The 143,199-nt window shown below is 39.2% G+C and overlaps 5 protein-coding genes across 19 annotated transcripts; 3 read left to right on the forward strand and 2 right to left on the reverse strand.

Annotated features, from left to right (window-relative positions):
- Positions 1 to 4,060: 4,060 nt before the first annotated feature.
- On the forward strand, positions 4,061 to 16,281 carry CCT8 (chaperonin containing TCP1 subunit 8). 2 transcript variants are annotated; one of them, XM_071562638.1, is made up of 15 exons: positions 4,061 to 4,192; positions 6,097 to 6,187; positions 6,784 to 6,863; positions 8,592 to 8,741; positions 9,011 to 9,191; positions 9,897 to 9,958; positions 10,631 to 10,768; positions 11,180 to 11,358; positions 12,267 to 12,333; positions 12,414 to 12,501; positions 12,607 to 12,722; positions 13,966 to 14,037; positions 14,160 to 14,324; positions 14,730 to 14,849; positions 16,049 to 16,281. In XM_071562638.1, exons 1-15 carry the CDS (start codon positions 4,133 to 4,135, stop codon positions 16,124 to 16,126), a joined length of 1,647 nt encoding a protein of 548 aa, XP_071418739.1. In that variant the 5' UTR covers positions 4,061 to 4,132; the 3' UTR covers positions 16,127 to 16,281. The 2 variants fall into 2 exon arrangements, with proteins under 2 accessions (XP_071418739.1, XP_071418730.1); XM_071562629.1 differs by lacking the exon at positions 16,049 to 16,281 and adding an exon at positions 15,282 to 16,042.
- A 1,872-nt stretch (positions 16,282 to 18,153) lies between these two features.
- Positions 18,154 to 38,108, reverse strand: USP16 (ubiquitin specific peptidase 16). 8 transcript variants are annotated; one of them, XM_071562677.1, is made up of 18 exons: positions 38,040 to 38,108; positions 35,918 to 36,016; positions 33,605 to 33,786; positions 32,870 to 32,973; positions 30,429 to 30,532; positions 28,523 to 28,701; positions 27,473 to 27,565; positions 26,677 to 26,807; positions 26,227 to 26,314; positions 25,625 to 25,703; positions 24,722 to 24,813; positions 23,945 to 24,001; positions 22,983 to 23,150; positions 21,039 to 21,702; positions 20,701 to 20,795; positions 19,523 to 19,609; positions 19,094 to 19,250; positions 18,154 to 18,489 (listed from the first exon to the last, which is right to left on the reverse strand). In XM_071562677.1, the coding sequence occupies exons 2-18, from the start codon at positions 35,976 to 35,978 to the stop codon at positions 18,365 to 18,367; spliced, it is 2,466 nt and encodes an 821-aa protein (XP_071418778.1). In that variant the 5' UTR covers positions 35,979 to 36,016; positions 38,040 to 38,108; the 3' UTR covers positions 18,154 to 18,364. The 8 variants fall into 8 exon arrangements, with proteins under 8 accessions (XP_071418778.1, XP_071418752.1, XP_071418771.1 ...); XM_071562651.1 differs by having other exon boundaries at positions 28,523 to 28,704; XM_071562670.1 differs by lacking the exon at positions 38,040 to 38,108 and adding an exon at positions 37,836 to 37,990 and having other exon boundaries at positions 28,523 to 28,704.
- RWDD2B (RWD domain containing 2B) lies at positions 38,089 to 43,047 on the forward strand. Of its 4 annotated transcripts, none has more exons than XM_071562751.1 (5): positions 38,089 to 38,155; positions 38,819 to 39,053; positions 39,134 to 39,201; positions 40,839 to 41,204; positions 41,887 to 43,047. In XM_071562751.1, the coding sequence occupies exons 1-5, from the start codon at positions 38,142 to 38,144 to the stop codon at positions 42,122 to 42,124; spliced, it is 921 nt and encodes a 306-aa protein (XP_071418852.1). In that variant the 5' UTR covers positions 38,089 to 38,141; the 3' UTR covers positions 42,125 to 43,047. The 4 variants fall into 4 exon arrangements, with proteins under 4 accessions (XP_071418852.1, XP_071418860.1, XP_071418843.1 ...); XM_071562759.1 differs by having other exon boundaries at positions 38,152 to 38,181; XM_071562742.1 differs by lacking the exon at positions 38,089 to 38,155 and adding an exon at positions 38,188 to 38,658.
- Positions 43,048 to 43,354: 307 nt separating this feature from the next.
- Positions 43,355 to 75,851, forward strand: LTN1 (listerin E3 ubiquitin protein ligase 1). Of its 3 annotated transcripts, none has more exons than XM_071562772.1 (30): positions 43,355 to 43,458; positions 45,066 to 45,269; positions 45,580 to 45,678; positions 46,649 to 46,879; positions 47,857 to 47,909; positions 48,344 to 48,524; positions 49,197 to 49,370; positions 50,428 to 50,618; positions 52,106 to 52,247; positions 52,966 to 53,751; positions 54,151 to 54,192; positions 55,373 to 55,565; positions 57,921 to 58,160; positions 59,109 to 59,262; positions 59,530 to 59,680; positions 60,385 to 60,586; positions 61,472 to 61,631; positions 61,807 to 61,911; positions 62,165 to 62,307; positions 64,076 to 64,211; positions 65,308 to 65,452; positions 66,604 to 66,817; positions 67,075 to 67,312; positions 68,157 to 68,231; positions 69,256 to 69,442; positions 69,858 to 70,029; positions 71,313 to 71,533; positions 72,054 to 72,248; positions 73,183 to 73,350; positions 73,896 to 75,851. In XM_071562772.1, the coding sequence occupies exons 1-30, from the start codon at positions 43,417 to 43,419 to the stop codon at positions 73,956 to 73,958; spliced, it is 5,307 nt and encodes a 1,768-aa protein (XP_071418873.1). In that variant the 5' UTR covers positions 43,355 to 43,416; the 3' UTR covers positions 73,959 to 75,851. The 3 variants fall into 3 exon arrangements, with proteins under 3 accessions (XP_071418873.1, XP_071418883.1, XP_071418894.1); XM_071562782.1 differs by having other exon boundaries at positions 71,313 to 71,392; XM_071562793.1 differs by lacking the exons at positions 72,054 to 72,248; positions 73,183 to 73,350; positions 73,896 to 75,851 and having other exon boundaries at positions 70,560 to 71,406.
- Positions 75,852 to 78,501: 2,650 nt separating this feature from the next.
- Positions 78,502 to 83,880, reverse strand: HEMK2 (HemK methyltransferase 2, ETF1 glutamine and histone H4 lysine). 2 transcript variants are annotated; one of them, XM_071562817.1, is made up of 6 exons: positions 83,806 to 83,880; positions 82,554 to 82,640; positions 81,777 to 81,867; positions 80,471 to 80,554; positions 79,653 to 79,794; positions 78,502 to 78,969 (listed from the first exon to the last, which is right to left on the reverse strand). In XM_071562817.1, exons 1-6 carry the CDS (start codon positions 83,841 to 83,843, stop codon positions 78,863 to 78,865), a joined length of 549 nt encoding a protein of 182 aa, XP_071418918.1. In that variant the 5' UTR covers positions 83,844 to 83,880; the 3' UTR covers positions 78,502 to 78,862. The 2 variants fall into 2 exon arrangements, with proteins under 2 accessions (XP_071418918.1, XP_071418908.1); XM_071562807.1 differs by having other exon boundaries at positions 83,692 to 83,880.
- Between the last annotated feature and the right edge of the window lie 59,319 nt (positions 83,881 to 143,199).

Genomic DNA, 143,199 nt, shown 5'->3' on the forward strand with positions numbered 1-143,199 from the left:
ACAACTTGATTACAGTTTCAAGAATTTTAGCCCCAGTACAGGGTTTGGAATTAAATCTGCCTGATAGCCAACATGGAAAATGTGCTGTTTTAAAGATAAACTGGTGGGAGAAATGAACCCAACTCAGGACAGATTACAAGTCAGAGTTAAAAATTTACTAAAAAGGTTACAACAAATACAATGATACAGAGAAAACATTGGTTTTAACCCACAAAAACCAGATGCATAACCCAGCACCCTGGAGCACAAACAGAATGGTGTTCATTAGCCCCTGTGCTGAGAGCCACGTGGTCCTCCTGAGTGTAAAGTAAAAGGAGAAGAAAACCTGTTGGTGAGGATGGTGGTCGCAGTCTGGTTGAGAGTGGCAGTTGCAGTCCTGTTGAGGTTCTGGTTCCCCTCTGGATCCAATGAGTGGTAACAGAAGTCCCAAGCCCCCAAGATTATGTACACTCAGGTTCAGGAGGGAATGCCCAGTACCTCCCCCAAGGCACGGAGTTCCACAATGGGTGATTTAACTCTGTGAGTCATGGGATAGTTTTGGACTCCTTAATGGCCCATTAGCAGACATTTACTCCTCAGGCTGGGTATGAAAGCGCTAATGACTCCCCGGAGGGGAGTTATCAAGGCTCAGTCATAGGTGTGAAGAGAAGAACAGCCTCCTGTCTCACAGGCTTTTTTAACACCCAGCTTGTAGCCTGAGGGGTCAGGTGTGCCCTGGGCAGCTGCTGCAAGTGATCCCTTATTAACAGTTCATGAGAAATGACGTAGTGTAGAATACACAGTTTTGGTTACACCCACACAGTGATAAAGTAGTCCCGGCCACTGTAACTAGGACAAAAAACTACAAATACTACTGAGTTACAGGTGTGGTGCTCATAGAATCATTAAGGTTGGAAAAGACCTCCAAGATCATTGAGTCCAACCTTTGAGCACACACCCCCATGCCACCTTCACCTTGAAACTTCAGTGTCTGACAATATCCTTTAGCTTCCCTCAGCCTAGTTCTCTCATTTTCATATCACCCATTCCTTGAGTAGTATACAAAACATTTGCAGAGCAAATAGCAAATTCACTCAAACCTGAATAAACAAGTAATGCAGTGTTTCAGAAGCTTTGTATATCATTATAGCACAGTACAAACATTTGTTTCTCTTGATTAGATGTATATCAGGGTGATTTTCCTATTAAATAAACCTCCATAACTTTAACTTTTTATTTTATTGTACGTATCACAACACTGGTACATTCACAATTACCTCTTTTGAAGTTGTTTATTAGAAAATGCTCTCTGCTTATTCCTTATATGTAAACTGTATTGCACTGCCTAAATGATACCTTGGTAAATGCCTGTTATGATTTTATTCAAAAATATCTGTATGTCACTTTATTTTCCTCTTATTGTGATGCTTAAATAGCAATGGCACAGTATTCAACATAACGGGTTTTTTAGGCAGTAGGTGTGTGTCCACTGTCCAAACAGGAGATCACACTTGAGGCACTTAGAGTGCAAGACTGAGAACAAGCCCCACTCAGTAGTTCAAAGTCTTGGTATTAACCCATTCCATGGCTTTTGGCCCTTACTACACTATGGCATGAATGCCTTATTTGTGCAACATGGTGTAGTAACCCCTGCTTTGCAAAAGTGTACAACATTTATTAATTAAAGTTTCTTTAAACAAACACTTCAAGAACCATGCAGGAAAGACTAGGCATATTACATAGTGTGAGCTATGATTCTTAGTTACAGCTGGGAAGGCTTTGCAGTGCAGAAATGAGGGCTGCAAAGGTGTCTTTAGAATTCTTTTGTTCACAACCAGGCACAGATTCAAGCAAATTTCTGGGCTGCTGGCAGATAATAGTCAGGAAATAATGGAACACACCAGGTCATGCTGGTGGGTGTCACTCCATGCTGGCAGCAAGGAGGAGAGTGCTCTGCAGAACCTGGGCCAGGAGACTCCTATTTAAAGTAAACAATTTTCGGCGGAGAGAAAGGACTTCACCAACAAGCTTATGAAGTTTATAGTGAAGACCTTTATTACACAAAGCACACAGTTTATATAGGGTTAGGACTACAGCTTATTGGCTAAAAGAGTTAACACACCACCACGCCAGATACTTCAATTGGTTAAAACCTATCTCTCACAAGTCCCATGTTTATATTATTTCATCCTGGCTGTTTTCGTGCCCCTGGAGTCCTGTGAATTCCTACTATGTGAATTCTTGGGGAGTAACCTCTTCCCTATCAGCCAGCACAGCTGAGCTCCTTGCTGCTTCTGGCTGATAGCTCAGTCTCACAGGGTTTTTTTATAGATCTGAATTGCTCACTTTTGATTTTACTGTAACAACAGTCTTGAACCAGTATATCTGATTCTGTGTTGCACAGAAAGAAAGTTAATAAAACGTGTCAAACCTAAAGCAGCTCCATATAGAAACAGATCCACCGTCTCCTGGCAGGACCTCAGTTACTTGTAGAGCTGTCAAGGTGGGCATGTTCTGTAGTTGCCACTGGGATTACCCTGGATAACATGAATTGACTGTACTGCATCCAGCTCTGAGGTGTGCAGCACAGGAAGGACATGAACCTCTTGGAGCAACTCCAGAGGAGGCCACCAAGATGATTCGAGAGATGGAACACCTCTGCTATAAGGAAAGGCTAAGAGAATTGGAATGTTCAGCCTGGAGAAGAGAAGGCTCTGGGGTGATCTAACTGAGGCCTTCCAGCACTTGAAGGGACCCTACAAGAAAGATGGGGAGAGACTATTTACAGAGGCATGTAGTGGTATTCAGTGTTTGATCTTTGTATACTTTCAGGCCTAATCAACAAGAAGGGATATTTAATCCCTGAAATAAATGGCACCTAACAAACAAGCTCTAAATGATGTCCAGGTGCTAGAAAAACAAATTACTTGTTGTAGAATTGTAATTGTTAAGGTTTAGGGCTTGACATGCTTCTATGATCTCAGAGGAGGTTAGCAAAGCTTGGGAAGAAAGACGCCCACTGATAGTGGACACAAAGAATACAGAATGTACAGACCACATGGACATCTGGCAGAGCTCCTCAGATATAAGCAAGAAACTAATAAAGCCAACTCAGCAACTGTGCTGAAATAATCTCCAGCTGAGTACAAGGTAATTTCAGCAGGAGAAGACTGTGACCACTGACTCAAAAGAAGAGAAAGACTGAGCATGTGGACTAATTAGCATGAGATGAGAGAGAATTATTAACCAATGGATGATAGAATAATAATAACATGAGAACTATGTAACTTGTAGCCAATGTCAACCTAATTCCTTTTTTTGCTAAAATGTATAAATAGTAAAGTTTTCATGGTTGGTGTGCTTGATTTGTGGAGTAAAACTGAGCACCCAGGTTTGCACAGCTCTGAAATAAGTAATCAATGCCTCTCTCAAGTATGTAATTATCGGTTTATTGCCTACCAGGTAATGAATTTGATTTGTGTGGACAACAATCGGACAGGGGGGAATGGTTTCAAACTGAAAGAAAGTAGGTTTAGATTACATATTGAGAAGAAATTTTCCACCGTGAGGGTGGTCAGGCACTGGAACGGGTTGCCCAGAGAGGCTGTGGATGCCTCATCCCTGAAAGTACTCCAAGGCAAGGCTGGATGGAGTCTGAGCAGCCTGGTCTAGAGGAAGACGTCGCTTCCCATGGCCAGGGGTGTTGGAACCACCTTATCTTTAAGGTCCCTTCCAATTCAAACCATCCTGTGGTTCTACGATACTTAGTTTTCCTATCTGTGCATTGTGCTACCATTTGGACAAGTCAGATAAGAACTAAGCAAAACACTTGACTGGAATCTGCCAAGTTTTATGACCACTGTTTGCCACTGGTGGACATGAAGACTCAGCACTGTTTCTGCGACTTGTATTACAAAGTGTACCGAGGAACGTCTGGGGGAATGCTATGCTGAGGTCGACAACGAAAGAGAGCCTCTGAGGTACCCTGCGTTAGCTGACGCTCCTTTCCCAACATTCCCCGTGCCGTGCGTGCGGCCCCCGCGGCCCCTCCCTCCCGCGCCTAGGAGCGGAAATACGTCCCGGCCCCGCACTGCGCTTGCGTGGTCCTGCTCTCCCGCTGTGCCCAGACGCACTGGGCCGGAGCGAACCGGTGATGGCGCTGCACGTACCAAAGGCCCCGGGCTTCGCCCAGATGCTCAAGGAGGGGGCAAAGGTGAGATCATCTTTGGATGGGTGGATGGGTGGATGGATGCGGGAGCAGTCTTAGGGTGGTGGCGCGGAAAAAGCGCTGGAAGGCCGGCGAGGCCCGGCAGTACCACGTGTCCCGGGCGGCGGGTACCCTAGGTGTTCACGCACTGTGCCCCCGTCTTGGCTCGGGTTCCCTCTGCCGCTGTTTCGCGTAGGGAATCGACTCTAGCCTGGCCCCGAATTTTGGAAGGTGACGTCTGACGCACGTCGCCTTCGAGATAGTTCTGCCGGGGTCGGGATACGCCCCTCGCCCTTCTGCCCGCTGCATCTCTCCGCTCCGCGGTTGCGCCGGGGGTCCCGGGGGCCAATGTGCTCTCTCTAGCTGTGCGCCCGACTCGTGCCCACGCTGTTTGGAGAGCTTTTGCAGGTAGCGGGCAGCAACATTCAGCCGGGCCCTGTAGTTGAAGCTGTTCAGAAGTGTCCAGCTTGTTACAGAGACTGCTTAACTCTGTGTTACTGTGTCTTTAAGATAAGAACCTTTGTCAGCCTTGCAGAGCAATGTAATAGTTTCCCCGTATTTCCTTTCCATAAATCCATTTTCATTGTATTTAACGTTAGCATAATGAAGATTTTGGTAGTATTGAAGGAGAGTACCTTAATAAAGCTAAAACTTTTTTTGAAAAGGACAGAAAGCAAGCAGGTGTGGATTTTTTCTTTTAATTCATAGAATCAACAGAAGGCTTTGGATTGGAAGGGACCTTAAAGATCATTTAGCACCAATCGCCCTGCTATTGACGGGGACATCTTCCGCTATCCCAGGTTGCTCCAAGCCCCATCCAACCTGGCCATGAACATTTGTAGGGATGAGGCATCCACAACTTCTCTGGGCCACCTGTGCCAGAGCCTCACTACCCCTACAAGGAAGAATATCTTCCTAATGTTTAATCTGAACTTACTTTCTTTCAGTGTGAAACCAATCCCTCTTGTCCTGTCACTCTAGGCCGTTGTCCAAAGTCCCTCTCTCCAAGCAAGGGACTTCTGTTGCAGGGGAAAATAAGAATATTTCTGTTTGCTGCTACTTAATAGAAAGAAGATGTTAGCAGTTCTGAAAGCCCTGTTTGTTTCTTTTTGGAATGGTTGGAGCCAAATAATGGCATACATCAAGGGCAGGGGCAGAACAGGGAAAAAAAGTGGTCTAATTGCTTGTTCACTAATAGAGAATTCAAGGCTAAAATAGCAAAAGCTGTCGTCTTATTCAAAACAAGGAGTCAGCTGGCATTCTGAGATGGTTTTGTATGTACCGAGTAAATAGTAGAGAGTCCTTTTCTCTTAGGGGCCGCACAGTATGTTTTGGCCTACTCTTTCTTCTTTCTTAAGGCCCTTTCTGGGGTTCTTGTCTTTTTTAAATGTTTCCAAACGGAAGCCAGGCTGATCCTGGCCTTAAACACAAATATTTTACTAACCATTCATCTGAATTTTTAAACTGCATGTGTTTGAACGTAGAACTGAGTTAAATGATTTTTGTGGAATACAAAGCTGTAAATAAAGATGTACAAAAATCTATGCTAACAAAAACTTTCACAGCTCTCTGATCTTGTCTTGGTTGTGTTCTATTTCTCTTCGGCATGTCACAGAGCTTTTTTTTGCACAGGGATGCAAACTATTGAAAATTGAGTCACTGTTCAAATTTTCTGTTTAGAAGCTTTTTATGCCTGCTGAGCTGCCTAGTTGAGAAGGAGAAAAGTAGTTTTTTTTCACTGTCTTTGGGTAAGGTTTGGCTTCCGTTTAAAGTGTAAGTGGAATACCATATGTAAATGAATAAAAAACTTTCAGGGACTCAATAGATTGATGCTGCTTTCATGAGAAGTTACTAGCTCATCACTCCTTTTTTTGCTAGCCTAATTCTGATCACTTTGTTTTTCTGTTTAGCATTATTCAGGACTAGAAGAAGCTGTCTATAGGAACATCCAGGCATGCAAAGAACTTGCTCAAACCACCCGTACAGCTTATGGACCAAATGGTAAATAAATCCTAACATTATTGCTGCTTTTTTGAGACAGATGCTATGTTTGAAGAGTAAACATACCTTGACAAAGAAGCAACTGTTTGTTTCTTGAGGACACACAGTGGATTTGCTCTAGAACTTTTGACTGTACAAATCAGATTTTATTTTGTTAGTTCTTGAGTATATCGTGCAGTGTATCTATCTGCCTTTGCCAGTTTTTTGTGGCAGTTACTCTTTGCTGCTGTACTGCTATGTGAAAGAGCACAAAAATAAAAGGAAAGATGATAACAAGGCAGATAGTAATAGTGAACATAACCATAACTGTCCAGTCAGATATATGAAAACAAACTATGTTTTGGATTGGTTAATTTAGTAATATGCTAATATTTCTGAATAGAGAACTGCTTATTCAGAAACTGTGGGTTTCTCCTTAATGTAACACACTTCCAAGTGTTACTTGGAGAAATATTTTAAGTTCTTAATTTATAAATGGGGCTAACATTTTAATATGCAAGATACACCCGAAAGTTGTGAAACAATGTCTCTGTACAAGGTATTTTTTGCATAGCCAATTGCTTTAATTTTTTATGTTTGTTTGTTTCCCCCATTAGGAATGAACAAAATGGTTATCAATCATCTGGAGAAGCTTTTCGTTACAAATGATGCTGCTACCATCCTGAGAGAGCTGGAAGTAAGTTTTCTTGCTTCAGAAGATGTCAGTTGTGAACTGGTGTTTCTCTTCATGGGTTGCTATGGTTCTGACTGTCAATAAAAAAATACATGTCACTCTGCCACATGATTTACATATGCCACTTTATGAATCATTTACCTTTTTCACTGAATTTGCGATCCACGGCGAGGAATATACTCTTCTGTAAAGCAGCATTAAGTAGTTGTAGGAGATGCTTAATATTTCTCTGTTTTTTCCTAAACCAGCATAGAAGAGGGTATATCTAGCAATACAGTGTTTTGGAAAAGTCTGAATGAATTAGCTGTTGTGTTAATCACCCAGTGTTGTTGGTTACAGTGTTCCTGTCTGCTTAGAATCCATCAATTGAATTTAAGAAGCTGAGGATACAGTAGCATCCTGTATACAAGCATAGAAGGGCTGTCCTGCCTTTCTTTTCTGTGGGAATTGATTCACAATATCTAGCATGGAGAAAATCTTGCCAGAAATGGATTTGTGATGAAGATCAACAAGCCACTGATAATGCTTTAACAACTGATGTTTTTAATGTTGTTTGAATGTACACAATGTCTGGTAAAATGTCTTTTTGCAAAGTCACTGCTTCTCCTTCCCAGAATACCTTGGGATACCTGATATCTCAGGGCTCTGGAGGAAGGTTGCAGCATGTCTGTTACATGAACCCCCTCCTATTGAATGTAAATCCCCTTGCTCCCATTGGCCCAGAGCCAGACTCACCTCTTGTTTCTTATTGGTGGGTTTGAATCCCTCCAAAGTCCATATAAACCCCTGACCACGAATAAACTTTCTCTTTGTTCTTCTCCCTTTCCGGATGGTCTCTGTGTGTCCTTCTCTGGGGCTCTCAGTGACCACGTGGTAAGGGTAGGCGGGGAGCACATTTTCTCCTAGGTTATGGACTAAACTCCAGGACCAGGAGATCCATTCATACTGTTGCAGTTTGCATCCCTACAACACACATCACCAACGAGGCAGAAAGAACCCCCAAAGGGACACTTTTCCTCATACTATCAAATTCGTATTTGTGACACCAATAATATTTTACTGAATTCTATACTTATTGACAGAAATAGTGTATATATAAAGTATTTCCTTACTGAATGTGTTGTGTTAGTGTTCAGTATGAGCAGAATAACTGGAAGTGTCAGTTCTGTTTTTAAAAACTAATCTGCATACTAGTGACTTCATCTAAGGAGTTTTGCATGTTACTTTGTGGTATAAAATGACAACTGCTCTAATTTTATTCAAGAATAGTGTTTTATTGCATTCATTTGAAAGAAAATGCAATCTTTAGGCAGTGCAATCTTTAGGCAGAAAAAATCCCCACTAAAATTAAGTTAAAATTTAGACATATATTTTATTACACATGAATTCAGCCTGAAAATCTAAACTCCAGACTTTCTTGTTGCAGAGCTTAGTTGTGGAGCCACTGCATTCTGTAAAAATAGCACAGGACCAATATCAAAGATGTATCGTTCATGTTGTAGGGGCAATATTCAGTTATCTTATTTTTTTTTAATACATGTTTGTACTTTTTCTTATTAGGGAAGTCATCCCGTCAGAATAATTATGTTGCTTGCTTTTCCAATTTTGTGCATTCTTAGTACCTTTCGATACAATTTGAAATCAGAAAGCAAATACTGGATGCGCAGAAAAGCCTTGAGCTGCAATCTTATGTGAGATGTTAGTAACCAAGATGTGTACCCTCTTTTAAAGGTCCAGCATCCTGCTGCAAAAATGCTTGTGATGGCTTCCCACATGCAAGAGCAAGAAGTTGGAGATGGAACAAACTTTGTCCTTGTTTTTGCTGGAGTTCTTCTGGAGTTAGCAGAAGACCTTCTGAGGATGGGGTTATCTGTCTCAGAGGCAAGTTAATGTTGTCATTGCTATTAACATAGCTTGAATCCAGATTACCATTGATCAGTATTCTTGGGTTGTAATACCATGAATTATCTGCTTTCTCCTGAACTAACATTTTTAGATAAAAATATTTGAAGGAGAGCTCTGTGTTTTGCTGCTTGTGATTGCTTGCTTCCCTTGAAAACTTTTACATTTGCTGACATTTTATCACTTTTTGAAAAGGAGGTAAAAGCTGTATGAAGTAGTATAGTGAATATTTATTGTTTGCTGCACAGGTGATTGAAGGATATGAAAAGGCATGCAAGAAAGCCCTAGAAATTCTTCCAGACTTGGTGTGCTGTTCTGCAAAGAGCCTTCGAGATGTTGAAGAAGTGGCGTCTTTGTTGCACACTTCAGTGATGAGCAAACAGTATGGCAATGAACATTTCTTGGCAAAGCTTATTGCTCAGGCTTGTGGTAAGTGAACAACAATAGATGTGTGCATGCATCTAAAAAACTGAGTCGGTTTTACGGCTTCGTGTAAGGTAGAAAATATGGTTAGTTTAACAGGTTGAATTGGATGTAATACTTTAGCCTCTGACACAGGGATAACCTTTCTCCTGTTGAACTCTTAACTGGCATTGTGGCCCAGAAAAGGTTTGTGTTTCCTACTAAAGGTTCGTAGAAATAGCTTTGTAGTCTTTTTTAAACAGACACCCCTCTTTCTCCCTCTTTTTTATCATTAGGAAGATGTATTGTGCTTCAGATGAGCTGTTACTAGTCTCTACCACAGAACAGTGGAAGCAAGACCGTAGTTCTGTTGAGTTCTTTTCCTTTAGATTTCCAAGAAAAAACCTTCATGTTTAGTTCCAGTGTTTTCTCAAGTATTTTGAGTCAGACTTTTCTCTTGAATGTACTTGTATGAATGGATATTTGAACTCAATTAATGACTGAGCAGCTTGAATGAATGGTTTTTACTGATTGCTACATTGTATAAAACAAACATTTCTATTTCTCTTGATACCTGGTAATAGCAGGTAATATTGTCTTGAATTTAGGTAGGCATCTCAAATCATTGAAATGTAATACTTCAGAAAAAAATTCCAGGCATTATTTATGGTGCCATTGTTCTGCTTCATTCACTAAGCAACACAAATTCCTTTTTTTTTTTCCCCCCAACAGTTTCTATTCTTCCTGATTCTGGTCATTTCAATGTTGATAATATCAGAGTGTGCAAAATTGTGGTAAGTTTGAAGTAACTAGCTTTACTGTATTATTAAAGTAAATAGTTAAATGAGGATTAATATTTGAACTTTGAATGATCCTTTTCTATTTTAATTTCTGTTCTGTTGTGGCATGCATAGCAAATTTTTAAAATTGGTCTTTGCTTTTCTTGTTCAGAAACAAAAGTCATTAATATTGAAAGTTATATAAAATGGGGACCTGTAAGGTTATGTTTGTTGTTGCTGAATCAGTTGAAGTTCTATTTCTTTATGCTGCAGTGATAACTCAGTGTGTTACATCTAAGTGATTGTAGGGTCTGCTTTTCACACAGCATAGTGCAGCTTTCTGTAAATAAATGGCCAGTCATATGATGTTCCCCCATTCATAAAAACACAGAATGGAGTGGGTTGGGAGAGACCTTAAATCCATCTAGGCCCCTGCCATGGGCAGGGACACCTTCCACTATCCCAGGCTGCTCCAAGCACTGTCCAACCTGGGCTCGAACACTTCCAGGGGTGCGGCAGCCACAGCTTCTCTGGGCAACATGTTCCAGTACATAACCACTCTCACAGTAAAGAATTTCTTCTTAGTATTTAATCTAAACCCACTATCTTTCAGTTTAAAGCCATTATTTCTTGTCCTGTCACTACATGCCCTTGTAAAAATCTCAAATTCCATTTATTTCTTTTCAGGGTGCTGGTATTTCTGCTTCCTCAGTACTGCATGGCATGGTTTTTAAAAAAGAAACTGAAGGAGATGTTACTTCTGTCAAAGATGCAAAAATAGCTGTGTATTCCTGCCCTTTTGATGGTATGATAACTGAAACTAAGGTATGTTATAGCTCAAAATAAGTTACATCTCTATTTATGCTTATGTGCTCTTTTTTTTGGACTTAAATATAAATATTCTTGACACTTCATGGCTGAGATATTTTGGTTAATACTGATTTTGTTAGTTTAAAAATGTTCATAGAAAACGTTTGAACCTAATTTTGTGTCATGGGGTTTTTGAGATTGGGGAAGGGGTGTTGGTTTGAGCGGGATATTTGAGCCAAACTGCATGCTTGAAAGTCTGAACCTCAAGTTTTTCTAGAAATACCAGAATTGCTCATTTGGTTCCTATGAAAGATGTCAGTATTACAAAATAGGATGACTCAAGGTTTATGGATAGGTTAGGAGACAAAATGGTTTGTCACAAACTTGTAGGCACGTGGTTTGATAACAGTGTATGTATTTTACTAGGGCACTGTACTTATAAAGAATGCTGAAGAACTGATGAATTTCAGTAAAGGAGAAGAAAATCTAATGGATTTGCAAGTCAAAGCTATTGCTGATAGTGGTGCAAACGTAGTAGTAACGGGTGGCAAAGTGGCAGACATGGCTCTTCATTACGCCAATAAATACAATCTTATGTTAGTCAGGTAAGTACTAGAAGAGCATAAAAACATTTGGTCTACCAGGTTACTGAAAGGTACTTGCCATCTTGTCACTTAGTTCTCAAACAAATTACTAAACAAATATTGCAAATTAGTTGTTTTTCAAGTGAGTCAAAATCTGACCTACAATTTGGTTGTTTCATAGCTTAAGAAGTTTTTTGATAGAATTTCATCTCTGTATGACAGCTAATAGGGGAATAATTTGTGTTATTCTAGTTTTAAGTGTTTCTGTAGCGCAGCTGAAATGAAGAACATCAAAATTTGTAGATCTAGTAAAGAGGGATATGGCCTCAAAGGCATGTGAGAGTATTCCATAGTGGTTTCTCCTCATCACAGTCCTTGTGTGATGCCTCTGTGCATCACTAAGTGTTTATAGATGGCAGTTCTTAATATTTCTCTGTCATTTTTTGTTTTGTTTGTCTTCTTACTTACAAGTAAGGCATATTTGTAGATCCTTGAAATATATTCTGCATAACATAGGGTCAGATTTACTAGCAGCAGCTCTCAACGTCTCACAAAAATAAGTGGTGAAAGCTGTAAATTTATTGGTGATGTCCAAAATGTTTGCACTTCTGAAAATGGAGCGTGATACTGTAATGTCTTGTATAACAAAGGATTATTACAGAGACATTGTAAAGATCAATTCAAGTTTTTTGCACTAGAGGATGAAGTTTGAGAATTTCCATGCATTTGAACCTCTGGTTTTTAAATTTTTAAAAAATAATTATTGTACGTAAATACTGAAAATAGATCATTATAACTCAAAAAATTAGTTGAGTGGATTTTAATAACTTGATGAAGCAGAATTTGATCTTGTCATTGGTTTACAAAATGCTGCTGATTTAAGAGAATATTCTTATGTGTTATGTTGTTGCGGAAACTTGTTTTTAAAGGTTGAACTCCAAGTGGGATCTGAGGAGACTCTGCAAAACTGTTGGTGCAACAGCCCTACCCAGACTGGTATGGACTTTTCAAATGAGGAGCAGGAGGGTGAGAACTGATGAGCAGGTTCACCTCTTAACTCTTCTATTTCTTTCCAGACTCCCCCTACTCTTGAAGAAATAGGTCACTGCAGTAGTGTGTATTTATCAGAGGTTGGGGATACCCAAGTTGTTGTGTTTAAGCATGGTATGTATTTCTGTAGAACCGCTAACACTGCTGTCCTAAAAAGTGTGATGCTCGTATGTGTATTACCTGTAAGACAATTAATTCAGTAATGCTTGTGTCAAACAGAAAAGGAGGATGGTGCCATTTCTACTATCCTCATTCGTGGATCTACAGACAATCTAATGGATGATATAGAGAGAGCAGTGGATGATGGTGTCAATACTTTCAAAGTACTCACAAGGGTAAGTAATGGAACACTTGAGTTATCAAAAGTGGGCAGTGGATGAGTTTCAGACAATACTGTGTCTGCTTTGTGCTCATTTGCTACAAAGGCTGTAGCAGATACTTATGTTACCTGCTTAGGAGCCTTCTGAGTTGTAGAGAAGGCTGTGTAGTATTGAGGTGTAGATGGCTCTGTAGAGAAGCTTGCTGCCAATGCCGTTATGAATATACGATACATAAAAGATGGTGCTCAGTGTGTACTGCACTCGTTTTTCCAGTGATGAGTGAGTTTTTGAAGGTAGATTAATTTGCCACTTTCTAATGACAGTCAGCTCTTTCTTGACTTAATCCCTAAATATTTTATAATATTCCTTGAAAACCAGGTGCAGAATTAAATCTAGATACCTTTGTCACTCGGAATCAGGAAGAACTAGGTTGCGGACTAGGTTTCTGATGCATTTGTATGAAGATATGCTTCCTCCACATAACACAGTTGTGCTTTTATGAAAACAACTCAGTTCTACAGAGGTTTTTTCTTCTGAACTGCTTTTGTGGACTTGAATATTATTCTTCCCTTTTTTTTAATACAAAGGAAATGTTTCTATATTTACTTGGAAAAAGGCATGCAAAAATGTTAAAGCTGTTTGATGCTTATGTCCTGTATGTACCAAGACATACACATTGATTTAGAGTACAGAAACATTGTATGTTTATTATTGTCTCCAGGAGTTGTCCTGATTTATGATGATTACTTTTTGATTTAAAAGACCAGAGTTAATATGGAAATGCTGTTTTACCAAAGGGTATATAAAATGCTTACTTTAAAATCAAAGAAAACAAAGCAAAAACTCACAAAACATGTTGTGATACCTGTTGCCATATTAAACACAGTGTACACTGGATTACTTTCCTGCATGGTATTTCCCACCAAAATAACAGAGAAAATGAAAAAATCTAGGAATGCTATTATTAGTTAGCCAAGAGCTGAAATTGTTTTAAAAAAGCCAAAAAATCCCAGACACAAACCCCACTGCGTTATTATTTTGCTTTTTATAAGAGAAGCTATCGAAGACATCGGAAAGAATGAGTAAATTCTGACAGATTTCCCTTATAATGCATGTTTGTTCAGAAGCCGTTTCTTAATAGGTCTGTTTGGAATGAAGTTCTGTTGCATTCTTGATAGAGTATAAAAATTCTAAAAAGTAAAAATTAGTAAGATACTTCAAGCAAAAAACTTGTGTTTTGATGTGGTCTTGTTCACAGGATAAACGTCTTGTTCCTGGAGGTGGCGCAGCAGAGATTGAATTAGCCAAGCAGATCACATCTTACGGAGAGGTAAACTACTTTATACCAACATATGTATTTATATATGTATTAATAAAAAATATGGAGGAAAATGCCTTCCTGTCGTAAGGTTTTTGAAATCTAGACCGACATAGTTTTCAACTTCACTTTAGACTTGTCCTGGGCTTGACCAGTATGCCATCAAGAAGTTTGCTGAGGCATTTGAAGCCATTCCTCGAGCACTGGCAGAGAACTCGGGAGTAAAGGCTAATGAGGTCATCTCCAAGCTTTATGCTGTGCATCAGGAGGGGAAGAAAAATGTTGGATTTGATATTGAGGTAAAAAGTCTCTCACGTTACTTGGTGCCCTGCAGTACAGGATTATATTTAAAGTACTTCTATTGGAAGGAAGTTTTTGTAGATTACTTTAAATCATTGGAAGCTCTGCATTGCATAGTCTAGAATAACTTGTTAGAATTGAAATACTTAAATGTTTTAATCAGTAAGCAGTTAAATTCAATAGTATAGTGGCCTTACAGGCCAGTAGGCTAGTAGGAGGTGAATTGGGATACTGAACTAATGTGATAGAAAATAAGTCTTCAGTAATTACTGATTTTGTCTTCCTGCCAATGGATTTAGGGATGAAGGTTTTTTGAAGGGAGAAGATGAGATCAAAAAGTGATAATCCCTTGCTAGGTAAAAGCCTGAGAAAGTTTTGAATAATGTTTTTCCCCCATTTGATAGGCCGAAGCTGCTGCAGTGAAGGATATGTTGGAAGCTGGTGTATTAGACACATACCTTGGAAAATTTTGGGGTATCAAGCTAGCTACAAATGCAGCAGTAACTGTCCTAAGGGTTGATCAGGTAAGCTTACATGTAATTTGGGTGCTGAATTGAATCCTTGCAGAACCCTCATGCAGAACAGGTGAATCTTCTAGGGATGCAAAGCATAAAAATAATGCTACTTGAAAATGTGGTTTGTTTTTTAATTAAAGCCAGGAAGTAATTTGTTCAAGAGCTCATAATCTGGAATGTTGGTGCTTCTATAGCAGTGCTATTGATGTTTGTTGGTTTTGAGTTTTGTTTTTTAAAGGTTTGACACTTTATACTTATATTCAGAAAGTTGTCCTAATTTCTTTATAAACAAGATTTAGTAGAAGAAACCTTCTCTCATATATTGTTTTTACATGAAAATCCAATTTTTAGGAATTATAGAGGTTAGAATCTTAATTATAAAAATCTTTATTTGTTTTCTGAAACTTTAGCAAAAATGTATTTGCATGTAAAATTCTGTAGATTATTATGGCAAAAACAGCAGGTGGTCCAAAAGTCCCTAAGCAACAAGGACATTGGGATAAAGATCACTGGAAAGACGAACCTGAAAAATAGCGTGCAGTAAGCTCTGTTTCTCTAGCAGAGAGGTATCTGTGTGTGTCACTGCATGTGTGAGTTCATTGACAAGCACATGGCAAGTTTTATCTTTGCTGGCGACATATAACACTGCTGTCTTCTGCATGCTAATAGTTACATTCTGTATTTGTGCCTTTGCAAATGAATTTTACTCCTAAACCCAAATCTTCATGGAAAGGATGACAAATGCAGTTTTAGTTTTACCTTCTCACTATAGCAAATGCAGAGATTGAGCCTTTAGCATGGCAGTTCTAATGGACTTCACAGTTTCGAAGTGTGCTTATTTTGATGCAATAATTCATAACAATAGCTCTGGTAATTCTATTTTCTGTAGTGTGCATCCTGAAAACTAGTCTGTTTATTGGTCTGTTTAATCACTCACTTTCTGTAGACTAACTGAAGTCTTAATTTGCATGCAAAAATGAGGTAAAGTACCTTTTTTGTTGTATTATGGTTCAGCCTCTGCGTTTTTCAAGAAAAAAATAACTAAGTTGTGAGTATCTCGATTAGATGGATAATAATTTTCACTGGCTTAGGTTCAGAGGAGGGAAACTGCATGAATTTAGTGAATGCTAACAGTCAGCATCATGTGGCTGTTAGAGTAAGAGCCTGATTCTAATGTTAGCTTTTTCTACTTCTCTGTTCTCCTCAAGATCATTATGGCAAAACCAGCTGGTGGCCCTAAACCTCCATCAGGAAAGAAAGACTGGGATGAAGACCAAAATGATTGAAGAGTTTAACTGTATTTCTTAAGATGACATGACTGTTGGAGTTTTTTAATATCCCAGTTGGATACTGTCACAATGTTTTGCTGTTGCCTTTAAGTTATGGTGTCCAATGGAGTGCAGAACTTCAAACACTTCAATAAATGTACTCACTGTTAAAATGTTAACTCTCATTTTATTTGACCTAGCATGACATGGTTGTTCCCAGTCCATGAATGTGTTAGGGATGGCGGTGTGTGGGTATGATGGACTGACCTTGCCTGGCAGCCTGACACCGTTTCCCAGCAAAGAAGGAAACAGAACTTCATAGGGTCTGAGATAAAAGATGGGAGATCACATACCAGTGACTGTCACAGGCAAAACTGACTCAAGAGGCAGGGAGACTAGCCATGAGGATAGAGCAGGGAGCTCATAATCTAATTGCTGCAGCTGTTTGTGCTCTTACTTGTGCTCCTTAGCCAGTACTTAAACATTCAAGTGAATATTGAAATAATTAATTGTGGCGGCAGGTCTGTGGTCCCTGCCTACAGTAGCCCCTCTACTCTGCTCTCCTGAGACCCCCACTGATCTACTGCATACAGTTCTAATTCCCTCAACATAAGAAGGGTATAGAACTTTTAAAGCAAGTCCCCAGGGAAGGGTTACCAAGTCAGTAAAGGGAACTAGAGAACCTCCCCTACAGAAACAGGCTGAGAAAGCTGGAACTCTTCGGCCGGGAGAAGATTGCATGGAAACCCCTTAACAACGTTCCAGTATGTAAAGGGGCCTACAGGGAAGCTGGGGAGGGACACTTCATCAGAAACTGTAGTGGCAGGACAAGGGGAGATGGGTACAAACTAAAAGAGAGGAAATACAGGTTAGATATATGGAAGAAATTCTTTACTGTGGAGGTAATGAGGCACTGGAACAGGTTGTTCAGAGGAGTGGATGCCCTTTCCCTGGAAGGATTCAAGGCCATGTTGGATGGGGATTTCCAACACATACTGTTCTGTGATTCTGTGATTCATTTTCTATATCCTCACCTTTTTAGAGTTTTCATGCTCTCAAAACAGCAGCTTGACAGCACTGAACTGCATCGCATTCTAATGACCTTAAATGTTGAGTGGCACTAGCTAGCGTGATGCAGAGTGCTAGAATCTTTTAATTGAAGGCCCCTGTTAAGATACATCTTAGAAAGTAAACAAACAGCTTCTGTGTCTCCAAGTAGTTTGAAAGGAGAACTGCACTGGAAATTCAAGCCACTACACTAATTAATCCTTTTATTACTCTTGCCAGTGATACTCTATCTCACAATCAGAAGAGTGGAAGGCTAAAGCAAGTCTAGAATTATCTTATGCCTAAATAAGTCTGCCATAAAACAGCTCTTATGCTTGATTTAGTAATTTGCTGGCATGGCTGAAAAATAAACTCAGCAAGTTTCTGAAGGATTGGCATACTGCTATACTCAGCTGTGTAACTGCTAGTGCAGTAAGGGTTACAAGAACATGTAAGACTGCCCATTTTCTTAGTAAGGCTGTTGTGAAAAATGCACTGAATGTAAGCAGCTGCTGTTCTAACATGAAGAAGCCAAGATTTTATTTACCTGAAAGCCAACATAAAGCCTAGCTTGTGGAGAAGAGAACTTCAAAGTTCTAAGTCACTGCAGGACTAGTTTTCCTAAGACTGAAGTGCAGAAAGGCAACATTGGATTGCTTGTAGTAAAAGAGAGAGAGAGCTAAGCATTGAGCCTTTCCAAAACACCAGCACAAGAATTCTTAGAAAGTTGCAACTTGAGGGCTCCTCTACTGGACATCAACATTGGAAAGACAGCTGATGCTGTAAGATGTGTAGAAGAAACAGCTACTTATGCTTGGAACCCAGGTATGAAATACGCAGGGAACACATGAGGGCCAAGACAACTGTTTTTCAAAATTATAGCTGGTCACTTTAAAGTCAAAAAGCTGCTGACCAAGATTTATAGCATCTGCAGAAAACAAAAAGGAGCAGTTGCTTGTCTATGCCAACACCCAAATTACTCAATAGAGGCTCTAAGCTGTAATTTTGAGAAAACTTTAATTGAAAAGTAGTGAAAACACTGGAAAAAGTGTAAGTTAACTACTTGTCAGTGTGTCTAAGAAGCATAAAGTGAATTCCTGCTGTTGTATACAGTAGCTCCAACACATTAAAAACGTGATTTGCAAGTCTGTCTTCTCTCAGACCACTGGAAGAAGGTGACTGCACATACAAGAAGGCTCTTCTGATGAGTTACAGCAGCCGCTCATAGAACAGAAGATAGGCTTGTGAGCTCAGCACTTTGGACACAGAGACAGCTTGTACATGGGTATCGCTGATGTGGAACCACTGCCCTTTGACTGGTTCAGTTTCTAAAGCTGAAAAAGGAAAAATTAAGGAGTAAAAGTTACTACAAAGAATTGAAGGGATCAGTTCTATTACTGTTCTTCAGTAGAAATCATAGAACAGAATTATAGAATCTTTAAGGTTCATCAATCTTTAAGGATCATCAAGTCCAGCATTTGACTCCTTACTGCCTTGTCAGCTAGACAGAGTGCCATTTCGTGGAATATTTCAAGGGGTCTCCACCATCTCCCTGGGCAGCCCATTCCAATGTTTAACCAGCCATTCAGTGAAGAAATTCTTGATGTTGAATCTGAACTTGCCGTATGACAGCTTGAGGCCATTTCTGCTTATCCTATTTCTGGTTGCCTGGGAGAAGAGGCTGACCCCCATCTTCCTACAACCTTTCAGGCAGTTGTAGAGAGTGATAAGGTCTCCCCTGAGCATCCTTTACTCCAGACTAAACAACCCCAGCTCCCTTAGCTGCTTCTCATATGACTTTAATCAGCTTTGTTGCTCTTCTCGGAGCACTTAACTGCTGTGGCAGGGGATTGGAAATTGATCTTTAGGGCCCCTTTCAACCCAAACCATTCTGTGATTCTATGAGGAAGAATATGTAAAATATTTCTAATGATTTACCTTGAGGAGATTGTCCTTGAAGGACAAGATCAGAGAGGTGGTTGTTCATAGTTCTCATTTTAACATAGGCAGTGTAGTGCCCAGACCTCATTGTTCCACTGTGTTCAACAACTCCATAGAGAGAGTACAATACCTTTGTATTCCCTTCAGCCACATTCTAGAAAAGCAGAAGCATGTCAGTTAGGTTCTGGGTTTCAAAGAACGCAAACTCTGATTTGTTTGCAGATCAAATGAAAGCTGGTCATTAGAGATTCATGTAAGCAGTACAGCTATGATCAGTGCAGTACACTGACTCGAGTACAAGTTATCTAGTATGATCACACAAAATAACCAGCTTGACAAGTGTTCTACAAACATTCTGCTAAGCAGCTTCATTGTGAAAGCACATTAGAACACATGAAAGGAGAATCTGATTGTTTTTCCACTTACTTTACATTTAGCCATGCAGAAAGGAGCCAAGTCTATCACTTCTGGAAACTTGATGTGCCTGTTAACCTTCCGAAGATTAAATCCAGCCTTTAAACAGCCAAAGTAGAGGAAAATCCCATAATATTAAAACGGATCATATTAAAGCCATACTTAGGTACCATATGTTTCAGGTTAAAGTTTGAACAATACAAAATCAGTTTTACGTTACACAAAACTGGCAAAAAGCAACATTTTTAACTCTTTCTCCCCCATTGTCCAATTTTCCAGCATTATCTCCTTTGCCCCCACATGCTGCACTGGAACACAAGATGGCTCTTCAGCAAACTCTTACATTAACTTAATGATAGCAAAAGTGGAAAAAGAATCAGCTCTAATGTACTTTGGTAACTTGCGTTCTCACCTTAATCAAATAATCATCCAGTATCAAACTGGAAAAACAAAATGAGATGATGATAAATGTTATTTTCTTCATATTACAGTTGCTTGGAATAGGCTATACATTTCCATTTTCTATAAGAAATTGTTTTTCATCTAATTAAAGTTACCTCCTTGATTTTTTAATTATTTGACCTAAACAACAAACTATTTTAAATTTAGAAGGGGCAGTAAGTACTGTCTCCCTTTCCTCTTTCCCTCTTGAAAACCTAAAGCTCTAAATTAAATCTTTTTCTACAACTTGGGAACAAAGATGTAAGCCACTTTACTTGCTTTCCTTTCCTTCTCCACTCTGCCCCTACAAGGCTTGGAATCCTCTTCTGCCAACTAGTTACACTTATTTAGTAAGGGATCATATTCTACCTATACATACTGAAAGAGTCCGTGAACTGCTGTAATAGTAGGAAACCATTAATGCTAAGATACTGCTTGATACAGTAAGCAATAAGAGTAATGAGGGAATATGTTGCAAATAACCTCACAGAACACTGTTTTCCAACTAATTAAGGGAATATTCTTTCAGGAAAACACACCCCGACACTTCAAAGAGCACAAAATCCAATGCTGCACACCAATGCCTTCCAAACTTTGGGAAAAAGCCCAAAATTTTAGGGAAATAAAACTAATGTTAGCATAGGAAATGAATAGTAAATAAAACTTATGTTAGCATATTTTCAAGTTAAGCTAGTAATATGTGCATATATACATATTAAACTATATACCTACATCAGCCAGGTACTTACATGTTGAAACCTCTTTAAGTGGAGAGTTAAAATTGGAGGAACAAGAGAGATTAGCATCTGCTTTTTGGCATTAGTATAAACATACTTCTTTTCACCTGTAGAAAAGAACCACCAATGATTAACATCAAAATAAATGTTTTAGCAAGAATTTCTTTATTTTCACAATGTAAACTGTTATAACATCATCTACTACAACAACTGAGAAGCTGAACATTCCTCTTTAACATGATGAACACATGAAAGTAGACCAAGTTACACATATACTTTAGGTGTATTCCCCCCACCTTTACCCACCCAAACATCAGATAAGGACTTATTTAAAAAATAGTTTGTCATACTTATGTTGTTCTCTGGTCCACAATGTCTTTGTGTACATACATCACACATTAGTTTATTGGTCTCAGTAAGTTTTTCATTACGGGTAAACTGATACAAACAGTGATGGATTGAACCTTCTTCTGGGTTCAGATCTTCCCTGTTTGCCAGAGTACAAAACGCCATTTCAGGATCTTCTGTTGATACTTTGCATGTCTTGTTGAAAACAGTCTGAAGGTCCTCTAAGGTACTCGTATCAGATTCATTGCCACCCAAGTGCAGTTTTGAAAAGTCAGTAGCAAGCTCTTCCTCATCTGCATTGTCATCATCCTTATCTTTCAAAGACAGTTTGTCAAGGCTATTGATAAACTTTATAGAATCTAAGCCTTCCATAGGGAGATCTGTGAGATACTCATTTTCTTCACATTCCTCTTCTGCCTTTCCTGTATTTTCATGCATGCTCTGATCTTCCATATTATTTCCCTGTATAGTCAAGTCTTTCTGAGTTAAGCCATGATCTTTGCACTCATCTGATGATTCCTCTTCTTGCTTCGTATCAAGACTTGCAGAGTTGATTTCTGTCTCTGATTCTTGGTTATACTCGACGTCTATCTCTGACTTTCCAGTTGCACAGAGATCTGTGAAGTGAAGCACCTTTCCTTGAAGTTTTTGCTGGCGGCGCTGGCTCTGCACATTTGAATACATAATATACAAGAGTACAAAACCTACAGTAAGTATAAATTATATTTAGCATTTCTTACCAATTTTTGTTGCATGCCATAGATGCACAAGGAAGGAGGAAGGGAGAATAATTTATGATTTATTGAGATGATCAATTCCACGAATATGGAATTTATCCTCACTGAGATATAGTTTCCACTGCTCCTTTTTACACAGTATCATCAAAATACAGCTAATGATTCCTCTGCTATCCTCCTGATTCTTACTTATGTCTGTATTCTAAATCAATGACTGGAAAACAGCTGTCTGATACAAATTAAGGCTACTTCAGGCAAATTCTACATTACTCTGGATATTAGCTTATTCCTAGCACAGTAATGCTTAATAGAACATACAACTTCTTAACAGCAAAGATACAGATATAATTGGTGTTGTAGTTTGGGATTATTATGTAAATTCTCTCCCCTGCCACTTAACTGCCCAGGCCAGCGGTTAACAAAAGAAGCAGTTAACTGTTGATCGCTTGGGTGGGGGCAGGTTTGTCTCTTTTGGGTTTTTTTTGGATATTCTTCCCAGTCTTGGCTCGGCGGAACGTGGGAGTGGGGGCTCCAAGGAGGCAGGCTGCCCTGCTGGTTACTGCTGGGGTTTTCCTGGCTGTCTCGCTGCTGCCTACCCCGGACTACTTTTCGTGCCGCGCTGCTGCTGCTGCCTGCCTTGGATTTGCTTCTGGTTGCTCGTACCTTTCTGCTTCTTGGACGGGGAACACAGGGGGAAGAGACTGAGTCCATCTGAAAGCTCATTGCTCGTCTGTCTCGCTGGAGAGGGACTGAAACTCACTCTGCAGCCAGCCGGGCTGTGACATGGACACTTAAGTATAACCTTTCCTCCTGGAGGAAAACCTGCTGGGTTTTGTTGTTTTGTTTTTTTTCTTTCTCTTGTGGTGTTGGGGAAGTGGGTTGCACTAGTCTGTTTACATATATATATATATATATATATATATATATATATATATATATATGTATGTATGTATAGCAGTTATCCTTCTTGTATTAAAATTCCTTTTCTTAAATTTGATAAAGAGTGGTGTGCTTATCGTGGAGGAGGCCCCTCCCCTGCTTGTGGGTAAAACATTTTGGTTTTTTCCCCTCAAACCGAGACAATTGGTCTTTCCAGTTGTGCATTTTAATGAGGAGAAATTCTAAGTTGTCTCCTCCATCTAAACTAAGGAAGCAAAAAGAATTTGACAGAAATTGCAAACACAAAGTGAAATGCTTATCAAAACCAACCTTGGCTTGTTTTTTGGCCTGTTTTTTTGCTTTTTTCTGAAGGTGTTTACTTGTACCAGGGGGCTCATCTTTCTGCTTAAGGTAACGGTCATTGATTTTATCCTCTTCATCTTCAGACTCCTTTTCTTTGTTTTTTTTAATGTTTTCTTTCTTTGTAATCTTTACTTTCTATAAAACCCAAAAAGCCACAAAACAACCACAGAAACAGAGATGTTACTGTCCTGAGTAACAAATTAGTAGTCCAAAGAAAACTGTTGGAACAAGATGTTATCTGAGTTTTCAGCTCAAGATATAACATTTTAATGATACAACCAGTTCACCCCCTAATGTTTATGAAGGAGCGTCTCACTCCAGAGGAGGTCCATGTGAAACAAGGACTTGAAGAATGAAACAGTATGTAAAATTAAGGCTATCAAGTGCCAAATTCTGAACCTGTAAGGGGGCAAAATTATCACTGCCTCTGACATTAACTTCTGTGTGAGCAGTGCTACACAACAAATCTGAAATATTACATATATAGATTATCAATACAAAACACAAAGTAAATGAAGTTTTGAGTGTCTAGAGATTGAACAAATAAACTAATATTGATCACTTAAGTATTCACATCCTATCCTATCAAAGTTTCTTAACTTTATTCCATAATCTGAATATTAGGAGAAGGGTTCTTGGACTCAGTGCAGAAAAATGAATCAAAACATAGGAAAAAACCCTTCAAAGCATTCAAGCAACCTGTGTGATTTTCCAGAGACAATTTATGAAACACAGCTTACAGGCATTTACACAGCATTTACAGGCACATACATCATGAAAAACCTTACTCTCAATCTTTCTCTGCAGTTTTAGCTTGCAAAAGATACTTTTAAACATACTTAAATTCACTCCCTAATGATTGTATAATGAAAGTATTTTCATATAAGCAAAAAAACTAAGCCTAAAAGCAATCATATACAATTTCTTACCTGAGCATCTACTACGGGAAGTGACAAATCAAGGAAAGATTCATGAACCAACGATACCTTTAAATGAATAATCAAGAGTCCAATTTAATTTTGTCTGGAAGCAGTGGCTTGCTGTCACTAGGCTTATGTGCATGTTTGCATTCAAGGCCTTGTGCAGACAAAAGTAAAACAGAGCTCATCTACCTTCATAAACAGCTTCCAGTGACCAAAATAGAGTAGTCCCATTACCACAGAAATAAGCAAGAACAAGTTTTACAAATTTCAGCGATCTAGTGGTCTAGAATGTGAGAATGCATCTTAAGGTCTAAGAGATTGATAGATGCAATCTATCATGATATTTACCTAGCCCACTTGCTAATACCCTCAATTACTTCATTCTCAGGATATATCACTCCAATAAAGCCTTCTTAATTGTTCTGGCAATCCTTGGGTCATTTCAGTGTGGGAAAGGGAATGATCTAATCACCTGATGAAAAATGGAAAGGGTCCCTGACAGCATACTGCTCGTAGCAGAACAATTCACTGGGAATTTAAGAGGGAGTTTTTCTAGCAGAAGCAGCTTGCTGTTGGCTGACCTGTTGATCCGAAAGGCTTTTGAAAGGAACTGAAAGATTAGCTTTATAACAATAAGGTAAGAAAGATTCCAGTCAAATCATGGCCCTTTTTGAAAAGCATGAAGCTAGTCAGCTCTCATCTTTACAGACAATCACTTTGAGGTTCTCCTGCAGATTACAGAATATTATACTCCAGACTTTTTGAAGTGGACAGTTTACTTACAGTTCTGCATTCCTCACACATAATTGTGCTGGTTAATTCTCCACCAAAGATTCGATCTACAAAACTTTGTATTCCCTTTTTCTTTTCATATTCTGAGAATTAAAAAAGTATATAGTAAAGTTAATACAATATACTGGCAGCCAATTTCATTATGGCATACCAAACAAAATAAAATAAAGAGAATACAATATGCAATGCATACAATGGAACATACTGGCCTGTTCTAGTTTCCTCAGAACAGGAAATACAGCAAGATTGTTAAATTAACAATCTTCTGTATATCAAAGGAATGGGGGTGAACATACATTTGCAGAAAACAGCTAGGTTAAACGAACACCTTTACCACTTTCTCCACTTATATGCATTTCCCTATTTTCTCAGAAGTACTGCACCCCACTAAGAATTCCTGTTTTCTCTCAGGACTTAGCAACTATTTGAACTTAAAAAACAAGCACCAACTTTTGCCTTTATAGGCACCTGAAAAGTTCGTCAAGCTGTATTTTCAGAGCGGCATAAGTCATGTCAAAAAGTTAAAAAATTCTTCTGTTCACTGTTCAGGCATTTTTATACCACTGTTAAGTAACAATGGACTATTAGGGGGAGCATAAATTACATTCACATGCTAATGTTTTAATTTCTTACATGTTTGAATGGTAATACCCAAACATAATGTATGATGTCTACAAAACCAACTCTCCCTTATCCTGTTAAAAATAACATGCCACCAAATTCAGCAAGATATTTAAATACAGACTAATGAGCTTCTTATTCTAGATACATATTCAAGAAGTGGCATAAAGTTGTAATATTAGACATGCATCTTTTAGTTGATACTGTTACTTTATCTATTTCAGCAAACCAGAAAATTTTACATCTTACTGATGATGTGATAATTTATTTTACCTTTAATTTTCTTTTTAAGTTCTTCTTCATTTTGTTTGTTAGAGTCAGTCAGCGCCTTCAGTATTCCAACACTTAATTGCTGAAATTTAAAAAAAAATACACTGCAAAATTTCCTAAATCAAGTCAGTTAACTAGTTCATTTTTTGAAATGTTTCAGATGGAGGAAAAATTATAAACTTCACTAATTAAGAGAATCAATACAAAACCCACAAATACCTGTAGAGACACAGCATAGTTCCTGTAGATATTAAAAAAAATCAACTGAGAAACAGGCTTGCAACCATAATGTTCCAATTAATATCTAAGAAAATCATTCTAAGGATGAAATAGTTGCCCAAATTAAAGCTGGCAAAAAGGAAGAAAATTAAGGAATTTCCACATGTGCATTTCAGAAATTAAGACAAAAGGATATTCTTTAGGGTGACTATACTCCAAACCCACTTTTTCTGGGTGTTCTCTTTGCTAATATGCTTCAAATAAGTGCTATAGGCAGCACAATCACTCTACAGAGGCTGACGTATCTCAAGATTCTTTCTCCCCTTAGCAGAGGAGAAAGTTTGGGGTATGGAGAAGAAAGGTATGACCATGAAATTAGCACTCACCTGGATTTCTTCTGTTCTCATTCCATCAAGTAAGTAACGAAGCAATTCATGACTGTCTTGCTGCTGATAACCTTTAAATCGTATTGCTCTGTTAAATGAAACATTACTTGTAAAGTGTAACTGAACTCAGAGATAAAGCCAAACCAACTCACACCAAACATACAAGGACAAAGTCTCCATAATGTACGTATTCAAAAGCAACAAGTGTCTAGATACGGTATTTTCTAAAGTGCAAAGTATATGTCAGTATATGTCATTGAATATCTTTCATTTTACTGCTATTCATTTATATTTTGCTCTTTATCCTCTTCTTTTAAAGCTTGCTAAGTATTGTACAAATTTTATATGCTGTGATGTGAGCTCATGATTAAAAAAGGGAAAAAAATGGCCCTCTTCTAAACAACAAAATTTTTCATAGTGACTACGACATGCAATTGTACAGATACTCACTTTTTACAAACCTGAGCAAAAAGTTCCTTAGGAGTGACTACCCCTTTTTTTGTCTCTTGCATTTCTGTCAGAAACTGATGCATGGCTAATGTCAAAGGACGTGGCTGATCTAGTTTTATCAACTGAGGTTCCTGTTTGAAAGAAAAGCAACAGAGCTGTTTTGCCTTAATTCAGTGACTGATTCTTCTACAGTAAGCTTTTCCTTATCTAAACCCTTCAGTTCTTGAAAACTTTATTGTAATATAGAATACATAAAATTGCAAAATGGCAGTAAGTCAACATGACAAAAACAACACATGGTTTATCATGAAATGATACCAAAACTCCTTATTTATTGCTTAGTTCCAACTCTGGATTTCTTGCTTTTACTAGGAAAAAACACCCAATTTCTTAAAAAAAATGCACAGCCTTTCTTTCCCATCCAAATCCCTAACTGAAATGACAGGTGCACTATTTCAGTTAATGATACAGACATCCTCTAATTTCCTACTTTGCATTTAGACAAGTGACACTATAGCAAGAATTACATGTATTCATCCTTGAAGTGACTTAATCATAATGCAAGCATTCCTTTTATGACAACTAGTAGTTGAGAATATTGAATCACTGCTCTTTCTCTCTGAACGAAATGCCTCCACTGAATTCAGAAAGTTTACAAAAGTCAGTGGTGAAGTTCCTGCTAATTTTACATCAAGTATTTAGCTGAAACAGCTTTAAAATCCAGAGATAAGTATTGCCTTTTCCCTTAACAGACTGGAAGGTGGGGACAAACACTATAAAGGTCAAAGCATATTACCATGGATAACTCAGGTGACTCAATTTTAACTGTTGTGCCAGGCTTTTTAGCATCTTTAAGTAGCTCCCTCAGTACTGGAGTTTGTGATAAATTCTGTAGAACATAAAAGACAGAAAGAGGTTGGTAACTGGGGACAACAGGAAGAGCAGCTGAATTCCACTAGTCATAGAATTTGTAGTAACCAGATTAGCAGCAATTTATTTTTCCCAAAACCAGAACTAGAATGGTTAACTATTATTCTGGAATTTCCATCTGTGTCTAACAGTTAAAGGTGCATTACATACAGCTAATAGGACTTCCAAGTGCCCTCTATAAATGCTACTTTAAATTGCAGAAACCCTGAATCTATTATTTTAATACAGATTGATCTTTTGACAAGTGTATTTACTAGTGTCCGTTTCTAAAAATCAAAAGATAAAATGCAGTGTGTGTGGTTTAAAATTGTTTAAAATAAATTAAAAGCAAACAGTTTACTAAAATCTGCAAGTACACTGGGAATTTTAAGTAAAGCTTCAGTATCAAGAGGCTAAGACCACAAGATCATGTCAGTTTTAGTACACTCCTTAGGTGAACAAGACACAAGATGGCAATGCATGCAACATGCTCATCCTGTTAATATTCACTTTTGATTTTCTGTTGCTGAGAGAGATGTTTTTGTTTCAGTAAACACCCATGGTCTTTGAGTACTAATCTCTTACATTCTAAGAGGTCAGTAAGGGTGATGTGCCAGACTATGTCATCTTTTTTTTCCTAAACTAGGAAGTTGGCATGCTTAATTATGTCAGTGAAAAATGCTGTCCCTTGGAGACAGGGCAGGTTATTTTATTTCCCCTTAGAGCAAGTCTGAACATGCAACTCCACTTCTATGAATTTCTCTGGGCCAACACACTATTTTTAGAAAGAACTCATCATTCTTGGCAGCTCTAAAAAGCACATTCTAATTGCATCACTGTAAAATGCTGATGGGGCAGTTGTTGTGGGCTCTTTTTCATTTTGTTTAGAGCTTTTTCTCCTATTTAATTTTTTTTAAAGCAACAGTAACTTCTGTACCTGCATCACTGCATTAAAGAAACATGTATTCCCCAAATTACTAAGTCCTTTCACAGTAACTTCCAAGTTAGTCGTTGAATGAGAATTCTCTTCTTTAAGCGAGACTTCTTTCTCTTGCTCATTTTGGCTGTCTTTTTCTACTTTTTTATTTTCAAGTTCTTTGTTCTCTTGCTGTTTTTCTACTGAAATAATTAAAAAAACATACCACATATTAGCCTGGTAACAGGAAATAGACTAGGAATAATTTACTATAGGCAGCAGCAATCTACAATGTTTTAAACTTACACATATGATAATTATTTCTGTAATTGTGTAACAATACTGGTTTAGGTTCTTAAACTGTCTACGTAAGAGAAGTTAAAAAATACACAGAATGAAACAACAAATTAAAATCAGGAGCCAGCTGAAATGCCATTTCAGATTAGCATGCAAATTAAACATGCCTCCTGGGCCCACAAGCCATCCATGCCAACCTCTGAAACTCTGCAAGTGCTACCTCAGATTTCATTCCTGTGTCAAAATCACCTATGTCAGGGCTTTCTACAACATCCAACAGGCTCCCACTGTTAAAGCATTCTCATATTCATTTAATATACCTAGAAGGTTTGTATTTTTCAAGATATGTTACAAATATTTTCCCCAAAATTACTTTAGTGTACTGCTCAAAATTTCAATGACCTATTTAATAAAAACAAGGGGATTCAGGCAACCACCACAGAAACACATCCACTGATTCTGCCAGTTTGGTTAAGTTAAGTAGGGCATGAGCCAATATTAACTTTAAAATCAAGTAAGACCAGCTCAGAGAAAGCAAGAAAAACTGACAATACAATCTCTGGACAAGAAACAGATGGATTGACTACAAACAGATGGAACACCTGAAACGGACAACAACTGCCTGTTGTTATTCATCCGTTTTCCAGTTCAAACCTGAGAAGAAACTTTAGTCAACTGATACGAAGTTCAGATATTAGATGTATAGAGAAACTATGTGTCTGGGAAAGACTGACCACTCAAAAGATTCTGCTTCATGTGAAAAAATCTCAGCTGCCTTCTAAACAAACTGAATTTGGAGACAGCCACGTTGGCATTGCTGAATGTTTGTGATTCTCTTCCCAAGAGGCCTGTGATTTCACCCAAGTGTAGGATGGCATTGGAATTTTTGACAGCTATTTGTTACAGCATTTACTTTTATATGCTAACTCTTCCAAGTTTTCTAGTGGAAAGTTGTACAAAACCCAAAGCAATTTTTTTTTGCCATTGTGGAAGCTCGGGGGCTTTGCTGGGTTTTTGCTGGCTTTATTTTACAGATAGACTGCAGGCTGAACACAATATTTCAGAGTTCTGAAAGCATTGCAGTTGCCTATTCTAAATTTACAGACCCAGTGACAAAACCTCTCGTATATTCCTTCCATTAGGAAATGTGCTGCAACAGCTGGACACTTAAGTCATTCCAGCTGATACATTCACAAATACCTAGAAAAATACTTAAGAAAAATCAAATCAAACTATTCTTCAGCAATGACAATTTTCCTTTAGATCTCAAGAGAAACTGAGTTACACTGATGAATAAACACAGCACTCATAAGTACTTAAAGCCAATTCCCTACTCACAGAAAAACTAAAAAGTCACAGTAAAACTGTCTATTTTTCCTCCTGTTCTTGTATGTCTTGTCTGTAGAAGTTTAGAGGACACTGAGAAAAATCCTGATCCAATTAGGTCCATGAGCTGGATGTTACTTATGCTATTAGAGTTGTAACAAAGAAGATTAAAAAAAGGGAGAAAAAGCTTTTTCCTTTACCATAAGGTGCTAAATTTAATTTAGTGTAAATTCTGGATTTACAGTACTGTCTCCTCCATTTAGTGGACTTCCTGATTTACTGTATCTATACTATAATTACTTACCTGTACGTGATGATTCAATACAAACTTGTTTTCTAACAAAATCCACAGTCTGGCCCAATTGGGTTGAAGTTTTATAGGGAACTTCATTATCACATAGGTAGCACCTGCCTCCGCCGCCCCCAAAAGAAAAACAATTAATGCTATTTTTTCTATTATTTAAAAATCCTAAACTATTTGCTTGTTTGATGTGATTCATTACACAAAGTTATAAAATTACAAGGTTTAGTGTCAGATGTAGAAGCCTTAGAGAAGAGTTTAATTTACTTCTGATCATGAAAATAAAATATTTAAAAATTATTTTTAGTAAATTATTTTGCTGACTGGTGGTTGCAATTTACAAATATAAATTAGACTCTTAACAGATGAGCTTAGAAACCTCACTGCCAGAAAACTTAAATATAAAAAATGTTGCCAAAAATGAAAAAAACCTAAGATATCAGTGCCTAAAGAAAATGACTTAAGAATGTCATGGCATGGAAAAATATTCGGAATATTCTAGACAAGCAAGTACTTTGCTATATTCAAATTGGATCAGAAATAAATCGGCGTCCACCATTAGACCTGAGGACTTTTATTTGTTCTTTTGTTGCCAATATAAACCCTATTTGTCTCTTTATGAGCAAAGAAGTATATGGCTAGGCAAGTAATCTGCTTTAAACAAAATTGTGAGAGAAACTTCAGTGATAAAGGCTCAAGAAAGGTAATATTCTGCCAGAACACACAGAGCTGAAGGAGTTTTACATGTATCAATTTTGTAGTTCTACCCAATCAGCAGTTTGAAGAGGTGAAAAAAGGTACTGAAGAGAATGCAAATACTTCTGCACTTTGAAACACACCACTTACAGTTCTTTTTGTACCTAATGCAGATTACAATGCAGATTTCAGGATTACATTCAATCAGGCTCAATTTTCTGATATTAAAACAGGAGCAAAGTGCTTCCCTAAATCTCGAGCATCCCTGGCATTAGCTGCCATTGTTATAGTTCTTCATATCTCATTAAAAAAATTGGCTCAATTTTTGGATCCCTCATTGTGTATCTGTTGTCTATCTGGTTAATCATAAAAATAGGCATTCTCACTCCTGGAATAACAAATGTTAGTTACTTCTATGAGCAGTTTTAACATAGTATTCCTATTTTTGTAAAAAAATTTGTACTCAGCCTTGAAAGAACTGAAGGATTAGAAAAGGTTTTGTTGGCAATGGCTGTTTGACAAATGGGGGAAAAACACGAGTAGATCCAATTGCCGTGTCATACCAGCACTGAAAGCGTGTACAACAGCACTTGTAAATGCAAAAGAACAGAACACTCCTCTTCCTCTCCAAGTTCAAAACATTTCTTTTAACTATTTACAGTTAATATTCGCATCCAATTCGAGCCACATATGCATGCACACCATAGAGAAATTTATTTACACATTCATATCATTAATGCAACAGCAGTTTTGATAGAATATATGTACTAGGCCCACTTAGAAATACAATTTTTACTGTTTTTATTTATAACCAATATATCAATCTTTGAATCATTTTTTGGGCAAATTTGTAGAACAAAGAAATTCTAGGAGGAAGCAAAAATCTTGCTTTGACAACTTCCTCTCATTCATATGCTATGATTAAAAAACAGGGAAAATAAAGCACTTAAACCTCCAAAGTTTTAACACTAATTTAAATTCACAAAAAGAAGTTCACTAGTTCATTAGTAATATACATTATTCATAATGTCCATTTTCATCTTCTAGAGTTCAATAAACATAAGTACTAAATATGATCAAGTAAATAGATAATGTTACATAAAATGAACATAAAGACAGATACTAATTCATAGAACAAGGTTACTAAGCAAAATGAAAACTCTTTATGTCACATCGAGTATTTCTGTAGCATAGTTTACAAAATTAGGGTTCCCCCTTATACACAGTAATGTATAATTCATTTCAAGAGAAGGAATCACTACTAAGGAGATGGATTTTGTATTGCTTGATCCAGTAGCATCTTCTAATTCTATAGCTGTTCTTCCTGACAACATGTGGTATTAAAAAATCATATTCAGTGAGAGAATGAAAATAAGTTTGTCACTAAGAGCACATCAGAAAGAACCTTCTCCCAATGTCCAAAGTTACGACTTAGAGCTACATATCAACATTTGTTTCCATTTGTCAGGATTCTGATCAAGCAAGAACAGTAAAATATGAAGTGAATGACACTTACTAGTTGGCAATTTCAACACCAATTAAGAACATTTTCTAATTATAAATTTTGTAAGAAAGTAATATTTATTCCACAAATCTCAGCAAAGACTACTGGGACATATGTGTATGGAAATACTTTAAAGTATGCCTAGAGGTAAGACCCTAGAATTCACAAAAAGAAAAAGAGAAATTATAACCCAGGCTCTCTTGCTCTTCACCTATGTCTTTTAAGTGTCACCTGACAAACTCACCATACATTCCAGTTGTCCAAACTGAGGACCAAACAGTGGGGATCTGATCTTGGTGTTGCATAATGCTTTAAAGCGTGCTGGTCTGGAGAATTTCGGCCACAACCCTACAATGTTGATAACCAGAAGTGTCACAAAATCCAGGTGACAGTCAATGAAACATACATGAAGTCACAATATACACAAAGTATTAAAATGAAAACTGTTTAATTATGTTAAACTAAATAGGATAAACAGATGGGTTTCCATTTCAAGATAGTTATTTCTGCAGATAGAAAGGCAATTTACTCAGTGCAGAATAACTATAAAGCTGCTCTGGGACTGAACATTTAATTTACAGATTTCAGTTTGAACACCTGAGAGAATGAAACAACAAAAACCTCTTCAGCATGCAGAGTTCTAAGTTTAATGAATTAACGTAAGCACTAAGATCTTATTGTAAAAAATCACAGATTAGAAGCATTTTACTTTCTCAGCAAAATAGTTCGAACTTTCTAGGAAAACAAGTCTTCGAGATGGTGTTTTAGCCTTAAACTTGCTACATGCCTTTGTGCCAAGCTTTCAAGTACTTCATTTGATATTTAGAGCAGACATTTTTTAAATAACACTACAGTATACAAAATCATTTAGGTAGTACTACCTTTAAGATAAAAAAGAGAGAATAAAAGAGTTTAATTAGAAGCTCTCTTGTTCTACTATATTTTGAGACACTGAAAGATGTTAAGACAAAAGAGATACCCTATGTCCACATTTTAGGCATAACCATATTGAAGGGCTTTCATCAGTCTCCTCCTCCTCAGACTTCTCTTGTGTCTTGTTGTCTGCCTTGCAGTCCTGACAAACATGCTGCTCCACATTCAGCAATGCCTTTTTCAGATGACCGTGTTCCAATCCTTTACAAATATGTTTACACGTAGGTTCTAGGAAATAAAAAGCACAAGAAGGATGTAGATATCATAACAAATGCAAATATTAAAGATGCAGGCAGCAATCCAGAAGGTAGGATAGTCTCTCTCAAGTTAAAGAAACACTGACAATTTATCAGATGTATCAGAAATAAACCCTTTATTATCCCCATTTAGAAACTGGGGATACTGTTGCTGCATCCTAAACTATTGTATTGCTAGAAATATCTCTCAGAACTACATCTAGTTAGAGAAGTTGACAGAAGTTTTGGATACACACCTACCTACTATGTCAGGCTTCTATTATTGTGGCATTAGGATTCCCAGACCTCCCACGGAGCAGCAACAGTCCACTACCACAGTTTCCAATCACGAAGGCCACACCTGGCTGGCCTATAGAAGTGGAGAGTATGGAGGTTCTGCTTCTAGCTGAGCTGCCTCAGTGAAATTATGCAGCAGATAATGGTAAAAAAAGAATGGCAGTCGTACTTCCTGTGCTGTTATCACTTTGCACTGCAATACTACAACTTACTGGGAGAGCTGCACCTTCTGGCCCTGGCATGAACTCCATCTATTTAACCAAGCTGCTAAGAACAGTTATACTGAGCACAGGAATCTGTTGATAAAAGCCACTCTCAAAAGTTTAATTATCTTATTTCTTCTTGTTTAATTTTTCAAGTTGTTGGTTACATTCCTGTGAAACAACAATTGACAATTATGCTGTTTGCACAATTAAGCCATCTTTGAGGTGCTTTTATTGCCCAGGTAGTGTAACACCTCTGAATCCATCTTTGTTGAGGATCACATGCAAGATTATAGCCTCAAGATAGCAAACTTCTCTTTGTACCTACAGTTTTTGTACCTACAGTTCTGTTCCTGTCCAAGATTACAATGCAAATACTAGCCAGCAAGAGAGAAATACAGATATTTAGATGCATTCTTTAAGCCTTAAAAAACCCCATACGCTTCATCTACAACTTCAAAAACGTCATTTAAAAAAACCCACAAAAACTTTTGTATTTTGCCAACTATGATTACGTTGAATTATTCACAATGATAAGTCTTAGTTTCATTTGTGGCTTCACAAAACTTTGTCATGGTAATGTAACCTGTTTATAGCCAGAGAGGTGAAATGCAATCAGCAATGACACAACTGATCTCTTCGCTGGAGAAAAAGAGGAACAGTTACAACAGACACTGACCCAATCTCCAGGAAACAAACAAACAAAAAAACCCCCAAAACAAACCCTCCCTCAAAACCGCTGACAACCAAACCAGACAAAAGCAGCTAAAAAGGCCACCCATTACAGACAGTAGCTACCTGAAGAAGACCAGGACACCCAGGAAAACATAGTAGACTAGACTTGAATTTAAACAGGCCATCACATCAAGCCTCCGGGCTAAAATTGCAAGTGCACTCTCTCACAACTAAATTAGCACGGCTCAATTCACTTCCCCAGTCGAGATCAATGAAACAGATGAGCAAGACACAATCTGTGACCTGGTAGACAAGGTGGTTGAAGAGAATGCTATGTAACACAAGGGAAAACAAAACCTACAATAACCAAGGTAAACAATACAAAAAAATTAGATTTCAACACAGGGGTGTGATCAGGCAGAGCTAGAATTAAATTTACTATTTGGAATTGGGAAACATTAGGAACAGAAGGAGAGGAACAGGTTTTAACCAAAATACACTATGACTAGAGAGCTGAGTTGTCCAAGGTCAGTACTAAATTAGCTGCTAGAATAAAGACAAATTATTTGACAGAAAATATTTTAATCATAGCCTTTCATTAGGAAAATGGTACTTAAGCCTTAAGCTTATTAGCTGACCCTACAAACCCTTTATATTTTGAGAGTTTTTATACAATCTGTTTATCAGTAAAAAACTGCATGTCTGAGTTTCCTAAAAACCAGAAAATAATCTTAGTTTTCAAGATGGGATTATTTTCTAGCATACTTTGAAAAGTAGCAACATCAATGTTTGTTAGACTTTGATTTCAATTTAAAAGAATCCCTATTTTGTAAATGAGACTTCAAAGCCAGTGACTAATGTAAAGGCCTTCTAATAATAATCATCTTTCAAGACTTCTTTGAGGTTAAAACAAACATTAGGTCCACAGACTTCTCTGAGAAAACATACTCAGTATATCCAGACACTCATCGAACTGTGCAGTTTTGCCTTTGATGCGTTTCTTTCCCATATTTGTAGTCTGTAATTGTTCTTAAAAGGAAGACTGACCTAGGAAAGAAAAAAATAGTAACATTAGAAAGTAGTTTTGGCTTTCCTTGTTTGCTATTACACAAGTTATTTCTATGGCCAAGCTGTTCCTTGCAGTGAATTAACTTTACATTTTCAAAAGAAAACAATAGTAATTATATTATAATATGAAACAACTGTAACTGTTGTATAGATGAGAGCACAACATGAATTACAAACCCAAATTATTTAAAATCTTAAGTCAAAAGCATTGCACAAAACAAGAAGAGTGGAAACTTTATCAAAAATCCAATAAACCTTTAGGATTTGTACTTTAACTAATAACAACATTGGAATTTTATGAAAAAGAATTGGTTTTGTTCCAATTGAAGGTATTTGTAATTACAATCATTCTGATTTGTTTACTGGAAATTCCTTGTGTCATTGACGAAGTCTGACACATACAAATACTCTAACACAATTGAACATACACAGACAACAGCAGTTGCAATTTTTTAATTTCTTCACTGGGAAAGATTTATCATCACCTTCCCCATGCATCAAGCAAATAATTCAGATGATTCTGTTAATTGATATGCCTGTAGACTCTTCTTGACAAGAGTGATCCACCACTAGAGAAAATTAAACCAAGTGCTTGGCTTTGAAAAGGTGGCTACTGCACATATGGGAGGACATTTTTAGTTTCTAGTATGTAGCCTCTGTACTAAAGATCAGCCAAAAAGCTCACGTAAACTTAAAACTTGACATATTCTATACAATGAAAATAAGGAAGCTACATGGGTTCAAAATCAAGTCTCTGCAGGCTAGCCTAACCCTGCTGCCCACCATTCACATAAACACTGTCAGCACTAAATCTGAGTGGTATCAACCCATCCTTTTGAACCCATTTCTTGCCGCATACTTGACAGCACACCAGCCATAGAGCACAGCTGTCTGCTTAGAGTGGTCACAGCCAAAAAATTAAGCCAGACCACGAGAATTAGAGAGAAAATAAGCAGAGAAGAGCTTAGGTATGATAGTCACAGAGGACTTTTGTATGAAAAGCCTTTTACAAGCATGCTTGCATGAGCATGTGTACATGAGCATGCTCTTAGAGCATGCTCATGAGCATGAACCAGTTGCTCATGGAAGGTTGACAGCCACTTCATCAAGGGCAGAATTATCAACTTTTGCAGCTTAGCATTCAAATTGTTCATAAAAGGCAATGACAGTACATCCAACAACCCTTCCCTATAGCACATTTTTCTACAAAAACTACAAGACTTATTTTATACAAACAACTTTTTAATTGTTAAAATCCTTTCCAAATTATCCTCGCTTCTGCCAGGCAGGTAGGGCAGCACGAAGAAGTGTAGCTATTAATTTGGCCCACACCGCGCCTGGGCAGCTTTGTCTGACAGACTTTGTTCTAGCTTTTCTACTGCACAGCCCTCATCAGGAAACGCGATGCACAGCCTACGCGGCTGACGCATTTCATTTTGTAGTTTTTGAGATAAGACTGAGCGGTCTGCAAACGTGCACCTGCGTCTGAAACCCTGCAAAAACACCCTCAGAGGCTCGCCTGGGGAACCACCGGGCCCCTACGGCTCTGTCGGACGGACCTGCTGCCGGCCGACACCTCCCATCCTGCCGTCAGCTGGGACGGGCGGCCACGACGGGGAGCAGACGAGCCCCGTACTCGAGCACATCCCGGGTGGGTGCGCGGCCCGGCTCGTCCCGCAGCCCGCGGGGCGGCCCTACTCCGCCCACCCCAAGGGCCGGGTCGCCCGCGTGTGCCCCGGCCCCGCCGCCGCCGCTGCCGCTGTACCGCCCCGCCTGCTTCCGATTGGCCCCCGCCCACCTCCCGCGCCATCACTGACAGGCGCCGCAGCCAATCGAGAGCGCTGCATGTTCCGGCCGGAGCGGTGGCTGCAGAGCCGGAGAAGCGAACCCCGGGCTAGGAGAAGGAGACAGGCCGCGGCCGTAGGTGCGCGGCGGCGACAGCGCCGCGGGGCGAACAATTTGGTGGCGCATGGCTCCGTCTCGGGGCCGATGGCAACCTCACCTCATCCCCCGGTGGCGGGGCGGCAGTCACCGGCTGCCATGCGCGCTTCCGGCGCGGTGCATTGTGGGACCGTGACGAGCCGGTAGCGGGGCATGTCTGCGCATGCGCGAGGGCCAGTAAGTGTTGCTGCTTCCGGGTGCTGGTGAGCGCTGGGCGAGGGGAGAGGGGTCGGGGCAGTCGCAGTCGCAGTCGCAGTCGCAGTCGCAGTCGCAGTCGCAGTCTCTAGTCGGCTCCCCAGTGGAGACGCCCACCTGGAGCGGCCTCCACAGCAGCCCACCTCGGGCAATGGAAACCATGCAGGCTGTCACAATGTGTCTGCTTACCATAGACTGCCCGGCAGATACGAGCCATTTACGATGGGCTTTTTTATAACTAATAGTATGCATTAAGTATACCACTTCCTCGTGAGGAGAAGAGGAGGCGCAGGCACTGATCTCTTTTTTCTGGGACCAGTGACAGGACCTGACGGAATGGCCTGAAGTTGCATCAAGGGGAGTTTAGGTTGGATATTTTCACCCAGAAAGTGTCTGGGCACTGTAACAGGTTTCCCAGGGCAGTCGTCATGGCACCAAGCCCGACAAAGTTCAAGAAGTGTTTGGACAATGCTTTCAGGTATAAGGTGTGACTCTTGTGTATGTCCTTTGCTGGGCTAAGAGTTGGACTTAGTAATCTTCGTGAGTCCCTTCCAATTTAGAATATGCTGTGATTCTGTAATATGATTTACATAGGGATAGTTAATGACCTTTCTTCATTATTCAAGCTGTATTTTTCTTCCCCAGTTCTTTCTTTGTTCAGGGAACAACAGAAATGACTAACCAAGAAGAAGTAGAAATACAAATTTCAGAGCTAGATTTACTATCAAGTATGTTTCCTTATGAGGAAGAGTTTGTTGTGACAGACCAACTGGCTCTAGCTGAACTGAAACACTGTGCTGAAAATGAGTCTGCAGAGGTGCCATCTTCAAAAGTTCGGTTTATACTGAATGTAAAGGCAGAGGTCCCTAATGCTTCTATGGTACTGTAAACAATTTTTTTTTATTATTTCGTGGGATTTTAGGGCTTACTTGAACTAAGCATTTGCTCATTTGTTTTTAGGTGGAATTCTCTATGGCCTGTGCTTTACCATTTAAATATCCGACTGTTCTACCAGAAATTACTGTGAGGTATGGCAGCTAATTTAGGAGTTACAGAGTATTACACAAGTGCAGTTATAATAAGAGGAAGTTGTGGGTTTTTTTGATGGATTACTGCCAAATTAAGCCAGGTGAACAACAGTGTTGAAGAAAATCAAATCTACAAGATTTCTCTGGTGTGCTCGGCAAATAAGTGAGGTAAAGGGAAAAAGTGTGGAGGAGTGCTATGATTTGTTATTTTAGAAGGGTTACCGTAGGTACCATTTATAGGTCTGATGCTCAAGAAGAGAGACTGTTGCCCATTTTGATAAAGCCTAACACTAACTAAAGGAATAAAAAAGTTAGTCAATGGTCTTGTTCTTCTGTTGTCACAATGCTGTCACTCCCAGCCTTCTGATATTTTTTACTTCTGTTGCATATTACAGAAAATCAGTCCAGCCACCATACACCACTTTTCAAATACCTCTTTCTTGATTCTGATTTACAAGTTGGTGATACTGTATGTGAATTTGAGAGTTAGCACACCAGTTAAATAGTGAGACTTTTTCACAGCTGTCTCAGGTCGGCCTAGTTTTTGGGTTTTTTTACCAACCCTGGACTGCCTCCTCCCTCCTCCCTCCCCCCAGAGTCTTCCCAGCAAAGGGAAAAAAAAACTGAAAAGAAAAAGAACTCAAAAGAAACTGAACTGAATTAAAAAGAAATTATATTTTCTAATATTTGCAACCACATATACAATTTGCACACATTATGTGGGGCCCTACCCCAGGGGGACAAAGGGAGAAGGGAGGGGAGAATGGTTAACAAGAAATAACAGGAGACAAACCCAAACCAAAACAAATGAAACAGACAAATACAGTTAAAGACTTCAGGAAAGGAGAACAGGCATGATACAATCTCACCACGTCCTGGGCTAGGAAAACCAAGAGAAACAGCACAGACCATCCAGGCTCCTCCTGCTGCCCCCAGCCTTGCCGGAACCAGGAAGACCAAACTCCTCTCTATCTCCCCTCCTCTGTTAGGTGGAAAACACGTGTGGAATACTTTGTAATGTCCACTTCCTTAGTTACACTTAGTTACTGAGGAAGCCATGGATCAAACCCATCACAACAGCTGATATGACTTGAACATCAGTAGCAAGTGCATATCATATACATATGCCTGATTTTCTTGGCAGCTTGAAGTAAAACTTTTGAAAAGTTATGAAGCTGGGGAAGAGTACAGAGACTAAGTCATATAAGGACTGACTCAGGGAGCTGAGGTTGTTTAGTCTGGAGTAAAGCAAGTGCCATACAACTGTCTGAAAGGAGGTTGCAGGGATTGGCCTCTACTCCCAGGAAACCAGCAACAGGATGAGAGGCAATGGCCTTAAGGTGCACCAAAGAAGGTTCAGGTTGGACACAAGGAAGAATTTCTTAATGGAAGGAGTTGTCAAGCGTTGGAACAGGCCTCCCAGGGAGGTGATAGCGTCACTGTTCCTGGAAGTGTTCAAGAAATGACTGGATGTGGCACTCAGTGCTCTGGTCTAATTGACAAAGTGGTGATTTGTCAAAGGTTGGACTCTGTGATCTTGAAGGTCTTTTCTAACCTTAATGATTCTATGATTCTTTGATTCTAAAAAACATGCTAAGTTGTAAGCATATGATAACTGCATTTATACTTTTCTTTAGGTCATCATTATTGAGCCGCTCTCAGCAGATTCACCTGAACTCTGATCTGAAAACATATTTGATGCAGAACTGCAGCGGTGATCCCTGCATGTTGAGTGCAAGGGAATGGGTTAAAGAACATGCAGTGGCTTACATTGACAAAGAGCTTTCGTCTTCCTCAGTGACAACTTCAGGTGCCATGCAGTCAGAAGTCACCATGTTCACTCGATTGTGGATCTACAGTCATCACATTTACAATAAGCAAAAAAGAAAGAATATTATTGACTGGGCCAAGGAGCTCTCTCTTTCAGGGTTTTGCATGCCAGGGAAACCAGGTGTTGTTTGTGTAGAAGGTTTGCAAAGTTATTGTGAAGAGTTCTGGTCAAGGTTAGTTTTCCTTTGTACTTAAATGCCATTACTAGTTAGAATATTACATGTTTTCATGTTATACATGTGGCCAGAAGGTGGGAATCACCTTCCAGTCTGTAAAGATCTGCCAAGTTTATGTGTTTATAACAGTGTATTTACAAGTCTGAATATCCACTGCGCGTTGGTTGCAGCAATCAAAGCAACCACGGTGCACATTTATTTCTGTTTTATTTTCCTCTCTATGTCACTCTTACAGAGATGGGCAACAGTAACCCAGTTGTGTTAGATATGTGTGCTCTTCTATTACTTGTTATTCTAGTACTTATTTTTCATGTTTTATTCTGCTCCCATCATTTATACTTTGGGTGGTGCAGACTAAATGAACATTGTAATTGGATTATAACAGCCAGAAAAGTATGAGATGATCACTGAAATGGAAACCGCATCTTCATCAATTATTTTGTGAGGAATAACATTAAGGTTTTGGAATTCCAAGGACATATAAAAAGCCCCAAGCTCCTGCTTAGAAGTATTCGCATGTGAGCAGTGTTTCCGTGACCACCTCATGAACTGTCAGTGTGTATTTATACAAACAGAATTTATTGACTTTTGTGATAATAGTTATTCCATAATATTTCATGTATTCATAGTATTTCAGTGTTTGTTTTATAGAGATTACTATTTCTCCAATTGCTTTCAGAGTAAGAAGATTGACGTGGAAAAGAATTCTCATTCGGCACAGAGAAGATGTTTCTTTGGAAGGTGGAGGACATGCTGAGATTCAGAAACGACGAAAATTCTCCACTTTGGAAGAAAAATATTTTGATGCACATGGTGCCAGGGGAAATCATATGAATTTGGGGCAACTCTATCATTTTTTAGAAGAAAAAGGGTGTGCTGACATTTTTCAGATGTACTTTGGGGTTGAAGGGCATTGAAGGGATTGAACATCAGCACAGCTCCAGCACCTCTGTAAGTTAATCCTCATAAAAGAGTCCTTAGCTGTTCTGCAACAGTTGATCAGAAGAGGGAATTAATAATTTATGGTTTATGTGATGAATACAGTTTTCAATGAAAACAAATGTCCACTGAATTCCTGAATAATGAAAATGAGTATATGAATGCTTTATTACACTTTCTGGTTTTAAGGAGATTTAGGGGTCATACTTAATTACAATGAAAAAAAAAAGTTTGATAACCTACTGGGCCGTTATGAAATTAGAGATGAATGAATAGATGAAATGTGGGGAATGATATGAATATAATATGAATATGATGTGAATATGAATGATACAAAAATGCAGTGTGGATATCTGGAGAGAGAACACTATGTTTACATTAATTGCTACCGTTTACATACACTACATGAAGAGTTTTTTGTAACAATACTGCTTCCTACAAGAAAGTTTATTAAGCCATGAGATCAGTATTTTATTTAAAAATAAGGAATGAACAAGTTTACAAGAGTCTTGCTCATGGTAACAGGATGCCTGCTCTAAGGTGTAACAATTTTCAGGTATTTTCTGTAGATGCAAGTGCATACACAGGTAAGAAAGATATCATGGGTCCACTACATCTGTAGTTGAAGAGTTTATTTGTGTAAAAGCAACAGTTAACCAAGGATCAGGCTCCCTGACAGCACACTCCTAAACTGTGAAACGATCCTTCAGCCTTCTGAGCTCACAAGTTTTCATTCCTGTAATATGAAGTGCATTATGCTGCGTGGTTTTGGTTCAGTTTTAACAAAATTGTATCAATGAATCCTAATTGTATGGATACTGTATCTAAATCCCATATCTGAAAAAGCACACATTGGTTGCTTTGGATTAATTTCTTTTTTCAATTAAATATTGATTAAGTATTTGTGTACAGATCCAGTAAAATGGCTAACAGTCGGATCTCCTGTATGGACTTGGTATACCTCTTGTAGCGATACTTTCGAGTGACGTCTTTCCACAGGTGTGGTTTTGCCTCTGGGTGAAACTCCCAAATACAAAGTCCTTTTAAGTGTACAAGAAGTCCGCAGCTTCCTAAAGACCCCACGGGACGCTCGAAGTGTCCGCGCGTTTAAGATCGATCGCTTTTTTTTTTTGCTTAAGGATTTTGAAGTAGATTCATCTTGCACAGCTCGCGCCCCGGGTGCCCCTAGTGCTGGCGGCCGCCGGGCCCCGCCCCCCGGAAGTGCCTCTCTGTTTGTTCGTCCCGGCCGGTGTCCGATGCTGCCGCCGCCATGGGGGGCAAGAACAAGCAGCGAACCAAGGGCAACCTGCGGGTGAGCGCGGCCTGTGGAATGGGGAACTGTCGCCACGGGGGTCCCGGGGTCCTCCCTCAGCGGAGCCGGGAAGGGCGGTGGGACCCGGGCCCAGGCCGCGGGGGCTCGCAGTTCCGGCACCTCCGGGTACCCTGCGCAGAGGGCCATGGGCCGCCGAAGGCCAGCTTCTACCGTGAGGCAGCGTGGTCCAGTTGCTGTTGCTGAGGCCGGGGCCAGCTCTGGGCCAGGGGCGTGCTTAAGAGCGTGTGACTGCTGCTGCTTGGGTGTTTGTAAGGAGAGGGGCAGCGGTGGCGGGACGTAACTACAAAATCACCGTGAGTCAAAGTTCAGCAAATTTCTTTGGAGAGACTTAGAATTCACCTGTGTTGGTGTCTTCATCTTGTCGCCAGGCCAGTGGTGGTGTGATGTGTCCGATGTGGCACTCGCTCAGGACGTATATGAAACCATATTTTCAGGTTATGTAATTCCTCCCGGGATTTAGAGAAGACTAGGGAACACAACACAGCCTGTCCTTTAATAGTTAAGGGTTCACATTTCGAAAAGATTACTTAAACCCCACAAGCTCACGAAAGTGTAACTGTCATTAGGAAATGAGAGGTATTTGGATTACGAGGTATCACAGAGAACATTCAACCCTCAGTCCATTTTGGGGCAGTCTTTCCAAAAGACTGTGCTTGAAATAAACATGAAACAATGATACAGGGAGCAACTGGGGGTGCTAACAAAACGGTGTTACATTGTGTTATGTATGCACCCTTTTGCTCCATTCTTACAAATCCTTTTTTGCTACTTTCTTTCTGGGGGGATGTTTTGTCTCTTATTTTTCCCAGTGATACAAATAACATTCTCTGGGGACTGTATTAGCCTATGAGAAAAACTAGGAAAAACAGAAGTATTGAAGGAGGATGAATAGTTTCTTAATAAATTGTTTGCTTACAGAAGTACTTTTCTGTTAAGTGTTTGTGTGTGTGTATAAAACCAGTAAAACTTTCCATAAGTATTTATGGATTATAAGAAAAGGGAATGCTGATTCATTGAATCAGGTAATAGAATTGCAGAATGGCTTGAGTTGGAAGGGACCGTAAACCCATCTAGTTCCAACCATCTGCCATAAGCCGGGCACCTTCTGCTAGACCAGGTTGCTCAGATCTCCATCCAACCTGGCCTTGAACACTTCCAGGAATTGAGCATCTACAGCATCTCTGGGCAACCTGTGCCAGTGTCTCACCACTCTCACAGGGAAGATTTTTTTCCTCATATTTCATCTAACCCTACTCTCTTTCCATTTGAAGCCATTCTCCCTTGTCCTATCACTGTAGTTCCTGATGATGAGTCCCTCTCCAGCTTCCTTGTAGGTTCCCTTCAGATACTGAAAGGCTCTCTCCCCAGAGCTTAACAGCCCTGACTTTGTCAGCTTGATTCTAAAGAGCAAAATAATTTTCCAGGTCAAACATCAATGTTTAAAGCATAGTTGGCCTGTTATTTGTGAGACTTTGCTTTAATTAGAAGGTTAATTATACAATATAAATAGAATCATAATTTCAAATGTGTGATGAATGCAAAATAAAATTAAATAAAGAATTGATTTCTGTCCCTGTTTTTGTCAGCCTTCTAGCAGCGGCCGAGCTGCAGAGCTCCTTGCCAAAGAGCGCGGAACAGTGCCTGGGTTTATTGGCTTTGGAACATCTCAGAGTGATCTAGGATATGTTCCTGCAATTCAAGGAGCAGAGGAAATAGACAGCCTTGTGGATGCTGATTTCCGAATGGTGTTGCGGAAACTTTCTAAAAGGGATATCACAACAAAATTAAAAGTAAACGTATCCTTTGTCCCTCATATTTTTTTTTAAATTGAAAAACAATGTATTTTTCTTAAGGATGAGAGAGGAATATGTGACTGTAACTAGTATTAATTTCTTATTGGTAGGTTTGCTATAATTGCAATCCAAGATATCTTGGGTAACCTATAGAAAGGTCCATCATGCAGTTATTTCTATAAATGCTCAATTGCAAGAAGTGACTTGATTCTTAAAAAAGAGAGTTGCAGTTTGAGATACAAGCTGGCAAATTGAAGAACTTATCTATCTGATTTCTTAAGTCATTGTCTTGGTAATTTGTTTTTAGGCTATGCAAGAGTTTGGAACAATGTGCAAGGAAAGAGAAGCGGAAGTTGTTAAAGGTGTTCTTCCTTACTGGCCAAGAATTTATTGTAAAATTTCTCTAGTAAGTATTGAAGTACTTAGATTAAAAACTTCTCTGTATCCTTCCTCTCTCTGGAACAACCTCCAAGGTGGTCTTTATTGACATTATCTACCTTTGCTGAAATTACTGACTGGTTCTAGGAAAAACATGAAGGAAAGTATTGTTCTTTATTGGCAGTGTGTGGAAGCTTGAACCGTTGGGTATCTGGGCAGTACTTACTTGATGGAGATATGTTTGTTAGATCTTTATGTTTAGAAGATGGTAAGATACTTCTTCTGAGGAAAAGTTTTTATCTGTACATTCTAGACTGGCTAAAGAGACTATTCAGTTAGCATAATTATAAATCTTTTTGATCTAGGACTAATATCTGACCAGACTTAATATTAAAAGAACAACAAACCCAAATGTGAAAAGACCATGTGTAGTCAGATAATAAATATTTTTTGGGTGTATTTAATCCATTTCAAACTTTTTGGACTGGCTGCTGTTAGAAACATGATATGGGACAAAATCATTCACTGTTCTTATCTGTTAGAGCAATTCCTAGTGTTTCTTATAGGCGCCAAGGGCGAAAAAGGTCATGATGTTGTAAATTCATATATAAATAAACAATAACGATACACTGTTTCTCTAGATTTATGGTAGTTCTAATTCAAAGGATGTCTTCAAGGCTTCCTGTTTCTCTTGCCTCCTGTCTTTCTGTTAAATGTTTGTATCATTTGGAAACAGATACTCTAGTTAGGGATATTGGGAAAAGGTTACAATTCCGAGTGCACAGCATTTTGAGAAACAGTACTAAGTTAGGGCTCTCCTCATGCCTAGGGATATGAAGACTTCATTGTGGTTGATGTGTATTTTCAAATCTAGGTAGCCCAGTCAATCACAAAAATGGCTTTTTAATCTTCACCTCTGTTTTGAAGTATCTGGCATCAAAGAGTACATTTTTTAAACCAACAAACATTTATGGGTTTTTTCCCTTTTTTTTAAACAGGATTATGATCGCCGTGTTCGAGAAGCAACTCAGCAATCTTTTGAGCAACTGATTCTTAAAGTAAAAAAACACTTAGCTCCTTATTTAAAAAGTATCATGGGATACTGGCTGATTGCTCAGTGTGACACTTATTCTCCTGCTGCTTCTGGTGCAAAACTAGCTTTTGAAAAAGCTTTTCCTTCAAGCAAGCAGCCTGAAGCCTTAGTATTTTGTAAAGATGAAATTCTTAATGTGAGTTTATACTTTTGTGTTTCTTTAGAGCTTTGTGTGTATCAACTGTTTTTATAAATTTAAAACTCATCCTGCCCCCATCCATTCTTCATGGTTAAATTTCTTTCTCATCTGAAAGTGCTCCTGTGAAGAGAATATGGAATGGTTTGAGTTGGAAGGCACTTTAAAGATCATCCAGTTTCACCCCTCTAACCATGGGAAGGGACACATTCAAGTATCCCAGATTGCTCCAAGCCCTAGCTAAACCGGCCTTGAACACTTTCAGGGATGAGGCAGCCACAGCTTCTGTCTGTCTGTCTGTGCTAGTACCTCACCACCCTCACAGTAAAGAACTTCTTCTGTATAGAAATATAAAACAGACTAGTGATAAAGAACACTGAGAAAAAAACCACATCCTCTATTGTTTTTGACTTATGAGAATGACTGGAACCAGAGGAATGAATAATGCATTTTCTTGTGTGCGTTTCTATGTAATGATGCTCAGTCAACATTTAATATTACTGACAGATGGAATAAAGATGCTGGAGTAATTCTGCTGCAGCGAAAATAGAATAAAGAATGCTAAGCAGTCTTTCAGCCTCTAAAGGTTTAGTTCTGACCAAGGTTAATGCTCTTGTGCCAGTCTTACATGAAACTGAATTGACTGGACTAAAATAGGTAGAAGATTGCATTGCTGGCCCCATCATATGCAAACCTAACTATTTTGGTTTGCCTCCGTTTTGCTTCTTCTTACCAGAGGCACTTTGTCATAGGGCTGCAACTTACAAAGTATCATGAAGGCTTAATTTGAATAGCACCACAGCTACTATGTTGAGCATGAGTCAACTTACTTTCTTTTTCACTAGCATGTCTAAAAAAGACAGCTCAGAGGTGGTGATATTTTATTGTACAGCTGTTTCTGAATAATGTGTGGACTATACTGTTCATATTCAAATTAGATTTCTTTGTGTTTATATATGTGGTTTTTTCCCCCTTAGGTACTTCAAGATAATCTTCTAAAAGAAACAGCTGATACACTCAGTGACCCCCAGTATGTTTGCTTGCTTTGATGGATATGGTTTAAGTCTTGGTCTGTATTGAGTTCTCTATCCCTAGAGGTAGTGAATTTAGTTTTGTTTCAAGAGACAGAGTGTTTATTTGAGTCCGGATTCTAGTGAATTCCTTTATGACTTAAGTTTAAATGCTTTTGAAAGTGTTATCAGTACTCAAATTTTTGTTTCAGCTGTTTTAGGAGTAGCATTTGTGAGTAGGTGGAATATGAGATGACTTGAAACTCTCCCTTTTTCTAACACTTCATAATGTAATTTAGAACCTATGGGAAGTTTATGTATTTACATTGCTGGCACCTGAAATCAAAAGAAGAACACAAAAAAACCTGAAGACAGTTTAGTTTAGAAGAACTTGTGGAGCCTACTGGTTTATTTGTGGTTCACTTCAATTTTTTTGTTTGTTTTGCTTTCTGAGAACTGTACCAGAAGAAGAAAGAGAAGCCAAATTTTTCCGGATTCTAACCTGTTCCTTGTTAGCTTTAAAAAAGTTGCTTAACATGTTGCCAAAGAAAGAGATGCAATCATTGGAGGAAAAGTTAATGTTGCTTTTGTCCCAAAACAAATTTTGGAAATACAGCAAACACAACATACCACAGGTGACTTTTTAATTTCTTCTTTATTTTGGTTGGTTTTGGTTAAAAGTAATACACTTAACCCAAGGCAGTATTAGTTACTTGTATTCTACAAGAATGAACTTTGTACTTTGCTTATGTTTTAAATGGTCTTCAGGTCCTAGATCTTAGACAATATTGTTCTAAAATTTACTCAGTAGGCTAAATTGTTATTTTTGTATCATCATGATCTACTTCTTGGCAATCTGCCTGCCATCATTGAAAATGAATTTAAAAATCTTGCAAAGATACAAACTGTGTCAACTTTTCCATGTGTTCTTAGTGCTTTGAGATTTTCATTTTTTAAACAATTTTATTGGTCTTTCGTTTGCTAAGACCAGTAGTGCACAGAGTGATGAAGTGATGCAGTTGTATTTTGTTAAAAATTTTCTAATTGCTTTTGGGAAAAAATGCCTTTTGAGAAGTATATTAAAATATAACTTCAGATAAACATTTTATCACTAAACCAATTACTTTAAAACATTTGATAAGCCTGTTTAATAATGGCTTTATTTTTCTTTATTTTTAATAATATTTAAACCTTTGCTGGTATGACAAAATAGAGGAACCATGTGTTTTAAGTTATGTTGACTTTAAAAGGAATATTATAAACTTCATGTAGTGACAAATTTTGGTTTTTTCTCTGGTCTCTGTCAGGTTCGCTCAGCTTTCTTTGAGCTGATTCCTGCTTTTTGCCAGCACTTGCCTGAGGTGGTGAAAGCTGAAGCACCAAGAGTTTGTCCTGCTGTTCTTCTGAGCATTGATGAGAGCGATGCAGTGGTGTGTCCTGCTCTTTGGAAAGCTGTACTTTATGCTATCACCACTATTGAGGTAATGTAGGAAACCTAAGAGGCAGATATTTCCCTCAAACTTCACCAGGTGCCATTTTTCTCTGTATAGAATTAGAAAGAAGGGCTTGACTGGATTTTCTTTGTGATTAATAACAGAAACTCCTCAATGCTACATGCTCCTTTTTCCTCCTTAGAGTTTCAGTGTAACTTTCAAATATTCATATCCAACATATTAGAAAATGAGAGTTATTTTATGAGTTTAATTAAATTAACCTGAATCCCTTTCATTAAATGTAGTTACTAGCAAGTCAAATAACGTTTAAAACCTTTTCCTTGGTTAAAGACAATTACAAAAATGACCTACAGTACATTTTTTGTTTGTTTGTTTCCCCTTCAAGTTTAGAGGTTCTATGGCTTTTCCTTTTTTTTTTTTTTTACTAAATTTTAAGCGAAATTCCAGCAGGATGAAATGTTGCAATAGACTGGGATATTTTGAGACCTTAATATTGCAGATCTCTTTTGTAACTGCTGGTATGAACTATAACAATTTTTGTGGGAAAACCCTCCGAACAATCTTTGTTCAGCTTGTTATAAATATTGATATCTGGAACTATAATAAGTATTATAATAAACATATGGCAAAAAAATTTTGGGAGAAGAAAGTGCCAAAGTATTTTGTAACCATCAGAAAGTTTTTGAAGAGAATTTTGAAGTTAGTGGTACTTCTAAGTCAGTATTGCTTAGTCTTGATAATGAGAACTTAACATGAAGTACAGGACTAATTACAAAGGACTTTTTTATGAAGCACTGTGAAAGCATTATTAAAGAGAAGTCTTTGATTCTAGTTGTCTAATAGGACAGGTCCATTTCTTTTAAGCAATGCAGAAATAATTTTGTTGTGTTGACTTCTTAAATTCACAAGCTAAAATAGCAGGAAAGTGATTTTAAAAAATACTGAAAAGTATTAACAGAATTTAAATTTTACAATAACTTGTTTCAGCTACAGTATGAGGAGGTAGGTTAAATGTCTAGCTTAGGAGTTCTTCTGAGGCAACATGTTCTTGTTTAATTTACAGAAAGTGGGTTTCTTTCTGTAGGACTGTTGGAGTCATGTAAATGCAAAAAAGGGAGTTCTCCCAAAGCTATGGACAGTGCTTCGAGAAGGTGGACGAGGACTAGCTACTGCTATATACCCAAACCTCTTGCCCTTCATTAGCAAGATACCTCCTGGCATTGTGAAACCGAAGCTGGAATATTTCAGAACTTTTTTCGACTCTATAATTCAAGGGTATGAACCACAAATTTATTTGGAATGAATCTCTTTTACATTTGGAAATAAGAGAACTAATCTTCTTCAAGCATTTAAAGATGAATGAAAATTGTATTTTAAGAATTCTTTTAAATATCTAAAACTAGAGTCAGACCTTTGTGGCTGTCCCTGTCATCTTAAACCTTTAGCTTTCCTTTTGACTTTTTTATGTCTTCCTTGCATAAAGCATTATTTTTCCTTGTCAAAGCTTTGTGTTTATTCCATGAGTTTTAAAATGGGAAATTAATTTAAGATTAAGGGTGACTCTTAAGAATAGGGCTCTTCTCACTAGTGTGTAATTCTTACAGAAGTTATTGGGGATTAGCATTGTGATAGTGAAATTTCCTATATGCAGGAACTTTAATTCTTGTGATACTGATTTTTAAAGGATTGAAACTGCTGTCACTTTTTGCCTTTAAAATACATCAAAACCAACTTTCTATCAAATCCAGATAGGTACAGTGCACCACATGGTCCCCTTGAGGAAAAAGTAAAAGGAGAGGAAAACCTGTTGGTGAGGATGATGGTTGCAGTCTTATTGAGAGTGGTGGTCACAGTCCTGTTGAGGTTCTGGTCCTCCTCAAGATTCTATGAATGGTACCAGAAGTCCCAAAACTGAAAGATTGTATATGCTCAGGTTCAGGTGGGAATGCTCACTACCTGCCCCGGTGGGGAGTTTCACAATGGGTGATTTAACTCTGTGAGTCATGGGATATTTTTGGAATCTTTGATGGCCCATTAGCAGACATGACCCCTCAGGTGGGGTATGAAGGTGCTAATGCATCCCCAGAGGGGAGTTATCACACCTGAGTCATTGATGTAAAGGCAGAAACACTCCTCTGTCTCACAGGGTTCTCTAACACCCAGCTTGTAGCCTGAGAGGCCAGGTGTGCCCTGGGCAGTTGCTGCAAACGATCCGTTATTAACAGTTCATGAGAAATGACATAGAAGGTGTAGGATATATAGTTTTGGTTATACCCACATAGTAATGAACTAGTCCCATCCTGTGAACTAGGACAATTAAAAAGCAAACAAATTGCAGTTTTTCAGACTCAAACTGGCTTTAGGTGGCTTTTTTTCTTTTTTTTTCCTGTAATGACAAAAAGTGATACCTTCTGAAATTTTGTGGTGCGTGTATTAAATTGCAAAGGAGTTTTGACAGCCAGCTGAAACATGAGACAGTATGCTTGACTGAATATGATTCCTCTATTTACGTAGATTTTTTTTTCTGAATGCTAAGACTGGATGAAGAAGTAATTTTAATGTGTTATATTAAATACCTGGATTTATTTGGTGACTCTTTAATTTGAATTTCTGTGATTCTACATTCTGTGATTCTACATTCTGCTATTTTTTTTGTCTGGATCAGAAGAACATAAAAGGGGGTACATTCATGACATTCATACGGGATTTCTTGGAAGCACGGTTGACTGAGTGTGCCCTCCCTCTGATATTGCCTCTCATAGGTTGTCAAGTGAGCGGGTAATAGCGAGTCCTTCAGAAAGTTCAGCAATTATAACTGCATTTATGGAATGTCTGTGCTTTGCTGTATTACAGAAAATAGAAGATGACCAAAACCAAATGCATCAAATGCTTATATCTGACCAGGTATTTGTTAAAAATATTGCATATTGTTGTATGTACATTTAATAATTGAAAGTTAAAGAAAAATGTGAAGTTTACAGGGGGATTTACTTCTCTGTTGAAAATTTCCCTAGATGTTTTGAAAAACATCACACAGAATCATCAAGGTTGAAAGAGGCCTTCAAGATCATTTAGTTCCACCGTCAATGCAGCACCACCATAATCACCCCTAAACCCCAAGTGCCACATCTAGGCACCTCTTGAACACTTCTAGTGACAATGACTTCACCACCCTCTTGAGAAACTTATTCCAATGGCCACTTTCTCAGTGAATATTTTTTTTATCTAGTCTGAACCTTCCCTGGCACAATTTAAGGCCATTTCGTCTTATCCTTTTATTTGGGACATGGAAGAAGAGACTGATGCTCACCTTGCTTACAGCCTCCTTTCAGGCAGTTGTAGAGAGCAATGAGTAACAAAAATAATGTTACTGAATTTAGTAAATATTTTTTTTCCTATAAAATAATTCTTTTTACTGTGCAGTTTAAATTATATTTAAGAAAAAAAAAATCCATCCTGTATAGTTTCAAGAAGGAGTGTTCAAATGTTCAAGCATAATTAAGATATTTTTAGAATTGCTTCCACAGTGTTTTTCAAAATTATGTAATTTCTTAACGTTATAAAGAATAAAATGATTTTTTAATTGGATCACTGTTCTTTAATAATTTTTTTGTCTTTATAGCTAATTCCTTTTACCAATGCTGTTCTTAAGGAGCCCAAGTTACAAAGTGGACCATTATTTTATCAAATAGCAGAAGCGTTGAGCTCCTGGGAAGCTAAAGCAGACCTCTCCAATGATGATGGCACAGACGAAGTTTTCCAGAAACTGTTGTCAGACTTTTGGGACCATCTTTTAAAAATGTGTGTACTTCATGTTGATAGATTGGATGCTGATGAGAAATCATTGTTTGCCATATCTGGTATGCTAGAGATTCTTCAGAATCCAAAGAGCACTACAAAACCAAACAACAGAAAGTCTCTAAAAGTCAGATTTACAGACAAGGATCAATCTGAAAGAAACACAGAGAATGGAAAGCTCACAGAAGTGAGAAAAGGTGACTCTGAAATACAGGCTGACGTGCAGCATAGCTCACATCTAAGGAAAGAACCTTTAGAGAACTTAGTCTGCAACCTTGCTGAGCTGAGCATTGTGTATGTCAATGAACAGAAGTCAGAACAACATTTGAAATTTCTCTCTGCCCTGCTCAACACTTTTTCCTCAAACAGAATTTTCCAAGTTCTTTTAGAGCAGGGAAGTTATGCAAGCCATGCTCAAGATGAATCCCAAAACAAAATGAAAGCTCGTAACAAAAGTCCATCTGTACAATTTCTGTATGTGAATTTAATAACTTGGCTGAAAGAAGACTGGAGAAAAGACACTCATTTCCTGGTTGATATTTTATACAGTGTGCTTCATTGTTGCAACAGTAATGATGAAAGGAAAATCATTCTTGATGATTTAGCAAAGGTATGACTTGTACATTATGTCATTAATTTTTATCAGTGTCATTACTGTTTTTGTGGGTTGTGATTCATTAATAATCTTATTTTGGAACTGTTGAATGGAAAATATTCTACATGAACCTGGGTGAGTTCAGTTTAGGGAAAGTAGTTTTAGGAAAGCTTGACATGACAGTGTTGGGGTAAAAGCTTATGACATTTGTTCCATTCTATATGGTATCATATAAAATCATTAAAAAAAGGAAACATCAGAATTTCCTTCTTTTTAAATTAAGTCCCATATTCATTTTGTTACTGAAATTTAGCAACTTCCTCCTAATCCCTGCAGAACAGTTAAAATGATATTAATGCTTCCTATTCAGCAAAGAATTTGTTAAATATCGTGGAATTTTGTTTTTCTTTTCAGATGGATCTGAAATGGATTATTTTTCTCCAGATAATTCAAAAGGTACCTCTTAAGATTTTTCTTTTGCTCTTGTTATGCATAGTTTTGAATATTTCTCTGGTGTTAGCTTTGAGACTCTTTTTTTTTACCTATGTAGTGATAATTTTATAGTTTGAAAATAATACACTAATAGTTTCAAAGTAGTTTTTATTTTAAATGCATTTAAATCTGGAGATAGTCTTAAGAATGAATAAAATAAAATAAAAATAAAAGAATCTTTGTCCCTTCTCCTTTTGGTCAGTTTGCTTTTTGTCCAGAGGGATTCCAGATTTGTTGGTCATCCCTTCTAAGCTAGCGAGAATGGAGCTGGGGGGATTAGACCAAAATTTTTAATTATTACTTATCACCTTTACAAGATGCTTACAAGGAAAAGGTAGTATTCAGTTTTTCCCACCAAATGTTGAAAGACTGACAGTTAAGTAATTGCATGGGGTGCAATAGGAAATGTATAATGGATTTTTCAACAAGAACTTATAGCACTTGATTTATAATCCTGTATGTAGATCACAGTATCTTCCCTGTTACACATGCCGTGTATTTTAGGAATACTCAGTTCTTATGATTTTGTAACTTAGAGTGCCTCATCACCAAAATAATGTTTTTGATTTGTAACCTTCTATTTCTTTTTAAAGAAATTCAGGTGCTGTAAATGGATATTATGTTGTAAATAGATTTTATTTCAGCCAAAAGTCATCTAAAAGTTATTTTTCTAATTTCAATATAGGAGTTCCCTGGGCTCTATAGTTGAAAAAAAGTGAAAAGGAAGCATTTTCAGAAGGTGATTTTTTTGCTCTGTGGCCTGGCCATAAGCTGCTGGCTCTGAGCAAAAAGAACGTTGAGGGGATTGTTGCAGATGTAAACGCATAAAGATTTATTGTTTGTGATGGGTGTGATTCGCACTCTTCTAAGTTTGACATAGGAATCTTATGCTTAGTGATGAAAATTAACAATTAGTAACAGGTTGCCCAGAAAGTTGTGGAAGCTGCATCCCTGGAAGTGCTCAAGGCCTGGTTGCATGAGGCATGGAGCAACCTGGTCTAGTGGAAGGTGTCCCTGCCCATAGCAGGGGGGTTGGTACTTGAATTGGAATGCAGAAGATGATCTTTAAGGGCCTTTCCAACCCAAACTATTTCATGATTCTACACCCTCAAAAGTTTCTTAGCATTATTTTCTCGTGATTCAGGCATGCTCAAGCACGACAAAACTTTCCTTAGTCTCTGACTGGCTGAAAGGAGATACACTTGGAGAAAGACTGGTAATGCTGGCAGATGATCTGTGTCACCTGTGTTTAAAACCTAGAGCAACTTCATCAGACACAGCCTCTTCTGAAAGGTGGACCCTCCTGAGCTTGGTGTTGTCACAGCACATTAAAAGTGGTAAGCATATACAATCCTTGGAGAATGTGAAGTGTAAATATTGCACTTATACTTTGCATGAAGTTGAAAGGAATTTGAGATCTTCCAGAATACTTAATTTGGAACATTTAGGCTTTCTTCTGGACTTTTTTTTTCCTGGTTCATTGGTTGGTTTGGCGTTTTTGCTTATTTGTTTTGGGCTTTCTTTTTTTATGTCTGAGCCAGTCTACTACATCCAATTTAATTTTGCGAACACTAACTTGCAGCAGCAATTGCCATATTTTTGGTCTGCATTGCTAAACAAAGTCAGTGTTTAAAGAACAGATTGAAATTTGCAAGTCTGGAAAACTTGAGGAAAATTTAAGAAGTTTGATTATTACCTGATGTGCTAATGATGAATTTTTAAACCATACCATTCAAAATTTGCTTTCAAAACTAGAATACCAAGTCAGTGGTTATGGACCCATGTGTGTGTTTGTAATGCCTTGTTACAGAATGTATGAATTGTTTTTAGACATTTTCATCTCGATTCATGTCTTTTAAAAATTGTGTGTGTGCACTTAATGCTGTTTTTTTCTTAATTTCTTCCTTGCATTTTTAGTACCTGATATATACTTCTAGTGGAGTTCAATTTCCATCATGTTTTCCATGTAAACTCAGCATTTGCTTTGATCCCTGAGGTGATGTATTTCAGTTTCTGTGAATGCTGTGCATATTTGTGGTGCTCTCAAGTTTTGAAGATGCACACAACAAGCTGACTGTTGTGGATGTTCCTAGACAGGGTATCCTGAAGGGGTTGTTAAGATTGGGTTTTTTCTGTTACTGGAACTTTTGATGTATAGGAGCTTCAGGAAAATTTGTTTCTCTTTCCAGAGAGAGTTCAACAAATGTGCTTGCAAGTCAATGATGTCCTAGGGCTGATTTTCCAGTGACTTTGCTTTCTGACTCTAGAGCTGGAGGGTACTGCTGAGCTCATTTTCTGCTGGGTGGCCTGTTTTTAATTCATATTGGATTAAGCCTAAGAGACTTTCAGGAGCTTTGGTGGTTCTTGACTTAGTGATTTAGGCCAAAATAGAGTATGTGGACTTTCAAAAAAAAAATTTGAATGAGATCTCTTATCTTGGTTTCTCAAGGTAAATTGTCATGGAGGAATTGGAAGAGCCTTTCCTGGATCAGTAGCCTTTCAGATGATAGGAATTAAAGGGGAAAAAAGGATAAATACTGAAAGGAAGATAATTGTTTCTGATAAATTATTCAAAGTAACCAAAACTTAAACATCATACACCTGTAGCAGCTGTATTGTGATTCTGAATGCTTAAATGATACAAGTACAAGAGATACCAAACCCAATAAATATTACAAGTATACATGGGAAGAACCAATTGTAACTGTATTGATTCAATGATAGGCTCTGAACTGTTAAACCTCAAAATCTTCAGTCATTGTTGTGGTTGCCTGTAAGTGACAGGTTGTGCTCAGCAGTTAAAAAGGAATACAGGTTATTAGGAGCTGCTGTGAAAAGAACACAGGACAAATTACATGTAGTCAATACACTGAATATATCGTCAATATCTGGAATACTACCTATAGTTTTGGTCACTGCAATATTCTTTTTCACTTATATGCTTTTGAAAAAATGTGTAATAGAATATGCCCAGAGAAACTAGCAGGGATGGTTAGACCAAGCAGTGGCTTCTGCTTGTAGAGGCAATAAAACAAACCAGAATTTTTAACTTGCAGTGAAAGTGATTAGGGATGGGGTTGTGCTAAAGGGCTACAAAATCATAATTTGTATGAAATATCCAATTAGGAAGAAATTTTTCATTGTTTCAATGGAAGAACCTGAATTGCTTACAGATGTTTAGATACAAGACTTGAGGGAAAAGTACACTTCTTCATACAGATCCTAATTGAATAATGGAGCTCACTGCTACAGGATGTTGTGGAGTTTGATGATAAATAGGATTGCCTGCTTGGATCTCACAAAAAGGAACTAAACATGTTCATGGAAGACTGGTCTCCTTGGGTTAATTATGTGCAGTGGTCCAATTGGGCTCACAGTTGGTTGTGAGAAGCTAGGAAGGCACAAAAGGGGGAGGTATTACTCTGCACTTGCTGTATTTTATATACCTTTTTCAAAGCTGCTTCAGCTGGTTTAGAGAAAAGATTGGCAGTATGAAACTTTGACTAGGTGATCCTTGATCTCTGTGAAATAAGAGAGTTTATGTATCCATTAGACTGAAACTGCTTTGCACTTTATTTTGCTTTCAAAATTAGTAAATATAAACTGAATTGGTCGCTATTAAGATGACATCATTGAATGACCGTGTTTAATCAAGTAATCAAAGCATCCTGTTGTTTTACTCTCCCCAACAGAATCACTGATTGATGAAACTTTTGTTGAAAGAATTATTGATAAACTTCAAGCAGCTCTGTCTAAAGCGAAGGACCTTTCTGAAGCTGGAAATACTGAACCATCAGTATCTTTCATCTGTGATGTAGCCTCAAGCTTTTTCAGCTCAGTTAAAGGGTGTTTACTGATGCCATCATCAGAAGACTTGCTGCTTACCATCTTCCAGCTGTGTGCTCAGAGGCAGGATGCAACACACTTAACAGGTAATCTAGAAAAAGAACTTCAACTGAACTTTCTCATAGGTGATGATTACAGCTAAATTCTTCTTTTTCATGAAACAGATTCAAGTATGTAATAGAATACAGAATTCACATACATTGAGCACTTGGGGCTGTAACTGACACAAAAATTTACAATGCCCAGAGGTACTACCAATCATCAGGTCCTTTACAAGGATTTTTACACGTTTTTAATGTTAGTATCAAGTAACTTTGAGGCTATGATATCGCACACTTTTTGGAGTGCTATATAGACTGTTTAAAGTCTATGAAATACAAGAAATGAGTTATTTTTTTGTTCATTCTGAAGTGTAAGGATTCTGTAAAAAATGTGTGTAATCACTTTAGGCACGTGTTTATTCTGAAACCATTTATAATGATCAAATTGCCCAGACAAATTGTGATCCATACCTCTCTCTTTAGCAGCATTTCATGTTCAGACTAAGATCCTGATTTATATTCTTTGGAAGCAGAATTTGAGAGTGATAAATTGATACATGCATTTACTGCCATCAGAATGAATAAATACAATGTTTCAGTCTTGTCCTGGAAAGAAGCAAGACAGTACTAGCTTGAAAACCACTGCTGCTTTGCAAATGAGTGTTGATGTTGTGAATGTTCAATATTTCAGTAAAAAGATCTGTGGTTTTGAAGACCATGTGGACATAGTGTAGCAGACAACAGGAAGATCACTTATGGTCAATTAAATTAAATTTTGCCTGTGTGTCATAGTTAATTTAAAATTGCTCTGCAACAAGAAAGCTGTATTTTTGCTCTTGATAGTTTTGCCATGTAACCACATAAAAAAGAGAATTGTTCTCCTACTCTAGGACCTTCAAACATGATTGTTACTATATGCTGTTGATTGTAATTAGTTTACCTGTTTGTGGTGGTTTAGCTTGTCCATTTTTTTTCTTTTTTTCTCTACAATAGATTTACTTGTATGCAAATTAAAACACACTTGGATGTCTGGTGTAAATTCACTTGTGCATCAGCTTCAGAGCACAGAGAAACAGAGTACCTTTTTGCTTAAAGCTGCACTGTGGGTCAAGAATCAAATTCAGTCTTCCTCTTTGGATGTTAAAAGGTAATTTGGATGCACGTTTGCTTCATAATATGTTGTTTTTTAAAACAAACTAAGATCAGTGCTATCCTTATTTAATAGACATCTGTATTGCTAAGAAACTTTTCAGCCTGTTGAAGGTGGTGGGTAGAACAGAAAACCATCACTGGTGTACAACATGTATAGAGAGAGCATTGGTACAACATATAGAGCATTGTATCAATGTAGAACATGCACTTGCTTTTACTGGACAGTGCTGAACTTGTTTGCAGTATTTTCTCCTTTTCTCAGTCTTCAGGTTTTGATCTCTGCAGTTAGTGATTTGTTGTTGAAGCTCATAGAAGCTGATGGACAATCTGGATACCATGCGAGAGCTTATGTTGAGCATGTCACACCAAACAAAACTGAGTGGGGGAAATTGCACGAGTCTCTATCCACTGAGGTATGAAATTTATAATGGACTTGCGTGGGGTAGTCATTCTTTCCTCAAGCCTCTGTCCCTTAAGTTGGTAAGCATTCTTTCTTTTGACATGGCACTGCAGTTATGAATAGCCATACGTCTGTGCAGTTTCTTTTCTGCCTCTGTCCATGAAGAGGACAATATCACTGTGTTTATGGACGTATTCAGTACTAACAGAGAAAATCAAAATTACCCTTTTCTGCATGGAACACCAGCAACTTGGTTTACAATTAACAAATTTTATCTGACAAAATGTACGTTGTGAAGATGTTCTTTAAGTTAATTCTTCAAAAAGATTAATTTTGTGAAAGACACCAATATCTGCAGAGAAACATGAGGTGCAGACTGTCAACAAAATGCTGACATAGTAGAGAGTGAGGAAGGACATAAATTTCCTGTCCAACCACCAATCTTCAGTAAACCTAGTATTTCTTGTAAAATATATAGAATTTAAAGAAACCTATTTGTTTCTGAGGCAGCAATGCAGTTTCAAATTACTGCTGTGCATTTAGGTTTTTTAGTATGCTGGAATGGGTCATCCTCACCATTGTGCTTTTGATGTCAATTCATATGTTTCATGGTTATTTTTCAATAATTCTGAATTTTCGTGGTTAAACAGATCATAACTCTGTGCATCATCAAAATGCCAATTATTTCTTCACATTCTCCTTATGTATGTATCACAGTGGATACACAAACCTCTTTTGGAAGGAAGGCTTAGTATGAATTGTGAACCTCTGGGATCAAGTGTCAAGCTGTGTGGCGCAACTAAACTTCCAGGCCATCTGTGTACTTCAGCCTTATTAAGTAAAATGGTGCTTCTTGTGTTGGAAAATGTGGTAGTCCATGGAAATTATGATGCTGAAAGAGCGAAATTTGACAATATAAGTAAGTTACAATCGTAAACTTAAAAGAATTTAATCTTATAGTATTCGTAACCTGAATTTATAAGTAGAAATGCATAGTTAAAGTCTAGCATACAGATATGAGAAATTATCCTTTTACCTTTTGCCGTTGGTTTGTTTTGTTTCTTTTTCCTTTAGGTCTCCTTTAATGGTATAAGTATGTACAAGTGTAGTGTTTATATGCCTGGGCCTTTTTTGATTATATACATTCTATCTCAACAGAAGAATTGGAAGATGTTTGAATTTTCAGTGAAATTCAGATTTGTTCATTGCCAAAACACAGTGCATTGGCAGGAGCATGCAATAGGAACTGTATCTCTGCCCTGAGGTTTAGCCATAATGTAAAGATAGCTCAAGGCAGCAATTTTTGTTAATTTCACCATGTGGAATCTAGTTTCTTTCTAGTTTTAGAATGCTCAAATCAAATTAACAATTCTGTTTTCAAAAATCTTACCACAATGAGAAGTGTAATGCTTAATGTGGATCTTTGTAAGCTAACAAAGGAACCACATGCTAGCTCTTATCATCAAATTTGTCTGGTTTTCTTCTGGACTTATATCTTCATTGTTTTGTCTGCAAGAAGTATATGTTAAAAAAAATGAGAGACTAGAGCTTGCTTGATTTACTTTAATATCTCTTGAATATCTAGAACAAATTACTGTAGCATCTTCTTCTCTTACATTTTATGGTTCAATGACAAATACCCAGTTCATGCTCTGAAGCATGTGAAATGGTGGATAAATATAATACATTTAATGCATTAACAACATAATAAACAAACCCGAACAAACACCTGACCTGAAATGTGTTGCTTATGCACTGAATATATTCAGCAGTCATTTGTAAACAACAGCTGTTTTTTAATTAGTTGCAGAACTGTTATACTCATTACAATGGATTGAAGAATTGGAGAATCCTCCTTATCTGCTTCTAGAATATCTTCATATGTTAGAAGAGATGCACATCACATACAAGAAGTTCAGTACACTGAGTAATACAGCTAGCCTTCAGCAAACTATATGTGACAGGTATGTGAGAACAAGTAGAACAACTCTAAACTCTGTCTTCACATTTTGCATTGTATAGCGTATTAAGTGCTACTATAGTTCCTTCTCTCTGTTGATTCAAACTTGATCCAAATGCTTTTGTGGTGAACTCTGAGCATCTGCATATATTAACCAGGGTCTTTCCTCTTCTTTGAAGATCAGAGGAACATGGAAGACTGTGGTCCTTAACCATGGCCAAAATGATCCGAGCAGAAAACACTGCATCCTGGGAGAAGACAGAACTTTTTAAGACAACAGAAGGGTATCTTAATAATGCTGCCTGTAAAGTTTTAGTTTGTTGTGAATATCGATAATGTTAAATGATCCTGGTTCTGACGAATGACAACTGAAAACTGAAAATTAAGTGATACATGTATGTGGCATGTAAAAGTGAGATTGTGGTTTAGTGTGTGGGATAAGTTACATCATTAGATCATTATGAAACAGTTGACATTTTGTTTTCTAGTTAAATGTTTGAGTTAATTTCATTCTTGATGTTTCGCTTGAATTAATAGGTTTCTGCCATTAACAGAGGGCAGATTGCATACACTTCAGTGTTTATCACCTTTCTTAATTGAGGAAAAAAAGAGAGAACTTGTCTCACACTGTGTGGCCAGACTTAGGACATGCACGCAGACAGAGCTTTCCAGCACTGATGGTGAGTATGTTCTTACCTCAGTCTAGTTCATTAAAGAACATTATTTTGTAATAGTTTGCTTTTAGATAAAATGCATTAACTGTAATAATATTTTTTCTAGAAAGAAACATTTTCTCAGTTGCATATTCTTCCAGCTGGTTTTCTGCCTTATTCAGAAAGCATAAGCTATAGTGCCTAGTACAAAATTAGAAGTAAAGGACTTAGACTGAACTTTTAAAAGCATTTTGATATTGTTGGACTTCTTACTTGGTCTATCTTATTTAAATATTAAAGTTTTCAGTTAACCATTTAGGCTTTACACAGTATGCAAAAATATTGCTATTGTCAACTGGTTGTGTCATTTTTGTCTTTCGATGCTTTGGCAAGAACTCTTTCACAATTTACGTTCAATTTTTGAGTAGTTCCTCCAGTGCATGGGATACAGTGTACTCAGTCAGAACTGCACTGTCAGCAGCTGTGGAAGAATTAATTATGAGGTGATTGAGATGTGTTATACTATTGCTTTGAATATACCCACATAATTTGGGTCTGTATTTTCAAAAACTTTTTGCTTTTCAAAAAAATTATTTGGAAATGCTCACATACATTTATGAATTGGATGTCATTTAAAAGGAAAGTACTTTCTATTTTTCCCAGTACTGCTTTTGTGTGTTCTTGCACATACTGTTACTGATCAGTCTGTATAAAAACTGAAATACAGGTTCTGTGTTTTTTAACAGGACTGTTCTTCCTTAAATTGAAAAACTATCTGTGGTGTCTTTAAACTGTGGGTATCTCTCCCTTGGCAGTGTCCTCAGGATTTAAGATGAATTCTTCAAATGGATGTCCTTAAAGTGTGAAAATTATCAGTGCTAGTGCCATGCAACAATTGAGAGGAATCTTAAAAATCCCTCTGCTATGGTAGTTTCCCTAACTCTTACTCTTTGAAATTAGTTTAGTCTTCCTGGGTTTCTAAGTGAACCAGAGGCAAAAACTGTATCTGTGAATCTCGAAACAGAAGAAAATGGGAAAAAGAATCCTCACCTGCTGTGAAGTACTCTTAATTGTAATCTGCATTTCCTTTCTACTGCTTCTCAATTTTCTAGGGATTCCTGAGCAGACAATATACATCCAAATTCACAATAAATGAGACATAGGTTGTAGGCTTACCATTCCAATGGTGTTTATCTTTTCAGGTCAGGAAAGTTCTGGTAAAGTTGTTGTAAATTGTTGCTCTGCTGTTTAAGTGAAGCAGAGGTTTAGTTGGTTGGTTTTGCTATGCATATATGGTACTTTGCCCTATTTCTTTGTCATTGTGTTGTAGGAAATGTTAATTTTCTCAAATCCAGATAAATGCAGTTTTTCTTAAAAATGGAAAACAGTGCTTATGCATCAGTAGTACTTCACTCTGAATGTAAAAATTAATATTTCAACTAGAACTCCAATTAACACCAATTAACATTAGAATTCACAACTTGCAGTTGCATTTCCTTCATTATATATCCAAATTATTGCTTAGCATACTACATTTTTATTAGCACAAATAGATTTCAGTCTTACCGGGTATTTTTCCTTTTTGTTAATTGTATAAACTATCAGTTAATCTTATAGGAGATGAGTGTTTTTAAAAGTTTGAAGTGGATATAGTATTTTTGATTTAACAATGGCATCTGTTCAAAGATTAATGCTACATTCAAATAAAAGGATTCAGTCAGTTGACTTTACATTTTATCATTTGTTTTGTTTTGATAATTAAGACTATTGAATATGTATTTTTACTATGTTATAGGAGCATTTGGGTGTCTTTCCATTTTGAACTCCTGCCTGAATGACAGAAGTGTTGACTGTGATCATCTACTACCTGGAATACTGAAAATCATAATATCTTGGAAAAGTGATAATGAGGACAGCTTTCTCTTTAGCTGGTGGGTGCAACTTGGAGATAATTTGGCTTATTTTAATTTCTTAGACAAGAGTTTAAAAGTACAGACTGGTTATTAACTGAAACAAAATCTATCTGTACATTACAACTGCCATCCACTGCTCTATTATTATATATTTAAGCTTTTGTAGAACTGCATTCCTTCGTTTCATATACGTGTCTTAGGTATTTAATAACTCATGTTGCAGAAAATTACCTGGATGATTGAACACTGCAAAATCAAAGAGTTTTTTAAATGCACCTAGATGTAAACTGTTCTCAAAAGCATGACCAAACTGCCCAACTTTTGTAGATATTTTTGGGTATTCAGTTCCAAATTCTGATTGCATGTTTTGGTAGCAGGAAGAAAAGTTGGATACCAAACTTAGATGTCTGTCTTTTAAAATTCTCAACCTAAAAATATAACTTGTAAAGTTTCCAGCAAGCAATGAAAATACACTAAAATTCATTTGTCTTCACTATAGTGAGAAAAATCCAGGCAACAGTCTCAGAATAATCATAGAACCATAGAATGGCCGGGGTTGGAAGGCACCGTAAAACTCATCTCATTCCATCCTTCTGCTAGGGCAGGGACACTTTCCACTAACATGTTGCTCAGAGCTCCATCCAACCTGGCCTTGAACACTTCTAGGCATCAGGCATCCACAGTCTCTCTGGGCAGCCTGTGCCAGTGCCTTACCACTGAAAAAAATTTCTTCTCAATGTCTAATCTAAAGTTATAACATACAATATTTGGACACTTACAACATACGATATTGGGAGACTTGAGGGCTTATTTTTTTTTTAAATTAGTAACTTAAAACTATTATTTTACTTGCATTGATTTAATTAAAATTGCTAAATTTTATAAGTTACGTAAGTATATTACTTGAGTGAATGTGTAAATTTTACAAATTTGTGACTCTAGGAATCAGACTTGGCAGCTGATTTAGTACTCTACTTTTGATAGACAGTATCAAAAGCACAGGGCAGAGTGTGGTGGTACTACTTTGTCATGAGAGGAGGAATGAAGGCAAGAATATAGATAGTTATGTCTACAATGTGAAGATATGTAAGCTTTGGCTGTATTTTTATTACAGCAATCTGAAAGAAACAAGTGCTCAGTTGCTTGGTCTCAACATTGAGATGATCCGTTACCTTCCCTTGTTGCTGAAGTATTCAACAGCTTCTTTGGCCCATAATGAGTGGGACTTTATCATGTGCTCCATGCTGGCTTGGTTAGAGGTAATGTGAAAGTATCCCCACTTTTGATGCGCTTACCTTTTTTGATCATTCTCTGCAATGTCTGAGACACTGTAATTTCAGTGTAGCAAATATTTGACACAATGTTAAAAAGAATAGCACAAAATCCTGTTGTGTTGGGTTTTGACAAAGGTCATGTGTAGTTTAAAAGCGCAAGCGATAGTCTCCTGTTTCTTTTTGTGTATGGAGAGGAAATCAGCTCACTCTTCAAACAATATGATATTTAATAATGTCATTGGTAATTGGAGAATAATTTTAAAATATGTCTATTGTAGATCTCTGTGTTGAAAATAATATTCCTTTTAAGACCAAAGTCTAACATGATACATAAAAATTGACTGAATCAAAAGCAGTATCTGCATTTCAATGTCTAAGTGATCACATGAAACATAAAAATTATATTTTAATGCTGTTAGGAAACAGGTCAGTAGCCAACTGACTCCTTCCTGATTAATCAAATAAAGACACAGAATCTCTCACTCTGTCACTATCCACTTCGAAGGGCAGGCTGGAAACATCCATGTGACCTTACTATCTATGTTTTAATTAAAAAACTTGTATGAAAATTCTGTGTAGACTAAGTGCTTGGGAATATTGTTAATCTATAATGATATTCCTTTTGGGGGGAACTAGTAAGAACTAGCAAGAAACAGCTATGTTGGGGAGAAGAAATATTCTTCTGACAGCCACTTCAATAATTTCCAGTTTTTAATAGCATATTGTCAATTTGCTTTTGCAATTTGGAAATGCAAATATGATATTGGTAAAGCTTTTATGTTTGGGAGAAAAAAGTGAGAGCACTTTACAATCAGTTATGTCTTATTGGACTGCACAAGTTCTCTGGGTGTAGTACATTTCTGTTTGAATTTTCTTTCCATCATTATAAAGAAGGTTATATAATGGAAGCAATCCAGGATTCTAAATTGGTGACACTTAGAAATTAATTTCAGGAAGTCTTACTAGAGTACAATTTACGTTTTAAACACAGCCCCACATCCCAAATGATTTTCAAATGGACCTTGCAATTGAATCTTCTTTGAAATTATACTTTCTGGTATAGACAGAGAATGTGAAACCTATCTTAAAGCAAATTTACAGTTAAGATACCTTCCTCTTTGTTTATTTCCTCCTAGACAACAAGTGAAAACCGTTCCCTTTATCATGTCCCACTTGTGCAGATTTTTGCTTGTGTTAGTTGTGACTTGGCATCTGCCCTTAGCACTTACTTTGAAGATGCAGCTGCTGAAACTACTGAAAGGCTTCCTCAGACCTTGATCAGTGAATGGAAGGAATTCTTTTCTGATGGAATTCACAATTTGCTGTTACCTTTGTTGGTGAAAATCACAGGTAAGTATATGGCAAAGAGGGCAATAGCCAGGCTGTTCTGAAATAGAACTGAATGGGCTGTATTTTTGAATTTATAGAAACACTATGTCAATATAGTTTATAAAAACTCAGATTTTTTTACATTTGCATGCTAATGAGTAAAATTATTCTTAAAATTAGATGGATCCTGCTAAGCACAGTTTCGAGTTATTTCTAACAATGCGTGTTTTTTATATCATCCATACATTTTGCATCACAACTTGTTTTGTTTCATATAGGAGAAACCAAAAATGCATCAGAAGGCTCTTTTCAGAACTCTCTGTTAACATCTTTGGGTGAAGCTCTAACTTATGTATCAAAGGACCAGTTGTTAAACCATAAACTGCCACCGAAGTTTGTTGCAGGCCAGAAAACAAATCTTCCAGATAAACTCCAGACTCTACTGAATACATTATCTCCATTGTTGCTTTTCTGGGCTCGACCTGTACAGATTTCTGTCTACCATATGCTGCATAAGTAAGAATCAATGAATTTCACCTCTCACCCTACCCTGCACCCTATATTTTTTAACTATGTTGTAGAACATACATTTACAGATGTTTAGCAAAACCATGTTCCATTATGGGAGAAAATCCTTAATTGGGCAATTTGTGTTCTATTTTAGAGAACATCATACAAAGGTATGAATGCTAAATTTAATTGTAAAAGTAGACTTAATATATACTTGAGAAGTTTTACTGCTGTACGTGAAGATTATTTTCTGTATCATAGTTAGATAGATATCAGTATCATAACTACAAAGCTATTTATTTTTACCCCAAAATGAATCCTAAAATGTAAACAGAAATGTTCCAGGTAGGATCTGGGTCTGACACTATCAATGAATAGTATGACCTTTTTGCTTTCACTAATTTAGGTAAGACATTAAGAAAGGTTATATTCTTGTGAGCTTCTTGGATATCTGTAATACCTAAAAAGAGAATACAGAATTTGAAATACAGTATGTGCATTTGACTCCAAATACAGATTGCAAGGCAGCTGGCTTAAGCCAGCTACCATCATTTTTCACTTATACTGAGGCATAATGTTGCAATAGCTTTATTCTGATAGAAAATTTTGTTTTATTTTAGCATGGCAAACTGAGCAAGGCTATATGCTCATTGGCTGTCACTCATGAACCATCTTTGCAATGGTGACATGTCTTAAAGATTCTGTGTTGTTATTAAGGAATAATTGCTGTCATTTTATTGCCTATCAGTAACATTGACCTTAATAGCAAAGAACTATGCATCACATATATTAAAATAGTTTATTAAAAATTATTTAAAAATTAAATGTTTTTCTGTCCATATTTCTATAGATTAATGCCTGAATTGCCGAAATTTGATGATGACGATCTCAAATCCTATGGTGATGAAGAGGAGGAATTGGCATTGTGTGTATTTTTTCCCTCACTTTTTTTAAGACTCTTTTTCATGTTTTTAAAATGTATTACAAGATTGAAATTTGCAGTACAGCAGTTGTCTGTCAGGTGATGTTAAAAGAAAAAATGAGAGTAGTCATAAATATTTAAAATATTCAATATAATTGGTTAAACTGAAGACAGTATTTGCAGTTGTTTTTAGGTACAGTTACTAGACTAAGTGCCATATATATGTTTTATATTGGAAAATCTCTCTCCCTCTTCTTTCCCTAGTCTTGGCTAGGTACCTGGTACAGCAATGTCCAGTAGACTTGGTCGTTGTCCTCCTCCTCTCGGCTGGAGGCAGGGCAGCATAATTGCTGTTCTTGGCTCTGTTCTGGGATCTCTGCTTCAACATGTGGACAGCTTTTTACCGGCCGTTTCCCGGCCAACGCACCATTTTTCTGTCCGGGTTAAGCTGGCAAAACGCCAACTGTCCAAGACAGAGAAAAAGTGTTCCTCCCCCCCAACCAGCCAAGGGAAAAAGAAGAGGGAGAGAGGGGAAAAAAATGAATGTTAACCAGTTATCATACTCCCTCTTCAAACCATAGACTTTATTGGATTCAAGCTGTATAAACACTTAGGTTGATTTTGGAATTTCAAGTAGATGAAGTTACCTGTGCAGATGGACATATTCTGAATACACATGAAAATCAGTCAAGATTTTCCAATATAAAACAATATAAGACTGGGGAAAGCAAGGAAAGCAGCCCTTCATGGCGTAGGTTAAATCAGCTCAGCCATAAACCACTTCCAAATTAAGCACTGAGTTTGAATTTGTCTTGTAAGAAGGTTAAAACCATCCTTTTCAGAAAAAAAAAATCTTTATATAGCACTGATGTGTGAATCTGAAACTAAGTTTTCCTGTAATAAATGGCCCCTTTTATGTTCTGCATGCATGGCTTTATTACCATGACTAGGAAGGCTATGAACTTAAAGCCAGTAAATGCTGTGCTCAAGATGTGAGTTTACTATTCCAGATAAAATTTTTCCATAGATCACCTCCAGCAGCTCTTATGTCTATCCTGGCTGCTCAAGAACCCTTGCTAGAAACCATCCTGGAATGCATTCCAGTTGGAGAATGTGCAGTTATTCAGCCCCTGAGCGATGAGTTCTGCCTTGTTCTAGGATATCTTCTCACTTGGAAGTTAACATTAGCTTTCTTCAAAGCAGCTTCTTCTCAGGTATTTATTTACTCTTTTCATTTTAACGGAATTTCTTTACCTACTTATTTAGTTTGAATCCTGAAGTTTCATCCAGCCTTATTATTAATTATGTAACTTCCTATTTGTTTTTGTGGAATTAGTGAAGTTCTGAAAACATCACTAACCTTAGATTTCTGCATTGCTATAGCTGAGGATGGTAATATTAGAGGAATAAAGAATTAAGATTCATTAATAAATGATTCTTTTCAAAGAAGCTTGCCACATATTACCTAATCATTTAAAATGGTGCAGAGAACTAAACTGCTCTTCTAAACAGCTGTTCTGAATCAATCTTGCTTTTCCTCCCTGCAAGAACGTATTTTTATTATTCACAGAGTAAGCCATATTTATAAAGTGTGTTTTGGTTTTTTTGTGTTTTTTTTAATGGTGCCAGCTGCGAGTTCTCTACTCACAATACCTTAGAAGAACTAAAAGCTTGAATAAACTGCTTTATCACTTATTCAGGCTTATGCCTGAAAACCCTGTCTTTTCTGGGCCAACTTCAGAAGTTCAAAATAAGGACACAAAAACCTTATTCACTGAAGAGCTTCATTTAGATGTCAAAGGTTAGTAAAATTGTATTTGTGTAATTGAGAGTTGTTACATTGCAGAAGTTTTTTGCTAAAAATACTTATTTAGAAAACATTACCTATAAAACAGATACACAGAGAGACAAATGCATACATATGTTTAAAAATCTTTGACTAATACTCCCCATTTGAAACTTTACTGAAGTTGAAATGTTTATCAGAAAAATCAAGAGCAATGAAACACAGGAATTGAAATCCAAATGTAAAGATTCCAAAACACCAAAAAAGTCTGATCTATTCTGGGACCATTGCTTATAGATATATTTTTAATGCTAAATAGAATTTCTATTTTTTCTTGTATTTCAAAACAGAAATACAAAAAATTAGAAAATATTTTGATACATATTTTTAAATGTTTGAGACATTGTGTGCTGTTTCAGTCATGCTGTTCTGTCATTCTGTTCAGTTATCAATGGTGATGAAAGAAGATACACTGTTTTTTTAGCTGAGAAATATGAGAAAGAGTTAGTTACCTCACTGAAGCTTTTATTTTATTATCTGTGTAGGTGTAAGCAAAGAAACTGAGTTTCCATTTCTTAACTTTTTGCTGGAACGTCACTGTGTTGCAGAACAATTTTATCTGGATGACAATAAGAGCTACTAACATGACATCCCAAGGAAAAGATTTCCTTTATCTCATCATAGAATCATTAAGATGGAAAAGACCTCCAAGATCATCGAAGTTCAACCTTTGACCAAACACCACCATGCCCACTAAACTGTATCACTAAATGCCATGTCTGCTTGTTTTTTGAACACCTCCCGGGATGGTGGCTCCACCACTTCCCTGGGCTGCCTGTTCTAATGTTTAAACACTTGTTCAGTGAAGAATTTTTCCCCCGATATCCAACCCAAACTTCTCTTGGTGCAACTTGGGGCCATTTCTATGCATGTCTGTAGAACACTGCAAACCTCAGCTGTTCTTCAAACATCTTATTTTTTGTTCACTCTAAATTGAGCATTTTGTAATTTCTACAATATAAAATTACTTTTGATTCCTGGTCGTCCACCTAGTGGTCATCTCTAACCTAGAAGGTGAATTTTGAGGTGTGAAGTATTAAGCTAAGAAACAAAAAACCAGCCTGGTGAAGAGCAGCTGAGTCAAACAAGCCCTTAGAGTAGCAATAATAGCAACATCTACATGAAATTCTGGTTACCACAGCTGTGTTGAAATCAGAAATCTTTTATGTGGTGTGGAGGCACCAATACCCATGACTAATGTGTTAGCAGTATTTCAGCATCCTTTCTTTCCCTCCTAGGGACAGGAATACCATCATCCCTGATTCCGCACTTGGCCTGCTCTGTGTACCATACAACGCTGAAAGACTTGCCAGCCATGGTTAGGCTTTGGTGGAATAGCTGTGATAAACGTGTCTTCAGTGTTGTAGATAAATTTACAAGCAAATACGTCAGCAGTGTGCTTTCTTTCCAGGAAATATCTTCTGTTCAGACTAGCACACAGTTATTTAATGGCATGACTGTTAGTAAGATTTTTTTGTCCTTTGTCTTTGTTTAGTTTTTTGTAAACATTTAAGAAATTTGACTTCTCAGAACCAGACTGTGGTTCTGAGTGTTTTATATGATTGCACTTCTGTTGTTCTAAATGATTGCTGAAACATAATTTTGCTTGGTATCAATATATTAAATATTCTGTTGGGGAAAAAAATGAAATAATGGGGTTTAGGATGTTGGAGAAGTTTAGAAAATAACTGGAAGATACAGTTATCAATATACTACTTTTTGCTTTATTAAAAAATCAGTAGATTGTAAAATGGCTGGTAATTTCTTTAGTCTGCCATGATATGAGTAGATTTTTGTTTTCTTTGAGAAAAATGTTTACCTGGTCCAAGAAAATTATGTAATGTGTAGTAATGTATTTATAGTTTATATTATCTCTCTCTCTCTCTCTCTCTCTCTCTCTCTCTCTCTCTCTCTCTATCTAAAGACTAAAACCAGTAAGTATCTGTCTGCAATTTAACTCGTGCATTTTTTTTTCATAGGTAAAAGCTCGGTCTGCAGCACGCGAAGTCATTGCTACCTATTCAGTTGATGATATCTTTATTGAACTAATAATACAGCTTCCACCAAATTACCCACTGGGATCCATAACAGTTGAGAGTGGGAAGAGGGTTGGTGTGGCTGTACAGCAGTGGCGCAATTGGATGCTACAGTTAAGCACATACCTTACACATCAGGTGAGTTTAAAGCTCCTAGTTTTGCAAGCTTAAAAATCCTTATAATAGAAGAATATTCCTAGTAGTATAATATTGTATAGATCTGTATAACAGGTCTCATTAGTAGATCGCAAAGGACTTCACAGGAATTGGGTCACTCTTACCATCTACCTGAAGGGAAGTTATAGCCAGGTGGGGACTGGTCTCTTCTCCCAGGCACTCAGCAATAGGACAAGGGGGCATGGGCTTAAGCTCTGCCAGGGGAAATTTAAGTTGGATATCAGAAAAAAATTCTTTACAGAGAGAGTAATCAGGCATTGGAATGGGCTGCCCAGAGAGGTGGTGGATTCACCATCCCTAGAGATTTTTAAACGCAGATTGGACGTGGCGCTGAGTGCCATGATCTAGTAAATGGACTAGAGTTGGACCAAGGATTGGACTTGATGATCTTGGAGGTCTTTTCCAACCCAATAGATTCTATGATTCTATGATTCTATCTGCTTGTTTCTAGAAGCTTAGAAAGAGGTAAAATGATCAGCCTGCTAAGTCCTGTTAAATCCATAGCCCAAGTTGAAAATTCAGATCTCCTAAGACTGGGGCCAGTGTTTGCTCCATGTGGCAATGCTAGCTCTGCTAATTTGAAAAATCCCCAAACAACAAAAAAATCACACCCAAACCCCCAGCCTATGAAATTCTCTAAAAGACTGGTGGTTGCTGTGGTTGTAACAAAACAAAACAGTGATTCAAAGTTTTTATATCTCCTAAATGCATTCTTCCTCTGTGATGAATACTCGCTTTTCTGTGCATTAGACTATCATAAATTACTCACTGCATGTATTGCATAAAATTTCAGATTCAGAGCTTTCAGGCTTTGTTTCCTTCACGTGTTTATGAATAACAGTTGGAATAGTCCCAAAGATTTCTACAGTATTAACAACTCTTTTCCCTCTCTTAGAATGGAAGTATTATGGAAGGCTTATCTTTGTGGAAAAATAATGTGGATAAACGTTTTGAAGGCGTTGAAGATTGCATGATCTGTTTTTCAGTCATTCATGGTTCCAACTATTCTCTTCCCAAAAAAGCTTGCAAAACATGCAAGAAAAAGTTTCATTCAGCATGCTTGGTAAGTACCTTGACTGCATCTTTTTAAATAGGCAAAGTATCATGGAATCAGGGAGAAGTTTGGGTTGGAAGGGACCTTATAGCTCATCTAGTTCCAACTCCCCTGACATGGGCAGGAATACTTCCATTATACCAGATTGCCCAGAACTCCACCCAACCTGCATAGCCATATAATTTAAACCACAAACTTCTGTTGTAATACCATCAATTTTCCACTTTGTCATTGGAGTATCTGGGATTAATTGAACTCGTAAATTATCTCTGTGGATTTTGTACTAAGATGTGTAGGGCTGTGTAATGAGAGAGGGGTTGCTGCAGAGTGTGTGTGCAGTATGTGTATATGCAAATACATATGTAGATATACACATGCATACATGCACAATTGAAAAGGGACTTTTTACTGTTTCTTGATTGTTTTTTTTTAAAGTATAGTTAATGTTTTGGTAGCTATGTTCATTGGCAAATAATGATTATTATTGATGTACCAGCATTCCTGATATACAGCTTGCATTTGTATATTAAACAGCTCTATTTCTCTTTTTTCAGTACAAGTGGTTCACATCCAGCAACAAATCCACATGTCCCCTCTGTCGAGAGACATTTTTCTGAAATAAAATTGTCTTTCTTCTTTCTGTGAGCTAAATAACATGAAGAGCAGGTGATAAACTGTATGTTGTAAGAAGCTAACTACTTGAAAATAATGTCAGTTACTTTAAATTCTTCACTAATGCGATTTGACACATCTTTACTTCTGAACTTTTTTTTTGTAAGTTTGAAGACTCTTCTTTGATATAAAGAAATAGATAACAATAATTTATTTTAATTGGTATATTTTTAAGATATATTAAAAATTTCAGAAATAATGCAGAGTTATGTCTGAGAAGCGGTGTTTAAGGCACAGCATAGTTGATTAAAACATCTTATTTTAAGCATATTCTAACATGGTGTTCTGTAATTAACCCAGATCATACCTCTCAATATAACATGTGAGTAGAACAGAAGTGGTATAAAGACTTGATTTTTGATTATGATGCATTCATAACAGTTCCTCTTATGGAAGAAAAAAAGTGTTGTTACATTAAGGCAGGAAACTACAGTCAGTGATAATCTTCTGTTAAAGCATAAAATTTAAACATAGCCCATTCTAAATTAACATGTTTATAAACTGAAGTTTCACGTTTGACAGTTTCTTTTTCACAGAACTCCTTAGCCATCCAGCCTAAAAAACTCAGAAACCCAGCTAAGTAGAGAGAGCACAATCCTTCCTGCATGACAATGAATAATACCATCTATTTATTACTGATTAGCTTCTAAAGAGAAGGCATACACACTGATCAATCTTCATTTATCTTCACTAGCTGGCAAATTAGCTATTGCTGAATGTCCACTGTACTTCCACTATCCTGTAATAATAAGGACTCTTACATCCAGATGTATCAGAATTTAATAGCCTTCAACAATACATTTTTTCATGCTTTTTTTAACATTGGTAGCATACTGATATATTCCAACTTGGATGATATTTGTGGTGAATTTCTTTGAAAAGTCATTAAAGGGGGCAATAAATTTTGTCAATCTCTGTAGTCTCTGGACTGCTGTCTCTTCCTCTTTGTGATAAACTTTCAGACATTAATAGTATAAATTTTGTATTCTGTATATTTTCTCAAAGTTGGTCACTTTTGAGGTGGCAGCTCTAGACATGATTTTTAACTGTTGGTAGCTGAAGTCTGTATTTTTAACAGGTAGTGGCTGGGCTTCCTTTTTTTTGAGTAAGAGAGAATAGAAAAGATTGGTATCAAAAAGGTCTAAGTGAAAAGACAGAGTAGGTTGCAACTGTATTGTTTCATAGTTACTGATGCTAAAAGCTCCAAGGTTGACTCAATTTCATCACTTTCGTTATTCTAAAGAACTTACTTGCAAGGTCAATAACTGATCTGAAGGCCAGTTGGGGTTAACCAGGTAATACTTCCAAAGGGCCATAATAAACTCTTCTTGCAGACCTTAACAAATGCTAAGTGTAGATGCACACATCTGTGCACAGCAAATTTCAAAATTAAAAGCAACCCCCAAAACTACCTATGTGTCACTAGTTCCCAGTCTTCACCAGGATGATGGGAGCATGATAAGGATCACCTCTGGCAGAATGCACCTATGTTCTCATTTGGATTGCATTTTGAGAAGAGCTTCCACTACAGCTGAAGCAGACAGTGATACGTTGGAGCCAGAACTGACTGACGATTTAAGTGGATGCATGTATTTCCTTTTCCAAATAGCCAGTGCAATCATTCTTTCGTTGAAAGCGTGTTGTTTTGTTACACTTTCTGTTCTGATTTTCATTATTCTGTCCTTCATCATTTAAAACTGGACACACTGTTGAGGCTGTGATCTAATAAGCCAGATGACTTCCCTTTTTTATCTTTGATTACCTATTTTAAAAATAATTCTTTAGTGAAAACTAAGATTCAGATAGTTTAATTAAAACTTTCTTTTGTTAAACCTGTAGCTTGATTCTATTGCATGTTTTGACCATGTCTGAAAAGTCAACACCATAAAAGTTCCAGAGGGGTCTAAGGCTGTGACAGCATTTTGGTTCATTCAAACAGCCCAGTGCCTATGATTACACCATCAGACCCCACGATTCTACAAAACTCCAAAATTTCTGTGCATAAACCCTCTTTTCCTAACAGTTTTGTAACTGAAAAAAACTGAACCAAAAAAAAGTGCGGCTTTGCTAAGGATCTGCCATCAAGTCAAAGTGTTCCAGAAGTAGAAAACAGGCAAATTGCAATATAGCTTCTCAGAATTGACTAGTTGGTCAGTGCAGAATCAAAACTTGCTTAAAATCTTCAATGTGGAAACACATTATATCACAAACAATGTCCTAAGTCTAGCCTCACCTTGGTCAATGAAATGCAATTGTTTTTTAGCCTCAGTAGTTTTGAAACAAAGACAAAATAATACGGCTTAAAATTTAACTATATTGTTGTTAGCTTTTGAATTTGCTGAGACTTCGCAAAATGTAATGTAATTGTTTCCAAGTAGGGTCAGCCCAAGCAGTGGGCAGTTAAGATAAAAAGACAACTGGAGCTAACTTGACTATGTGCAACCAAGATAAGAAGACTTGCTTATCTTGGAGAAGCAAGATAAGCAAGATGGAGAATGGAGAAGCAGCTCAAAGCACTTAAGAAGTATCTTTCTAACACAGGGAGGGGGAAGCAGAACCTGGACAGATGGGTGTGAAGAACAGTAAACAACGTAAGACATAAACAACAAAATCTGTAATTCCATGACGTAAATCTACAGACTGCCTGTAACAGATAATATTTAGAGCTAACTGCATAAAAGGGCTGAATTTTTGTATACACGGTGGACACGTACTTGGAGGTATGGGCCCCCTGCGTGACCCCGGCCGTGGCCAGGCTGTAATAAAATGGTGCTTTACTATAAATATCTAGATTTTCTTTAAATCAGTTTCAAGAACTGTAATTTCTAGTATATTGTATACATGTTGAGCAATACCCTTACCATGACTGCATCTTCCTTCTAAACCCTCTTACTGTGTGTTTGTGCTCACATTCATCTTCATTCATATAAAAACAAATGGACATAAAAGCTACTGAAGGGAGCCGTTACATGTGTTTGAATTGAATTGACCTGCAGCCTTCTTCCACAGTGGCCTGCTAAGCTGGGGAACAGTGGCTCCCAAGAGTGTAAAACAATCACCACTACACACTTCCTGCAATTCAGTCTTTTTTTCTCTCTTCTTCAGGATGGTATAAAGAATAATTTTATGCCAAACCAGCCTAACTTGACTTTTGAACTTTTTGAGCTTCTTTGCAGTAAAATACTTCAGGTGGCCTAGCTAGGCATGTTTGTGCTAACAGCACCTCCAGTTTTGTCTGCCTAAACCCTCTTTTTTTCAGTCTCCTAGAGAATTTTTTAGGTTGCTGCAGAGAAAAGCTGTTCATTGGGGTCTGGGGGTCAGGAAATAGCTTCCTGTTTTGGATAGTGATTTTGAGAAAGGACTTTTATTCCACTTCTCTGCTTCCTTACAGTCATTGTTTTCAGTTACCCAGTAACTAGCCTTTTTAACAGCATGCGTTTTTCTTCCTTAATGCCTTTTCATGGATGACTGCTCTTCATCTAGATTACTCCACAGTAGTATCCTCCTTGTAAAATGGCATAAAAGAGAGAACGATGGCCATGCTACTGCCCAGAAGACTTTAGGAGAGTAATAACATGCCTTGAAACCTTTAAGATCATGAAGTCCAACCAACACACCACCACCTCCACGTTTACTATTAAATGATGTCCTCAAGTGCTATATCCACATGTTTTTTGAACATTTCCAGGGATGGTGAGTCTACACTTCTCTGGGAAGCCTATTCCAAAGCTTGACAACCGTTTGTGTGATTTTTTTAATATCTAATCTAAACCTGCTCTGGTGCAACTTGAGGCTGTTTCCTCTCATCCTGTCACTTGTTACATGGGAGAAGAGGCCAACCCACACCTTGGTGCAACCGCCTTTCAGTGAGTTGTAGAGTGACAAAATGTTCCCTGAGCCTCCTGTTCTCCAGGCTAAACGCCCCCAGCTCCCTCAGCTGCTACTCATCAGACTTGTGCTCCAAACCCGTCACCAGCTCTGTTGCCCTTCTCTGGACATGTTCCAGCACCTTAACATTCTTCTAAACTGAGGGGCCCAAAACTGAACACAGGATTTGAGGTGTGGCCTCACCAGTGCCCAGCACAGCAGAACAATCACTGCTCTGGTTCTGCTGGCCAGACTATTTCTGATATAGGCCAGGATGCCACTGGCCTTCTTGGCCACCCAGGCACATGCTGGCTCATGTTCAGCTGCTGTCATTCAGCACTCCCAGGTCCTCTTCTGCTGGGCAGCTTTCCAGCCACTCTGCCTTTAGCCTATAGTGCTGCAGGGAGTTGTGATGACCCAAGGACAGGACCCAGCACAGGAAGAACACTTGCTTCACCTTTCTGTTCAGAGGTACACCATTTCATGATGACAGAAACAAACTTGCTAACTGTGCCTTAGACCTGTAAAAGTGCCTAATAGTACATCAAAAGGAGTACCACTGATTCAAAGTATTCATTTAAACCCAGCATAGTTACAAACTAGCCATAAAAACAGGAGGAATTACATTAAGTACATTATTTTAATGACAATGACAAATATACAAATACATATTTATAGAGGGAAAAGCCTTTGGTGCTTAAGTGCAAATGCAACAGGGTACATTATTTCATGGTTCCCAAAAAACTGCTCTGTAGATAGCCAGATGATAACTCTACCTCTGCCAGCAGATAATAGCTGCTTCACATCCAGAATAAATATAACTAGAGAGTCTTGATCAGTTTCACTGCAGTGATCAGGAAGTGAGGATACACCTTAAGAAGGTGAAAATCTTGGCTTAAATATTATGGCAATTTCAGTGTTCAACTGACAACTAGGTTTTCAACTTTCTGCATGCCTACTACCTGAAGGTGAAGAGAAATTATCAAGACTTCCTAAATTTGAGGATAGTCAGCGTCTCTTGTCCTGCTTGCCTGGAAAGTACTTTTGTGCCTTGTAAGCCACTTTTCTTCATTGTTTCCAGAATTTCATCTGTAATTGAAAGTTCAGTGTTTACAACTGAGTTAGAAACTGGTTATAAAAGACAATGCTAAAGTATCTGTCAAACATAAGCTGTAAAACAAAGATGATAAACTATGTCCTCTTATTCTTTCACACAGTAATTTTTATGGAAAATAATCTTCCACCAAGAAAAACAAAGCTTGCAATTTACAAACTGAAGTTCAGTATTTTGCTATTAATAGAATTCTGTATGAAGCTAAACTGTAGGAGAAAGTGACACCTGCAGCATCTTCTCCCAAAAGCTGCCTAATAGATCATGTGTGAAGAATAAAAACTTCTTAAAATTACTTGATAACTTGTAGCCATTAACATCAGATCAGAAGAAACAAGTCCAAATATTTTCTCTACACCTGTAAAATGAAAGACATCATATTTCCAGCTAAGGGCTTTTGCCTTGTAACACCACCATTCTCTTCCATGAGAAAGGAATGGTTTAGCTTTATTAATCAGAAGATTTACAGTCACCTCTCAGACTTGGAACTGAACTCCTGCAGAGCTGCTGGGGTCCTACATACTACCAGTTTTGAGTCTAGCTTGGAGAGTTCTTAGTTTTGATTAATTTGCTTGTATTTATGGTCTAGCTGTGATCAATATTTTGATTAATAGTGTTAAAACTGGTTTGGCACATTTAAATGTCCAAGAACAGTGATCACCTGGATTGTTTTCTTTAATTGTGACCAAGTAGAATAATCCTCCTGGTGAAAGTAGGTCTGGTACTAATGGGAAAACTCTATCCATTACCTCTCTGCCCTGTTTGCCACCAGCCCACGATACCTGTATTCCATGGCTTTTCACCTAGGAAGAATGAAAACAAAGACTGTCATAATACAGAATGATAGAATTGTCATGGGTACTTACACAAGAAACATCACCATAATCTCTAGCTTTAGGTGTCTGCCATGAGAAGTCTGACAATTATGATTCAGCAGGTTAGTTTATGCAGCATATTATTTCAAGACTACTTTCTATAGGATGAGCATACTATTTTGTTTCAAGTTCTACTGTCAAACAATTAAAATACCTACATTATCACATGCTTTGTATATATTTTCTTGTAATGTTTTATGAGCTTGTTTGCCAAGTGGCAGGTGGTCAGAAACCCCAGTTAATTGTTCATGGGACAAATTTGAGGAGTCTGCACCAGCAGAGAATTTTTGTTCTGCAAGGAACAAATGCATTTTTAATTGTAAGTCTTCTATAAGAATTCCTTAGCATGCCTAACAGAAGTCCTGTACGGTTTATACTCAGTGGAGCTTCGAAGTAGGTATTGAGAGGCAGCAACTGGGAATCCTTATTCCCATGTAGTCTTTATGGGGAACTCCAGCATTTTCACTAAATCAGCGCTTGTCCTGTAACATCTTTACTATTTCAAAAAACCCTTGCAGTTTTCATAGCAGGGTCTTTTGTATTTGCCGTGTCTCCTCTGACAGTAGAAATACCATTTTTACTGCGTATTTTGAATTTTTCTTACCTCTTCAGAAGGTGTTACCACATATGGTGGATTAAACAGCAGTAGATCAACCTTCCCATTTAGTCTTGGAGACAATCCTTTGACCTGTAGATGAAGGCGATGATTCTTTTGAGGGTGGTTTTTTTTTGCAAACATACAGTTACATAGTGCTGGATATTCCAAGCATTCTATCCTGACTCAGGAACAGTAACTTTTACTTTCTATATGCAAGAGAAACATCAGGAAGTACCAATGCAGAGCAGAACAATTTCAATAGTCTTAATGTTATGTATAGGTTGTAGAAAAGCAAGAGACACATATGGGGAAACAAGGGTAGTACTTTATTCTTGCTCCATTCGGAATTTAAGTTAGATATAAAACAATGTTGGATTTATCATTGGTTAACATTTCGTAGCCAAAATGACCAATCTGTGACAACTGCAGTTCAGTTCTCAAATATGAGCAGTTGTTCATCCATTTCAAATCCCATTTATTGTTACATATCTACATCATCTTTTATAAACAAATATATTCAGGGTTAAAGAGATGAGAAAATAGGTTTTCTCCATATCAAATTTTGTAAGAAACTAAAAGTAACAACATATGCAAGGTCCTAATTAAATCAGAAAGGCTGAGAACTAAGAACTGCATAGGTTTAGAGGAAGGGGTATTCCAGAATTCCTTGTCCATCATTTTTCCAAACTGTATCTACAGAATTTATTTTTAATAAGTTAATTCAATGAATTTTTGGAGGTTAATTTTGATTTTCAAAGCTTGAGTAGTTTAGTTTTCTCTTCTTTCAGAAACAATTTTGGCATTTTGGTTTTCTTTTTCCCCATTCACAATTTTTAAAAGAAGGTTTGTTCTAGGTTAGTTACTTTTAGTACTTTTTAGTTACTTATCTGTATCAGGGCCACAAAGATGATTATAAGTCTGAAGCATCTCTCTTAGAAGGGCAGACTGCAGGAGCTGGGCCTGCTTAGTCTGCAGAAAAGACTGAAAGGGGATCTCATTAATGCATATCTGAAAGACAGGTGTCAAGAGGATCGTGCCAGACAGTTTTTTAGTGGTGCCCAGCAAAAAACCAAGGAGTAATGACCATAAACCAAAATACAAGTAGTTCTACCTCAACATGAGGAAGAACTTTATACTGAGTGGCAGAGCACTGGAACAGGTTGCCCAGGGAGGTAATGGATTCACCCTTTCTGGAGGCATTCAAAACCCACCTGGATGGGTTCCCTAATTATTGTGTGATACCATGATCTCTAGTAACTATTAAAAATTTACAAAAACTATAAAGAAGATGTTATTGAAACATCTATCTTACCAAGTCAGTAATGACTGGCTGAAGGTGAACATTGTTAAGTAGAGCTGTCTTCTGTGTACAGTAAGCTGCCATGGGGTTGATATCTGTACATCTAAAAGCAAAGTATTGCATAGTGTGAGTTATGGACTACCATACCTGAAGTTTATCCCTATGAACCACATGCTATTTTATGTACTCTCAATGAAAATATCCCATTTCAGCATCCTTTTCTCTCCAAGTAAACAGCAAATAATAGCCACTAGAATACACACAGTGTGTTGGCAGCTAAATCACTCAATGTTACAGTGGAAGTTTTAATCATTGTCTGAAAGCGGAAGTATGGGATTTCCACTTCAACACTAGCTCTGCATAAATACATAAATATTCACACAAGTCTCTAATAAAATCCAGTTACTGCCAACATCCAGGTAACTAAGCTTATCAGACCACAGAAAGACGAGTCAGCGGCTAAAATTTAAGATTTAACCCAGCAAACACAAGTGTAGGCTTAGCAGTTTGTCTAAGAAATGGGAAAATGGAATTCCAGTGACACACTACTTATTTGTTAGAGAACCTGAAGTAAATAATTCAGGTTCTGTGGTGGTGCATCCCCCTTTGTTCTCAGTCCAAATGTCAGAAATGCTCAACAGGCTCTCTTTGCTTTGATTTCCTTATCTGTAGAATTGAGTTAATATTTCTTTGTGAATAGTTTTTTCAATGGGAAAATGAGAAATATATATGTGAGGATTAAGCATTCTTTATTATTGCATGCGACAGTTTAAATGGTGTTATACTTACATGTACAGTGCACTGGATCCAAGAATAGAAGCTAGAAATGTTGAAACCACACCAGATCCAGATCCTATTTCAAGGCAGATCTCAATTCTAAAGAGAGAAAACTCTGGATGACTTTTATTTATAACATATAAGAGCACCACACTAGACAGAGAATTAGTCAAGACAGTGTTATGAAAAATGCTGTCCTTCTCCCAAACATGCTAAAGTACAGAATCATAGAATATCCTGAGTTGGAAGGGACCCACAAGGCTCATCAAGTCCAACTCCTGTACGTGCTGGTCACATGGCCGTCGATGCTCACATTATGTCATCTGTCCCATAATGCCTGCCAGGCTTACTGGTGTCCATCCAAACGATTACTGGAGATCGGAAGTCACTTTGGGAAACACATATGTTTCTCTTGTGTCTAACATGAAAGTTTTCCATTAACTACCCAATCTCAACAGCACAGGCTACATTTCTACAGAATTTGTGATACATTTATTGCAGCAAGACTGAACTCCAACAGAAATGATGAAAGATCACGTGAAGCCACTCAGAGCAGGACTCAAATGCATAGAATCATAGAATATTCTGAGTTGGAAGGGCCTTACAAGGATCATGAAAGTCCAACTCCTGGCCCTGTGCAGGACACCCCAAGAAGCACACCATGTGCCTGAGAGTGTTGTCCAAACCCTTTCCGAACTCTGTCAGGTTCGACGCTGTGACCACTGCCCTGGAGAGCCTATTCCAGTACCCACCCACCCTCTGGGTGAAGAACCTTTTCCTGATATCCAACCTAAATCTCCCCTGACTCAGTTTCAGGCTGTTCCCTCGGGTCTTGTCACTGGTAACCGCAGAGAACAGATCAGTGCCTGCCCCTCCACATTTTCCCCTCACAAAGAAGCTCCAGACTGCTGTCGGGTCTGCCCTCAGTCTGCTCTTTTCCAAGCTGAACAGCTCGAGTGGCCTCAGCCACTCCACCTATGCCCCCTCTAGAACCTTCACCATCTTCGCAGCCCTCCTTTGGACACTAATAACACTTTAAGACCCATCTGACATTTTGGCACCCACTCCTTCTGTGACAGCAATTCCTCATCAGATCAATCCCCTCCTCGGGCCCCTGGCGTGATGGCCCCGCACCTCCCGGCCGCCCTACCGAGCCTCTTGCAGGCGGCCTGCATCCTGCTCCAGCGCATCCAGCAGCAGGAAGGTGTCCTCGGCCGGCTCGTACACATCCCGGAACGACCCCCGCTGTCCCACGTGTTCGTACCGCGGGGTGGGCAGCGCGGGCAGTGCGGGCGCCGTCATCCCGCCCCGGGGCGCGCGTCCGCATCCGGCACGGCTGGGGAAGGGGCGGGGCGGGGCGCTATAATGGGCGGTCCCCTACGCTCCTGGATCAGCCTCAGCTATTGAGATTCAAACGTAACTTCCAGCCGCTCGCCCTGAAACTCCAGCGGGTGGGGTGCCATCACACCGATCTTGTTGATCCAACATTAAAAATGTTCAGTGTGCACAGCGGTCCCGTAGTGGGTGTCCGTGAGGGCTGATGTAAGTTCATAATTTTGAATGAATTTACTACTGTTGTTCATAATATTGGTGTCAGCTTCACAAATTATGTTTCCATCTTGAGAACTACCACAGGGAGTTAGCATGAACCCAAAATGAAAGCAGTGCTGAAGAAGTTTCTGAAGCACGCAGGGGAAACCCCTACATTGATACTCAAGCAAAGTTTTCCAGTTATAAAACACTATGTTTCTGTGATCTTTAGCCAACAAGAGCTCATAACATCCTTATGTTACCAATCCTGTGAACTTCAGAGTCATAGAATCACAGAATGTGTTGGGTTGGAAGTCACCACAAAGATCATCTTGTTCCAACCTCCCTGCTGTGGGCAGAGACACCTTACCTTAGACCAGGTTGCTCCAAGTACCATCCAACCTGGCCTTAAACATTTCTAGGGATGGGGCATCCACAGCTTCTCTAGGCAATCTGTTTCATTGCCTCACCACACTCACAGTAAAAGAATTTCGTCCTAATATCCTGCCTAAACTTACTCTTCAAGTTTGAAGCCATTCCCCTTTGTCCTGTAACATGTCCTTGTACGTCCTGTAAATGGTCTCTCTCCATCTTTTACCATCTTCCCTTCAGGTACTGGAAGGTCACAATTAGGTCACCCTGAAGTCTTCTTTTTTCCAGGGTGAACAATCCCAAATCTCTCAGCCTTTCCTCATAGGAGAGGTGCTCCTTCTACTCATCTTGGTGGCCTTTTCTGGACTTGCTCCAAAAGGTAGATGTCCCTCCTGTTCTGGGGACCCCAGAGATGGATGCAGTACTCTAACAAAAATGAGTCTGCAAAACTAAGAACTGAAGGGAAATTTAAGGGCACAGATCAGATTAATAATTTTCTCTACACAACAAAACCCAAACAAATTGTGATCAAAAGCAGAAGAGAGAGGTGGACAAATTGTAATTCCCGTTGAATGTTTGTGTTTGATTATTAGTGCACTGAACACTCATATTCTGGGAGTAAGATGAATAAAGTCAGTGAAGGAAAAATGTGATATTAACAAACAAGTCAGAATCTTAAAATGTTAGTTTGATAACAATTTCAAAGAACATGAGTTTTCGGAAAAGAAGGAAAAAACCTACCTAAACAATAAAATTACTAACCCAGCAGATTAATATTTGTTGACTTAAGTACATAAATGTAGTTAAAATACATATATGTATGTGTCCTGGTTTCATATAGGACAGGGTTAAATTTTGCAATAGCCAATAGGAGACATGGCTCAGGCAGAAGGTTATTCTATACCACCTCACATCATTTTCCGGGAACAGGGGAAGGGCCCACTTCTAGGTCGGTGTAGTGTGGCATGGTCAGGTGTGGTCAAGGGTTTCTGCAATAACATTTCTTATGGTATTGTTGCTGTTACTGTTGATTTTCTTATCTCATTTCTGTTTCCAGTAAATTGTTCTTATCTCAGCCTGTGATCTTTACCGTTTGTGCTTCTAATTATCCTCTCCAGCCTGCTACAGGGGAAGGAGAGGGAGAGAGGGAAGTGCATTTGTGGTGCTTGGTTTGGAGTGGTTTCAGTGGGAACACTAAATTGGAGAATAACATTCCTAAACATGACACTATGTTATGTACTTTAAGTACATATATGTACCTAAGTCAGGTGTGTCTTGTTGGCTACCTTCCATTTTGTTTTTTTTCCTGGAACCCAGGAAAGATAACCAATTTCCATTTTTCACTTGCAGCTCTAAACATCTGTAAAACAGAGAGTATTCTGCCATTCCTAAAGAAGAACAACTTCATTTTTCAGCAACTTGTAATTCAGCTTGTAATGCAGCTAATTAATTTTGAAGCTAGTTTTTTTCTCTTTTTTTGTGTATCCACTGTAGGATCAGCTTTGCCTAGACATATGGAAAAACACAGAAAGGGAGTTCCTGTGTCATGTGAGGATCTCATCCTTTACCCTCCGTTGCAAAGAATTGTGAAATAGATGCTTTGGACTCAAAGTTTGTTGTTTATCTATTTCACATACCTATGTGAGAAAAAAATTATGTCATCAATATACTCAGTTCTTGCCATAACAAGAAATTTGTTTGAGTAAATTCTCTTAACAAAAGTACTATGCCTACACACTGAAGAAAAAAGCCAAAACACAACAATGAAAAAAAGAGCAGCCAACTAGTGTTGCCTGACCCAAGAGTTGGACACCAGCTCATCAGCCAAGTATCTTGAAGATTTAACTGAAAATTCAGCATTGTTCAGTGCATCCTGCCTTACATCTGCCTTTAACTGTCTCATATTTCCAAGAAAAATCAACATGCTGCTCTTTAGCTTCAAAGCCAATCCTTTTTCCAATAGCCAACAGACTTATCAATAATGAAAATATACCCTAAATATGTGCCGAGAATTATGATGAATCTGTAGTAAACAACTGTCCTTAATGTGCAATCTTTTGGGGTAACTGAATGCAATCAGATATCCAGAGATTAATATTCAGAGATCCAAAGATGAGGTTTTAATTCAAGGATCACTTTTGTCCTGTCATGGAAATGAAACCATCAAAGCTTTTTCTTAAGACAGGTTTCTTGGTCCGCCATCTAGAGTGTAAAGCAATTCTAGAAACTCAGAAGTTCAGAAAACTTCAGTTTCCAGAGTAAATTTATTCATGGACCTGATCTTGTACTAATATTGCCTTTTAGTTTAAAATGTTATTTTCCCTTCATTTACTCTCCCATGAAGTGTTATCAAAACCTATGTCAACCTTCATTTTACCAACTAAATTAGTTCTTGTTGTCTCCTAATTTATGTCCTTGTCACATTCTTTCATCAACCTGTTCTATAAGAGTTATTGTGGCATTCAACATGGTGTCTGAAAAAGGCTAAATGAGATCTTAGCCTGTGAAGATAATGGTTTCCTTTACTAGAAATCTCTTGGTTGATGCAGAGTAGAAATATCACATTTGTGTCAGAATGGTGAGTTCTGACTGAGGTTAGCATTAATCTGATCTTCCTAAATTACCTGGACCATCAATGGAGCACAACAGGCCCCAAACAGTGGGGCAGAGGCTTGCCAGGAGATAGTAATGGGTTTTTTAGCTTAAAAGGAAATCCAGTAGATACTCCTTCATTTCATCTGTTTTCCCAAAAATTTGCTGCTGCACCAGAGAAACATGTACTTGTAAAGCATATTAAGCATGAATAAAATTCCATTACTTTAGCAAAATGAAGTCATGTTAAGAGACAGAATTTTGCACTGTGTCCATATTAGGAAAATTTATTCTTTGGATATATCTTTTTAATTTCAACAGGTGGTCACACTTGGGAGTGCTGTAGTAGAAATGACTTCACCATCTGCAGTTATTATTTTTGGCTGTTTCTTACTTCATGAAATCTGGTTAATTATTATGGGGGGGGGAGGGGTTAATACTTTGAAGTCCTTCTGGATGAATTTTATAAAACATTTATTTTTATTGCTTATATAACTACATACCTAAAATGTTTTTCTTAGTAGATAAATGTACAGTTTTTGCCAAAACAGATTCTATTTCAACTTTGGGAAATTGTTGGAAGATTAATACAGGAATACATTTTTCAGTGGTGCCTGTGCCATGTTATTAACTAGACTTTATGGAGATGAAAAATTGTTCTTGACAGGAATCATAACCATTTGTTTACACTAAGCTGTATGGCTTCATCCCATTTGGAATTCAGTGCCGTACCTCTCATACAGCAAATCCTTAACACATGATTTCCTAGCTGCCTGTAAGCCCTCAGAGGTCTCCCGTGTAAAATTCTCAAACATTTCACAACTGCATTTGACCCTCCATGTCCTGGAAGAAATGTAGCCCTGTGCCAGACCTATGAATGCTCCTGTTTCACTGTATTTGAGGAAGTGGAGCTGCCAGGATAACTGCAAAGGTGGAACTGCTAAGAGAGGTCTGGAAGAAATCTCTTCATCTAAGTAGTCCAACAAGCAACTTCACCTTATAATGTCTTTTTCAAATTGATCAAGTATCTTCTTAAAAAAGTGTATAGGCTTCTTGCCATCGATATTTCAAATGGAAAGCTGTTGTAACACTTTGGTACTCTAATCATTAGAAACCTTGTAATTCCCAGTCTAAATGCAGGGAGGGTAGGTTTTATACTCATTACTCTTCTGGCAAGTATGTCAGCTTAAGCAATTCTTTTCATATTTTTGATTTGATGGATTTGTAGACAAAGAAAAGTTCTCATCAGCCTTTGTTTTCCTTGACTAAATAAGATATGCTCTTAGAAGTTTCCTGTCATAAGACATTATTTTCATTTCTCTGATGCCTAAAAGGTTTTTGATTTTTTGATTTTTTCATTTTTATAGATTTTAGAAGTACTTGTAACTGTAGTAAAATGTAGATTTAGTGTGTCAATATTTCTAACAGCTTAAGGTCAATGTTTATACATGCCAACCCCTGCCACATATCAGTAGCTCAAATTCTTTTAGTTGTTTAGACTCTTTCCAAGGTAGAAGACTGAAGATTATCAGAAAAGCCTGCAGAATGAAACATAAACACAGGGCAGAGTGACCCAGAAGTCAGAACATTGAAAGAACTCCAGAAGCTGAGGAAGAGGAGGACCGATGACAAGGTCTCACCAACCCCAGACTCAAATCCTGAGGGGTATGACCAGGGCCAAGATGGGGCTGGACTGAAAGATGTGTAAACTGGGGATTGGGTAGACCATATTATAAAAGCCATGGAAATTAGAGCTTTCCCATGTGCACGTTGATATGTATTCCTGTGGGCTATAGGCCTGATAATAAAGGACTTTCACTTTTTATCTTATCCCACACTAACTTGGCTCAGAGTCCTGCCTTGTTGGAGTCTCTCACAGCATCATGTCTTACCACATTTCTAGACTTTCCATGTATGGTTTCAAGCCTGACCCTTAATCTGACTTGTGTGAAAGACTACAGGTGATGTCTTACTGATACTTTGAAGAATTTACTAGCTGCAGTATCACTTGTGGAATTTTCTGCATACATCCCAGGATCATGGTTGCTGATAGTGAAAAATGCTTTGAGATAAATAACTGCTAAGAAGCTTTTTGTCTTTTTAGCAGGAAAGGTATTTATTGACAACGTTGGAGGCAAGCCAGTTCATACTGGGCAAAAACTTGCCTAACTTGTTTGTGTAAAATGATCCATTTATAGTCTTAAGTTCATAGTTAACACTTTCTAATTTCCATATTAATGACCGGGCAAAATCTTGGGCAGAGCTTTCCATTTTGCTTGAAATTTGGGTAGTGGTCTTCTGACTTCATCCCTCCGGTGGTCTTGAAGCGTCTTCATCACTTTTGGACTTCTGCCTTTTCTTTGTTCAATGACATGACCTGTCAAACTTGTAAAATTTTGGCTTTAACTCTACAAAATCTTGGATCTTTACCATTTCATCTTATTGAAGTGTCTAGCTTACTTTAATTTATGGCTTCTAATACATGGTACACTGGTTTCTATAACTGCTAGACAGTACATACCAGAACAAAGCAACTCCACCACTTCATGCATTTTGCAAAGCAGAATTAGAAATTTCACAAAACTAGGGGGTTTTGGTCTCTTTTCTCTTTCAGTTGCACTTTCTGTGCAGAAATGATTTCTTACAATTTTGTGATCAGCCAGTTTCCCTCTGTTTTCCTCAACAGTTTCCAAATAACTGACTATAAAGTGAGAATTCTGTAGCATTTTTTTAATAGTTCCCTTTTTGCATGGTTATTGCTCACATTCTGGTCATTTTCTTCACCCCTCAAGGTTGCCTCCTGATTTCATGCTGTCATCAGTGATACCAAGGATACTGATTAAAATATTAAGTAAAATCAGCCTCAAGACTGGTGTTTTAGGAGGTAACAGATGGCTTGGGTTAGAAGGGATGTTAAAATTTATCTACTTCCAACCCCTCTGCCATGGGCAGGGACACCTCTCACTAGTCCAGATTACTCCAATCCCCATCCAGCCTGGCTCTGAATTCTTTCAGAGATGAGGCAATAATCTGCAATAAGACTATCTCAAATTGCTTTTAACAATTCTTATGTTATATTGTATATTTCAGCTTGTAGGACATAGCTTTTTTACTGCTCAGTCTTCCATTCTATGCCTTTTTGACACTACATAATATCGAGCTTTGTGATGGTTATTTAACCAATCAGGTTTGAAGCCCATTCCTGCATGAATTCATCCCCTTGCTTCCATCTTTAGCTACAAACAAGTATTTTCATCCCCTTTTGACCCTGAGATCCTCAAATAATGTGGACACTACTTAGCAAAGGCCAAAATAGTATAATATTTTTACTGTTTCCCTGACTACTAAGTGAAGAACTATTGCTGCTGTTCATGTGGAAAACTCTTGAATGTTACTGATTTCTAGTCTTTGGATAATTAATGTGGGGATTGAGGCTACAAGTGGTTTTGATCTGGATGAAATATGATCTCTCTGAACAGCTGTAGCAGCAAGAGATGGGAAAGAACTATGAGAAAAACTGGTGGAGTAGCTGGAACAAGAAGAGATAAGAAAGAAGCTGAAAAAGGAGCAAGCTGTGAGAATGCAATGTGTGCTGACAATTTCTCATGAAACTAAATTTACATCTGGAGAGTGTGTAATATCCTATTAGAAGTTCTGGCAGTTATGGACACTGTCATGGACTTATGAAAAGTGACCTTGGGAGGGATTTAGAGTATATAGAGTAACTTGTAGATTGAGGCATTCTTCTCCTTTTTCTTCTCCATTTTCTTTTGAGTGTGTTACATGTAGTTTAATAAACTTAGCTTTGTGTGTGACATTTGCGGCTCCCTGTGCTCCTTGTCCACTACAACTCAATGACGATTTCCCATTTACCCTTTCTAATTGTATATCTGAGTTCCCTAACCATACCAAAAGCCAAACATTGGAGTTTATACTCCAATAAAACTCTTCATTCTCCATAGATCCTGTCAGATGAGTCAATGCTGGTTTCTATACATTATTCTTTTTTATTTCTAAGGTGAATAGCTCAAATATTTTTTCACTTTCTTGCTTCCCTCCTTACAGATGAAAATCCTTGCCCTTACATCATGACGTTGCTGCAATACATCATGGCATGGTAAGGTTTAGTCACAGTTGTGGAATTGTAAGACTTGCTAAGGAATAGTCCAGGGATGACACATTAGAGAGTAAGAGTGATGGATACTTGTTTATAGCCCTTCCCAAAAAGATCCCAGAGTGCATGTTAAACTTTAAAAACCAATTACCAGCTATTGAAGGAATTACATCACTCAGTGTTGAAATGCACCTACTTTAGGGAAAAAGCAAGGAACTTTTAAATAGTGTACAAAAGTATTTCAACACTTCAGGAGCGAAAATGAATAATGTCATAATGAACTGAGCAGAAAGAGAATGTGTAGTAAGTAGTCATATATCTTTGTTTTAACTGGATGTAGGCCAGAAACCTAGGAAAAACCTACTGCTAATGTAAAAAAAAATGGAAATGGTGTTTTTCAGTCACCAGTAATCAAGTTCTTTGGTTTCCATTTGCAACTTAAACCAAACCACCTCAAGCAGCAGAGTTATAGCGGAACTTTCTTTTATAACTGACATAGCAATGTTTCCTCCTTCAGTGGGCAGGAATGATGTCTGATTTCCCCAAGAATTTACAAAAAGCATCTGAGTAGGTATAAATGCACAAGATTAAATCTTTACTTATTTTAAATTATAACTTTATTGACTTCATCAGAGCTGTAGCTACTCTAGTGTTCATAAACAGAAGACAGAAAACCTCGAAAGAACAATTATAATTCTCCTTACACATTTCAGAATAAATTTGTTGCGATTCATCAGAAAATAAGTCATCATCCTGGAAAATCAGGGAAAATTTGGTTAACAAATGCAAGACATACCATAGGAATATCTTGGGTTAATACAGGAGAGGAAATAAAACTGGATATTATTATACTATTATATATATTGGTGTTGAAGTATATAAGCATACATATATTTATAATGGCATTATATAACAATAGTATTGTATATATGATGTGGTGATGTATACATTTATGTATATGTATATTTTTATATATACAGATATGCACATTACATATATAATCATATTTTTTGTGTACTGGTTTTATAAAGAAGCTCATAAATAGCTGATAGAAAGCTGCTGAAGCCAGGAAAACACTGTCTTCCTGGAGAATAGCCTAGAGTGTGAGACAAGGGAAGAGTAAGAAGAAAAATGAGATTGAAGCTTTTAAAACAGTGAATGTTGAAAACTACATGCATGGTATGAACTGAAAAACTTGAAACTGTAAGTGACTTGTCCGGAAGTCATGCAACTTAAAGGCAAGGAATATACTATTTTCACAGTATATGATTAAGTAATAGAACCAATTTTCAAAATATGTAAAAGAAGCCAAAAGTTTGAAGCAATTTATTTAAGGAACAGACAATGAAATACACTAACACTTTTGCTTTAAACAAAAACCAGCTGCCCACGAATGGGCGTTTAGAGTAGGATTTATTGAATGGTCACATTACTCAAATATTATGCACTTTGTTTTAATTCTGATGGAGTTTCTCTACATTAAAAGTGAGTTCTGAGAGTTATAAGTAGAAAAAATTTTACTTTCTAATGACTTGTTGAAACAGGTTATACCAGAGAAACTCACTAAAAAGAGTGATTCAATTTGAATTGAATCATCTCTAAGGAAGAGGCCTAAGAACATTCAAACATTGTGAGAAGTTTGATCAGATTTTTTTTAATCTTACTGTTTCTAGTAAGAGGCCTCTAATTCTAGGATCAAGATGGCACTCATGTGGAAAAGGGCTTCAGTTCTCTGGTCCAACCTCCTGCCCAAAGCAGGGTCATCTCTGGATGGGGCATTCTCCAGGCTGGTTTTGAAACTCTCTAAAGATGGACCCTGCACAAATTAACCGGCAACTGTTCCCCTGCTTGACTGTCCTCAGGGCGAGAATGTTTTTCTTTACATCCAGGCTGAATTTTGCTTGTTTCAACTTGTTTGTGGCTTCTTGTCCTTTCACTGCAGAACTGGTCCTAGGTTTTCCTCTGAAAACTTGCTTGGGAGTCCATTCTTTGTCCATCCATTGCAGGGCAATGGAGCTGGGGAAGAGTCTAGAACGTAAGTCCTATGAGGAATGGCTGAGGGATCTGGGGATGGCTCAGCCTGGAGAAAAAGAAGCTCAGGGGCAACCTATGGGGGTCTGGCTCTTTTCTCAACTAACTAGTGACAGGACAAGAAGAAATGGCCTCAAGCTGCACCAGGGGAGGGTCAGGTTGGACATCAGGAAAAAGTTATTCAGTTACAGTGTAGTTAATCATTGGATGGAGTCATCATCCCTTGAAGTGTTAATAAAATGACTAGATGTGTTCATTCAAAAGTTGAACTTGGATAACGTTTGGAGGTCTTTTTCATCTTAATGATTCTAATACAGTTTTCTTGTACCAGGGAAAACACCTGCCATGGAGAAGACTCCATGTACTTTCTCCTGACTGACACTGATGATACTGATTATACTGACACTGGTACTAGATTAAGCAGGCTGTGCTTCTCACCTTAGTAAATGTTTTATCTCTCTCTGTTTGGATATATTAGGCACAGGCACATTTTTCCAGCACCTCCTATTATTTCCTGGACTATTTTGATGCCCAAAAAGGCAGAAATATAGCTGCTTAGAGACAATTTTAGGTCCTTAAGCAGCAAAGATATTTATTTTGAGCAACGCTGGGGAGTCCAGCCAGCTCATGTTGGAAAAACTAGCTCCAAAGTTCTCAGTGAAAAGGCAGGCAATTTATACAATTTTCATAGGAGATTACAACACCTTGTCATGCATATTCATTCAGTTTTACAATCTAATTATTGTATTCATAATAGGCGGGGTCTAGGGGCGGAGTTGTTCTTTCAGGGATTTCTCTGGAGATCGTTCCGGTTCTTCAGCCTCATGAGAGGTCTTTTTCTTCTCTTCATTGTCAATGAACTTTTCAACTTTTCCTGACTACATGGCTGGGATTTGTGAAAATTCCCCTAACTTAGCTCCCTTGTCTCCCTGAGTGTCTATCCTATCTAACTTATGGCTACAAAGTTGACCTTTTTGTTATCTTTTCTTGGGAGCTGTAAAATTGCAAGATTCCAGCACCTAAAATCCTTGGTCTGTTTCATTTTAATATGTTCATATAGTAAAGGAAAGCATGACTATTAAGAAACTAAACAAAATCAGAATGTAATTATGCTTTGGGTAGTAGTTTTCTCTGTATGTATTTCCCTGTATTTTCTCCATGGACACCCCCTTGTCGCAGGGGAGAAGCTTGCATGCCTTCATGAGGTTACGAGCTATGCTGGCAGTGGTATATGCCTCTGGTAGGGTCTCCCACGCCAGAGAGGTCTCAACTCAAGGATCAAAGTGTGTCCATGGGCAGGATGGGCTCACTAGCCCCGCAGCAACCATCCTAGGAGAAGGACAACTGTAACTCCAAAACCTGGACAGATGGAGCTCGCTTAGCCCTTTAAGCCTATCCATCTAGAGAAGGATACTCTAACTAAACCTACATCCTGAGGACTTCACTGTCACTGTCCAAGCTCGCTAGACCCTGGCAGACGAACTTTAGGAGTAAAGGGTGGGGCCAATTCCATGCATGCCGTGTCTCACCTAAAGAACCCACTGTGCAGGCTCGAAGAGTTCACCCACATTTCAAAGCCCTGTAGTGACAGGTGAGGGACAAAATGGCAGGTGATAAGGTAGGTGCACTGGAAGCCGTAGACCCAACCCTGCGTGCAGGTGGTTCAGGACATTGGTCACTCAAGATTGACCCTGGAGATGACAGTCTGGTTTGGCAACATCCTGAATGACCAAGCAGCCTTTCTCAAGGAGAGCACTGCTTGCTCCACACAAAGAGAGGCCTAGAAAAGGTGGCCTAACCAAAGCTCATCTCCTCACCTGGTTGGATAACCAGGGCCAATGGGCATCTTCTGATGCGGTCAAACAAAAACAAAGAGACAAAGGCATACACCTGCCTCCAAAGATCTGTCCAAAGTCTGGAAGCATGGAGGTCAAGCACTCCATGGTAAATTTCACGAGCTTGTTGTCCATTGCTGGGAACAAGGTGAACAACCACTAGATCTCCGTGACGCAGTCATCACCCTGTACAAGAAGAAAGGAGAAAAATCAGACTGCTCAAATTATCGAGTTATTACTTTGCTCTCCATTGCTGGTAAAATCCTTGCAAGAATACTTCTGAATAGATTAGTACCTGCTATCACAGAAGAACTTCTACCTGAAAGCCAGTGTGGTTTCAGAGCCAATAGGAGTACCACAGACATGTTATTTGTTCTCAGACAACTGCAAGAAAAGTGTAGGGAACAGAGAAAGGACTCTGTAACTTTTCTTGACCTCACCAAAGCTTTTGACACTGTGAGCAAAGGCCTGTGGCAGATCTTGGAGTGATTAGGATGTGCTCCCAAGTTCCTCAAAATGATCATCCTGCTACATGAGGATCAGCGTGGACAAGTTGGATAGAGCAATGCACTCTCTGAGCCCTTTTCAATAACCAATGGTGTGAAACAAGGTTGTGTTCTTGCACCAACTCTATTCACAATCTTCTTCAGCATGATGCTCCAAAGGGCATGGCAGATCTTGATGAAGAAAACGGCATCTACATCTGATATCATACTGATGGAAGCCTCTTCAACCTAAAGTGACTGAAGGCCCACACCAAGACCCTGAATCACCTTGTCTGCGAACTGCTTTTTGCTGACGATGCTGCCCTCGTTGCTCACACAGAAGCACCTCTGCAGCACTTAACATCCTGCATTGCAGAGGCTGCTGAGCTTTTTGGGCTGGAAGTCAGCCTGAAGAAGACAGAAGTTCTTTACCAACCTACACCTCAAGAAGTCTTCCATCATCCCCACATCACCATAGGTGAATCAAAGCTCATGTCAGTCCAGCAGTTCACCTATCTGGGAAGCATCATTTCCTCAGATGATGAGTGATAAAGAGATAGACAACAGGTTAGCAAAGGCATATAGAGCTTTCAGAAAACTCCATAAAAGAATCTGGTGCAATAAACACCTGAAGAAAAGTACAAAGATCAGTGTCTACAGAGCCATTGTACTGTCTACTTGTCATCTACTGCCTCCACCTGCGACTCCTCGAATGTTTCCATCAATGCTGCCTCCATACATCCACTAGACTGATTACATGACTAATGTGTCTATTCTTGAACAGGTGGGGGTCACCAATATCAAGGCTATGCTGCTGAGAACGTAGCTGCGCTGGGCAGGGCACGTCTCCAGGATGGAGGATCACTGCCTCCCTAAGATTGTGCTCTAGGGTGAACTTGCCCCCGGCTGCCGCAAGAAAGGAGCCCCGAAGAGGAGATACAAGGATTCCCTGAAACAATACCTCAGCTTTGGCCATATTGACTAGCATCAATGGTCCATTCTGGTCTCCAGTCATAATGCTGCTGCTTCCTTTGAGAATGCACACAGAATCAGTCTCGAAGAGAAAAGACAATGCAGAAAGAACTGTGCCTCGCCAATATCATCTAAGGAGACTTTCCACTCTGCCTTTTGTGACCAGACTTTGCCTTTTTAGCCACCAGCATGCTTGCAGGAAGTATGGGGAGAGCCCTTCCCAAATCTTCATTCATGAACCCTAGCCATGATGATGATTTCCCTGTATGCATTTTAGTATGAAAATCTAGTAAAGAGATATTAAAAATAGTTTTCACTTCCAAACAAACTTGAAATGTCTTCCATAATGACATTTGATGTTTCATTACTGTCGTGCTTCAAAAGCCGAGAGGAGTGTTGTGGGGTTAGGCAGCTGTCTACAAAAACATAAGCTATTGATGTAGCAAGCTTAGTAGATACTGGATAGAACATGTAATCATGTCATCAAGCACCTAAGAACGAATTTCTTGAGGGTTGTGTGAAGAAAGCATCTTGACAGTGTTAGGAAAAAGACCCATTTTACAAAACATATGTTGTCTGTATATGTGTGCATTGTAGCTGATTGATGAGCATACATTGAAAAGTTCAGGTCACAAGTATTCACATAATGCTACTTGTGTAGAATAAGATTTGAAATCATACACTATTCAGTCTAAAATAGAATAGCAAAATTTGGCCTATAACGAAGGACCTTATGACATTACAAGACAGTGAGGAGCAGACTGCCACTAACATAGACTAATTGAATTCTGAGGACTATGAATTGGAGGCCTCATTTGCTCTGACTTTCCATAACTTTATATTGATACAAAAACACAGTAAAAAAAGAACTGCTAAGAAAGTGTTGTATTCTAATAGCAGCAAGGTATTTATTCACAATGTTGGAGGCAAGCCAGTTCATACTGGGCAAAAACTTGCCTAACTTGTTTGTGTAAAATAAGCCATTTTAAAGTCTTAAGTTCATAGTTAACACCTTCTAATTTCCATATTAACAACTGGGCGGAATCTTGGGGGGAGCTTTCCTTTTGGCTTTGAATTTGGGTAGTGGTCTCTTGACTTCATCACTTGGGGTGGTCTTGAAGGGTCTTCATCACTTTTGGACTTCTGCCTTTTCTTTGTTCAGTGATATGACCTGTCAAACTCGTAAAACCTTTGCTCCAATTTTCCAAAGTCTTGGATCTTTACCATTTCATCCTATTGAAGTGTCTAGCTTAGTTTAATGTATGACTTCTAACCCATGGTACACTGGTTCCTTTAATTACTAGACAATTTGTACCAGAACAAAGCGGATCTAGCACTTCATGCTGTTCAGCGGCTGTGCTGTGCAAACAACATTTTGAAAGGCAGAATTAGAAATTTCGCAAAACTAGGGGTTTTTTGGTCTCTTTTCTCTTTCAATATCAAGACTTTATGTTTCTTAGGATTTTTTTAGAAAAAGTAAAAGAAAAGGACACAAAAAAGCTTGACTGAAAGAAGAAACAATATATTTTGTGAAGGAGCATGAATATTAGCACATTTCTGGTTGAGTTAGCTTGATCTACAATCAGAATGTGAGATTTGGGAAACTTTTTTTTTGGGAACATTTTCATTGGACTACACTGAAATCGGTCTTTATCCAGCAACAGCAACCTCCTTTAAGTTGTCCATTTTTCACATGCACACCTGTTAGTATATTTTAAAGAAAATACTAAAAATATGTTACAAGTAGAGACACAACATACGCCAGTAAGAATAAATGAGGGGATTTAGAATGGCATTAAAGTCTTCAAGGTGCCTGGTTGGTAAGCCATGCTCTAAAGAGTTGCAGATTGACCTCAGCTGGAGCCAGTATGCAGCTGGGCAAGTAAAATTGCTGCAATGGGTCCTCATCACTCTTGCTCTCTGTGTAGCACATGACTCTCATTTTAGTCTCTTAGCATGGAGCTGAAGTTTGTAAGAAATGCTGGAAAACATTTTGTAATCTGTGATGAGTTGAGTCAAATGTAATCAAAGCCCAGTAAATATGTGTCTACTGCACAGTTCCGTGTAGACTTGGAGGACTGAACTCAAATATTTTGTCCTTTTCAGCAGTAAGTCCCCACACAGGAGCAAAGAGGGAAATAGTCAACTGGGAATTTAAATTGCAAAGGCTGAGAAGATGAGGAGCAACTCAGAGGCACAAATTTCCTAGCAAGAATAGAAAAAAAGGCAAGCTCCACCTTGAAACATGAAAAATGCAATTTGCTTAAAAAACTTCTAAATAGTTCTTGTATTGTGTAAAATGCATTGCATATTTTCCCCTTTTGCTGAGTCTTTGTTTTCTTCAACTGTCACCTTTATCAATAGTATTTTGGAATATGCCAGAAAAGTTGGGGGACATTTGAGCTCCTTGGCACCTTTGGTGCATAGACACAATGACTGCTAGCATCTAGGTTTTTTGGATATGTATTTCAGGAAAGGGAAAAGAGAGTACTAAAGTGGAATACTGCCTCTAAAGAGAGTAAATGATCCTTAAATTGTAGACACACCCTAGTTAGCTATACTATCCTCAATTTACAAACAGTCTTTTGAAACATCACTTTAAAAACTAGTACCTTGAGCAGATGTTCACTCAAACAAATATTTTGAGAAAGATGTAAGTAAGCTCTAGGAGTTAAAATTTGGGAAGGTAATAAAAACTTGTAAATAGATACACAAATAAGGTCACTATTTAATAGGTCCACAGAAAATGCACATGGAAGTAAAGTGTTATAAGTCCTTTCTGACAGTACATATCTTAGAGAAAACAAAACCAATCAATCACTGGAAAATGTACTGGTGGTCTGATTCGCTAATGTAATTCTCCTGAATAAAATTATTTTTTTCCTAAAATATTCTAGATGTTACCATTAAACCTATCAAATAAAAATTCATATGGCCATGTTTTTTTTAATTGCTGGCTTAATATAACAATACTGACCTTGGCATGAAGTAAATTCTAGAGATTAATGACCAGCTTGGGTTAATGATCTTTGGCTGTGCTGCTCACTTTTGTCTCTTCCCAGCCAGTCATTATCTTCAGGAAATTTGCTGCATCTTGATTGGTATTACTTACATGTGTACAAGCCTCAGGAGCTCTGGCAAACATGTAAGTGATGCTTCACATTGAGAACTCTTAAGATAGAAACCAGAGCAAGAACAGCTTTGAAATTTTAAAAAATCAGAGAGGCAAATAATATGATTTTGATCAAAGAATTAGTAACAGCCTTCACTGTGCACTGTTTTCTCTGTATGAGTCTTGGAGGAATTATTGAAGAACATTATAGAATATGAAAAATGTAGTCCTTGACACTGACTATACAGTTCAGTCATGTCTGAAACTGCTATCAACTTTGAATTTAAATGCCAAATACAATATTTTGCCTTGATGTAGTTCTTCAAAGTACAGTCCATTCACCTTTCACTGGAGATGATGCAAATCAGAACAATGCTTTTATGAAGGTATAGAATGAGTGGAAAGGTTTTACTCATCAATTTCACTACCCACCAGGCACATAGTTAACTCTTACACTTAGCTACAGCTTACAGAGGGAGATGATAAGGCAGAGAGAAGTCAGGGTTTAGCTAAGACCTTAAAAAAAGGCATGTATGGAATTATAATTAGAAGATGAGAGTTTTCTAGTTAACACTGATATCAGTGTTCATTCCTGAAAACCATTTTCCCATGTCTGTGCTAAGGACGTAATCTTTATACACCTGATCGTAGTGTATAATAAACCAGAGTTATCTTTCCTAGTATTAAGAACTTCATCAGAGTTCCAGACACAGAAACAAATAGGAAGAAAAATAAATGGTATGATACTCCTTTCTACAGCTTTTTTAACTGGCAGTTCTGGGAAAAAAACCCAAAACAAACCAACCGACCAACCCAAAAATACCCAACAAAAACCAACACAAAACAAACAAACAAACAAAAAACAACCAAAAAACCCAATAAAAACCCAAAAAAACCAAACAACAAAAAAATGCACAAAACCATGCCTGAAATCAGACATAAATTCTTCACAGTGTCAGAGGTCTTACTGTTAAATTTGGATCTAATGAATCTTCTTTTTCCTTGAAAAATGAAAAACTAGAAACCAGACATTTGAGTAGAAAGTCATCCTAGAATACTTTGGCCACGTCAGTTAATGTGTGTAGAATTTATTTAAGCAAAGACACTTTTCTTTGCAAATTGATGGCTTTAAAGGCCTTGGCAGATCTTCCATTTTTTGTGACTTTCTAGTTCCAGTTTTTACCAACCTAGGCACTGCATTGCCTACCAACAGTGTTGTGCCTTAGGGAAATTGAATGGAAACTGTGTAAGTGCTGTATTTTAACCAGCTGCACAGATAACAAGTGAAAGATACAAGGACTGTATTGCCCTACACACAATTGATCACAATGTCTTCCTAGCATTCACAAGTCTGCCAGTCTGAGAGGCAAAATACCTGAGCAACAAAAATAAAACATCTACTAAATGTTTTGTTTCCAGTGCGATTTCTGTCTATGAGCAGATGCAGATGGAACAAGTGGTTTTCCCAAGGAATAAAAAGTGTCAACATGCAGTTACTGTTGTGTTGGCAAAAGCATTTTTAAGTGACAATAAGAATAGTCATCTTTCTTCACACACTACAGCTAATTTGTAAACCCTCCATTTGAACTATTTGCATGTAACATAGGCTGCATCCAAAAATCCATTAAAAGTCTGAACATTTTAATGATAGTTTCCCTACTACATTTTCACAACACAAAAGTACAAACAATTAGATTTTTTTCTAATTTTAAGAGGATTTCACTGAGATAAAGTTAGAAGTTAAGAAGTTAGTCAAAACTCTTGTTTTAGCACAAACGTAGCATCTTGTGATGCAGGTGAAGAAGGAAGGTAACAGCTTAGAAACCACCAGGGAGAGCATCTTTTGTAGCCCCATGTTTTGATGAAGTAAAGATGGAAATCTTCAGCAAGGTATTCAGCAAAACAGTTGAATTCAGCTAAGGAATTGAGTTCTGGTGACAGTGGTGGGTGCTGGGAGTTGGGAGCCATAACAAGAGAAGCTGAAGAATTCCAGTGGTCAGCCAACCAGTGGGCTGCCAAGAAAAGAAGAGTAGATGAATAATGAAGAAAGAAATGGAGTCATAGAATCATTTATGTTAGAAAAGACCCCTAAGAGCATTGAGTACAACTGTTGACACAGCCTGTGTTCACCACTAAACCAAACCCCCAAGTGCCATATCTTACATGCCTTTTGAATGCACTATTAGGTACTGTCCATCTCAAATATCCTGCATTGTTATTTTAATATACCAGGAAGCTTGATGTACCTCTTGGATTACTGGCTAAGGTGCCAATTTTTGTTTATTTTCAGGGACATTGAAAGAACTTAAGAAGATGTGGAAATAACAGAACTTGATTGTTTTGGCCAATTCATAACATGAACTGAAATGTTTGGTTCTTTGTATCTCTTTTGATCTTAGGACATTTCACGAACATGAATTTATGTAAAAATTGTTTTTTCAAATATTTGTTCTAGTGTCACACTGACACTGAATATTTTTAGAAATGTCAGTAATGCAGGTAATAAACATTAATGATTTAACTAAAAGTAAAAAATTATACCTGGCTCATCTCTTTCCAGCTCCATCTAAATTTCTCATACCTGAGGCAAACATCCTCATATATTTGGTTATTGATTAACAACAAGTAGCTTGAAAAGACATCTAGAAATGGAGAACTATTTAGACAAGCAGATACTAAATATACAGTGTAGGTATCTCAACAGAGATTTCTATCTTCCTCCTGGAAAAAAAAAATATCCAAACACCCCCAAACAAACAAGGAATATATTAATGAAGTGCTCAGGTTACTAAATATATATGACATGAATGCATTCAGTATTGACAGAAGTAGCTTAGTGCCAACTGAGATTTTCCAAAGTCCCTGCAAATCCTTGCTTAAAGGATTTTTATGGATAATAATTTGTTAATGGCAGCATTTTGACGATTTACATTAAAAAACATATTGATGGAAGCAGATGCAGGGGACAGAATAAGTCTTTTTAATAGATTATCAAATTATTAAAATTGCCTAGGTGAATTTATTTTTAGGATAGTTAAAATGCCTAATGTGGAGGTAAAGGAAGAAGAAGATGGACTAAATCAGTGTACTCTAAAATTAAAAAACAAACCCAAACCTTACACAAAATTAATGGATATCTTTGCAATAAAAGCAGTTTGTCTGAAGATCTTGATATGAATATTTTTCTGCATTCTGACAATCTGCTCCAAACAGAACAGGTAAGTTTCATATGATCGTTATTGAGGTCTTGCTTTATGTGTTTGCTGTGAGGAATTCCTAGGAAAAAAACCCCAAATTATGACAGAAAACAAGATTCAAAGGAATAAAAAAGTATCTCACCTGACATTTGTGCATTAGGGCTGCATTTACACTAACAATTTATCTTTGGTCTGTTTTACTATGTCTTGAGCCAACATATGGAGTGGTTTTACTATGTGTGAATGGGCATCACTTTACAGGAAACCAAATTTGCAGCTCCTCATTGGATGCATTCCAGTTCTTGATGGGGATACTGTGAGTCAGGATGAGAGTTGCATTCTTCTGGGAGAATCTCCATGTTCCCAGCTCCCTGCTACTCACATCAACCACTGCCCTGTCCAGGATGCAGCTTTTTGTATGTTTGTACCCTTCACCTGCAAAACTGATTGAGTGCTTGAGAATTATGGAGGAGTTGCGACCTTTAACTCATAGCTCCAGAGAAGTTATCTATCTGACAAGTCTATGTGCTGCACAGTGGGGGCGCCCAGCTCCCTCCTGGTTGACTGAGCTCATGTAGTCCCCCTAGACATTTCTGCACAGGTCTTCTCTGCACCTGAACATGGTATGTGATGGCCACAGGAATGGTGCCCTGCCCCATGGGAGCATGGTGCAGATCCTATCCCTGTTCTCAGTCACAAGCTTGGGGTGAAGCATTCAAGTAATTACTGGCTGTGGAGGAGCAGCCATTGTGGGAACTGTCTTCTCCCCCTCTTCGCCATTCCCACCAGCACAAATTAAATATCTGCCTGCCTCTGGTGCTACATGCAGCAGGAGTGCAGGCCTGCTCCTACATGTCCTCTGCCATGGAGAACTGTAATGGTCCCTTGGCTCTGGGGGACAGGAGGTTTGCAGTATTGCTTCCTTTCCTGCTTTAAGCAGGCACCCCACCGACAGGATCTGCCAACAAGATCTTCCCAGCAAGTGGGATGGGGAGAGAAGAGTTGCTGCATTGGTGGCTGATGGGCCATTGTTGCCCCTGGAGCTCTGAGCTGACCACTCTGTCCCCTCCTCCATGATCTTGTGGGATTGGCAAGCAGGCAGTGCATGTGGCTGCGTGTTGGCCTGTGGGCAATGCAGGTTAGCTGAGTGTCAGCATGCAGGCAGAGAGCTTGTGGTCTTCACTGCCACCCTTAGAATCACAGAATCATAGAACTGATTGGGTTAGAAAAGACCTCCGAGATCATCAAGTCCAACCCTTGGTTTAACTCCAGTCCATTTACTAGATCATGGCACTCAGTGCTATGTCCAATCTCCGTTTAAAAATCTCCAGGGATGGGAAATCCACCACCTCTCTGGGCAGCCCATTCCAATGCCTGATTACTCTCTCTGGAAAGAATTTTTTTTGATCTCCAACTTAAATTTCCCCTGGCAGAGCTTAAGCTTGTGCCCCCTTGTCCTGTTGCTGGCTGCCTGGGAGAAGACACCACCCCCCACCTGGCTAGAACTTCCCTTCAGGTAGTTATATACAAGTGATGAGGTCACCTCTAAGCCTCCTCTTCTCCAGACTAAACAACCCCAGCTCCCTCAGCCTCTACCCATAGGACTTATGCTCCAGTCCCTTCACCAGCCTTGTAGCTCTTCTCTGGACCCGCTCCAGCACCTCAATATCTTTCCTGAACTGAGGTGCCCAGAACTGAACACAATACTCAAGGTGTGGCCTCACCAACGCAGAGTACAGAGGAAGGATCCCTTCCCTGGTCCTGCTGGCCACGCTATTTTTGATATAGGACAGGATCCCATTGGCCTTCTTGACCACCTGGGCACACTGTTGGCTCATAGAATCATAGAATCATAGAATCGATTGGGTTGGAAAAGACCTCCAAGATCATCGAGTCCAACCCTTGGTCCAACTCTAGCTCATTTACTAGATCATGGCACCCAGCGCCACGTCCAATCTGCATTTAAAGATCTCTAGGGATGGTGAATCCACCACCTCTCCGGGCAGCCCATTCCAATGCCTGATTACTCTCTCTGTAAAAAATTTTTTTCTGATATCCAACTTAAATTTCCCCTGGCAGAGCTTAAGCCCGTGCCCCCTTGTTCTATTGCTGAGTGCCTGGGAGAAGAGACCAGCCCCCACCTGGCTATAACTTCCCTTCAGGTAGTTATAGACAGGTTGAGCTTCCTGTCAATTAGTACCCCAAGGTCCCTTTCTGCATCTTGCTGTGTGGGACTCCATACAGCTGCTTTCCATTTCTGGTTTGTCCCTACAGTGTGGCAGGAGCCATCTGTGAAGAAAGCATATCACTTTTCCTCTTCTGGTAACTGGTTATATAGTGGGGCCTCCTCAGCTCATGTCACCTGCTCCTCTTCTTCTTGAGAAGATAGTCTGAAACTCTCACCTTCCAGCCAGTTGATGATGATTTCCAAAATCCCAGGGTGATTAGGATTCCCTATCCAGGTCCGCTGTGTGATCAGAGCGATCCACTTACTCCATGTGGCCTCAGTTGCGTGATGAGTAGAAGGAGCTTTCCCTTTGAACATCCAGCCCAGCACTAGTGGTCAGGGTGCCAGGAGGAGCTGTGCCTCAGTGCCAATCACTTCTGAGGCAGCTTGAACTCCTGCATAAGCTGCCAGGGTCTTTTTCTCAGTTGGGGTATAGCTGGCTTCAGATCCTTTGTATCCCCATCTCCAGAATCCCAGTGGTCATCCTCAGGTCTCTCCAAGTACTTTCTGCCAGAGGCTCCAAGAAGGGCCATTCTCCCCCGCTGCAGTGTAGAGCATGTTCTTCAGATCCTGTCCTGTCCTGACTGACCCAAGGGCTACTGCATGGACAATCTCCTGTTTAATCTGCTCAAAGGCTTGTTGTTGTTCAGGGCTCCACTGGAAATCATTTTTCTTCTGTGTCACAAGGTGAAGAGGATTTACAATCTGACTGTACTCAGGGATATGCATCCTCCAAAAGCCCACGGTGCCTAGGAAAGCCTGAGTTTCCTTCTTGCTGGTTGGTGGGAACATAGCTGCTATTTTGTTAATCACCTCTGTTGGAATCTGGCGATGTCCATCTTGCCACTTCACTCCTAGGAACTGAATTTCCTGAGCAGGTCCCTTGACCTTACTTCGTTTAATGGCAAAACCAGCTTTTTGGTGAATCTGGATTATCTTCTGTCCTTTCTCAAAAACTTCCCCTGCTGCAATCCCCCATATGATGATGTTCTGGAGCCTCACCCTTTTCCAGTGCAGTCTGGATTAGTCCATGGCAAATGGTGGGACTGTGTTTCCACCCCTGGGGCAGTTGATTCCATGTGTACTGCAGACTCCTCCAGGTGAAAGCAAACTGTGGCCTGCACTCTGCTGCCAAAGGAATGGAGAAAAAGGCATTGGCAATGTTGATGGTGGCACTTGGCTGCCGTGGACTCCAGCTCATACTGAAGGTCCAGCATGTCTGGCACAGCAGCACTCAGGGCGGGTGTGACTTCATTGAGGCCACTGTAATGCACTGTCAGCCTCCACTCTCCGCTGGACTTCTGCACTGACCCTATAGGGCTATTAAAGGGTGTAACATTCAGATCTGCTTAATTTTGATGCAGATTGAACTATAGGTTCAAATATTTCCCTTGAGCAAAATTAAAACTCAAACAAGTTATCTGTAAATACCAAAACCAGATTTTTATAATTGATTGCTAGAGAGATGCAAAAGAAAAAGAGGAAAAATAAGAAAAGTTAGGAAAAACGCCGAAGAGTACTTTTAGAAGCAGAGAAAAGTTACCACCATGAAAAAACTACTTTTTGCCGTATTGATGGGGGGGAGGGGCGTGCAGTTTCTCTGTTTCTGCCACGATTAGGTGTTCTCTGTTAGCTGCAGGAGAGTGGTAAGCCTTTTGAAATGCAGGATCCACGTTATTACCCCTTACGCCGACCGGCTGGCTTCTGGTTCAGCTGCAAAAAAAGGCTGCCGTTATTTAGCCTTTAGGAGAAAAATACAGTGAAAGGATATACCTCATGCATGCAGTCTCAGTCTTTCTCCAGGCTGGCAGGCTCTCTTTCTCTCTCTCGGCTGATGAGAAGCTGGTGGTGTTGGAAGAAAAGTGAGGCGAGCTGAGAGGAGAGGCCAGAAGAAACCAGGCAAGGTTCCCTAGTTTTCTCCTTTCCTCTTGTTCCTCTTATTTCTGAATTCATCTTCAGGTTTTTATAATGCTCTTTCAATAGCTGTACGTGATTTTTGGCACGTAGTCAATTGTAGTAGAGTCCAGATGTTCGGAAATTTGTGACAATGGCAGGATTTTTGGCAGGAAACATTTCCTTGAGAAAGTCTTCGTGAAAAGCTGACAGAGCGATGTTAGCAGGATGTATTGAGAGGCAGAAAACAATGGAGAAACATATTTTTGGCTTCTTTTGTATGCTACAAAGGGTGAACAAGTCGTGCTGACCATCCCTTGGCTCTCCAGCTCATGAATCACCTTGTGTATGGGAGTCACAGAGTCTTGGTCGGTGCGGTATTGCTGATGGTGCGCTGTTGCTGTGCCCATTGGTACCAATTGTTCTTCAACTTTCAGCAGTCCCACAGCAGAAGGGTCCTCTGAGAGGCCAGGTAAGATGTTCAACTGTGTGATTTTCTCTGTCTTCACAGAGGCTATGCCAAAGGCCCAATGAAGTCCTTTTGGGTCTTTGAAATACCCACTCCTCAGGTAACCTATGCCAAGGATACACGGGGCCTCTGGACCAGTCACAATGGGGTGTCTATGCCATTGCTTCCCAGTCAGGCTGACTTCAGCTTCCAGTACAGTCAGCTGTTGGGATCCTCCTATCACTCTAGAAATAGAGGTAGATTCAGCCCCTATGCATCTTGATGGCATCAAAGTACATTGTGTGCCAGTGTCAACTAAAGCCTTGCATCTTTGTGGGTCTGGTATGCCAGACCACTGAATCCACAGTCCAATACACTCGACTGTCCCTCTCCTCTACCTGGCTAGAGGCAGCCCCCCCTCAGTTCTGGTCATGGTACTCACTGCACTCTTCCTGTAAATATGGAGGGCCCTTCAAGAGGATCAGACATGACATCATCACTCCTATACTGTCTGGAGTCTTGCCCACCAGAGACTGGAGCAGCATTTAACCTTGAAGAGTTTCTTGTGGTAGTTGTGCCTCTTTTCAATTTGTGTACCCGTGCAGCTAAGGAAGAGGTGGGTTTTCCATCCCACTTCGTCATATCTTCTCCATGCCCATGAAGGTAAAACCATGGATTGCCATGTGGAGTGTACCCTAGACAGAGGAGTTTAAGATTCATTAGCCTTTTCAAGCCACACACAATGTTTTTTTATGAAGAGATGTAACTACTTACACCAGAGGCAGACAAGTCAGGAGAATACAAGCAGTATGTAAGCCCCACACACATTTATGTTATGGATCCAGCACCCCCTTTGACCTCATATTCAATTTTCTTATTAATACAACCTGCCAATCAGGTTCCATTGTGCAATGTTTTTGCAGTATGAAGGGTATTTTTGCAGTGTGAAGGAGGACATTGATGAGATAATTAAGGTATCTCAAAAACTTGAGCAGGTTCTAAACCTTCACATATGGAAGCTCTAGATGTATACTTGGAAGTCCTGTGGTGTCTTGCAGAATTCCAGGTTTGCTGTATCCTGTTTTTATTTTTTTAAATCTTGCTTTAAAGTGCAAGAGCAGAAGGAAGTTTATTTTGTGCTGGACTTGAGTTTGTCTAGTTCAGGACCTTGTAATTAGCTAGCTTATTTCATAGAACACTGCCTGTGGCATGTAGTAAGCGATTGCAAAACAAATATTAAGTTAATCTGTAAAAAATGTGAAGCTTTGTCTCATTATGAATTTCCAAACAAAAACACTGGCCGTTGAATGTTATTTTGATTTTCAACACCTGTAAGCAATGGAGATTTACTTTTCCACCATGCTCCTAGTCTGAAGATTTATTTATTTTGCTCCTATGGCAGTGAGGCTTGTCTGGAGTTTAAGGCTTAAATTCAGGTTAAGCTTCCAGATTCTAAAGGAACAACAACTATCGTTTTACAATGGGTGCTTGTGTAGGGAAAAAGCTCAGCTGTTGTTGTATCAGCGAGAGGTTTTTCAGCGTCCTGGCTTGCCCATTCCCGACGTGACCTCGGGTTTCAGTGTCTGGGTACCTGGATGAATTCTCACAGAGATAAAGGTCCAGGCTCCAAAGTGGGTTAAAAGAACGTTCAGCATAACTTTATTGAGGGGAGTGCGTGTGAACAGCTTATATAATGTTTTCTGGGGCACATGTGAACTGGGACAGTTTAGGAATAGGTCAAGAGGTTTGTCCACGAGGCAAGGGTCTCTTTTCATTGGCTGAAAGCCAGCTACCACCACCTGGCCACGCGCTGGGCAGCCCAACCTCTGGCAACAGGCTGTCTGGCCTGTTTACGGTTCTGGGGTTGTTTACTTCTTCTTCTGGCTGCCCCAAGGTCATCCTGACCTTGCTAGCTTGCTTGGTCCTAACGTGGGGTCGTGCAAGTGAATGGGCTAGGGCCAAGCCTCTCCTACATGGTTGTAGGTTGTACCTATTCTAGTGATAATGTGCTGCTTCAGCAGGTTTTTAATTCTCATGTATGCATTTATTTTGTAGTTGACCTTGGCATTACAAGAAACTTTCTTTATGAATCTCTTGGTGCCCCAGCAGTCTTCACCTATGTAGGTCTTATGTATGTTCTTATAGGAAAGAATTCCTGACAAGCTGCAAGAAGTCTGATAAGTTTATTTCTGATCTGGACATTAGGATTGTGCAAGCATGTTTTGAGATGCTCTTCCTTATTTTCCTATTCCTTTTTACCCAATTGGCTCAATCTGAAGCCAAAAAAGTTTGGAGATAACTGCTAAGAGACTTTTAGCAACAAAGGTATTTATTTCTGCACAGGGAAGTGAGAATTTGATTACTATTTTAATATTCTGGTTTGGTTCCACACAGTTTATAGCTAAACTCAAAGCTGTTATTGTTTTTGTTTTATTTTAAGTTTAATTTTACCTTGTTAAATTTCAGTTCCAGCTTCTAAATTTTCCAACAAATCTTTGCCTGATAGGGGTTTGGATGAATTTGATAAACGTAAAAACTGATGTACTCCATTCATTTTCAAATTTTAAACTTAGGGTGTTTTAAAAAGAAGGCTTTTTCTGTTTGACCAGTTGTACACTTGTGTCTTGAACAAATTTATCACTTTTAAGTAACAATTCTCGATTTAAAACAAAAACTGTAGCTCTGGTGTCCAGAAGCAACAGTCCCTTCTAATGTTTACATTTTTATATTGGAGCTGCTACTACAATTTCAAATACTAAATGTAATTTTTTCCCCCTAAAATGTGTCTAGTTTTTAGAATAAATCAGGATAAATTTATATAAATACTGGTTTATCTACAGGGTAAATCTGTACAGATATTAATCTATCTGTTCTGCAACAATAATGTTGCATCCACTGAGTTTCTTTTAATTTTTTATTAAAACCACACTGTATACACTTCAAATTTGCAACTTCATCCAATCTTACTTTTTAAATTCTCCTCAGCCTTAAAAAAAAATACTCGCTACATGTACTGCATAAAACCCTTACATATAATAATCAGAAAATGAAGATATTTTTGTTGAATCTTTTCATATTGTCATGTAGTTTTGGAGGGCACGAGGGGCACCTCTCCTTCTTTTCTCTCTGTGAGCAGGGAGGTGAAGGTGGAGGGGGGTGAGATCCCCATGGAAGGTACTGCTTTGACTTGGGAAGGATAAAACTGCTGGTGTTATCGGAACTCACGGTTCTGTTGCTGGGGCTGTAGCTCAGAGGGAGTCCCTGGTCACCCATCCCAGACATCCCCCCCCCCGTTCCAGCTCTGTGGTTCCCATGCTAAGACATCAGCTTGGCTGCATCTCTGACCTGCACCGGAACCCCGGATGTGCCACCCCAGGCCCTGCCACTCATAACAGCCATTGGCTTGGCTGTGCCTCTGACCTGCACCACTGTCCTGCTGCGAGAAGATGTGGCTGCCAGGGACTTGAGAGTTCCCCATATGAGATTTTCACATGTTGCCCACTCGAGCAGCCATAATTCTGCTCTGGCTACAAACCAATGAATGTTACTCCATTGGGAACCACACTACTGTTCTAGTGGTACAGAACTAAAAGGGTAGTTTTAGGTGGCTTTTTTTCTGTCATTGTTTGTTTTTTTTGTTGTGTTCTGTTTTGTCCTGTTTTTAGTAAAACTGTTATTAATTTTCCTACTTCACTCAAATGCCTTGGAATTTCAAAATATTTTGTAATTAAAACGGGAGGGGGGGCAATTTACTTCATTGGGGAGTCCCACCTCTTCGGACATATTGTCATTTAGCTGACACCCTCACTTAAAAGAACATTGGAGCGTGTCCAGAGAAGGGTAGTGGATCTGGGGAAGGGTCTGGAGCCTAAGTCTGATGAGAGGTGGTTAAGGGAGCTGTGGGGGCTCAGCCTGGAGCAAAGGGATTTGCTCATTGCTTCTGCCTGTTGAGGTCTCACTGAGCTCACTGTGTGGTGGATCATCTCTTTCCAGCATATCTCTTTTCCTGGTTTGATGTGGGCATTCAGTCCCAATATCCAGATCACTGAAAAATACTTTGAATAGTGTTGGACCCCGTATCAATCCCAGAGGAATACCATTTGTGACTGGCTGTTAGTTTGATTTTGAGCCATTGATTAACCAACACATTTTTCACTTTCAGCTGGCTTTCCACTAACCTTTTTGCTGGGTTTGAAGAGAGAGCAGTGGTACGAGTGTAGATCCATGGTCTGCAGAGTCCATCAGACAAGGCTGATTGAACATTCATGTTGGAGCAGGTGTCTGTGAAAATCAATTAATTTAGGGGGGACAAGTCAAAGGGCTAAGGAAGAGGAAGAAAGGCTGAAATCAAGAAGATGGAGGGAGATGGAGCAGTCCTGAAAGCAGTATGTGGTTTTGGTCTTCAAAAAGTACAAAAGTGGATAATAGAAACAAAAACTTTGCAGGTGTGAAGAGCTGAGTGGCTGTGAATGGCTAAGTTCCTTTGTAATAGAGGGAGATCTTTGAGAGGTGGCAAACATAGAAGGAAAACAGTGAGCAGACTTGAGTACAAAAAATGAGGGATGAGAACACTAGGGAAAGGAAGGAACTTGAACACGAAAGGCAGAAACTAAGACTCAGTGAATGAAGTTGAAAGTGATAAGACAGTACAGAGAGTCACCAAATGAAGACCACTAATTAAATGGAAAAATTAATTGGTATATCCAAGCTGCAAACTTACGGTGTCATTTGAGTACTGCATTATCGGGGTGCGCTATTGTAACGTTCAGATCTGCTTAATTTTGATGCAGATTGAACTATAGGTTCAAATATTCTCTTGTGCAAAATGAAAACTCAAACAAATTATCTGTAAATATCAAAAACTGATTTTTATTAATTGATTGCTAGAGAGATGCAAAAGAAAAAGAGGAAAAATAAGAAAATTGGGAAAAACGCTTAAGAGTACTTTTAGAAGCGGAGAAAAGTTACCACCATGAAAAAACTACTTTTTGCCGTATTGATGTAAATGAGGGGGGGGAAAGAGGAAAAGAGCAGTTTCTCTCTCTGTTTCTGCCACAATTTGATGTTATCTTTTAGCTGCAGGAGGGTTCTGAAATGCAGGATGCGTGTTATTAGCCCTCACGCTGACCGGCTGGCTTCTGGTTCAGCTGCAAAAAAAGGCTGCCATTATTTGGCCTTTATGAGAAAAATACAGTGAAAGAATATACCTCATGCATGCAGTCTCAGTCTTTCTCCTGGCTGACAGGCTCTCTCTCTCTAGGCCGATGAGAAGCTGGTGGTAACAGAAGGAAGTTGAGAGAGTTGAAAGGAGAGAGAGAGAGAGAGGATTAGGTAAGAATTTCTCAGTTTCTCTTTTCTCTCTTGGTTCCTCTTATTTCTGAATTCATCTTCAGGTTTTTATAATGCTTTTTCGATAGCTGTACGTGATTTTTGGCATGTAGTCAATTGTAGTCAAGTCCAGATGTTCACAAATTTGTGAGAATGGCAGGATTTTTGGCAGGAAACATTTCCTTGAGAAAGCTTTTTCACGAAAGCTGACAGGGTGATGTTAGCACGATGTATTGAGAGGCAGAAAACAATGGAGAAACATATTTTTGGCTTCTCTTTGTATGTCACAGCTATATTCAGGTTGCTAAGAAAAGCTAGAAATCTAGAAACATGCATTTTTCCTTGGTATTTCTGAAGATTTTGTTTTGGCAATGTGCAGTGGCAACAATAAGTCTTGAGCAGGTGTCCACTGACACATGTACATATTTCAAGCTGCTGAATTGTGGCACATGTGTCACGTCTGACTGCCAGAGACCTAAGGGGCTAAGACCTCTCGGGTTAAGTCCCTCAGATTGCAGAGGAGTTACCAATTGGCAATCTGGACATACAGACACAATGGCCTTTGCTTGAGAGCCAGATAATTTCTGCAGTGACTTAGAAAAGTTATGAGAAATTTTTGCTTTCTCAAAATTGTTAGGTGTAGGTACCGAATCAACGAAAAAAGCTGAATTCGTTGCTCTGTCTGCCACATCGTTCCCCTCTGTGAGTGGGCCAGGGAGGCATGTATGTGATCTAATGTGGGTGATGTAGAATGGATATTTCCTCTGGGTTATCAAAAGTAACAACATTTTAAACAGTGTAAACGCCAGTCTTCTTGGCTATTTTGAGCTTTAAAGTTTTTTTTGTTTCCCTTGGAGAGCTCATTATAAAAACAAGGTCTAAGCACATCCATCACAAAGTTATGGCTGACTCACTGGGCCATTTCCCTTTCCCCTAAAGGAGTCATCCAAAGGGAGATCTTTAAAAGGTGCAGATTTCTTTTAAGATTCTGGCTCAACAGTGTTCTCTGGATTGAAAATCTGCCTCTTATATCTGAAAAAACAACCTGAAAAACGTCTGCTTGTGTTGTAACACTTTGTGCTGACCCAATGGCATTGCACTGACATTTAGTGCTGTGCCCTTTTAACACAACATTATAACCATGATTGGTGCGGTCCCGTGGAATAAAGGAGAGCACTTGACTCTGAATCCCAAGGACCTGAGTTTGAGTCTCAGTGGGGACTATCCTCTGGGCAGTTAAATGCCTCCCTAACATCTGATCCCATCAGATCTCAAATGCTAAGCAGGGGCAGCCCTGGTTAGTACTGGGTGCTGTAGGCAGTCCCGAGGACTTCAATGTCACTGTCCAAGCTCGCTTGGCCGTGTCAGATGGACCTTAGGACTTAAACAGTGGGACCAGTTCCACACATGCTGTGCCTCACCTAAAAAATCCACTGCCCAGCCTGGAAGGGCACACCCCTGTGGGGAGAGCCCTTCCCAAATCTTTGTTCGCAAAGTCTGGCCATACATAACCATGATTGCTATGGCATTGGCAGTAGGACCACTGTAGCTGAAAACATAGTGAGTTTCCTGGCTGTGCAGATAAGCTCTTTGTATAACATATAGTTTGGATGTGGTAACACTCTGGTGGCAGATCTTGTTTGTTCAATCTAACTTCAATTCAATTGACTCAACAATTTCCAAATTATGTGATACTTCTGCTTTGCAGAAATTGAAGGGAATTTCTGACATGGCTGTGAGATGGAGATTTCCAGTGTCATTTTACAGATGAGGAACTGAAGCAGTGGAAGACCTGTTCAAACATTTTTGAAGTCTACTGCCAAGGTGTCTCGGGTTGAGCTGGCAAAATGCCAGCTGTCCAAGACAGAGAGAAAGGGTTCTTCTCCCCCGCCCCAATCAGCCAAGGGAAAAAGAAAAGAGAGAGAGGGAAAAAGCCCCTCCAAACTAGGTTTATGCTTAAACTAGCTACATATATTTTTACAGAAAAGAGAAAATTAAGAGAAGATTACAATATAACACACACTTACACAAATTAGATATAACAACAATTTTTACCTCTTACCAAACCCAGATTCTATTATTCTTGATCTATAAGCACTCCAAAAAACACCCAGCAAAGAACAGAAACAGTAACAACAAAATGTTTCTACTTCCCTGAAACCCAAACAAAAATGCAAGTAGTAGCAGCAGCAAGGCCTAGCACAGTAGAAGAGCTACAGTATCTCCTCCTTCTACTTCAGCCATGATGGAACTGACTAAGCCACTCCCACACACTGGATTTTACTCTTTTTGAGATGATGTCGTAGTATGGTATGGAATACAATATCATTGGTTAGAAGAAGTCAACTGTTAGCTACCCCAGCCTAGCTCAAGTCAGCTGACAATCCCAGGCCTGGTCTGAACTTTAGAGCCTAAATTTAGGCCTACTTGGCTATACTCATAACACAAGGTACAACTGACTTTAATTTTCCCAGTCCAGTGCCCAACTTGAGACAAGTTTTCTTCTATATGCTTGTCTGCTTGATTAGCAAAGCCAGTATTTTATTTTTGACTAAAGATAGATCTATTGTAATAAGCGACAGGTATTATTTTTTTATTTCAATGCTTTAGATAAAATATGAAATAATACCTGCATAAATGTACTGTGTCCAACACATTAGACAGACACAGACAAATATATGGGGGGCAAGTTATTGAGCTCCCCATGCTTTTCTGCATTTGGCATATTACATGTTCACAGAATACTAGTCAAGCTCTAACATACAAAGTCTGTCTACAAGACCTCAAGGAATTATTTTCATTTCAAATGGAAAAACTGTGGACTGTATCCTTATATGCCTGAAAAAAGTACCTATCTGGAAAACTAACTTGGAAGATCATAATCAAAGTCAACTATGAAGATTCATAAAGAAATCAATAAACCTATCTCTATTAGCTAATCACTAAATTTATTTGTAAGTATTTGGCTTTTTTTTTTGTTTTGTTTTACAAACTACTTCCTTAGTGATTTGCAGAAGGAAGCAAGACAACCACAAAATTTTTCTTAACCTAGTTAGCAGGAAGCAGAACTTCTGCTTTTGTCAAAGAGGGTTTCAAGAAAGTATGTCTGAAGTTAAAATTAATATAGTTGTCACTGAGATAACTCACCTGTTCTGATTTGATCTCCAGAATGCCTCTGTAATTAGGGGAAACAATCTATTGTTCTATATGATCATCAGTAATTTTATCAGATTATATAATGGCATAGGAACCAAAAATATTTTTACAATTAAACCATTGTAAAGTATACATACTGACTGTGCCCAGTTCCTTAAACCAACATAGCATTTTGGACATATACTTCAATATTACTGGCATCCAAACAAAAATAACACAATACATGTCTTCAATGCATCTCATAAGCACTAGGTCAGATGAGCTGCCATTTCGCAAAAACAGACTCATATGTAACAATTACAAAGGGTAAACTGCACACTCACCTTGAGGGAGTGTCTGGCCCATGGCCATGTACTCTTTACCTGGGTTTATTTTATCCAGAGACAACAGTGAAAAAGTACTTTGTGCTTCACCTGAAAACTTATGATGGATTGTAGGTATTTTAACAACTGAAGAAAAGAGGCAGTTGAAGGCTTGGGTTCAGGGAAACAACCAAAGCCTTCAGCAAATATCATCTCTCTATTCCTGATCTCACATTTTACGTATGACACCACTCTATGTTTCACAGTACAAACTCAACAGTTTAAGTGGAGTATGATATTGACTGATGTCCAGTTTTGACCATAAAAGTATGATTTAAGATTAGGTCAGAAACTTGAGTTTCATGGATCATACTAATAACAAAAATAAATATGGATCTTAATGCTAAAAAGTCATGAGAGAACTGTGTTATTCTCTGGTTATTAATTTCACCTGAAAATACTTGTGTTTAATAAGGAATTACTATTGTTTGGGCAGAACTGTTTATGATAAGTCATCATGGCCAGGCTTCGCGAACGAAGATTTGAGAAGGGCACTACCCACGCTTGCTGCAAGCGTGCTGGTGGCTAAACAGGACGATATGGGATAAGCAGGTCCTGTCACAAAAGGCACAGTGGAACATCTCCCTAGGTGACATTGGCAAGGAATGGTTGTTTCTGCGTTGTCTTTTCTCCTCAAGACTGACTCTGTGCATTCTCAAAGGAAGCAGCAGCGCCGTGAATGGTGTGTCTCCATGAATCCCGATTGGAGGCCAGAGTGAACCATTGGTGGCAGTCAATATGGCCAAGGCTGAGATGTTGTTTCAGGGAGTCCTTGTATCTCTTCTTCGGGACTCCTCTCTTGCGACAGCCGGTGGCTAGTTCACCACAGAGCACAATCTTTGGGAGGCAGTGATCCTCCATCCTGGAGACGTGCCCTGCCCAGCGCAGCTGCGTTCTCATCAGCATGGCCTCGATACTGCTGACCACTGCCTGTTCAAGAACAGACACATTGGTCACGTAATCAGACCAGTGGATGTTTAGGATTGAACGGAGGCAGCGCTGATGGAAGCGTTCGAGAAGCTGCAGGTGGTGGTTGTAGATGACCCAGGATACAGACCATATAAAAGAGTAGACAGTACAATGGCTCTGTAGACACTGATCTTTGTACTTTTCTTCAGGTGTTTATTGGACCAGACTCTTATGGAGTTTTCCGAAGGCTCTGTATGCCTTTGCTAGCCTGTTGTCTGTCTCTTTGTCAATCTTACCGTCTGAGGAAATGATACTTCCCAGAGAGGTGAACTGCTGGACTGACTTAAGCTCTGAATTGCCTATGGTGATGTGAGGATGATGGAAGACTTCCTGAGGTGCAGGTTGGTAGAGAACTTCTGTCTTCTTCAGGCTGACTTCCAGCCCAAAACGCTCAGCAGCCTCTGCAAAGCAGGATGTTAAGTGCTGCAGAGCTGCTTCTGTGTGAGCAACGAGGGCAGAATCATCAGCAAAAAGCAGTTCACGGACAAGGTGATTCAGGGTCTTGGTGTGGGCCTTCAGTCGCCTTAGGTTGAATAGGCTTCCATTGGTACGATATCGGATGTAGATGCCATTTTCTTCATTGAGGTCTGCTGTGCTCTTTGGAGCATCATGCTGAAGGAGATTGTGAATAGAGTTGGTGCAAGAACGCAACCTTGTTTCACACCACTGGTTATTGGAAAGGGCTCAGAGAGTGCATCGCCATATCTCACTTGTCCACGCTGATCTTCATGTAGCAGGATGATCATTTTGAGGAACTTGGGGGGACATCCTAAACGTTCCAAAATCTGCCACAGGCCTTTTCTGTTCACAGTGTCGAAAGCTTTGGTGAGGTCAACGAAGGTTACATAGAGACCTTTGTTCTGTTCCCTACACTTCTCTTGCAGTTGTCTGAGAACAAACACCATGTCTGTGGTGCTCCTATTGGCTCTGAAACCACACTGGCTTTCAGGTAGAAGATCTTCTGCAATAGTGGGTACTAATCTGTTCAGAAGTATTCTTGCAAGGATTTTACCAGCAATGGAGAGCAAAGTAATACCTTGGTAATTTGAGCGGTGTGATTTTTCTCCTTTCTTGTTGTACAGGGTGATGATGACTGCATCACGGAGATCTGGTGGTAGTTCCCCTTGTTCCCAGCAACGCACAACAAGCTTGTGGAATTTGGCATGGAGTGCTTGACCTCCATGCTTCCAGATTTCAGGTGGAATTCCATCACCCCCAGCTGCCTTGCCAGTTTTCACCTGTTGTATGGCCTTGAGTATCTCTCCCATAGTAGGGGCTGCATCCAGTTCATGTTTCACCGGTTGTTGTGTAATGTGCTGAATTGCTGAGCCTTGGACTACACGGTTGGCACTGAAGAGAGTCTGAAAGTGCTCAGACCATCAGTTCAGGATGGAGGTTTTATCTGTTAGAAGCAGTTGACCACCTGCACTGAGTAGGGGGCTTTGAACCTGGTGTGTGGGTCCGTACACTGCTTTCAGGGCCTCATAGAATCCTCTTTGGTCACCCAAATCTGCGCATAGTTGTGTCTTTTCTGCTAGGTTGAGCCACCATTTGTTCTGGATGTCTCGAAGTTTCTGTTGGAGCTTACTGCATGCAAGACGAAAAGTGGCTTTTTTTATATGGCAAGATGGCTGAGTAAGGTGTGCTTGGTGAGCAGTTCTCTTCTTCTTCAGCAATTCCTGGATCTCTTGATTGTTCTCATCAAACCAGTCTTTGTTTTTCTTGGAGGAGAACCCTAGGGACTCTTCAGAGGACTGCAGGATGCAACTTTTAATATGTTGCCAAAGCGCTTCAAGAGAGGGATCTATGGGATTATCTTTAAGTCTAGTTTGAAGGTTTACCTGAAAGCTGTCTCTCACTGTGGCTGTTTGAAGATTGCTGACTTGGAGCCTCCTCCTTGGAATGCCGCCTCTCTTAGGTTTGGGCTTGAAGTGGAGGTTAAGTTTGCAGCCCACAAAGCGGTGGTCTGTTTGACATTCTGCACTCGGCATCACTCGAGTATGACGGACATCACTGACATTTCTCTGTTGTACTAAGATATAGGCAATGAGGTGCCAGTGCTTGGATCGAGGATGCATCCAGGTTGTCTTCAGGCTGTCTTTCTGTTGAAAGACAGTGTTGGTGATGGTGAGCTGCCATTCTGCGCAAAACTCTAGCAGGAGGCGTCGGTTGTCGTTGTAGTTTCCAACGCCATGCTTGCCCAGGCCTCCTTTCCAGGCTTCAGAATTCTTACCTACTCTGGCGTTGAAGTCACCAAGGATTATGATCTTATCATCTGCAGGAACATTTTGGGTGAGGCAGTGCAGGTCTGTGTAGAATTTGTCTTTTTCCGCTGGGTCAGCTTGCAGAGTTGGGGCATATACGCTAAAAAGAACATGTTGCTTGTTGTGTAGAGGGAGGCGTAAGAACATAATGCGATCAGAAAGACCTGTTGGCAGATTTTCAAGTTGGGAGGCAATGGAGTTTTTAATCATGAAGCCAACTCCTGAAAGGTGTCTTTCGGTTTTGGGTTTGCCTGACCAGTAGAGTGTGTAGCCAGCACCATGTTCTTTAAGGCTGCCTTCCTCATGAAGACGACATTCACTGAGAGCAGCAATGTCAATGCTGAGCCGTGACAGTTCGTGGGCAATTAGAGCAGAACGATGCTCAGGATGTCCACTATCCCCAGTATCAAGCATGGTTCTGATGTTCCAACATGCAAGTGTTAGTTTGAGCACACCTTTACAGGCAGGTGTATGCCTTTGAAATCTCTTTGTTTTTGTTTGACCGCATGGAAGATGCCGGTTGGCCGCGGTTATCCAACCAGGTGTGGAGATGAGCTTTGTTTAGGCCACCTTTGCTAGGCCCTTCTCCGTGTGGAGCAAGCAGTGCTGTCCCTAGAATAGGCTGCTTGGTCATTCAGGATGCTGCTGCAAGAGACTGTCATCTCTGGGGTCAAGTCTCTAATGACCCATATCCTGAACCGCCTGCATGCAGGGTTGGGTCTGCGGCTTCCAGCTGCTTCCTATCACCTGCCGTTTTCGACCCTCACCTGTCACTACAGGGCTTTGCAATGTGGGTGAACCCTTCAAGCCTGCTCAATGGATTTTTTAGGTGAGGCACAGCGTGCGCAGAACTGGCCCCACCCTTTACTCGTAAGGTTCATCTGCCACGGCCTAGCAAGCTTGGACGGTGACAGCGAATACCTCAGGACGTAGGTTTGGTTAGAGTATCCTTCTCTTAGATAGATGGCCTTACAGGGCTAAACGAGCTCCATCTGCCCGGGTTTGGGGTTGGAGTTGTCCTTCTCCTAGGATGGTTGCCAGACGGCTAGCGAGCCCATCCTGCCTGTGGACACACTTTGTCTGACCCTTCAGCTGAGACCTGACTGGCATGGGAGACCCTACCGGCGGTCCCGTGGTATAATGGTGAGCACTGCAGACTCTGATCACAAGGTCGCGAGTTCGAGTCTCAGTGGAGACCGTACCGGGTAGTTAAATGCCTCCCTGCCATCCGATCCCATCAGATCTCGGATGCCCAGCAGGGTCGGCCCCGGTTAGTACCGGGTGCTGTAGACAGTCCTGAGGACTTCACTGTCACTGTCCAAGCTTGCTTGGCCATGGCAGATGGACCTTGGGACTGAAACTGGTGGGGCCAGTTCTGCGCACGCTGAGCCTCACCTAAAAAATCTACTGCGCAGGCTCAAAGGGCACACCCACGTGGGGAGAGCCCTTCCCAAATCTTCGTTCACAAAGTTTGGCCATACATACATATGCTTTCTTCTCCGGGGACACCCCCTTGTCGCGGGGGAGAAGCTTGCGTGCCCTCATGAAGTTGAGAGCTATGCTGGAGGTGGTTTATTATGATAAGTAGACTATAGGAAACTAAAAGATACTATTTTATTGGATCTGCACTTTAAACTTGGAAGCCCCTTCTATTCTAGTCCACTTGAGAAAATTCTCTCAATTTTACACTTTTAGTATAGGATGACCATACTATTTTGGTTTTAAGCAAATATTTCTTAACCTATGTGATGGTTACAGCATTATTAAGACTATTTTTATGTAAGTCTACAGTTACTGTAAGTATGATGATTCTATAGTGGCAGGCATTGTATTTGCCATTTGGACTCAAACTTAGAATCATAGAATCATAGAATCCATTGGGTTGGAAAAGACCTCTGAGATCATGGAGACCAACCGTTGGTCTCACTCCAGTCCATTTACTAGATCATGGCACTCAGTGCCATGTCCAATCTCAGTTTAAAAGCCTCCAGGGATGGGGAATCCACCACCTCTCTGGGCAGCCCATTCCAATGCCTGATTACTCTCTCTGTAAAGAATTTTTTTCTGATATCCAACTTAAATTTCCCCTGGCAGAGCTTAAGCCCGTGCCCCCTTGTCCTATTGCTGAGTGCCTGGGAGAAGAGACCAACCCCCATCTGGCCAGAACTTCCCTTCAGGTAGTTCTAGACAGTGATGAGGTCACCTCTGAGCCTCCTCTTCTCCAGGCTAAACAACCCCAGCTACCTCAGCCTCTCCCCATAGGACCTATGCTCCAGTCCCTTCCCCAGCCTTGTAGCTCTTCTCTGGACCCGCTCCAGCATCTCGATATCCTTTCTGAACTGAGGGGCCCAGAACTGAACACAGTACTCAAGGTGTGGCCTCGCCAATGCAGAGTCCAGGGGAAGGATCACTTCCCTGGTCCTGCTGGCCACGCTATTTTTGATACAGGACAGGATCCCATTGGCCTTCTTGACCACCTGGGCACACTGTTGGCTCATGTTGAGCTTCCTGTCAATTAGTACCCCAAGGTCCCTTTCTGCCTGGCTGCTTTCCAGCCACTCTGTGCCCAGCCTGTAGCGCTGCATGGGGTTGTTGCGGCCAAAGTGCAGGACCCGGCACTTGGCCTTGTTGAACTCCATCCTATTGGAATCAGCCCATCTCTCAAGTCTATCCAGATCCCTCTGCAGAGCCCTCCTGCCTCCCAGCAGGTCGACACTCCCTCCCAACTTGGTGTCATCAGCAAATTTGCTGATGATGGACTCAATCCCCTCATCTAAATCATCAATAAAGATGTTAAACAGGACTGGACCCAACACAGACCCCTGGGGAACACCACTAGTGACTGGCTGCCAGCTGGATGCAGCTCCATTCACCAGCACTCTCTGGGCCCGACCCTCCAGCCAGCTCCTAATCCAGGAGAGGGTACACTTGTCCAAGCCATGGGCTACCAGCTTTTCCAGGAGTATATTATGGGAGACAGTGTCAAAGGCCTTGCTGAAGTCCAGATAGACCACATCCACAGCCTTCCCCTCATCCCCCAGGTGGGTCACCTTATCGTAAAACGAGATCAGGTTGGTCAGACAGGACCTGCCCCTCCTAAACCCATGCTGGCATTGTGTATTTTTATCATGTCTCTTTTTTGATCAGTTTTGATGCAGAAGGGATGTAGTGAAAAGATAACACTAACAAGTACCAATGTCTTGATTTTTAATAGCATTGTGGCTGGATTGCCACCAGCAGCTGTCTATATATGCTTGGTGAGTACTTGATTGAAGATGGAGGACTTCACATAACGTAAAAACATAATTTCATAGAATGATAGAATGGCCTAGGTTGGAAAGGAGCTTAAAGATCATATTATTCCAAAACCCCTACCAGGAGCAGAAACATCTTCCATTAGACCAAGTTGCTCAGAGACCCATCCAGCTTGGTTTTGAACACTTCCAGGGTTGAGATATTCACAGCTTCTCTGGGCAACTTGTGCCAGTGTCTCCCTTGACCTGCTGCCCATACTGCCTTGGATTCAGCCCAGGATATGACTGTGTCTTGAGTTGAGCTGGTAAAATGCCAACTGTCCAGGACAGAGTGAAAGGGTTCCTCCTCCCCCCAACCAGCCAAGGGAAAAAAAGAGGGAGAGGAAAAAATACCCCTCAAACCAGGTTTATACTGAAACTAACTATAAGTATTTATGCAGAAAAGAGAAAATTAAGAGAGAACTACAATATAATATACACTTACACAAGCTATGTATAGTATAACAAGATATAACTTCCCACTCCTCAGTTAATACAAAGCCCATTACTCTAAATGTATAAGTACTCTAAAAGACACCCTGCAAGAAACGGAAGGTATAACAACAAGATATCTCTACTTCCCTGAACTCAAACAAAATGCAAGCAGCAGCAGCCGGAGCAGGGCCTAGCATAGTAGAGAAGCTGCCAGACGTCCTCCTCTTAGTGTAGCCATGATGGAACTGAACTAAAACCTCCCACTGCTGTACACGTATCTTAGGTTTGCGTCATCTGGTATGAAGTACTTCCTGGTTACCCAGTCAGGTGATAGCTGTCTCCCAATCCACATAGATTCTCTGAGCCTGACAATTTGAGGCTTAGCTAAAACCACTACAGACTGGCTTTCTGGGCCACGAGTGTTTGTGACTGGGTCACGTCCAGCGTCACATCCACCAGCATCCTTAAGTCCTTCTCAGTAGAGCTGCTCTCTGTCTCTTCATCCTGCAGCCTGGATTGATATCAGGAATGGCCCCAATCCAGGTGCAGTATCTTGCACTTACTAAAACATCCTCCTCTGCTGAATGGATGTCTTTGTCTCCATTTTACAAACTGCTGGAGATAAAACACCGAGCTGACACCTGCTTTGTATGTTCAACTTTGGGCACTGCTGTAAGCTGTTTTTTTCTCTCAAAGGCACAATTACCCATATTTTCCCATTTAATAGAGTGGCGGATCTTTAACTGAAATTGCCTTTGAACTATGGTTCCTGTCCCCTCTAGCACTGGTGTCAAGGCCCCTGCCAAGGAACTGAACAGGCAGCCACTGAGATGTGAGGCCTGCTCAGGAGTACATCCTGAAGCAGGCTTTTTTCCAATCTCTGAGCACTTTGCCAGTCATTGGACATTTCCTACAAGGGGAGCACAGACCACTGACTAAATAATGACTGTTTTTATTTGATAGGTCAGACATTACAATATGAAATGGCTACTAGAAGCACATAATGTTGCCTATTCTTGTGAATATAGACACTTGAAAACAGTTTTAATGGAGAAAAATATATAGGTTACCATTATTAGAAGCTTCTGAGATGCACATCAGAAGGTCTGCACACCCATGACCAGAAATGTTAGAATTTTATAACTTCTCTAGTGATTTACATATGAGATATCAATAACCAACAATGATTCTCATTTCCCTCTGTGCCCCATCCATAGGTGTCTTCAGAACTGCCCCTTAGAGATCTTCCAGGACCTCTTCTTCTTGTGTTTTGTCTTCTCACTATCTACAGGTGGCTTCTCACAAACACCATGGCCTTGGCAGAGCATGAGAAAACTCACAATTTGTGAGAAAAAGAGCTTTAGTAACTCATTTTAAGATGTTAACAACTCAGAAGAATCTATGCAACTTATATGATTCTGAAAATCTACAAAAATCCTTAGGCATCAATAATAAGAAATGTCACACTGACTCAGACTGCTGTTAATCTTGGGCACTGTTTAATTTAGATGGAGCAAGAGGAGTTAAATTTTGGGAGTGTATGTGAACATATAGACCACTTTCTACAGTCTGCCTTGCATGTCTGCAGTCCTGGTTGTATCAGGGCCAGTAGATGGTTTCTTGTTTCCTCATCACATTAGTTCCCATTTCTGGTCATGAATTTGTCTAACCCCTCTTCGAAATTGCTGGTAATAATTCAGTTTCCGGAGGCAGTAAGTCCCAGAGTTTCACTATCTGCTGTGCAAAATAGTTTGCTTAATCTATTTCAATATGCCATTAGATTTGTCAGGGGAATTCCGATTTGCTGGATTTGGTTAATAGTATTTGGGTTCACTATATCCAAAACCTGCAAGATATCTTTTTAGACTTCAGTTTTGTCTTCCTCCCTCATCCTTTTCTTTAAACTGAAGTCGCAGGCTTTTCAGTACCTCCTTGGCCATTGCACTTGCCCTTTTCTAAGTCCCTTTTAGATGTGGAAGCTAGAACAGGAGACACTACTCAGAATATGGTAACATGAAAGATTTTCATAGCATTTTCTGAGTTCAGCAGGCATGTCTGAGATAATTTTCCTGAAAAAGATTTTCTTAATTTAAATTTATGTTTCTCTAGCATTAAATGTTGCTGCAAAAAATGCACGGTAGCCTTATCGTTCCTGTATGTCATTTTACCTGGCAAACTGGTAGAGATCTTAAGATGGAATGGCGATATTTCCGACCACTGGAGCTGTGCAATTTTGCAGTTACAGAGAAACTTCTTGCACTTCTTGGACTAATTCCCTGGTTGCAGGATCCTGTAACACCATGAAATCTCTGCCATGGGAAGTTTTCCTTTAGAACTGATTTGTAGGGAACCAAATGTCATATGAAGAATGAGAACAGTGCTGCAGGCAATGGATTAAGGAGGACAGAGAAGCAACAGAATCAGTGGGAATTGAATTTGAAGCTCCCAAAATTTAAATGTTGAAAGATTTTGCATGGTTTCTTCCCCCCCCCTCCCCCCCCAAGTTTCTGTACCCCCTGCGTTCCTTCTCCCCCCATGTGGTCCCCTGTGGTTTCTCCTGATGAGCCTTGGCACCAGGAGGTACCGATGCCATCGCTTCCGGGCTGGATCGGTCCCACCCAGGCATGTCCCCTGCCACAGGGCCTCCCAACTCCTGTCACTGTCATGACAGGCAGCTGCCACCGCCATGACAGGCAGCTGCCACCCACTCTCACCCAGCAACAGTCCCATGACCCCCCCGCCACCAACAGGGAGCGCTGCAGTGCCTGAGCCATGTGGCACAGATAGCACGGGTGGTGGCGGGGGTGGCATACCAGGACCATGGCATCCCGAGCCCACTGGCTGATCCAAGCCACAGCAGCCCTTCCTGGAGCTCCGATGCAACCAGCAGTCCAACGGAAGTGCACCCATCTCTTCCGCCCATCCAGTCCTGATCCCTAAGCCCTTATTGGTCAGTTAGGGGTGTTTCCCCATTTGATACTTGGGTTGTCAGTTATCCAGTTTGCCCTGCCCCTGGACCTATCATGACTGAATTACTGAGCCCACCCCTCAGATCTTCTCTCATTGGATGTTAATGGTTACTGACACTTGTTTTACCCAATCCCTCCTAAGGTTCCACCCCCTTCTAAGCCCCTCCCTGAACTGACCCCTTAAAAGTCAGCTCTCCCATTTGAATAAAGGCTTTTTGGTTTCACCCCCATGTTGTGTGTGATGTCTTGTCTGGTCGGTTTCTTCACTGATTTTAATCCCTCATCTATATGGAAAGACTGCTGCAGAGTGTCATTATGATTATCATGAAAAACTTCATGCTATCTTTCAATCTGGTTTAATTCATGACAAATTTATATAGGATTCTCCTTGGGTTGCTCTTTTCCTTCAGCTTAAAGGACTGTTTATTTACTATGGTATTTATCCTCCAGTTGAATTTGTAAATATAAACTGTTGTCTTAGCTTTCACCCTAATATACTGGACATGTCAAGCTCTTCTAGTCTCCTGTTGTAAGACATTTTTACAAGGTAACTCAGCACCCCAGCCACCTTTGCAATATATGTTATTTGTGAGTTTTTCTGTAAGACGCTGTCTACACGTCCAATTAGTGATGCACCTTTTTGATACTTTAGTAATCTTGTTTTAAATAATCCCAAATAAACTACTATAGGGGTAAAATAACATATTGTATCGCTGTTTACATCAACAAAGACAGTAACTCTTCTTCCTTCCCTTATGAGTTATGTCTCAAAATATTGTGTCTTTCAGTGCCTGATAAACATAGGAAGAAGCAGAAATGTATTTAAAAGAGGGATCTCAGTGTTTGTTGCTTCTGAACATGGTAAGGAACATAATCTGAAATCACAGCAGAAAAAGTTATTTTTATCTGAAGAGGTTATGATGTAAACAAATGAGAGCCTGAGAAACAGAAAGTATATATTTCCAGTCTTTCCTCTCTTTGGTTATTACAGTTGTTGTCTTGCACCTTTTGGGTTCTCAGCTGCCTGCCTGCAAAGAAGGGCAAGTCTGTGGTCTCTGTATTGACAGAATTCTCTGCTTCTTAGTAACGTTAGGGAAGGTTTGTGAATTTCAAACTGCAGAACAAATGCATGCTTAAAAATCTCTAATTAAATGTGAGGGGAATGTGGCAACGAAGTATATAAGAAGAAATAGTTTCACCTTGGTGTTTAAATTGTAAAAGGTAAATTGATGCAGTAGAGAGTAGATCCTTTACATTTTAGAATCAGGACACTAGATGTTACGAAGGAATTCTTTACTGTGAGGGTGGCGAGGCCCTGGCACAGGTTGCTGGGAGAAGCTGTGGCTGCCCCATCCCTATCAGTGTTCAAGGCCAGGCTGGATGGGGCTTTGAGCAGTCTGGTCTAGTGGTAGGTATTCCTGCCCCTGGCAGAGGTGTTAGAAGTGTATGATTTTTAAGGTCCCCTTCAAACCAAACCACTCTATAATTTTATGATTCTGTGATAGTTTTAGGTAGATCTGCTTTTGATTACAGAGTAGTGCAGACCAACCTGAGTGACTTCAAGCCAGCTTGGTTGTAGATGGGTTGTAGTAGGTGAAAGAAGTGAGGTAATGTGGCAGGATTTTTTTTGTCATAAGCTCCACAGTAACATAGCTGCTTGTATCCCAATATGACTTGAAAGTCAGTTCATGTATTTTTCTCTCAATAGAATGTAGATACATATTTTCTTGATAATGGCTTTTTCTTGACTTTCTTTCCTTCATGTACATGGTCTGGCATGTACTATAATACTACCGTCTCTCACAGAACTCTAAGAAAGGGAAACTGTTTTAAATTTCAAGTTTAGTCTGAATTAGATCAAATTTGTTCGTAAATAAGAATACTTAGGACTTCTCCCCTTAACTTTCTCAGATTCTACATCACTTCTTAGTAGACTTGCAGTGAAATAATCCAAGATATGCTTGAAAACTGTTACATGTTATTGGGTTCTGTTTTTTTGCAGTACTATTACATTCAGTTGTAGTAAGAATATAGTAATGTAATATTAGAATAAGACTGTACAGAGTGAAAATCTTACACATTTTGTCTCAGAGCTATTTAGATTTTTCTTTTCTGATATCATATTTGCAATTTATTTACATTTATATTACAAACAACTCTGGAAATGCTTTTGTGTGCTATTTAAAGCATTTTTGTATTGTTTTGAGATCTAAATATATCAAACCCACAAATTAATTGAGATACTTAGCTACAATGTGAATATCCTATGTACATAAAATGTCAAAGTAGTTGACACTGTTTTGCCAGCTTCTTATTTGGCTACCAATAATAGCTATTTCAAGGATGGATTTTCACTCAGTTTTCCTTGGTTAATGAAGCTTAAAGCCAAAATATTATCAGTGTTATCTAGAAAAACAGTTAAGGTTATTTAAAATTAACCACAAGAAACAAGTTTGTTTGACAAATGAACAAGATGTTTGAATTTTCTTTTTTGTTTGCTTTACAAACTGATGCTCAATTTTGGAAGAGAATTATAAGAATTTGGACTTTCTACCAGCAATCATTTGAATTCAGTGACTTTTACAGGAATATAAGTAAAAGAATTAAAATAGCCAAACATTTTATTTACATAAGCTAAATTTCAACACAGATGACCTTTATTTTCAGCTGTGCAAATCACATTTCTCACTTAGTCTCATGTTTCTTAAAATAATTTGGGCTTGTCTTTTAGATTTTCATAACTGTAATCCAGCAATTGTATTGGTTTTGAAAGAAAACTGCAGTTAATGCCCTATGCTCTGCATTTGCAATTAATGCCCTTTGCAGTCAAACTGATGCAAAGTTTAAATACTGTGGTTTTTTGATGGAGATTGGCGATGACTTGTTCAAATGAACTTGTAGGAACATAGCCTCGAGAATGAAGCAAGCATCCAGGTTGCCTGAGTGGGGGTGAAATCTGATTAATTGCTTCTTGGATTCCCTCCAGGATCCCACTCAGCATCAGTGCAATTTGTAAGGGCTGCAAATTCTAGGAGGAGCAACACATCATGTGCAGCGTAGCTTCTTTGAATCCTTTTAACACTTTGATTTGTTATTTATCTTCTGTTAAAGGGAATGAGCGTATTGCAGGTGAAATAATGATAAATTTGATATATATGTCAAACTACGGTAGCAGTATGCAAAACCCCCAACTCCCTGCAGTCTCTGTGCCGTGTGTTTACCTGCTTGCGAAGTGATTAAGGGCATTTGTTGTCATGTTGTCAGATACAGACTCAGGCTTCTGCAAATGGGAGGTTAGTTCCTGTCACAGGTACAGTCTGTGAGTGGCCACCCTCTGTCCTCCTGGTTTCAGAATACCTGTGTAGGGCTACAGAGGTTTGTAATTGCCTTGAAAGGTTTCGCAGGCATCTCCAGATAAGTGGTGAAATAGAAACAGCAATAAGATTTCTACCTTTTTTTGCCTCTGGACTTCGTATTGAACTAAGTGTATTTTGAGTGATAGAGGAGAAAGGAGTCAGTAGGAAGGTGTAAAGAATAAGCTAGCTACAAGAAGTTGTGTGGGACTCTGGGGACCTGATGAGCGCTGTTCTCTAAAATTTGCTCAGAAATGAGGCTTTGTGCTGCAAGGTCTTAGATTGCTGGCGAAGAACAGCAGAGTGGAAAAACATCATGACAGGTTGACTATAAACAGCCATGAGACAGGTAGACTGTTGCTTCAATACTGCATCCATAACTGTATTGATCAGATTTCATAGTCACAGCCACAGACAATGCTTTTAGATGTTGCTAAGGTGGTAAACAGAAATGTTTTGTGGTGGTGTCTAGAATGGTGTTTTTCCACATAACAGTAGGAGCTCATGCCAGACAACTCTCATGTTTACGTAAGTTTCCACGATTTATCATCCAAAACAGACGAAGAGCTCATGGAAAAGAAAATTGTAGCTAAGCATCAACCAGTGATGAAAATTACCACACATCTGTGTGAATAAGCATAGTAGTAGGTGAAAGAATACAAATCAAAAGAAACTTCTTATCTAGGCCTGTAAGTATTTATGTAAGTGGTTTATTTTTGTGCATTTCTTCACTGTGATGCCTAAAATTCCTGGAAAAGATTCTCAAAACAACATTAGTGGAGACATATAGATGGGTATCTTTTATTGAAAGCTTTCAAAGTGCACACCACAGAACATGTACACCCATGACCAGAGATGTTACAGTTTTTATAACCTTTAACCATTAGCATATATGTTGACTACAGCCAACCCGGGGTACCAATTTCCCTTGGTGCCCCACCCATAGAGGTCCTCAGTTCTGCTCACTGGAGAAGCTCCAAAGGCTCTGAGCCATCTATATTTTTATGTCTTGAATCTATCTTGCAGGTGTTCCTTCTTTCCTTGGCAGAGTGTGAGAAACATGCAGTGAATATCTAAACACTACCTAAAACTGTGTTCAACTCAGAAGAATCCATGTGAACTATATAATTCTAAAATCGACAAAATACACATTAAACCTTTAGGCATCAAATGAAATCATAGTCTTGTAACAGTGAGGACTCAGCAGAAAACTGAAAGCAACGATATAGTTGCTTTAGAAGTGAGGGCTGTTCTGAAGTTCCAGAAAAATTTGCTGAGCATGTAAGTGCTCTAAGCTATTTTATGGCAGGTAAGTGCTGCAGTAGTGTATTAAAGTATTAATTAGAATTGAATGAAAGTGAAGAAATGCTTACAAATATTCAGTCTGAAGATCCCCTGAACAGCTTCAAGCTGTTCCTATGTTCTTCTGGAGCCCAGGCAGAAGAGCTCAGAACCTCCATTTTCACTTTCCCATCTCGGGAACCTGTAGAGATATGCTTTTCTAATGGACATAGAGCCAGCTGTAGTATGGCTACTTGACTCTGCAACTGCTTGTAGACACTGTTTAAACTTGTTTAAAACTCACTACCAGTGAAAACTGGTATACTGGAATTCATACTGTGGGTGACATTATCTTTACTTCCAGTTACACTTCATGTCAGTGCAAATTATTGGCCAAATACCCTCATTTCCAACAAAGAATCGGTAGGTTTTATCAACTTCTTCCAATCACACCCCTCAGCTACAAAGTGATTTTCCAAAAAAAATATTTCTTGCCGGCACTTATCTATGTTTTTCTGTTCTGCATCTCTCCTCCAGGGTGGCAACTCTTGAGAGTGTTTGTTCCAGCCCCAAAGTAAAGACTAATTTTTTGAGTCTAACAAATCAGCCCTCACTTTTTGCTTAATAACAGAGTTCATATTATCCAATTGTCCTAGGGGTGTTTCATTTCAATGTAAGACAAAGTTTACTTGATGCAGGTAATTACTCTTCCTGCATGTAAAAGCAAGAACTAAAATTAAATGCAGGTTGTGTATCCATTTTCTCTAAGTTTTGTTTCATCAGAAGTTAATGAAACAACCTGTCATCAGATAGCTGTACTGCTGAAATTACATGAAAAGCAAATCCACAGAGTAAGTTTGTAGCCTTCCACCCAAGTTTGGAGCTAGTGATGATTTGGGTTTTTTTATACAGTTTGATGTTGTTTGGTCTAGGTGGAAATGTGGCAGTAGTGATGTCAGTATTTGCCAACAGCTACACTTTTACAGGAAACAGTAATAGACATTATTCAAGGTTTTGACAAGATTTCACATAGCATAGTGGGGCAATCCAGCACAAATCCATCATAATAAAAGCCTTCCATGCCCATTTTGGGTGACGTGCTCGTAAACTTACATATGTGGCCCATGTGTAGCTGAATGAACTATTCAGTTGCTGCTCTGCTTGAAATGCTTGAATGCTGTGACAAATGTCTATTAAAATGTTTTGCTGCTACAGTGGATTTAGATACATTTAAATATCAATACTGTGCAATACAGCATAGCTGAAGGTCACAAGGAATCAGAAAGTACAGATTCAAGTATCATTGTTTTCACAGGATATTTTTTCCCCAAACATGATAGAGGTGGGGTTCTTCCACTGCATGGTGGAGAAAAGGGGGAAAGAGGTAGAAGAGTTCCTAAGCTACTCAAAGTGGAAAGGAGTTATCTCATCCTGTTTTACTTGCAAAAAATTCACATATAGTCTCATCTCCACTGGGTTTGGTGGAAAAGTGTGTGGTTATGGGCCACCAGGAGTTCAAGACCTTTGTGGTTCCTATGGCTGCTTTCAGAGCTGTGTGGCAGGCTAATGGGAATCCTTTTCACCTGGTACAATGGTGACCACTAGTCTGTGTACTAAAAACTCCTCACATCACTTCCTTATTCTCTGTGGCTTGGCACTCTTGTGTGGCCTCTAAGCCTTATCATTGTCTTTGTTTTCTTCCTTTCAGGGGCTTCCTTGGCATACTGCTAGAATATGTGTACCTGTTCAAAATAAAGTGCCTTTCTTATAATTCCCCCCCCAGCTGGTCTTTACATTGTTTGGCGTGTGTGAAGGTGTTACTTTTTTTGGTTGTTATTGTTTTTTGTGGATGTGTGTTAGGGGTGGTTTTGGTTTTTTTCTGGTGTGGCAGCTGAACTTGAATTGTTGAGATCAATAGTCCATGAGCAGTCTTCCCTTTTTACATTGCTAGGTAATATCCTGTAGCTTCTGGTCAGCAGTGTATACCATTGGATGGTCACAAGCTTAAAATCTATCACAGGATCATAGAATGGTTTAGGTTGGAGCAGACCTTAAAGATCATCTATTTCCAACTCCCCTGCCACAGGCAGGGACACCTTCCACTGGATCAGGTTGCTCAGAGCTCCATCCAACCTGGCTATAAACACTTCCAGGGAGGGAGCATTCACAACTTCTCTGAGTAATATGTTCCATTGCCTCACTACCCTAACAGGGAAGAATTTTTTCCTAATATCTAATCTTTCAGTTTGAAGCCATTCCACTGTGTCCTGTCACTACAGGCCCTTGTAAATAGTCTGTCTTCATCTTTCTTGTAGGCTCCCTTCAGGTGCTGGTAGGCTGCAACTAGGTCACCCCAAAGCCTTCTCTTTTCCAGGCTGAACAATCCTAGTTCTCTCAGCCTTTCCTCATACCAGAGGTGCTCCATCCCTCTGATCACCTTGGTGGCTTCCTCTGTACTTTCTCCAACAGGTCCATGTCCTTCCTGTGCTGGGACCCCAGAGCTGCAGGCAGCACTGCAGGTGGGGTCTCACACCATACGGGCAGAATCCCCTCCCTCCCCTGCTGCCCACACTGCTTTGAATGCAGCCCAGGACATGGGTGGTCTCTGGGCTGCCAGCGCCCATGGCTGGGCCATGTCCACCTGACAAAAAGCACCCCCAAGTCCTACATGTTGTCACAGGTTCATGGTGGAAGCTTTCTTGACTCTAAGATTGAGACACTTAAGACAAGTGATAATGTATACCATATGGTTGCGTAAGACAGCGTTTACATTGACAGCTATCAATTCCAAGGGCTCCTCTAGTTCATATTCTTTCTTTTACTTACTTTATGACAGTGCTATATCAAAATCATTGCTGCAAATAAAAATATTTTTTTTAAATTTATATAATAAAGCACAGCAATCCACTACACCTGCAATAAAACTGAGTTGCTGCAACTTTGTTAAGATGACCTTGCAACCAGAACATTTTGCTGAGAGTGATTTTTTTAGGCAACCAAATTTGCTAAGTGTGCAAAATGCAGGCCAATCACTCTTCAAAAGTTTTTACCTACTTTCCCCTTGAACCCATTCTAAATTAATAATAAAAAATAACTATGGAGAAAGCAGATTAAACAGCTCTATAATTTCACTGGTGGTAATGTGAATGCCATTGAAGTAGAAGTGCTTCCTGATGGCAGACCAAGTATGTATTTGTGTGTTTGTAACTCCTCAATACTCACTCAGATTTTGGTAGAGAGACAAACCAAGGAGGGAAACTTATGCTGCCTTAAACAACATCTTTTCATTTTAGAGATCCCTTTTATTGAGTTTCTCTTCATTTGTTTGTGTAAACATGCATGGTAGAGGATTTTTGTTTGTTTGTTTGTTTTGTTTATTTTAAAAGAAGAGTCTATTTTTCATTTTCACATGGTTTAAGCTAAATTTGAAAAAAACCCTATTTCTTATAATAGTGTGTAATTCTATTTGGTTAGTAAGCCATTGGCAATTAATTTATATGTTTTCATACAGATGTTTTCCTGGATATTCTGATTTTTGCTTTAAAAAAAGTACTGACATAATTCTTCTGGACTTCTTCCTTTGTTCTGCCTTTTCCATTTTAAAGTATTTCTTTATCTTTGGTGGGGGGTGGGAATGGGAAAGGGAAAGAGGCAATGTGTACTTGTGCTCAAAGGTATGTTTAAAAAGTGAATCTATAGCCCTCTGTTTTTCAAGCCCTACATAACACATGTGAGTCAGACAGGCTGATTGTGACAGTTCTGAAAATATTTAATAACCCTGCTTTACTGGCAAAGGTATTAATGATGTTTAAAAAGGGGCGAGGGAGTTGACAGGAAGAATTAATCCCTCTAAACCCCAAAACCCCCTCCAGAACTGCTGCATTTCCTTCCTTTTGGCATCACACAAATTGTACTATTCCAGTGTTCCACCCTTGGTGTAACCTCCTCCATCTCCTTAGGAAGTATTCCGCAATTTCCAGTAGGAAGATGATTTGCATAAACCACTTCCTTTTCATGATTAGATTCAGGAAATTATAATTATAACCTGATGCTGTTTTGGTTTTGTCCTAGAAGTTGTTAAAATGAGTCATCTGGCGGTGTCTAATACCTTTTCTAACCATATATGGACATGAGTGACTAAAAATGAAGGCTAGTTTGTGTATTTTACAAATTCAACACAATCAGATTCTTTCTAGGACTTCAATTTTGCAAAGCATTTAGACACAGAAAAGTAAGAGCACACTGTCAAACGCTTTGTCTCTATGTGAGCTAGGAATTGTTTTATAAGCATGATATATGAACAGAAGTCCTTCAAAAGGGTTTAAAACAAATTATGGAAGAAAGATATGCATAAACCATGGCGTAATAGTTCTTCCCCTGAATCAGTTTTCTGTAGATAGTACTTCCCTCCAGTCAACAAGTAGCTCTGCTGACCTTAGCCCAAAAGAATTCTCTATTCAGTAGAAATAATCAGTTTTGCCTTTTGGTATCATAAATCCTGGTTGTTGATTAAATGCCTCCTTTCAACTTTAGAGGGCAGTATACTCAAAGCAATCACAGATGCAGCTGGACTTTTTTCCTCGTGTCTTGAGTCATAGAGTCATAAAATGCTTTGGGTTGGAAAGCTCAAATTTGTTCTAACCCCCTCCGTCATGGGTAGGGGCACCTTCCGATAGATGAAGTTGCTCAGAGCTCCATCTAATCTGGCCTTGAACACTTCCAAGGATGAGTCACCCACAGGTTCTCAGGGCAACCAGTGCTTCACCACCCTCACAGTAAAGAATTTCTTGCTACCATCTAATCCAAACCTACTCTCTTTCAGTTTTTAAGCCATTCCCCCTTGTCTTATCACTACACACCCTTGTAAAAATTCCCTCTCATCTTTCTTGTCTCATGATATTTGAAAAGTCTTGGCAATCAGGAAGTCCCAGGTGACTGCAAAAAGGAAAATACTGTACCCATCTTTAAAAAGGTAGAAAGGAGGACCCTGGGAACTATAGATCTGTCAGCCTCACCTTTGTGCCTAGGAAGATCATGGAGCAGATCATCCTTGTAACAGAAGTTTAGCATATTAGTGATAAGCATCTGCCATTGAAAAACTATGATTTTTTGCCAAATAATATAGATTGGAAGAGCTCTGTCAAGGCCATATAAATCAAAGCTCCTCCCCTTTTCAGAGGCTTGGCTTTGTCTTAAAGAAATGAATAGTAACAAAAAGTTTAAGTGACACTAATGTTGCAAGAAGTGAAGGGCCCTTAGATTGTGTCTCCCTGCAGCTGTGCCCTGTCCTCAGCCTCACTGCAGGTGAAGCCTGCCACTTCAGTGAGGCAGCAGGGCTGGCACGTGTGGTTAAACTGTCTGCATCTCTAGCCAAAAATAGGGAAATAATGAAATTCCAAGTGAGAACAAACTCACTGTGCCATTCTTGTTTCTTGTACAGCTTTAAAAAGCCTTGTGATGTTACTGGCGTGCAGTGAAACCACTCTTCTCAATTTGTAAGTGCTTTATTCCTATGGCAATAAGTCCTGAAAACTTGAGAAAAAAACAGTATCAAGGCAAAACTAAACTAAATTTTCACCCCAAAAAATCACTGAGTAGTGGGGTGGGAGTGGATGGACTGTTAGTTTTCATTGTTGCAAGATGTTTAAGGCTTGTAGTAGAAAACTTGTTATAGTAAGCAGCTGATGCACCACAGTGTTTTAAATCTCAGATAAATCTCTTAGTTGCTATGAACCAAATCCAAAGCCAAACTATGGATGTCTGCCTGACCCTTTAGTTCTAAGGGTCCACAGCTTGCTCTGTGGAATCCCTTTTCAAGTATATGTATATACAAATATACAGGAAGGGAAGGTTGGTGCTCTGTAGGTGGGCATTGGATATTTGCTGTCTTGATGTCTTAAACCGTTGTTTAACATACAGGAGTCAGACGAACTATTCATCCCCATAGCACAGAATTTCGCATCCTGCTTTTGGTATTCTTTTCATCTCCAAACACCATGGAGCAGGATGCTGTCAATAAATGCACAGAAAGTTGTTGGGAAGTTTCTTTCAGAAAATGGATTTGTGAGCAATCCAAGCCATACCAGCTCCATGAGATTCAAACAGATGTTTCAGCTAGCAAGGGCACACACCTACTGTTTGTTCGTTAGGCTAGGATTACTCCCTAGGATCTTCCTTCGACTCCCTGGAAGTTTTCTCATGTCAATGCCTCAACTTTCTTGCTGATCTCTGGACATGGACCTGAAAACATAATGATGAGATAATATAAACATGAGACTTGTGAGATAAAGGTTTTAACCAATTAAAGATTTTAGCGTGGTGGTGTGAAACCTTTTTTAGCCAATAAGATATAGCTTCAACCCTATATAAAGCGTGTGCTGTGTGTGATAAAGGGTCTTCACTATAAACCTCATAGGATTGTTGCGTGAAGTCCTTTCTCTCCGCAGAAGATTGTTTACTTTAGAAAGGGATGCTCTGCATTTGGATTAGTTTTTGACATTTAAAGTCATAACAAAATTGATACAATCACCTTTGTCTCCATTCTCTGCAGCTAGTTTGGTGTTTTTAAATCTCTACTCTAGCAAACTTAGTCAGAGCACTACCTGAAAGTGGAACATCTACCCACATTTGGGGAGGACATGGCAAGTACTATGCTGATCACAGAATCATAGAATCGATTGGGTTGGAAAAGACCTCCGAGATCATCGGATGTGGACTAGTATTTAAAAAGACCCATCTCACTGTGTTTATAAAAATACATAAGTGCTTAGAACTGAACACACATTCTATGTTACCCTTACAAGGTCAGACTTTCATCTTTCAGTATGTATGTAAGTATGGCCAAACTTCGCGAACGAAGATTTGGGAAGGGCTGTCCCCACATGGCTGTGCCCTTCCAGCCTGCGCAGTGGATTTTAGGTGAGGCTCAGCGTGCGCAGAACTGGCCCCACTGTTTAAGTCCTGAGGTTCATCTGCCACGGCCGAGCAAGCTTGGACAGTGCCAGTGAGGTCCTCAGGACTAGAACCTACAGCACCCGGCATTTCCCAGGAGGTTTCCCATCCAAGTACTAATCCGGGGCTGACCCTGCTTAGCTTCCGAGATCTGACGGGATTGGATGTCAGGGAGGCATTTAACTGCCCGGTATCTTTCAGTAACACCAAAAGTATTTAGACCATATAAATAAAAGGTGATCAATGGTGAATCATTGCTGACCTGGTATCTTCTTTACAGCATTTTCCACATTATAATGGGATTTGTTGTTTTGCATGCACTGATGGGTACAAGCTAGTATTTAAACAAAGCAAAAATACACCCAGAAAACACCCCTTTCATGAATTACATAGGAGGAGTTAAGAGTGTCTCTTTCATCTAAATGCCCTATACCTTTAAGAAACAAGTTTAACAATTTTCAGCTAGTGAGAAAGAATTCTGGTATTGTCTCCTTTATTTAAATGAAAGAATTCTCATGATAAAAAAGAACTCTACCTGTGAGATACAATTCCCATTTCTCATAGTGTATCTTCTAAATGTCACTTTCCTTTTGTAATGAATTGGGTAGGAAACTCTGCCCTTTCCTTTGAGTGACTAATGATGTAATGCACTTACAGACTAGAAACACAATTTGAGTAATGTGCTTATGGCATTAAGTGAAGTTTTGTCCATTCTGTCACGTTTATCCTAGTGGAAACCTACATCACTTATGCTAATATTCATGTATTTAGATCATTAGTGCAGAAAATCTTGTTGATATTCATCTAGGGGTATATTCTTCCTGTTAAAACTTTGAATTCATTGACCTGTAAATGTCATTGGTTAAAACTTAGCATGAGAAGAACCCTATTAGGGCCTCAAAGGCCTTCATGTCAAAGATGTCCAAATACAAGTTCACATCTTTTTTAATACTGTCACGTTAAAAGGAGGGGCAGAAATGCAAAGGTTTCTTGTCCCACCTGTATTAGTATAAAGTTAGTAGCTATAAGCATCCTCAGAACATCAAAGCCGTATGAACCCAGAACTGCCTGCCTGGCACTGGACAGAACACAGTCTGTAAGGACTTTTGACACTCCTGTGAGGACCACACTTTAGCCAGGGAGAACTTTTGCTATGAAGATATTAGCTACAAGCGTTCCCAGAACATCAAGGCTTTGTACAACTCGGATCAGCCTGTCTGTGTCTCACTTAAAGAGACAACGCTGGACAGCACACTGTCTGGAAAGGCCTTTGACACTCTGCTATGAGACCACACTTAATAGCAAGAAAGAACTTTCTCTATACCAGCTCCCAAAGTAACTTTTATTAATACTAGTGTGTGACATTTATTGTGGGTTTTGCGTTGCCTGTGATATCGTTTAGCTGCATGATTGTATTTAATTGATGACAACATACCCCAAAAGAAACCAGCACAAAACACACTCTACAGACAAGCACACCAAACAAAACTCAATACAAAACTCAAGCAGTATACCCCCCATGACGGACTTAACTAACAACAGAAAACTACTAACCAGAAACACAACAAGGTAAAACACAAATCTGAACCCCCTTGGTAATACAGAGCAACAAAATGAACTGCACACGACCTTCTCTGTAACACAAAGCAAAAGGAAAGAATATAGTTGTGTCCCATTAACAAACGTTAAAAAAGAACTACACACCTTAAAGGAACACAACAACCACTATAAAGTAAGATATATACCTAGTAAGTTATGAGGTGTAAGGCAAGTCATATTTAGTATTAAAGTAGCAAAACACAGTTAGTAAATAAGGTGCCTATGAAGTAAAGATATAGCCCAGTGAAATTAGTATAAAAGTAAAAGCATAGTGTAACGGTATAAGGTACCTTTTAAGTTATAAAGTAATAAGCATAGTATAAAGCCGTAAGACAGCAAGTATGAAGTAATAGGCATTAAAAGAATGTCAGAACCACATATAAAGTATAGAGAGTATATAGTTTCTCACCCCTACATTGTCCAAAGAGGTGGGAGGAGACAGGGCAGCTCCTCTCAGCCACCCCTGCAGAGATGATGGCATTTCTACCCCAACTTTTGGTAATGCCCAATCTCTTTTTTATACCTTTTTTTCTTAGGTCAGTTGAGTGGATACAGTCAATAAATTTTGGGGTGATAGGCAAATGACATAGGCCCAAGGGTTGACTCCTTGTGTTCCCAGAATATGTGGCAAAGGGAGGCCATGTTATTTCCTCGACACTCCACCCTTTGTTAATCTTATCCATATGGCTTTTGCACTTTTGGAAAGCCACTGGGGTTTCTTTGTCTTCTGACAATGGTTCTGGGATCACACCTCCAGTGGGCTGAGGTATTTCCCTAAACTCATCAAGAGTTTATAAGGGCTATCACCCCACAAATACAAAAAACCTTTTCCCCTGAATGATCTGGAATTTAACATTCATAATATTTGCAGAATTGAACAAGATTTTTAATAAGCTTGGTGAATAGAGAAACTCTACAATTGGACAAAATTATTAATGTCCCATTTGTTTCTATTTTATGTATTCTGTTGTCTTTTAAGCCATAAGGAGACTATTTAAGACCATTTTATTTCAGAGGCATGTTTCACATATTGAGCTTCTGGTGCCTTGCCAATGTCAGAGAGAGAAGATGAAGTCAGAGGTCTGATGCTTTATAGAAATGGCAGCTTGCTTGTGTGTGAAGTCACCATTTTCACATACTGATCCTGTTTGCTCATGGCAAGGGTATGGGCTATGTCTAGGAGTTATGACCCCTGTGGGAATATTGGCAACAGCTAAATGGGGAAGTTATGTGAACAATTTCCCTTTATAAGAAGCAGCAGAAGATGGTCTCTCCCAGCCAAGAATCGGAGTCTAATTACATTTCTTGAATTGTTCTGTAGAATTACAAACTGATCCTCAGAAGAGGTTTTGGTCAAGTCAGGTGTCTCATGGAGACAAATATATGGCTACTGCTTTTGGAATTAACTGTCTTGAACAGAGCCTGTTATTTTCTGAAAGGGAAAGCAATTCAAAGCAAAAAAGCTTAATAGAAAACTACAGTAGCCTTTAGCTAGGTCAAAAATTGGTGGGTACTTTTGGTCTATGGAAGGGTTCCCTGTCCTTTGGAAAACATTTTCAATGAGCAGAAAAGCTTAGTCCATTCTCTTCCTTTCTCCATATGAGGTTTGTCTTTCAGCCCTTCAGCAAGGCATTCCACTCCCCCCCACCAATCCTAGTACCTTCACACCCTGTGCCAAACAAGTGCAGTGACCATACACCCTGCTGCTAATATCTATAATTGATCTTCTGTCTCAAAAGATCACTTGAAAGGAACAAAGCGAAGTCCTGCCATTGCCTTAAGTGAGAGAAACATTACCCTTTAAGGTTAAAAGTGGGTCTAAGACTTCAAAGGAGCAGACTTCAAACAGAACTTTGTACTGGTCTTTTTCTTTTCATTGTTGCAATACCCAAAGAGGGAACGTTATCTTTCCTGTAATCTCCAGCAAAGTAAAATTTCAGAGTTCCATGGCACAATCCAGTTCCCAAACAACTGGTGACATTTCAGCTGCTCTTGGGACCTACCTGGTTCCAGCTGCCAGTTCAAAAGGGCGTGGGTTCCCTAGAGGTCTTGTCTCATATCTGCCACTCACTTGCTAACATGTCAGATCCTTTGGACATCTTAAATGACATCTGATGCTTACATTAGGGAAGCTGAACTGAGTTAGATGTGTATTTTAATAGATACAAATCTCAATTAATATCTTGCCTAACTCTATATGAAATAGTTTGATTTTGAATTTGAGCTTTTATAATAAAGACATCTTCAAAATCCATACACTGTTTTTTTCCTTAATGCCTTTGATAGCTGACTTTTCGTAATGTGTAAGTCTAAATCTCTTCATCAACAAAACTTTTCTGCTTTGCCACAATGTGTTAATTATATGGTTTGTTTACAGTTTTGAAATGCATGAACAGTCAAAGTTTTGATAGGCTAGGACATTTATTACTGACCTTGTCAAACATTAATCTGGAATGTTTTCACAGGGACATATGTAATAGCTTTAACGCAGTAATATTTATGATATATGAAATTAGGCTGAAGGGACGTGATACATGTTTAATGTAGTTAACTTTAAATGTGTGCAAACTAGAATTTAATTTCTGCAATAATAATACACTAATGATCTTCTGTTAAATTAATTGTAATACACTGTAAAGATTGTTTATAACTTGCTACTGAGGAATGAAGAAAATAATCTTATGATTAAAATTACTGGCCTCCATGTCATGATTTACTTCATTTAAATTGCAGATGTTTTGCAAGCTCCTCTGTCATGATACTGATTAACAACTACTAAACCCTTGCACTTTTGTAGAAGTAGTAGCCTGAAAGGACAACACATTCACTCTTTTTTCTGAAGTGCTTATCATCTTAGTTCAGACTTTTTCTACAGATGTGAGATGTCTGTTGTCTTAGAGAATCAAATTACTTTAAGTCTTGGAAAGCTTCTTGGAGGAATGGCACAATTTGGTTGACCAGAGCAGAAGGAAACCATTTGGAACCTTATTTGGAGCATGTGGCAGATGACTCTGGTTGGGTTAGAGCATGCTCTTCTCACTGGCTCACAAGGCCATCACAGAATCATAGGAGTAGAAAAGAAAACCGATTTGGACAAGTCAAACCAGCTTTAACTGAGCAGAATCTCATGCTTGCATTGAGAAATGAGATGAGAAATCAACCACCACAGATATGAAGCTGTAAGACCTTGGCCTTGGAGTGACAAGCTCAGCTAGGAGTATTACTTTTAAAAAATATTCAAGACTCAAAAAATTTGCCCACCAAATGTTTTGAGAGTCTTTGGTTCTTAATACCTTGAGATAGCCTAAAGAGAGAATGCTGACATGTTTAACTAGGAAATACTTTTAATGTGGGAGGAAATAGGGATTTTGACAAAAGTTTAAAAGGGGTAAAATACAACTAAGTAGAGCATTCCACAAAGCACTGACCTAGCCCATGGCAACCCACACAACTCAGCAGAATCTAACCCACTGGTTTTAAGTTACTCAAAATATTAAGAAAGAATAGAAAGATATTGAGAGAAGAAACAGGAGTAAAGACAGAGAAGAAGAGAAAAGGAGTAAAAAAAGGGATAAATAGAAGGAAAATAGCTACTGCTGAGTCCTACATGGTGATGACAGGCTACAGAGAAGAAAGAGAAAATGGAGAACCTGTGCTCCTGTAGTTATGTGCTTTGGCCACCTGTGGCTATTCCTCCCTGGCAGGTTGTCCAGCACTGACTACTCAGTGCCTCCCAGGCAGTAATGAGAAGTTGGGGAGCCAATCAGAGGCTGGGTTAGTGGTTCCAGGGGTTGTGGTGTGGTCGGACTCCCAGACTGCCCTTTTGACTTACAGCTACTCCATGTGGACTCCATGAGGGTGCAGGCCTGCAGTTTCCCCCTACCCCCAAC

The sequence above is a fragment of the Pithys albifrons genome, chromosome 1 (assembly GCF_047495875.1).
Source record: "Pithys albifrons albifrons isolate INPA30051 chromosome 1, PitAlb_v1, whole genome shotgun sequence".
Classification (NCBI taxonomy): domain Eukaryota; kingdom Metazoa; phylum Chordata; class Aves; order Passeriformes; family Thamnophilidae; genus Pithys; species Pithys albifrons.

Bases quoted from the DNA above. Each gene is read 5' to 3' on its own strand.
- CCT8 (XM_071562629.1), top strand. From the start codon at position 4,133: ATGGCGCTGCACGTACCAAAGGCCCCGGGCTTCGCCCAGATGCTCAAG. The intron at 4,193-6,096 runs GTGAGATCATCT...TTTTCTGTTTAG, and splicing joins TGCTCAAGGAGGGGGCAAAG to CATTATTCAGGACTAGAAGA. The intron at 12,502-12,606 runs GTATGTATTTCT...TGTGTCAAACAG, and splicing joins AGTTGTTGTGTTTAAGCATG to AAAAGGAGGATGGTGCCATT.
- USP16 (XM_071562651.1), bottom strand. From the start codon at position 35,978: ATGGGAAAGAAACGCATCAAAGGCAAAACTGCACAGTTCGATGAGTGT. The intron at 24,814-25,624 runs GTAAAATAAATT...TTTAATTCTCAG, and splicing joins ACTTAAAAAGAAAATTAAAG to AATATGAAAAGAAAAAGGGA. The intron at 23,151-23,944 runs GTAAGAAATTGT...TGGGTTTTATAG, and splicing joins TTCCCGTAGTAGATGCTCAG to AAAGTAAAGATTACAAAGAA.
- RWDD2B (XM_071562732.1), top strand. From the start codon at position 38,602: ATGGCACCAAGCCCGACAAAGTTCAAGAAGTGTTTGGACAATGCTTTC. The intron at 39,054-39,133 runs GTACTGTAAACA...ATTTGTTTTTAG, and splicing joins AGGTCCCTAATGCTTCTATG to GTGGAATTCTCTATGGCCTG. The intron at 41,205-41,886 runs GTTAGTTTTCCT...AATTGCTTTCAG, and splicing joins TGTGAAGAGTTCTGGTCAAG to AGTAAGAAGATTGACGTGGA.
- LTN1 (XM_071562772.1), top strand. From the start codon at position 43,417: ATGGGGGGCAAGAACAAGCAGCGAACCAAGGGCAACCTGCGG. The intron at 48,525-49,196 runs GTGACTTTTTAA...GGTCTCTGTCAG, and splicing joins GCAAACACAACATACCACAG to GTTCGCTCAGCTTTCTTTGA. The intron at 67,313-68,156 runs GTAAGAATCAAT...ATATTTCTATAG, and splicing joins GTCTACCATATGCTGCATAA to ATTAATGCCTGAATTGCCGA.
- HEMK2 (XM_071562807.1), bottom strand. From the start codon at position 83,843: ATGACGGCGCCCGCACTGCCCGCGCTGCCCACCCCGCGGTACGAACAC. The intron at 82,641-83,691 runs GTAGGGCGGCCG...TTCTCTCTTTAG, and splicing joins GGCCGCCTGCAAGAGGCTCG to AATTGAGATCTGCCTTGAAA. The intron at 80,555-81,776 runs GTAAGATAGATG...CTTCATCTACAG, and splicing joins AGCCAGTCATTACTGACTTG to GTCAAAGGATTGTCTCCAAG.